Source organism: Lissotriton vulgaris, chromosome 3_1 (assembly GCF_964263255.1).
Source record: "Lissotriton vulgaris chromosome 3_1, aLisVul1.2, whole genome shotgun sequence".
Taxonomy (NCBI): Eukaryota; Metazoa; Chordata; class Amphibia; order Caudata; family Salamandridae; genus Lissotriton; species Lissotriton vulgaris.
Window position 1 is genome coordinate 1,786,775,230 of NC_141689.1, and position 144,179 is coordinate 1,786,919,408.

The 144,179-nt window shown below is 44.4% G+C and overlaps 1 protein-coding gene across 1 annotated transcript; it reads left to right on the forward strand.

Annotated features, from left to right (window-relative positions):
- The first annotated feature begins 43,362 nt into the window (after positions 1–43,362).
- On the forward strand, positions 43,363–116,734 carry NDNF (neuron derived neurotrophic factor). Its single transcript, XM_086962219.1, has 4 exons — positions 43,363–43,629; positions 110,420–110,611; positions 111,933–112,057; positions 114,686–116,734. The coding sequence occupies exons 2-4, from the start codon at positions 110,421–110,423 to the stop codon at positions 116,086–116,088; spliced, it is 1,719 nt and encodes a 572-aa protein (XP_086818345.1). The 5' UTR covers positions 43,363–43,629; position 110,420; the 3' UTR covers positions 116,089–116,734.
- Positions 116,735–144,179: the final 27,445 nt, after the last annotated feature.

A 144,179-nucleotide genomic window follows, 5' to 3' on the forward strand; every position in this document is an offset into this window, starting at 1 on the left:
TCCTCTGCTATAAGCACTCACACGTTTATGGAACCTGTATGACTCTCTTCGAGTTAGGATAAATGTATTCTTATGCTCAACTGAGGTATTTTTATGCACATAGGTTGTATTTGCATTGCTTATGTCCCCTTGAATTTACTGTAAGATGTCATGGCTCAGTGGACTAATGCGTCCATTGCAGGGGTCTGTGTTCGACCTCATGGTCACAGATTCAAATCCCGGCGGGTCAACTCAGCCTTTCATCCATCTGAGGTCGATAAAATGAGTACCATTGAGTTGGGTAATGATAAACATCTGTTATTCAGTGCCAAGACACCTACGGGAAATCGTGCACTTTACAAATGCACCTGTTATGTTATTTTGTGATTTTTTTTTATCAGACAATACGTAGGCTGTCTGTCTCTTCAAAAGCACTTAGCACTTTGAAGTATTGTATGGTTAACTTGCTGCCAGCTCTATTTTTAACATTGGTAAATGTTTTTGCATATAGATTTTATTGAAATGCAGTATGTCCTCTGCTATAAGCACTTAGCACTATTTTTGAACTTCTATGGGTCTTTTTTGAGTTAGATTAAATGTAATCTTATGCTCTTTTTTTTATTTTTAGGCATATAGGTTTTATTCGCATTTGCATTATGTCCTCTTCTATGTACTGCAAAATGTCATTTTTTTGATGATTTGTATTTCTCAGACAGTAAAATTTACTTACAATTGATAGTAATAATTTTATTTCTAAAATAATAATGAACCATCTATTTTTGCCTTGTACACACAACGTACAAACATATTTTTGGTAAATATAAGTGCACTATTCAAAACAACCAATCAGGACCATTCAGAGGTGTTAAACAGTTCCTGGAGAGATTTGAAAATGGTTGAGAGAAATGATCACAAATAAGATAGGAGCAATATTGGCAACTTACAAAACTGTGACCAAATGGTTTTTGAAGATGTACCCTACATGCATGAGATACTGATCAAATTTAAACCAATGTTTGAAAGCCTTTAATCAAGTTCAATATAAAAATTTAGAAAATGTTTTGAAGCAAAACTTTATGTTCAGGTCTATTTACACAGATACATCACCCACTCCAGCTCCCTCAACCTCCCAAAACCAAACCTCTTCCAACCATCCTACAAGTAATCCTCCCGAATTCACTTCTTACCTGTCCCTAATCCCTGCCAAACCTAACCCCCTTTCCCAAGAAAGACCTTTGAAGTGCCTGCTCCATGCCCACTAAATGCCCCTTCCTGAGGAGGGTTCCCTGTGGCAGTCTGTTTAGGAAGCAGGTTCTGAGTAGGAATCCAGCAGGCTGTTGCTGTGCATCTTGTTTGTCTCCGATTATAATTTTATTTTGAGTTCATATTTGAGAGAAGTACCTAATATATTAATGAACTATTTTGTTTTTGAAAAATTTGTCCTGGCATTATTATTAATTTACAAGGCATTGTTTATCAACAATATTCATGATTAAAATGCAAGATATATACTTGCATTTATGACAGTAAAGAAATAAGATTTTTCAAATAACATATTTCTACAGTGCAAACATTAGTGATATAAATGTGAAATGTATATTAGAAGTTTGTTGCTTGCATTCACTATGAGGATAGATACTTACACCAAAAAAATAATTTATGTTTTTATTTTTAAGTTTAAAAAAAACATATGCATTGTAATGTAAGAGTAAATAAAAAATGTATAATATGAAGAAAATGCACTAGACAAGGGGAAATGTGACATTAATAATTATATCAGCTGTTTTAAGTTTAGAACTAACATAGTTTTATTTTTATTGAAAAACAAACATTTTGCCTTTTCTAGCTTAGCAACTTCTAAATGTTACACATTTTACATTATTTCAATAATGCACAATGCATATGTATATAATCTGATAGTTTTCTTAAAATGATTAAACATACCTGTATAGAGACATTTTGAATTTTGGATTAATGTCAATTTTTGTGTAGGTGTCCATACATGCCCTTGGGGACATACATGTCCCCAAGGGAATGTATGTGCGCAACATGAAACTTTGAAAAATGAACTTTAGTCCATTTTTGCAAATTACCAACCAGTTAATTTGCTCTTTAATTTGCAGCCCCAAATAGTGAAATTCGCTATTTAAAAATGGTTCATGAATTGCTTTTAAAAAATCGCAAATTGCGATTCCTTAAATGCAATCACAATTTAAGAAATCACAATTAATTGTGATTTCTTAAATTGTGAGTGCATTACACCTTGATGCATCGCAAAAGTCGATTTTGTGGGCGCAAATGAACAATTTTTTTGAATCGCGCCATTTGAGCTTGCAAAAAAGGTTGATGCATGTGCCTGCTAGTGTTTAATTTCATTTGTAAATGGATGTTATGCATTTTAGTTTATATTTTATATGTATGTGTTGTATTTTTTTTGTATAAGAATTGTTTGTATTTTTAATACATGTGTTAGGTCCGTGGCAGGATGTGTGTTTATAGGGGAATTGGGTGAGATGTAATGTAATTATATTACATTTATTGATTATTTTTATTTATTAATATTTGTTTAATTGAGCTGTTATAGTGTTAAATGTGCAAAGTAATCTATTATTATTTAATTAATAATTGGTTGGTAATTAATTTAAATAATAAATTGATAATTATGGTAATGGTGCAATTCATTTTAGGTGTGTGTTGTGGTGTTTATAGGTGTTAAGGATGGGAAGTAATTTATTTTTAAATGATGAATTAATAATTGGATGTTAATTATTTTAATGGATTAATTGGTAATTAATTATGGTAATTGTGTAATCAATTTAGGTGTGTGTTTTGGTGTTCATAGGAGTAAAGGGTGGTAAGTAATTTGTATTTAAATAATTAATATACAGTTGTTAATTAATGTTAATGTTAATTATTTGATTACATTTTGAATAATTGTTTAATTTTTGTCTGTTGTGTTTACTTTTAAAGGGGTATGGGTAGGTATTAAATATATTTGAATTGCTTTATTTATATTTGTTAATAGTTAACGTTTGCAATTTATAAATAGGTTTAAATTGTGTTTTATTATTTTAGAGTTTAATTTATGTGTGTGTTGTGGATATCTTAGTGTTAAAGTGTGTGTAGTCAATTAATACTTATTTATTTTTATTATTAATATTATTTTTAATTGATTATTAATATGTTAATTTTGGGGGAAAATGTAATGCAAAATGCTGAAGTGTTTTGTTGTTGGTGTGGTGTTATAGGGTAGAAAATACAATAAATATATGTATGTATTAATTAATTTATTTGTTTGAAAATATTTTATAGTTTAAACGAATTCTATTTGATAAATGTATTTATTATTTTATATTATATATTAATAGTAGATTTTTTATATGTAAATAATATTATAATATTTGTAATTGTTATATATTTAATATATTTATTTTTTCATTCCTAAGTATTGTTTATTTATTTGTATAATTTATTATCATTTGCAAGAAAAAACATTTTTAACTGAGTATGAATAATAATTGTTGTCTCTTCGCTATCCAACATTTTCCCTACTGTTGCACTCACTGGAGTGGGAATAGTAATTTTTACCCCTCAGGTATCCAACACTTTCCCTACTGTTGCACAATTGGAGAAGGAATAGTAATTTGTACCCCTTTAATATCCAACACTTTCCCAACTGTTGCACTCACTGAGTTGGAATAGTAATTTTACCCCTCTGCTATCCAACACTTTCCTTACTGTTACACTCACTGGAGTTGGTATAGTAATTTTTACACCTCCGTTATCCAATACTTTCCCTACTGTTGCACTCCCTAGAGCGGGAGTAATAATTTTTACCCCTCCCCTATCCAACTCTTTCGCTACTGTTGCACTCTTTGGAGTGGGACTAGTCATTTTTTCCAGTACGCTATCCAACACTTTCCCTTCTGTTGCACTGTTTGGAGTTGGAATAGTAATTTTTACCCTCCGGTATCCAACACTTTCCCTACTTTTGCTCTCACTGGAGTGGGAATAGTAATTTTTACCCTCCGCTATCCAACACTTTCCCTACTGTTGCTCTCACTGGAGTGGGAATAGTATTTTTTACCCCTCTGCTATCCAACACTTTCCTTACTGTTGTACTGTTTGGAGTAGGAATAAGTAATGTTTACCTCTCTGCTATCCAACACTTTCCCAACGGTTGGATTCACTGGAGTGGGAATTTAACATGTTACACTCCGCTATTCAACACTTTCCCTACTGTTGCACTGATTGTATTGGGAAATGTAAGTTTAAATATTTGTTTTAATAGTTTAATGTTGAAAATTATTTTAGATTTTTTTTATATTTTAAATTATTGATATATATATTTGAATATAATTTTACAGTGTTTTAATAAATCAAAGATAATAGTTTATTAATTATTTTCAGGTAGATATATATGTATAAATTACTATGTGTGTGTTTCTTTTTTTAATTAGGTTTGTTATATTTTGTTAAAATGTATATTAAAGGTAATATAATTTGTTCCAATTAATATTAATATTTAATATATTTAATAACTATTGTGTTATTTTATATATATTTAAATCGATATTTTTACATCTATATTTTTTACATCAATATTTTTATTCGCTATTTTTGTGCTTACCTCTTTAGGTATGGAAGTCGATATTTTTGTATTCTATTTTTTTGTTGATATTTTTTACATAAATGTTTTTGTCATCAACATTCTATCAGTGAACCAGAGATGACATGCAAACAAAGGTAACAGGACAAGAGCTTAGAATACCAGGTCAATGAAGACCAGTGGGTCCACAACAAAAGGGGAAAGGAAGCACAATTCACAGAGGCCTAGAGTATCAAGATCTGAAAAGTAGGACCAGAATGAAAGGGGAAAAGGAGGACCAGGATAGAGAAGGCCAGAATGACAGGAGCCATGATGACCAAGCCGGGCTATGAAGAGGATGACCTGAACAAACTGGATTAAGTAGTTAAGTTAGTCCAGTATGTCAACGAACAGGAGGATTGTAGCCAATAGTATCATAACATGTTGGAGGAGGACCTAGAGAACTAGTCAGGTCAGGAGTAGGTGGACTAGGGCCATTAAGGCCGGGGACTAGATGAGAAGGAGTAGGTGAATTAGAAGGATCAGAATAAGCAGGACAAGGAACAGGGCTAGGAGGACCAGAGAGGTCAGAACCAATGCACCAGAACTTGAAGTTCCATGTGGAGCAGGAGAACTTGGAACTGGGGTATTAGGACCAGGCTGCTGAGGATCAAGAAAACCAGGCTAACCAGAGGCACAAAAACCAAAAGAACCAGACAAGGACTGAAATGACTAGACCCAGAGGGCCTAATAAGGAGGACCAGTGTAGGCAGTCCCAGGTGGACAAGGTCAAGGACCAGTACAAGGAGGATCAGGATGCCCAGACCAGGTTCAAGTTCAAGTTCAGGAATTTGTATAGCGCACTACTCACCCAGAGGGTCTCAAGGCGCTTGGGGGAGGGGTGCATTATTTATCGAAAAGCCAGGTTTTAAGTTCCTTTCTGAAGGAAATGTGGTTCTGTGTGAGGCGGAGGTGAGAGGGGAGAGAATTCCAGGTCTTGGCCGCAAGGTAGGAGAAGGATCTTCCTCCCATGGTGGATCTGTGGATGCGCGGGACTGCGGCGAGGGCTTGATTGGATGATCGTAGTTGGCGGGTGGGTGTGTAGAAGGACAGTTGTGTGTTGAGGCATTCTGGTCCTAGTTTGTAGAGGGCCTTGTGTGCGTGGGTGAGGAGACGGAACATTATTCTCTTGTTAACGGGAAGCCAGTGGAGGTCTTTCAGGTGACCGGTAATGTGAGCTTGGCGAGGGATGTCCAATATGAGTCTGGCTGATGCGTTTTGGATGCGTTGGAGTTTTTTCTGTAATTTGGCTGTGGTTCCATAGTCCAGTCGGCTGGTGATCAGTAGAAAACCAGGACAACAGGGCTAGATGGATAAGGACCCAGCAGAATCAGGATGAGGGTCAGTAGAAACTCCCTGATCTTGACCTCATAGCACTCAGGTTCACAGCTTAAAATAAAATTAATTAAATGGATTGGACTTATACAGAGCATCTCTATGGAGAAGAGTGTCCCGGTGCTAGTTAGAGTCAAGGGTAAGGAAAGCATGCTAGCTTACCATTGGAAGAAAAGTCAAATTTTGCATTTCTTTTTAAACTGACACTCAGAATCAATTTGTCAAAGGTCAGTGGGAGTTTATGCTATTCCAAAGGGCCCAAGCGTGAAAAAGTACAGCATCCAGCTTTTGAGAGGCGTACCCTAGGAACTGCAGGCAGGTATCTACCAGAGGAACGCTTGTACTTATTAGGGCTGTAGTGTTGTATCTGTAGCTGACAAATACCTTGGGCCTGTTTGTTGCACCGCTCTGAACATTGGAAGCAAGATTTTAAATGAGATTTTATTGTTCATTGGGAGCTAGTGCAGGCCATCCAAGAGTGAGGACATATGAGCCATTCCTCTGAAAATTGAGCATTAAGCGCGCTGCAGCATTTTGTATTATCTCCAATTTTCAAACCATGTGATGCGAGAGCCCTGAGTAGAGTGTATTTGCAAAGTCCAGCCTAGTCATAATCAAGGCCAGTACCACAGGGTCTCAAGGATGGTCTTTGGAAACTAGCGAGTACGATACGGCCGTATGCCGTCAGACTCTGTTTGGTCGGACTTTCATAGAAGTCAATGGGAGCCGGTTGTACGACGCCTACATGGGCTCCCATTGACTGAATGGGTACGCCGCGTACAAGTGCGCCCCATACAGTGGGTACACGTTGGTGCAATCCGCACTGTACTTGCCTGTGTTGGGGTGACCCATGGGTCTCCCCCTGTGTCCGAGTCGTACGGCTGCGGGTAACAGGGGTCCGACGCTATTGTGAGCCGGACGATCTGACTTGAGTCCGAATCGAGCATTCTACTAGCTCGGTCGTGAAATGTCTCCATTGCGCGCCACGGTCTGCTTGTGACTGAGTCGTAAGGAGCGGTTCGGACCCAGAAACAATTCGGACTGAGATTTCACGCTTGTTCTCATCTTACTTCGACGTCCGGACCCGTATATGACTCGGACGGAAATCCAGCCTCCGAATCGGATCCGCTAATGCCGAACCCGATTCGGTGCCCTTCCGACCAAGATCGGAATCGGCCCCTTAGACTCTTTACTTAAGTACAAAGTTCAAAATAAACCTAGAACTGCCAAGGGCTTGGCTGCTTTAATTCATGACTTAGCATTAATCGATCCTTGGAGTATATAACACCCCTAGTTATGGGAATATACATGCTTCTCTAAAAGATTTAATTCCACTTCTAGGATGAATTTCTTTTTAATTTATCATCAATGGGAACGGCGAAGGACTCATATTCTTGCAAATCCTTTTTCCGACCACTCAGTCCCGGTAATTGAAATTAAAACAAATTGTACTAGGCAGGAATGTCATCGATAGATTCCAGATAAAACTTTATTAACTGAAGAAGAATCGTTCACGAAAAGATTAAGGCGTTTCTAGAAAGAAATAAGGAATCCGCTTCCTATTTTTCCATATGGGAAGACTCCAAGGCCTACATTATGGGTGACATGATTTCATGCAAAGCAAACGTATCAAAAATAAAGAAGAATACTGTTATGAACTTACAGTGCGACCTACATCAAGCAGTTGATAGATACATAATTGACAATTCTCAAACATCTAAATCTAGAGTCGATAAAGCCAGGAAGGATCTAAAAGATTATTTTGATTCTCAGACTATTGTCAACCAGAATACATGCTTTCAAAAGCTTTATAAAGAAAGTGAGCATGCTAGAAAAATTCTGGCCTGGTCTATTAAAAAGAGAAGCAACAATGCCATTATCAAATCCATCAATGATAATAATAGAAATCAGTTAGCCGACCAAGGGGCTGATATTGATGCAGTCTTTCTCTCCCACTATAAGACACTATGTTCGTGCTCATCACCGCCTTTCACAGTCTCTATAGAAGGATTTCTTAGTGTTATAGATAAACCAAAACTCACTAGCTCATTTAGTAGCTCCTATGCACAATTGATGAAATACAAGGGGCCATAAAAGGTTCTCTTAATTGGAAAGCATGTGGCTGTGTTGGATTCTATCCCAAATTATATAACGTATTTATGCCTCAATTAGAGAACATTTTATTACCGCTATTTAATGCGATTCTAGAAGGATGCCAAGTGCCTTCGACCTTTTCTGTAGCAGTTATAGTAAGCTTTATCAAAAAGGCGAACCACCCAATAACCCAGGAACATACCGTCAAATTAGTTTGCTCAACTGTGATTATAAGCTCTTCTCCAAAATTATGGCAGCTAGAATAACAATTTCCACGCAAGAAGTGGTATATAGGGATCAGTTAGGTTTCTTGCCAGGTAGAACAATGGCAACCAACCCCAACTTTCTAGTACAGGCAATTTGTTACTACACAAATAAAAAGACAGAAGCTGCAATCATCATGATCGATGCTGAAAAAGCCTTGGATTTTGTTCAAAGGAAAATTCTGTTCACCATCCTCTTGATATTAATTTTCCTTTGCAATTTGGAAATGTTTTGCAGAACTTATATAGCAAAGCGGAAGCTAAGATTATAATTAATTCTCACATGGCAGGGTTACTACAAATTAACTGAGGGACTAGGCAAGGATGCTCAATGTCACCAGTGCCTTTTGTATTATATATAGAACCACTATCGTCCCTGTTATGGAAAAATTCACAAATTAAGGAACTCCTATTAGGAGCTCCTAAACTCAATCTTTTCGCAGACAATATAATTTTATACTTGGCTGCAGATAAGCAAAATATCTTGAATACTTTCAAGAAAATACAACTCTTTTCGGACCTTGGGAAATATAAGATGAATCATTCTAAGTCTGAGGATTTACTTTTTAATTGTTCAGACTAAATCCTACCTTTTGATATGAGTAACCAGGTATTGAGGTACTGGGTTTTCTCGGAACCAATACTATTACAATAACCCAGCGGTGTCAGGGCAACACCCAAAGACCCCGGATTCCCCTGTCTTGGCAAACAGAGACACGGGATACTTCTTGATGGCGTCAAAGACCAAAGTTTAATGGTTGCAACCAGGGACAGAGGTCTACGAAGTACACACGGGTAGTTCGACAGAGACTGCACCATCTCAATGAACAAAACTCGGTCTTTTATGCCGAAAATTTCGCTTCTGGCAACATCACAATTTACATTTGGTGCATACAAAACTAACCAATGAACAAGTAGCATTTCAAAAAGTAACGAATCACGACAGTCAAAGTTAATCCCACTTTCCATTGTCCAGCCCACCAAAACGATCGCACACATGCTAGTTTCCTGTTCGATCAGGCCGGACAAACCCATCATAAAACCTTCAACCCAGATCGATGAACATGTCGTAAAGGAAAGGCAGAAACAGATGGAAAGGAGATAGAGGAGTGGGAACGGTGGGCCATAAAATCGGACCACGTCCTGTTCTTTGATCTTTATCAGTGCAGCTGCTGAACAAGGAACTGGCTCAGCGGGATTCGCCCCAGGCGAGGAGTCAGTTCGGCCAGGTCAACCAGAAGTCAGCTAAGGCGTACATGTCAAGGACTCGTTCGGCCACAATCATAGGTCCTATGTTAGGGCAACCATACAAGATGGCTGCCACATACAAAATGGAACCCGAGGGTTCAAACTAAATCCTCAAATGCAGAGTGTTCTCCTATATCGATTCATACGAAAACACTCAGACAGGTTAGACTCGTCATTTGCGGTCTGCTGACCCCAAGATCGTCCATTTCCGACCATCTTTACAAATCGGGTTTTGGAACTATCGAACCCAATTCGGGATCACAGAACCACACACCCTCCTTTTGCCCTATCATAGGCAATAAACCCAGACCCATTTTAATCGGAATCCGGATCTATATTCATCAGGTCATCGATATGCTGCTGTAGCATCATCTTATTACTATGCATCTCTCTCCGGACAGGTTTCCGTACGCACAAAGTAGCAAAAAGACCACAAATAGTCGGAGCACACTGTACACAGAGACAGAACATGAACAGAATCGCTAAGACCATCCCAATGACCATCAAAATCTTCCAACCCCAAGTGGATATCAATCCCCATAACCATCCCATCAAAGACCAATCCCCTTTGTCCAAATGGACAGAATCGGAGATTTTGTGCAATTTGAAAATGGCTTGGAAGACTGACGGAGCGTTGTCTGGAATAAAAACGCAGCAGCTCGATTGAATCAATCTACAAACTCCGCCTCGATCTGCCAGAATAACGTCTAGGGCAACTCTATTCTGAAGTGTCATAAGTCTATCCGACTGGAGCTCAGCAGTCAGGTTACCAAGGGCACCGGCAGTCTCAACTATGGTGGACTCAACCACTCTCGTAAGCTGACGAATATTCCTACTGTTAGCCATAGGTCCCCAGAACGGCAGAAAACCCTTAAAGAAATCACCCAATTCTTGTCCTGCAGTGTCTTCTTGGCTAAAGACATCTCTAGCAATTCTCATCTTGTGATAATCTGCCGCAGCTGTAAAAGTGGGGGGTAACAGAAAGGAGACAAAACATGTGCCCGAAAAGTCATGGGGCAACCATGTGTATGCTTTGTCGTAGCAAACAAAGTAGGTACCCTTAGCAGCTAAGAACGCTGGGGAAGACTGAGACGGAAACACGTAAGTCTCAGCGCAAACGCCCTTCCCTAACTGAGCCTTCGGATTCTTACCGTTGCCCTGCAGACAATAGTAGCCCTTATGGGGCACTATCCAGATCGATAGAGGACTTTTCGCACGCTGGTTAATACTCAGACTTACTCCATATCCAGTAACGTTCCAACCACTATACGGTTGCCTCTCGTCTTTCGGAATAGTCTCTACTGCATTAGTCCCTTTAATCATGTCGAGTATGCCTCTAGCTATAGGACTATTCTTCGGATTATCTCTCGGTGAACGTAAGGGGTCAACACTGTGGGCATATATGAACATGGTTCTGTAAGCTCGGATCGAACCATTCAAACTAAAGGGCAAGACCAAATAAGGAATTCCTTTATCGGTTGTATGAGGCATCAAACCACAGATCCAGCAGTTCGTTGTATTGATCACTAACTGATGCTGGTGCAAAAGCTGTATGAAGGAATTATTAGCGAACTCCTTACGTCTGACTACCTCATATTCAGGCAAAGGGTGGAAAGAATGAGAGGAAATAGTAGGTGAAGGTGTAGGTTGCACAGTGGAATCAAACGTCATTTTAAAAACAAATGCTACATAACCAATTATGAAAATCACAAAACTCAATAGCAAAAGTATGCATGGTATCAAAAAACATTTCTTCGCCATTATTTTGCAAATGCGTTTTCTAAAAGTCAGTGTCTGCACAGGTCTCTCCAACTCAAAGAAATCCATCCTAAACTAAGGGTGCTGCCCGCGGTGGTTGGTTGATTCTGCTTGAGAGTGCCTCTGCTGCACCCAGGAAGACTGCCTCGGACCAACAGAACCCAAGACCTAGTGTCTCAGACTTACACTCCCAAGACTGGTAGCAACCGCGACCCTAGCAGCAAGAACCAGATGGCAGCTCAGATAAACAAAAATATGTAGATCCTTGGTGGAGAGTTAACCTGCAAACATTAAAAAAATCAACTTTATTAATCTTTATTTGTCCTTAATTCTCGACCTCAAATTGTATCTGTCTCTTCCAGGTAATTCTTGATCGGCAAACAAAAGATGAGGCTCAGTAGTGTCCAACCGCTCTGCAGGAGGTATTGATGCTTGCAAAAGACGATCACTCGCCAGCTCTGAATTAGTCCCAATCAAACGAGCATCACTAAACGTTACAAATTTCGGGATTGTTTCTGTTTCGGAATCTGCAAGACCATCTTGAACCCACTTGTCATAAGGTAAAGGTAAGGGTGCCTTCTTCGTATGGGAGCCGTGGATCCAGTGGCGTTTCCCACGTACTCGCACCACAGATCTCGTCGACAGAAGGACTTGGTAGGGCCCAGTCCAGCGGGGCTGCTCGTTCTTCGTACGCTGGAAATTCCTAACAAAGACCCATGAGCCAGGTTCTATGGCGTGGCCTGGATCTTCTGTAGCTTGTGGAAGAGAATCAAGTACCTGTTGGCGTAAAACACTCATTTTAGTTGTCAATTCACGCAAGTAGTCAAGCAAAACAGAGTATTCGAGGTCACTAAACCTCGTCGGTCTTGGTACGCCCCAAATATTCTCCGGGCGACCAAACACAACCTCATACGGACTCAAACCCATTCGTGAATGCACAGTCATTCGGGTGGACAAAAGTGGTAATGGCAAAGCATCTGGCCATTGTAAACCAGTGCTCTTTTGAATTTTGGCCAACTTAAGTTTCAGAGTGCCATTATAACACTCGACTAAACCAGCTGATTGGGGATGATTTGGAGCATGAAATTTCTGCCTAATCCCGAGACCGTCACACACTCTCTTCATCACTCGACCCACAAACTCACTTCCGTTATCACTCCAAATAATTCTCGGCAAACCAAATCTAGGGAGGAACTCTTTTATCAAAGCTTTCGCAATAGACAAAGCAGTGTTGTCCTTAAGGGGGTAAGCTTCTACCCATCTAGAAAAAGAGCAAACAACCACTAACACATACTTTAAGTTGTTGCATCTTTCCATATGAATGAAATCTAGCTGCAAAGCCTCAAATGGATACGTGGGAGGAGCAAAATGACCAGCTGGTGTTGGAGTTCCCTTGCCAGGATTATGCATCAAACACACCATACAATTCTTGACCAAATTCTCTGCACATCTGGGTATTCCTACATTCTGCCAAACCGGAGCCAACAACTTGCAAATCCCTTTCACACTAATGTGTGCCAATCAATGTGCCATTGTAACAACTGGAAGCACATACGCGTTTGGCAGCAACCATCTCTGATATTCGGACAAATCAGTCCAACAACCATTCGAATCCAACCTACCCTTACTCTCTCTCCATTCATCCAACTCTTTCTCTGTAGCCTCACTCTGGATAATCTTCACGCTCTCAATGGTGTCTTCGCACATGCTTTTCTCTGGAACCCATCTCGCTGGTCCCACAACATACATTCGACTCGTCACACTCCTAGCAGTTTCTTTCGCAACTTCATCCGCAAACGCATTACCACGACCAACATCATCCGTAATCTTTCTATGGGTACTACATTTCACAATCCCTATTTGCCAAGGTAGCGTAAGAGATTCAAGAAGTTCATTCACCAGCTGCCCATGCTGGATTTTCGTCCCATGCGATGTCAAAAATCCACGTTCACGCCACAATCGTCCAAAGCTATGAGCCACACCAAAGGCATACTGACTATCAGTATACACATTCACTCTTTTCCCTCTCGCCAACACACATGCTCTCGTAAGTGCAATCAATTCCGCCGCTTGAGCAGAATTGTGCGGGATACGTGCAGCTTCGACAACTGTATGTAAAGTCGTCACGGCATATGCTGCAGTGGTATCGCCATTTGGTAATTTAAAACACGAGCCGTCAACCCACAAAGCATCATTACAATCAGGAAGAGGAGTATCCCTCAAATCTATCCTCCCTTTCGTCTCTTCTTCAGTTCTCAAGAAACAATCGTGTTGCTCTTCGCTATCATCGTCTGTCTCAAGTGAAATCGGCAACAACGTAGCCGGTTTTAGGGTATTGCACTTCTTGATGTGCACATGGCTTGCTAACAATGTAAGCTCATACCCTGACAACCGAGCACTAGTCAAGTGCTGTGTCTTCGTCCGATTCAACAAGGTATCCACTGCATGTGGAACCATAACCACTAGCGTATTGTCCATAACCAAACCAGCAGATTGTCGAATCGAAACAGCCGCTGCTGCAGTTGCTCTCAAGCAACTCTGCAACGCTCTAGCCACAGGATCTAAAGTTGACGAAAAGTACGCACATGGGCGTTGCTTCCCGCCAAATTGTTGGGTCAAAACCGACAATGCACATCCCTCTCTTTCATGGACATACAATGTGAAAGGCTTGCTGTAGTCGGGAGTACCCAACACAGGAGCCGAACACAATGCATTGCGTAATTCAGAGAAACTCCTTTGGCATTCCTCAGTCCAAGGAATCGGAGTTGGAGTATCCTTAACAGTAAGAGCTATCAAAGGCTTCGCTAAAAGGGAAAAATTTGGGATCCACTGTCTACAGTACGACGTAATACCCAAAAACGCACGTACTTCTCTCTGTGTCGTAGGGACACTCATTCTCGCAATAGTCTGGATTCTTTCTGGGGTCAGTTTCCTACCCTCCTTCGATAAGAGGTGACCTAGGTAGGTAACTTCTTGGCGACAAAATTGCAATTTCGAAAGAGAAACTTTGTGATGGCATTTAGACAAATGAGACAACAAGGACACAGTGGCATCCTTACATATGTCTTCAGTATCGGCAGCGACCAACAAATCGTCAACATACTGGATAAGGGCTGCACCTTCAGGTAAGGCCAACAAGTCAAGTTGCGTATTTAGAGCTTGACTGTAAATTGATGGACTCTCGCAATAACCTTGAGGAGCACCCTTAAAGCAGAAACTTCGTCCTCCTAAAGAGAATCCAAAGATATCTCTACTCTCTATGGCAATCGGGATGCTGAATAAAGCATTCTTCAAGTCGACCACCAAAAACCAGGTAGCAGAAGCTGGAATCAATGTCAGTAACGCAGTAATGTCTGGTACAACAGGAAATTGCGGAACAACGATCTTGTTCACTTCATGAAGGTCGAGAACAAACCTATATACAGGAGGCTGTGAAGAATCAGTTCTCTTCAGGACAGGCAAAACCGGACTATTACACACATTACCTCGAGTCTCTTCAATAACGTCTTTGTCCATCAGATCAAAAATGATCGCTAAAAGCGCTCGTTCACCATCACTTGAGATACGATATTGCGGAATGCGTGGTAACTGAGCATTCGCTTTCAACGTCACAACATATGGGGGAATGTCTAACAGGCCCACATCATTTGGACCCGAAGCCCACAACGAATCTCGCAAAGAAGACAATTCAGGTGGGATACAATCTTTCGAGACATATATCGGAGAAATCACATTCTCACCTAAAGTAAGATGTACTCCTAACGGAGAACAGTACAAAGTCGCATACAATCTCTTCAACAAGTCAAGGCCTAATAAGTTCTCATTACAACCTGTAGTCAAAAGAAGGGGTGCTTCAAACTTACGAGGACCAACAGAAAGAGGCAATGGAACGGAAAGTGGATTCATAACGGGGGCACCAGAAAAACCTATAGAAACATTGTTAAAGCCAGACAAAGGTGCGCCAGGGAGTTTAGAATGCTTACTAGAACTCTTCGTAGCACCAGTGTCTAGCAGAAAAGGCTCTGACACACCTGATGCGATCACTTCCACGTAAGGTCCACTCTGATCTACCGGAACTGAAACAACTCCCTCTCTTTGCCCATGGCTGTTCTAACAATCATTACCTTGCTCTCCATCGCCTTCAACATAGTAATCATCTACGTAGTACTGTGTAGACCTACCAGAAGAATTCTGCTGTTGATCGAAACTGTTCATTGAATTCTGCGGAGGCAAAGGGCGTGCGTTCTGTCCGCAACCTCTACCTCTAGGCACTTGTTGAGCACCTCTACCTCTAACACCAGGAGCACTATTTGCGCGTTGCAACAAAACCGGACAACTGTTCTTATAATGGCCTTCTTCTCTACAATATGCACACTGATTAGGCCCATACTGAATACGCTGTTGTTGAGGAGTCTCGTCTCTTTGCGAGTTCCTCGAATACTGTTGAGGCTGTTGATAATCATGCTGATTATTAACACAAGGTGTAGAAGAACTTTAGTCTTCAATTCCTTAGTCTTCTTATCCGCTCTCTCTAACTCATCCTTACGCCTATTCTCGTAGTACTGAGCCGTAGCAAGAATTTGCACCAAAGTAGAAACAGGCCAAGCACTCTCGGAATCCTTTAACTTAGTACACAACTCAGGAAGAAGATTGTGCACCAATTTATCAACGAATAATCTCTGGCCACCTTCGGTAGCCATATCCTGACCACTATGATCAACAAAAGTTTCCTCGAAATGCGAGAAAAAGTCTGAAACAGACTCATCTTTCTTCTGCTTACAAGCTGACAATTTGTCCCAATTAACAAGGACTTCAGGCATTAAAGTCTTCATGAAAGTGATAATCCTACCAGGAAGTTCAGTAATAACATCTTCAGGCTTAGCACCTCCAACTGGTCTATCATTTGCTGCAGCAAGATTCACCCACGAATCGCCCAATTCATTATCATGATCTGTATGTCGAATGACATTCCAGATGGACTGTGGAACAACATTCCCAAACAGCATATCTATATCCGCCAAATTCATGACGCACGAACTCGCAGTTTGCGTAAGTTCCTTATAATATCCTGCCGGATTCTTCCGCGGACCTGGTAAAGTCTGCTTAAGCGCTAGAACTTCTGCACGCTTCCATGGCACATGAACACACACACACTGAAAGTGCGCTAAAACAGGTGGATTAGCAGCAGCATCAGCAGGTCTCCATACTGGAGGAACCTCTCGCATCGGATATTGACGCGCATGTCTCCTAACTGACGAATCTGGCTCAAACAGCCGTTCAGTAGGAACATCGCTACGGAGCAACAGTAACGTCGATACCTCGTTCTCAACATCAAGTAGACTCACAATCGTTCCTTTGGCAAACTCCGAACGCAATCGGGACAATTCTACAGGAACTCTACCCAATTCGTACATCCATTGTTCATGGGGGAATGCCCATATAAGCTCAAAAACATAACGCTGCTTTGGTGCTTCCCATTGTCGGAAAACATCCATAATACCTTCTAGATCATACTGGGACTTATACATCACCCATCTACGTGCCATATGGTCAAGGACCACTCGTTCATCCGTATTGGGCAATTGGCTACGCGACTGTCTACGCTCACTCACAGGAGACATACCCATTTGTCCCAAAATAGGAGTTAGAAAATTAGAAAAGGCAGCGGTCATCCGCTGTCTAGGAGAAGGAACAGTCGGAAGGACAAGAGGAGACGAAACAGTAGTAGTAGTAGGATCCATAATCGGAACAGGCATAGAAACAGGCATAGAAACAGTAGTAGCAGGAAAAGGCAAAGTTGGCAACCCTTGAGAAGGCTGCGCATAAGGAACCACAGCCAACGAAGAAGCTGGCTGCGGAGGAATAACAGGAGGCAAAGCAACAGGAGCTTGCGCGGCCACAACAGGTTGTGGTGGTGCCGTAGCATTCTGAACATAAGGTGGCGATGAATTTAGCAAATGCGACATCAAAGGGTCTTTCACAAGATCCTTTTCGTCTTTCTGCTCTTTAGCCGGCAAGACTGGGTAGCATCTGTCTACCGCTAACTTCCTCACTCTAAGCATCTGCTCACTGTCTTTCTCTTCTTCATTATCTCTGCATGCAACGGCAGCTTGTACCATTGACATACCCTTCCTATTCTTTTTCGCTAACTTAATTTCTTTCTGTTTGGCTTCCTTGCGCCATATGCGGAAAGAGTCAAACATCGCCGGCCGGGCTTTCTTCTTGAACAACTTCACTTCAAGATTATCTAAGATTTCTGTCTCGAAACTACCATAACGGGTCCACTGTAGGACACTGTCATTCTTCGTATATCTAATCCAGACCTCATTATAGCTAATAGGACCCACACCATGCTTCACATATAACTCCTATGTAGGAGTTCCGATCGGAGGAACCGGACACCAATCCTCTAACCGGGAATCCCTCATAGTACCACAACTAAACAACTTCCTAAGACTGCTAAAACCAGGCATCTTGCTCACTAGTCTAGCTTCAAACAACAAGGGTAATATAAAATCGATAAGCTCGTGAATACACGAATCCCTTGGCTTTGGGGCCTGCAGGTACCAAATCAAAGCTATCCACTAAAGGATACAAAACAAACTAAGAACTAGGAGACGCTCCCTTTATACTTAACTGAGTTGTCGATGGCGTCACCAGAAGACCCGTCAATCGTCTCGCTTTACAAACGTCTAAGGCTCCAAAACAGGGCGACAGTCAGGGCAGCAGTCCTTCGTAGCCGTCGGGACGCGGGAAACCTCGCAGCAAAGACCTTCGGAACCACGTCGACATGCAGGGGTCGCTGAAGTGGCTGGCCAACCTCTGGAATTTTCACACAAAGCTTCTCACGAACCTCTGGCATGGACCGGTACCGCTGAAGTCGCCCCACGCAGGGCGCCAATCGAGGTACTGGGTTTTCTCGGAACCAATACTATTACAATAACCCAGCGGTGTCAGGGCAACACCCAAAGACCCCGGATTCCCCTGTCTTGGCAAACAGAGACACGGGATACTTCTCGATGACGTCAAAGACCAAAGTTTAATGGTTGCAACCAGGGACAGAGGTCTATAAAGTACACACGGTTAGTTCGACAGAGACTGCACAATCTCAATGAACAAAACTCGATCTTTTATGCCTAAAATTACGCTTCTAATTAAACAACAGGGGATGGTGATGGACAGAGTTTCTGAATTAAGGAGAATACTCTCACCCAGTCAAGAAATCAGGGCTTAATCCAACACCGTTTTTTATCTCACTGCACCATCCCAGCTCAGAACCTGGCTATATGCAAATTAGTCTGTCCCTGGCTCAGTGTATCATGGGAACAGGGCAAACCAAACTACCAAGCCAATTCTTTCACTGGGAAGGAAACAACCTACCGGGGACCGGTTTCTGGCATTTCAGCCGTCTTCGGCCCGGCTTGCTTGAATCCTGATGGTGCAATGAGCTAGGGACTCACGTCTGAGTATACCCTTCCACGCTTATGGTGGACAAAATAATTAAACAACAGGGGGTGGTGATGGACAGAGTTTCTGAATTAAGCAGAATACTCTCACCCAGTCAAGAGATCAGGGCTTAATCCAACACCGTTTTTTAGCTCACTGCACCATCCCAGCTCAGAACCTGGCTATATGCAAATGAGTCTGTCCCTGGCCCAGTGTATCATGGGAACAGGGCAAACCAAACTACCAAGCCAATTCTTTCACTGGGAAGGAAACAAGCTACCGGGGACCGGTTTCTGGCATTTCAGCCGTCTTCGGCCCGGCTTGCTTGAATCCTGATGGTGCAATGAGCTAGGGACTCACGTCTGAGTATACCCTTCCACGCTTATGGTGGACAAAATAATTAAACAACAGGGGGTGGTGATGGACAGAGTTTCTGAATTAAGCAGAATACTCTCACCCAGTCAAAAGATCAGGGCTTAATCCAACACAGTTTTTTAGCTCACTGCACCATCATGGGAACAGGGCAAACCAAACTACCAACCCCCTGTTGGTTTGCCCTGTTCCCATGATACACTGGGCCAGGGACAGACTAATTTGCATATAGCCAGGTTCTGAGCTGAGATGGTGCAGTGAGCTAAAAAACGGTGTTGGATTAAGCCCTGATCTCTTGACTGGGTGAGAGTATTCTGCTTAATTCAGAAACTCTGTCCATCACCACCCCCTGTTGTTTAATTATTTTGTCCACCATAAGCGTGGAAGGGTATACTCAGACGTGAGTCCCTAGCTCATTTCACCATCAGGATTCAAGCAAGCCGGGCCGAAGACGGCTGAAATGCCAGAAACCGGTCCCCGACAGCTTGTTTCCTTCACAGTGAAAGAATTGGCTTGGTAGTTTGGTTTGCCCTGTTCCCATGATACACTGGGCCAGGGACAGACTAATTTGCATATAGCCAGGTTCTGAGCTGGGATGGTGCAGTGAGCTAAAAAATGGTGTTGGATTAAGCCCTGATCTCTTGACTGGGTGAGAGTTTTCTGCTTAATTCAGAAACTCTTTCCATCACCACCCCCTGTTGTTTAATTATTTTGTCTACCATAAGCGTGGAAGGGTATACTCAGACGTGAGTCCCTAGCTCATTGCACCATCAGGATTCAAGCAAGCCGGGCCGAAGACGGCTGAAATGCCAGAAACCGGTCCCTGGTAGCTTGTTTCCTTCACAGTGAAAGAATTGGCTTGGTAGTTTGGTTTGCCCTGTTCCCATGATACACTGGGCCAGGGACAGACTCATTTGCATATAGCCAGGTTCTGAGCTGGGATGGTGCAGTGAGCTAAAAAACGGTGTTGGATTAAGCCCTGATCTCTTGACTGGGTGAGAGTATTCTGCTTAATTCAGAAACTCTGTCCATCACCACCCCCTGTTTTTTAACTATTTTGTCCACCATAAGCGTGGAAGGGTATACTCAGACGTGAGTCCCTAGCTCATTGCACCATCAGGATTCAAGCAAGCCGAGCCGAAGATGGCTGAAATGCCAGAAACCGGTCCCCGGTAGCTTGTTTCCTTCACAGTGAAAGAATTGGCTTGGTAGTTTGGTTTGCCCTGTTCCCATGATACACTGGGCCAGGGACAGACTAATTTGCATATAGCCAGGTTCTGAGCAGGGATGGTGCAGTGAGCTAAAATATGGTGTTGGATTAAGCCCGGATCTCTTGACTGGGTGAGAGTATTCTGCTTAATTCAGAAACTCTGTCCATCACCACCCCCTGTTGTTTAATTAAAATTACGCTTCTGGCAACATCACAATTTACATTCGGTGCATACAAAACTAACCAATGAACAAGTAGCATTTCAAAAAGTAACGAATCACGACAGTCAAAGTTAATCCCACTTTCCGTTGTCCAGCCCACCAAAACGATCGCACACATGCTAGTTTCCTGTTCGATCAGGCCGGACAAACCCATCATAAAACCTTCAACCCAGATCGATGAACATGTCGTAAAGGAAATGCAGAAACAGATGGAAAGGAGATAGAGGAGTGGGAACGGTGGGCCATAAAATCGGACCACGTCCTGTTCTTTGATCTTTATCAGTGCAGCTGCTGAACAAGGAACTGGCTCAGCGGGATTCGCCCCTGGCGAGGAGTCAGTTCGGCCAGGTCAACCAGAAGTCAGCTAAGGCGTACATGCCAAGGACTCGTTCGGCCACAATCATAGGGCCTATGTTAGGGCAACCATACAAGATGGCTGCCACATACAAAATGGAACCCGAGGGTTCAAACTAAATCCTCAAATGCAGAGTGTTCTCCTATATAGATTCATACAAAAACACTCAGACACGTTAGACTCGTCATTTGCGGTCTGCTGAAACCAAGATCGTCCATTTCCGACCATCTTTACAAATCGGGTTTCGGAACCATCGAACCCAATTCGGGATCACAGAACAGTTTGTAAGACTGGCTCAATTAGATACTTGGTAATATACTTGTCACATGACTATTCACAGCTATATCAATTCAATTACAAACCAACACTTTTTAGAGCTAGGAACCTCTTAAAGCAGTGGGAGGCCCTACCAATCTCCATAAGAGGGAGAGTTGCTGTGATAAAAATGATGATTCTCCCTCTCTTTCTTTTAATTTTTTCAAATGTACTAATTAAAGTAACCCAAGAATTTTCTTTTGGGATAGATCAAATGCTGCAAAAATGTATCTAGTGAGGCAAGAAACCTAGCACAAACTTGAGACTCTACAAGTATCTATTCAAGAAGGTGGTATTGTACTCCACCATTTCAAAAAGTATTACCAGGCAGCATTTATTGATTGGTGCACAAGATCAATGTCAAGATGCGATTCTGGAGACAACTTTAATCTTAAACAAATGCTTCTAGAAAAGGGCATCCAGCTTGCCCCATTTATTAAAATCCCCAAACTTCCCAAGAGCAACAGATATAAGATGTATCAGGCTATTTCGGTTAGATTTTACCAATCGAAGAAAGGGTACCAGTTTAGCTCCTGTGATCCTGAAATTCTGATGACACATAGGACCTGATTCCGATCTCTTCGGAGAACTCTCCATACAGCTCAGATCCGGAGGGCTTTCCGGACGAAACGTGGTCCGGGAGTCCAAGCGAGCGAGTACGATGCGGTGGTAAGCATACGGACTCGATTCGCACGGACTTCCATTGAACTCTATGGGAGCCTGGGTACAGACATATATACAGGCTTTCATAGTAAAAAAGGGGTGGGTGTGGAAAAGCGTATACACTGCGGTGGACACCCCATGGTGACTGCCACACTGTACATGCTTGGATAGGGGGGACCCATGGGCACCCCCGTGACATATTCTGAGGGATCAGGGAGAAGTGGCCATGCTACGGCCCCCAAAGTATGCTTCGGACAGCCGCTCGCTGAGACCGAAGCTAAGCGGCTGTCCGAATTATGCATCATACTCGCTCCTTCGGAAATTGGCTCCATGATGCTACAGACGAGACGGACAGAGAGGTTTGCATCTGGAAACTATTTGGTCGGTGCTTATGTGATCTTAGCATTGTACTTGGTCGTTCGGACCTGTGTACGATTCGGTCGTGGACCAATGCTACGGATAAATCAGATCCGGTAAAGCCAAATCCGATTCGGAGGCCTTCAAACAACATCGGAATCGGGCCCATAGTAGTGAGATAGGTCTCCACATACGCAACAAAAGTATAACAACTTGGGAGAAAGCGGGGCTACGCGGTTTTAGCAATTTCTTGTTGAAGAGGTAATGAAATCTTGGGGTCAGCTGAAATGTAATAAGCCGGGACATTCATCCACATTATTTTTTTTTTCAAATTCACAACTTTATAATGCAGACCTAATTTCCAAAGATGCAAAGAATCTGATAATTCTTGGCTACTATGTGAAAGAGACTAGAGGGGTAGGGAATTGGTACCAGATCTTACAATAGCAGTTACATACAAAAATTGTGCCACAAGCACTACAAAAGATGCAAATGTTGCAGGTTGCAGGCAAGACTTGCAATCCTGGAGAGTGTATAATGTTTTGGCTTTTAAAGCTATAAGGGGAGCCAATTTCAATTGCATGACCAAGTGGCAACTTTATTATACTCCATCTCGCCTTCATAAAATGTACTCTACTATTTCGGGGTCATGTTTTAGATGTAGATGTTCTAATGGGGATTGGCTCAATGTCTACTTTTCATGCTCAACCCTAACTGAATTTTGGAAGCAAATCTTTCATTGGCTTAGTGAAAAGCTTTGAATTGTTTTAACCCTAGAACCCAAAAGTGTCCTTTTTAGAATTGTTGATACACTGAACTTTACTATTAGATAGCAACCGTATATTTTGAGAGCATCTCTAGTTGTAAAGTCGTTAATTCTCCAAAAATGAAAAGTGGCAGAGCTACCAACCTTTTGTCAATGGAGATTTAAGATGTCACGAATTGAAGTAAGAGAAAAATTATACGCCAAAAGAACAGGGGCTATAGTTAAATTCTCTCAAATTTGGGGAGGGAAGAAAGGTTAAGTTGATATCTATATTTATATTTGATCTACGTATTTATATTGGATTCACATTTATCTTTTTTTATATGAATGTAAGAAGTATTGCAATGAATTATGTGATTTCTACTTTTTTCATTTCTTCAGTTTTTACTAACTGCAATAAAAAAATAAAAAAATAAAACAAAAATAAAAAAAAGCCAGCATCACAGTTTTCCTGGCTGGAGGAGAAAGAAAATGCAAAATAAATGCCAGTTCTTAAGAGGGCAAAGCACTTTCTTACCACCATATTTATTTGCTCTAAGAAAGGCCAACTGCTTGCCGACCTTGGCCCCCAGGTTTTTGACTGCCTCATCTTGCAGACTAGAAAGGGAAGCTCCCTCTGGCCAATGAATTTGCCAGTCCAATGTGAAATTACACCCAAAAGAGAACACTGTCTTATCTATATTGCACTTTACTTGGTTCATGCTCATTCATTGAAAAACTGCAGTACGACTCGCATTCATGGAACATGAGGTGATAGGTAGGAGATTATTTTGACCCCAAAAGTCTCTACCAGAGACACTAGCAAGTCATACAGATATTAAACATTGGATCCATTTGTCAACCTATATAGCATCTGACTTGATCAAACCATGGAGCAGCAGGGTTGATTCTTTCCGTGAACTCAAGAAAGCACTCTTAGTAACGTTAGTATGTCTCTAATTGGGCCAGGAGTAAGACAATAATTTGAACTCTTCTGTGAAGTAAAGGGCCAACTAAATTGAATTAGACAGTGATCTGTCCACAGTAATGGAAGAGCATCTAGAACTGATAATCTTTTATTAGAGAAAACAAGGTCAAACGTGGGAACCCCCTTTATGAGTAGATTTCCATACTTTTTGTGCATTTCAACCTCTGGGTTACTGCAAAGTACTTTGTAAGACACTGTCATTGAGGCCCCCAACTCAGAAGCAACCCAGCACACACCAGCTTAGAATTGTTATGTGACCTGGCAACTGCAGCTGCCCTGGTAAGACAGGACGGTGGTGCATAGAGGGACTGAAGCTGTTACAGCTCAATGACCTTTCCGCACCTGGCAGGCAGCCAGTCAAGACACCCCTACTCTTAGGCAACTCACAGGGAGAATAGGAGAGCAAATAACAGAGGGAGCCTATTGCTTCCATAATGCACACCCTCCCTGTCTGGAGAAAACCCCTTACTCAGGCAAGTTCCCATGACCAACGAAATCAAGCCTGGCGGTACTACCCTTCTCCGGACTAAGCATGAGCGAATTTTGCGGATCTCGCGTTCGCGAATTTTGCGGATTTGCGGATTCGCAATCCGCAAAATCCGCGAATTCCCGCGAATTTGCGGATTTTTTTTTTTTTGTGTTCGCCCGTGTTTCTGCCAGTTCGCGAGGGTTTTGTACACTTTCGCAAATTGCGAACTTACCTGTCGGGTCGCAAGTTTCGCGAACTTGTTGTTTCTACGTGTCCAGCCTGTTTGGGACACTCTTCTTCATCACTGCCACTCTCTGTCACCACTGCCACTCTCTGACTACTCATGCCACCCTCTGGCCCACTCATGCCACCCTCTGTTTCATCACCACACCCTCTGGTTGTCCAGTGTACATTATTTTCGGCAAAGCAAAGCACACCTTCCCTGCCTCAAGTGACCTGAATTAATTTGGGGCTGATTCATGTGTCACAGAATATTTTTTTAGCTGGCACCTGCTTCCTTAGTGCGCCCTGATTAGTGATCTTTTGCACTTGCTAAGTGCTTTCATTGTTGCAAAATTAGTTACAACACCTGCCCTGCCCCAACTGACAATAATGAATTAGGGGCTGATTAATGGATTTTAACTTCCAGCCTGGCTCCTGCTTGTCTCCCTTAGCTGTAATTCAGGACCTTTGTGGCATATGTGTAACTATTCTGAGGTTCAGAGCAGGGTCACATACTAGTTTCAACTGGCAACTGAACTCTGGAGGGGCCCCTCAGGAAGCACTCCAGGAAATGGCTACTAATGATGAGCCTGAACTTTTGAACCTGGTAAGTAGTTACTTTCAGTTTTGCTAAAATCGTATTTCTGCAATTTTGCACTTATTCGCGGGGCGCGAACTCACGCGAACAGTGCGAGCAGTGCGAGCAAAATCCGCTGCTCGCGGATTTGCGGATTTTGCGGGAAATTCGCAAATCTCGCGGATTGCGGATTTCCCGAAAATCCGCAAAATCCGCGAGCGGAACGGATTTTCCGCCCACGCCTACTCCGGACATGAAGAAAACAACAAACAAGTATTTGCAATGCAATAGGTCTCGCACTTGCAAGAGTTTAAGGTTTTGGCATTGTAAATGACAATGCATTTTATTTATCTGTTTTGATATTTTACACATAAATAAAAGGAATTTTCATTTACAATGCCAATCGCTCAAACTCCTGTAAATGCGAGACCCATTTCATTTCAAAGAAGCGGCCACCATTGTCCCAGGCTGCGTCGTAAAATGATAGAATGCATGGCGCGCTGAATGTTGCAGGAAAGCATGTTGAGCATGCAGTAGGAGAAACTCATTAAAGAAAATAGTGCTTACAAACTAAATAAGACATATGGTGTAACAGCAGAAGTAAAAGGGCCAGTATTCATGAGAGGTTACAAATGAAGACAAGGCGGTACTAAGGAGGGACTAGCAAACCTTTTAACAATCAGAAGCCAGCATTTACAAAGGACAATGACACAAGCCAATGGAAAATATGGGTGGAGAGCGGGAGTAGCTTCAAATCCATACTCGAATACAGCATGCCTCGCAGAGCAGCACATGCGCTGCTAGGCTCGACCTAAGAAAAGTGGTGGGCTTTCCGACTAGGACATAACAGAGAGTTTGTCAAGATAGGCAGGCTCAAAGACGGCAGGTTCGGCTTTTGGCACAAGCGCACATGGCACAGTGCTGGGGTGCCTAGATTTGGAAGGATTCATAGGAGCAGCAATCCCCTCCTGCTTTGAATAATGTTTTTCCAGGTTGTCAGTGTAGTTCATCTTCTCCAGAATGTCTACAAAATCAAATGGTTTAGTTTGCTTTCTTTAACCTCCCTCTGTTACCATTTCTCCCCTTCCCATGGGCACTCAGATCCATTTAGCAACCAACTAGATTCAAGTGAGGAGATGAGGAGTATATGTATCACAGCTGTCACTGCAATAAAGTAGTCAGCCAGAAAGGGGAGAGGTTGTGGACTTTTGGCCACAGCTGCAGACTTTGGAGCTGGGGAACAAGTTCGAGCCTTGGCGTCAGCTCAGCTTCCTGTGATTCTGGACAAATCACTTCATCTCCTCATGCCTACCAAAAAATATATGTGTCCTTGTCTAACGTAATCTCCCCATGCCTACCAAAAAATGTATGTGTCCTTGTGTAACGTAACTGGTGCTCATGTAAAGCTTAACTTTGTGTCAAGTTTACGCTACATAAATCTGCAATAAAATAACAGACATGTGAGCCCAAAAGGGCCTTCCACTAAAATCGTCATTTCAAGATATAGAGGAGAACAAGTTTGACTCCGACGCTGCCTGGAAAGGGTCAGTCCTAAAACAGCAGGAGTTGTGGTTGCTTTGGCTGTGCATATATAGGGCCTCATTTATGAAGTGATGCATCGCTGCATGAAAACAGTGATACGTCACTTTTCATTGCGCCCTACTTGCGACATGATGGATGCGTCATATTTACTGTATGGCGCATCATTTTACAAGGAATGACAGATACGTCTGTTTTACTGACTTATCTGTCGGCGCAAACATGACGCATTGCTGGAGTTGTGTCTGAAGCATGACGCAACTCCAGCAATACAGGGGGAGGGCTATGGCTATAGCACTACGTCACTCTTACGCCTGCCATTAGGCAGGCGTAAGGTTTTGACACATTTGCATCCTAGAAATCTTATAAAATTCACTGCGTTACTTTTATGAGGCTTACTTGCCAGGGAATGCCCCCCGCATACATTATACCTGATGCAGGTATAATGTAGCACAGGTGTTTGCAAAGTGACACATCTGCTTTGATGCATCACTTTGTAAATAGATTGCAACAGGGGGCATGTTTTACGCCGCCAATGCATCACAAAAAGTGATACACCAGGCCTCATAAGGCCCTTAGTGCATGGAATGAGTGCGCAGACCCTTCCACAGCGAGGACCCAGGTCACTCGTTTTTTAGGTCAAGCCTAGCAGCAGCACGAATGTGCTGCTCGCTCTGCAAGACTGCTGTAGTAGAATATGGGAGAGAAGCCAGCGCCCACTCTCCACACATATTTTTCAGTCGCTTGTGTCATTTTCTTCCGTAAATGCTGCTGTTGGATTCATTAATAAGCGTGTAAGTCCCTCCTTAGTACTGCCTTGTATTCATTTGTAACCTCCCATGGTTACTGGCCCCTTTACTTTGGTTGTGACACAGGACCTGTTATTTAGTCTGTAAGCACTATTTACTTTATTGAGTTTCTCAAACTGCAGGCCGGACATGCGCTGCTTCAGCTGAAACCACTTGTGTTTTTTAAGCAGCACGGCTGCCCCATAACACGGGCACCTACATTCATTTTCAATCACTTTAACCCGGCATTATCTTGTGTCTGTTTCAACACCCCTCCAAGTAAAATGGATTTAGAAATGATTAGCGAATTAAGTCAAGTGAATTCCAGTAGCATGTGAGTTCCAGGTAGCACATAATCAATCATGTTCTAATGGGGTGAAGCTGACAACAGCACATCTGTGTTAAATGTCATCTGCACTAAAGCCACCTAAAAGGGTTGTTTTCAAAAGCTTGTTTTATTAACAACACCACCACCACCAATAACACCACCACCAATCCCACCAACACCACCAATACCACCATTATCACGAAATACCACCACCACCAAAACCATAACCACCACCAATACCACCACCACAAATACCACCACCAGTACCAATACCACCAATACCATCAATACCACCTCCACCAATACCACCACCAGCAAAACCATCACTACCAGTCCAATACCACCACCACCAATACCAGCAACAATACCAATACCACCACCAAAATCACTGCCACCACCAATACCACCACCATCAATACCACCCATACCCCCAATACCAACACCAAATTCCACCACCAACACCACTAATCCCACAACCACCAATACACCACCACCAATTTATTTTCTTTTTTTTATTTAAGAGGTTTTCTATAGCGCTGGCCAGACATGAAGGAATCGGAGCGCTTTACAGCAGGAAGGAGAGAAATCAAATACAGGATAATAGAATAAAATAGGCATATTCATAAGTGTTCAAAAGAAATTGTGCTGAGCGTCTGAGGCAGCCACGGCCGGTAGTGGGAGTAACGGCCGGGCAGTGACATGGGGAGGGGGAGGGGCAGGGTGGAAGGTAGTAATGTATGGATTACGGACTTTAACAGGTAAGTAAACATGTAAATAAATCAAACGAATTTCGTTGCTTGCACTGCATCACAAAATGCGATGCAGTGCGCGCAACAAAATTAATTTTATTTATTTTTATGTTTACTTACCTGTTAAAGTCCGCAATCCATACATTACAACCCTCCACCCTGCCCATCCCCCTCTCCACGTCACCGCCCGGCCAGTACTCCCACTACCGGCCGTGGCTGGTCTGAGGTGCATCATTGAGGTAGAGAGGTCTAGGGGTCTGAGGTGCGCCATTGAGGTAGAGAGGTCTAGAGGTAATCTCATTGCATAGACAAAGTTTTAGTCTGAAATTTTCTCCGAGCGGCGATGAACCAAGGCGATGGGTTGGGGAGAGGGTATGAGGTAGGCAGTGGGTGCGCAATGTCAGGTGACTGCGGGGTGGAGGCTTGTGAGTCACGGATTTGAGTTTGGGAAGGCACGGTTGAGGTAAAAGACTTTTCGGATGCTTTTGAATTTTGGGGAGGAGGGGTAGTTCTGATGTCAACAGGGATGGAGTTCCAGATTTTGGGAGTGTTTCCTGCAAAGGAGCGGGCTGCGGTTTTTTGTTTGCGCATTTTCAGGGGGATGAGTAGGAGGGAGTTGGAACTCCTGAGGCTTCTAGACTGGCCGGCTTTCTTAAGTTTAGAATTTAGGTGTTCCGGTTTCCCTGTGAGCAAGGCTTTGAGTGTGAGACAAGCAGTCTGAAGCTGGCACGCATTTCCACTGGGAGCCATTTTAGTTCTCTGAGTGCGGGAGATATATAGTCCAATCTTTTGATTCCGGTGACCATTCTGACAGCTGCATTGAGGTAGTTTTAAGTGGCGCTAGGTGGGAGAGAGGTATGCGTTCCCATAGTCTAGTCTAGACAACACCAGTGATTGGGTGGCTTGTTTGAGGTCCATGGGTGGAATGCGGGGTTTGATTTTTTTGAGAAGCTTCAGATTGAGGAAGGCGCTCTTAGTGGAGTTCTTTATGTGGTTGGTCATGAATAGTTTGTGGTCAAGGGTGATTCCAAGTGATTTTACCGAGTTTGCCAGGATGAGATTCCCGTTGAGTGCATTGATTGCTTTCAGCCAGTCAACGATTTGCGGGTTTTCTTCCTTGTTGGAGATGAAGAGGATTTCGGTTTTTCCCTGATTTCGTTTAAGGTGGTTTGTTGATAGCCATTCTTTGACATCTCTGAGAGTATTGTTGAGTCTTGGAATGTCATTAAAGGAGGAGGTTTCCAAGTAGATCTGGGTGTCATCTGCATATAGATGGAAGGGGATATTGGCTTATTTCAGAATGGTGGTGAGGAGTTCCATATATATGTTGAACACTTGAGGGGAGAGAACGGATCGTTGGGGGACACCTCTGTTAATGGGGAGAAGGTCAGACGTAAAGGATTTGATTTTTACCCTTTGGGAGCGATTCTGAAAGAAAGAGGCGAACCATTGAAGGACCACCTCGTCTGCACCTACCCGGTCTTTGAGAGCCTTGATGAGGAGACTGTGATCCCCCTTGTCAAAGGCTACCGACAGGTCTGGGAGGATGAGTAGGCAGCAATGGTCTGAGCCAAGGGAGTTGAGGATGTCATCCACGATGTTGAGGATTGCAGTTTCGGCGCTACAGCCTTTTCTAAAGCCTGATTGGTGATGGTCTAGCAGACTAATATTGTCAATATGTTTGTTCAGTTGACAGAGGACACATTTTTCAAGGATTTTGGCTAGGAAGGGAAGATTGGAGACAGGTCTGAAATTATTCAGGTCATTAGTATCTAGGCCTGGTTTCTTCAGAAGAGGTGTGACTTGACCGACTTTGAGGCAATCTGGTATGATGCCGGTTTTTAGGGAGCTGTTTATGTTTTGGCACCAAAGTGGTGCAAGGGAGAGTTTCAGCTTTTTGGCCATTTGGGAGGGTACTGGGTCGAGGTTGTTGGATGAGGGCTTGGAGGAAGAGATTAAATTGAAAATCTCAGCTTCAGGGATGAGGTCGCAGGATCTCCAGGTTATTGTACATAACCCTCTAGAGGTAGTTTCAATTGCTCGGGTGCAGTTTTTGCCGGTAGGATGGAGGTTGATGTCAAGTAATAGTTCAATCTTGGTGATTTTTCCATTAAAGAAGTTGGCGAAGCTGCCACATAAGGCTTTAGAGGGCTGAACATGGGTAGTAGACGTGTTGGGCGTTTGTTTTTTGATGATGTTAAAGAGTTCTTTTGGTCTGTTTTTAGCCTTGTCCAGCGCGCTACAGAAAAGGTTGGGTTTTTTTCATTATTGATATGCTTTTTGTACTTTATTCTTGCTGATTTGAGTTCTTCGCAACGGCTGGAGGAGGGATTCTTTCGCCAGAGACGTTCTGTGGCTCTGAGTTGCCTCCTTTCCTCGTTGATGTCCTTGTTGACCAGGATATGGAGGGGATGTTCCTTGGTTTTTTCAGTTTCATGGGAGCTAGTTGGTTTAAGATGGAGAACATGGTTATGTTGTAGTGGGATGTGAGTTCTGTAGTTTAGAGGCCATCCGGGGAGATGGGCAGGAGAGTGGTTATTTTTCTTCCAAGTCAGCTGTGTTGATCTGCGTTAGGTTTTTAGACCATGTAGTGGGGTCTTTGATGGTAGGTTGACACATGATCGGTTTACGAGATGTGGAATAGGATTAGGTGGTGGTCTGACCAGTCGACCGGAAGGATGTGGTCTATAGTAATTGCGTTGTGTTGGGCGATGATGGCATCCAGGATTGCCCCTTTGTTATGAGTTTCTTTTGAGCAGTGCTGGATGAGGTTGCTGGAATGTAATAGCTCATTCAAGTTTTGTACTGGAGCTCTGTTTTTATCATTCCAGTGGAGGTTGAGGTCGCCTAGAATGAGGTTGTTGCTATCTCGGAGAGAGCAGTGGCCGATAAGGTCTGACAGGTGTTCCGTGAACGTGACGGTGTTGCCTGGGGGATGATACAGGAGGTGGCAGTGTAGTAGATTGTTGTAAGTGGTTTTGATGTTGTCGATTAGGCATTCGAATCAGTTGTAATTGAAGGTATCAATTTCAGACACTGACAGATTGTTGTTGTGATTGATTGCCAAGCCTCCGTCTTTTTGGTCTTTTCTATCTTTGTTGATGATAAAGAAGCCCTGGGGTACGAGCATATCCATGATAGGAGGAGAGGAGTCATTGAGCCAGGTCTTGGTGATGAAGGCTATATCTATGTCATGGTTAAGGAGGGATTTTGCAAGCTCTGTAGCATGTTTTGTGGCAGATCTGAAGTTTATGAGCATGCAGTTAGTACTGGAAGTCTCTTTATTTGGTTCAGTTGGGATGTTGATGAGGGAGACTGGGGGTCTGGGGAGTTGCGGGAAGGAGTGTTCACTTCTGAATCCAGTGATTACCTGACTAGTGGATTGCAGGACGTGAGTGGAAGGGGTGGTGTATGAGGAGGCCAGCTCGAGCCCTTCCTCAGAGGATATGGCTTCCACAGTTCTATTCGGTCTCTGGGCATGGGTCGAGAAAGGGCAAGAGGACTGGCTAGGGGGCAGGGCCTTGGGAAGCCTAGGGTGTGTGGGGATGGGGGAGATGGGAGTAGAGAAAGGGGCAGATTTATGTTGGACTCGTGCCACGTTTGCGTCACGCAACGGCAGCGTAAACGTGGCTCATCCCTGCAACCTATTTACAACGTGACGCATCTAGGCAGATGCGTCATGTTGTAAAGCCCTGCGCCACATGTGGGCGTTCCGGCGCAGGGTGGGCATTCTGGGGCAGGTGCGCCTCGCAAAAGTGGCTGAGTGAAATCTACAAGATTTCACTCAGTCACTTTTAGGCCAATGCTGCGTCAAAACCCTGCGCCTGCTTGAAGCAGGCGTAAGGCTTGATGCAGCATTGGACAGATAGGGCACCCCCGAGCCTTGCTGGAGCTGCGTCACGCTTGCGACGCAACTCCAGCAATGCATCACCTTTAAGGCACAGATGCGTCACGCATCTGTGCCGTTTTTGCCCCATGGTGCGCCGCATTGTAAATGCGGCGCACCATGGGTGGCGGAGCTGCGGCGCACAATAACTGGTGCATCCCTGGGGATGCGCCAGTTATTGTAAATCTGCCCCTGAGTGTTTAGGGGGATATTATGGAGGATCGAGAGATTGGTTAGGATGTGATTCAGGCCCTGTATTATAATGGCGACTTTGTTTTCAATATGTGTGAGGCAGCGGCCCATCTCTTTTTGATGGGAGGTGGGTTGCTTCTGGGTAGGGTCTCCTCAGCGCGGAGAAGAACTGACAGTGTTGTGTTGTCTTCTGGTGGTAGTTAAGTTGTCAGTTTGGATTATGGGATAGGGCGTAGGATGAGGGGGGTTGTGTTGTGGTAGTTGTTTTTTCTTGCAGGAGGATATAGGCCGGTGATTGGGAGACTTGGGGTGTGTATTGAGGTCGCCCGGTAGTGTCTGGGGGGTTCTGCCAGGGGGTTGTTCTAGAGGGTGGACTAGGGCAGGAGGAGGCGCCGTGTACTTGGTAGTGGAGGAATTGGAGAGGGTTAGAGGTGGAGCGTAGGTGATTGTGATAGCGGGAGGCGGAATAGGGAGGGTGTTCAGTTTGGGTGACTGGTTGCCCGGGTGGACGGGGAGCATTGGGAGGGGGAGCTGTGCGTGGGTGTTGTTGGTGCGTAGCAAAGGGAAGAGGAGATCAAAAGCCTCAAGGTTGGCATTGTTGGCTTGGATCATGACTGTGCCTTTGGAGTAGATGGTCATCGAGGTGATCCGGTAGTCTGGCAGGTGGTTGGGGATGTAGAATGATAATATGCAGCTATGGGGCGTCTTGGTGGTTTTGGTAATTTGGAGTTTTGCTCTCAGGGTGGAGTTCCAATTGCCGGGCTTTTCTGTGTGAAAGATGAGGTCCATTTTTACTTGCCCTTTAGCGGAACAATGATATATGTCAGCAAAAAGGGATTCAGGGAATTGCCTGATCAGTTTGTGTTTGAGGTTTTTTTTCATTTTGGGTGAGAGGTTGGAGGGGAGGGTGATCGAGAAGGAGTTCGGGCCATGCCGCTTTATGTAGGGTGAGGAGAGGGGGTTGGTGGAGGTTGTCGTGGTAGAAGGCACTATAACTAAGATGTTAGTGTGGCTAGAACCTTTTGTGCTAGGTTTATTCTAGTAATACAGCGGACAGGACGGGTTGTGGCTACGGACAGGACTGTTAGCAGTGTCAGATCACTCTATATGTAATGGGTTGGTTGGCTGCTGAAACACGGTCTTGAGGGTCAGGGGGAGATTGGGAACAGGGTAGTTAGAGTCAGCTTAGTTTCTGGAGGGGAGTAGGGCAGTACTGGTGACCATTGCGTTAGGGAATTAATGAGCTTGCCCTCTGGACAGTGCCTCGTCAGTCGGGTAGCATGAAGAGGTGGGGCTACGATATGTCCGAGGAGAGAGTAATAACTATGTAAGGGGTCCCTGTAGTATTTAAGAGGGGAGGGTTCCCAGGAGTGAGGTGGATGGGAGGCAGTCAGGGTGAGGGGGCTCAGCGGCGCCTCAGGATGGGGTGAAGATCCAAGAAGGTCTTAGTGTGTTATTAGGTTACCTTAGAGTCAGCTTGTAGATCTATGGAGCCTATTGGGAGTCTGGGGTCACTTGAGCAAAGATCTGATAGTTCTCCAATGAGACTGAGGCGGCCATCTATTGGTCAGGCATTGCAGGACTTTGCCCTAGGTTCAGTCTAGTTGTCTGAGGTCTCCACTTCAGCAGAAACACGATCGAGGTGGGTCGTAGCTCACATGGGCTCACAGCAGGGTGTCGCAGAATTGACTGCAGCCCTAACATTGTGTTTTTTGGGTTTTTTTTTAATCGGGCTGTCTTGACTATGTGGCGATTTTCGGGACAGGCAGAAGGGAGCCTGTGAACAGCTCGAACTCCAATTCCATATTGGGGTCACTGTAGTTCCCGATTAGGGGAAGTGATTTGTGGATATTCTGGGGGGGCTCTTGGGAGTCTACTACGCAGTGGCAGGGATTTGCCCGTGCCTGCATCTTTTGTTTTCAATTCCTTCTTTGGCCCCAGTCTGAGTAAACAGCCATTTTGGGGTCCGGCGTATGTAGAGCACAGGAACAGTTTGCGCTCTGATTCAATAAGGAACTTCCTGATGTCCGGGTGCGGGAGGCGGGCTTCTGGGCTCAAAGGAGGTCTAGAGTTGCCTGTGCCCACTTCAGGGTGCCGCTTATGGTTTGTAGTTGAGGTTTTTTTTAAAGATCGGTCCTGACTCGACCACCATTTTGGGGTCAGGTGTTGCTGAGTGAGGTATAAACTTGCGCTTCTTTTTCCAACATAGACTCTAGATGCCCCGGTGGGGGAGCAGGAGAGAGAGGCGGTCTGAGGACATCACGGGGGGGCTTTGTGAGTCCTTGTGCGATGTCAGAGAGTTTACTTGCGAGTGTATTCTTCAGTTCTAGCTAAGTGGCCATTTTCGGGTCAGCAGGTTGCGGCGCAATGGGGTATTTAGTGCTCCGATTCAGCAAGGAATCAACTAAGTGAGAGGCCAGGGGCGGGAGGCAGTCTCCAGAACTTGCGGGAGGAAGCGACTCACCTAAGCCTACTTTAGGATCTCCCCAGAGGGGTTGCGGACAAGAGTTTTGATATGGGCAATCCTGGCTGAGCCTCCATTTTAAAGTCAGGCGTAGCGCTCCGTGTTACAGCAGATTCTTCAGATGGCCAGGAGTTGGGGGCAGCTCGGGTCCGGGGCCGTCAGCGCTCCTGTTGGTACTCCTGCGGTTCTGAGAAGGGGTGTCCTGGGGTCGAGTGAGGACTGGGAGGTGCCGTTCACCATTGAGGCATCAGTTTCCATACCAGGGGGTGTTGCGGCAGTGAACCTCGTCTTCACATACTCGATTCAGGCTTATCCAACTAGGGAGTTGATCCAGTGAGTACTCGATCTTCGTTACAGGGGATGATGGGGAGGCTACCACCAATACCACCACCAATATGACCGCCACCAATACCACAACCACTAATACCACCACCAACACTACCACCACCACCACTACTACCACCACCAATACCACTACTACCACCACCACCAATACAACACCAATACTACCACCACCACAAGTACCACCACCACCAATACCATCACCACTAATACCATTAACAATACCACCACCACCAATAGCATCACCACCACAAATATCACCACCAATACCAATGCCCCCACCAATACCAATACCACCACCAATGCCAATAATACCACCACCAATACCACCACCAATACCATCCCACCACAATACCATCACCACAAATACCACCACCCCCACCAATACCACTCCCACAAATACTGATACCACCACTACCAAAAATACCACCACCACCACCAATAATACCACCACCAATACCAATACCCCCACCAATACTACCAATACCACCACCACCAATACCACAACCACTACTAGTACCACCACCACCACCAATACCACCACAAACACCAATACCACCACCACCAATAATACTACCACCGCCTATATCACCAGCACCAGTACCACCACCACCAATATCACCACCACTACCAATACCACCACTACCAATACCCCCATCAATACCAATACCCCACCAATACCAATACCACCACCAATACCCACACCACAAATACCACCACCACCAATACCTCCAGCACCAATTCCCCCCACCACCAATACCACTACTAGCAATACAACCACCACCATCACTAATACTACCAATACCACCACCACCAAAACCAGTACCACAACCAGTAATACCAATACCACACCACAAAATACCAATATCACCACCACCAATATCACCACCACCAATACCACCATTACCAATACCACCGTCACAAATACCAATACCACCACCACCACCAATAATACCACCACCACCAATACCACTACCACCAATAACACCACCACCAATACCACCACCACCAATACTAATACCACCACAATAAATACCACCACCTAACCCACCACCAATAACACCACCACCAATCCCACGATCAATACCGCCACCACCACCAATACAACCACCACCAATACCACCATCAATATCACCACCACCAAGACCACTACCAATACTACCATCAATACCGCCACACTAATACCAATACCACCACCACCACAACCAATACCACCACCAATACCAGTACCACCATCACCAATACTACCACCACAAATACCAATACCCCCACCAATACAACCACCAATATCACCACCACCAATATCACCACTACAACCACTACCAATACCACCACCACCCATACTAATACCACCATCAATATCAATACCACCACCACCAATACCAATACCATCAACACCACAAATATCAATACCACCACCAATATCGCCACCACCACCAATACCACCGCTATGACCAATGCCACCACCAACAATATCACTAACTCCAATACCACCACCACCTATACTAATACCACCATCAATACTAATACCACCACCACCAATACTACAACCACCAATACCGCTAATAGTAATTCCACCACCACCAATACCAATACCACCAACACCACGGCCAATAGCCATACAACCACCAATACCAATACCACTGCCACCACCAATACCACCTCCACCACCAAAACCCCCACCACCACCATTATCCCACCACCAATACCAGTACCACCACCACCAATACCAATATCACCAACACCAATAACGTCACGACTACCACTGTTCCTTCTGAGCCGCGACAGTGTCACCATAGAGCGAAAGGTGTTTGAGTGCCTTGTTAGTGTTTATAGCTCAGATCATATGTAACGCTCACTTCACACTTTGTGTTTGTGTAATTTACAACACTTATACATCTTCTTCACTGCATTATGTATCACTACTTTGAATAGGTGCCAGGCAGGTCTCTTGCCCTGATATTTACAATCTAACAAGCAGGCCAGAAGGCCCTTTATTGCAATGCAAGAGGTCTCGCAGTTGTGAGAGTTTAAGCTGTTAATATTGTAAATGACAATGCCTTTTATTTAGGTTTTAAAATCCAAACCATAAATAAAAGGCATTGTCATTTACAATGCTAATAGCTCAAACTCGCGTGAATGCGAGACCTATTGCATTGCAAATGCTTGTCTTTTAGATGGGCCGTTTGTGGGTTGCCTATTTAGTAGATGCACATTGCACACGCCTCGTGTTAGCAATGTACAAGACAAGGGAGTGAGTGGGTGACAATGAGGAGGCAAGTTCTGTATTTAATAAATATTGGTTACAAAAAAGTGAGATACAAACGGCCATTATTCGCCTCACTTTAAATGTTCTCTGAAATCTATTGCCTTTTTAATAATAGAACCTAAAAGCACTCTGACTTGGGGGAATCGTTTTTAGAAGGCCGATCTAAATGGAAAACTTGAAATGTTGTTGACCGCGTTTCGTGCCTTTCCCTGACTGCCGCTAGATGGCACCATTGCTTTACTGTCTTTCAATATGTCTCGCTAGTCATCATTTTGGGACTTCGGGCAACTTTATAGGTGGCAGTAAGGAATGACTACAGTGCCTTGAACATTTAAAGTTCCACAGCATATTTCTCTTTTCTTGATACTTCTCGAACTTTAAAGGGACTGTGATGACAGGAGAGGAGGCAAAAGTGAATATGGAAAGAGGAAAGGTAGGATGGATAACGTTACTTACAAATTCATATTTAGAGAAATCGTCTAAAAACGGATTCTATATGTTAAAATGCGACGCTTGAATGCAGAACGGTTGTCATTGATAGCTGGGCTCAGTGTAGAGTGTTTAGGGCAGAAAGTATACTGTTCAATGCAAGACGTTGAAGGGAGCATATATATATAAATAATGGTGGCACCATAGTGGAACTGTTAGGAGCCAGGGGTGAATGGATTATTTTCTTTCTAAAATGAGCTTAATAGGGCCTGTTTTAGAGAGCGGTCCATATGTTGTAATAATAACACACACCGCATGCCGCATATTTCCTGGTTTAAACCCGTGCAGAGATTAAAAGTCTGGGAAATCGTTTAATGGGTCACGGACAGAGTAAACAGTTTGTGACAACTCGAGACAGGCAGTGTCAACAGAAGGGCAGTAAAGAACACACAAGTGTGCCCAGGGAAAGGAAGATCAAGCGGCGTGTATCGCTGCCCTGAAGGGTCGGCCTGATTTACACCCCGCGGACGGACGGGAGCCGATCGCTTCACTTTGCTCTGATTTGCTACCGGCCTGCTGCACGCTTGATGTGGAAATGAGCAGATCCGCGGGAGGGGGGGCCACACGGGCCGGCCAGGGGGTGTAATTGATTCTGGGGCCTGAGACAACAGAGCGCAATTTGTTTTGAGCCTGGGTGGCAAAGCGACGCCTTCTGCAGGGTGAGACGGGGAGGCGGGGCGGGGGTGGAGGGGTGATATTGGTACTTGATGCGGGTGATGTCAGTCGTTTAGTGCGTGTGTCGCAAAGTGCGTGCGTGGATGTTTGACGAGATCATTGTGTAACTCTTTCTTTTGAATGAGACACAACATGCTTATGACAGAAGTACATATTACTCTTCTGCATAAGTCAGCTACACTGCATGTGAGAGAGTGTGTGACGCGTCACAGAACTTCAAATTGTACGTATTTGCATAGTATTAGGATGTGGTGTTAGAATGTGGGGAGATATGGCAAAGGGCGTATTTGGGGAAATAGGCACAGTGATGTTTAGCTGTATTAAATTGGTGTGCTTATGTCCTTTCCGAGAAAGAGCCCTTCCGGACAACAAGCACATACGTACAAGTACGGAGACAAGAAAGATAGAGCGAAAAGAAGAGAAGGAACGAAGATGGTGAGGAAAGGGGAAAGTGGGGAGGAGGTGAGGTGGGGAGCTAGAAGGGGGAAGGAAGGAGAGAATCGGGAGCTAGAAAAATTCGAGGAAAATTACTTCATATCATTTTTTCCACATAGTTATATTTTATTTTCATTGCAACGGATCTTTCTGTGAGGTATGTGGGTGCTCCTGTTTTACAAGGAGTGGGTGTATACGAAGTCATTCACTTGCGTCAGTTTAAATGTTAGGTCGCCGGGGGCTGGAGCCTTGGGGGCGGCTTTGAAACCCGGGAGCGCCGGGGAAGCCGCTCTCACTTTCACCGAGGTTAATTGCAACAGGCACAGAGAGGCTAAAATGAGGAGGGCGGGGGAGTGAAGGTGGAGAGAAAGCGCATAGAAAGGGAGAAGAGAAGAAGAGAGAGAGAGGATGGATTGATGGAAAGAGAGAGATTGCGTGCAGAGACGAAGGGAGCAGGGCTGGTTGGATCAGTTTTGCCAGGGCTGCCTCTGGTTCCCATGTCGGCCCTGATTACTCATTGTGCGTATGGTTTAATTGATGCAAAATGTACTTGTCTGTTGCGTTCTTTTCTTTTAAGTCAAGGTGGTGTTGGTTTGGCTGGACAACTACTGCTTTATTTCTAAAACTTTTTTAAAAAATCGGAAATCCATGCACACATTATATGTAACGTTGTTGGTTCGAATTGCTGCAAATTAGCTATCAACAAGAATTCTAGTTAAAAAGTAATGCCGTGAATATACAAGAGCAATCCGTGGCGGACGTCAAAAGACATGGACAGTCCAGCGCGTCGGGCGCTCCGCTTTAAAGGTGGACACTCCGGGCCGCAGGGCTGGTCAGCAAACCGCGCTTCCAACCCGGGGGTCCCGGACTGGAATATTCGTGCATGAAATTTACCGTCACAAGGTAGGGCTACACTGGCCGTGTACAAGCAATATAGAGTATTATTAATAATAATCGATATCATTAAATCAATATTGTTGACACTGCTATCATCAAAGTGTTTTCCCGTTGAATTAAACTTTTTCGCTCCCAGTACCGTGTTTTCAGGCTCCACGCTTTGCGAAAAAAGAACTCGTAACCCACAATAAAAAAAAGAAAAACAATCATCGAAAATAAAAACCCGTCTCCCCTCACAGATATGCAAAAACCCCGAAGCGCCCTGACAGGTCCAGTGAGACGGTGTTTTGTTGGCGGGCCACAGACCCGTCCGTCGGCAGCCCCGCGTTTAGTTCCCACAGCTCTCTGTGCGTTGATCAGTCGTGATAATACGGTAGAAGCGGGCGTGGGAATCAGGGTCGTAAGTCTCAAACACATGCGCAGCTGCAGGCCTGTGCGGTGCCCTGCCCGCCACACCACACAAACTGCCTTCATCACTTCGTCGGGCGAAATATGAACGGAGAGATAGATAACCAGCCCGCCCGCTGCCCCTTTCTGATACTTGGCGCTTTAATTCGCTCCCCACCCCTCCACCCAAAACCAGGGAGGTGCGTCTGCGGAATCTTCACCCTACTGTGTTTCTGTAGGGTCAGGCTACGATAATAAGTTTATTGTGCAAAATATTAAGCGGAGGGTCGTTAACACCCCTACTCTCCCGCGGTTGCAGCGGGGAAATGATTCTTTGAGGTGGCAGAGGCGTGATCAGGGTGTGTGGCGCCCTCTCAACACCCAGTGCCTTCTCTGTTACGGTTGGAGCTCAGAAGTGCCATCCTCAGGGGAGCAGGGTGAGGGGATGCTGGGGTCACTGAATACCTTGGCCAGGACGGAGCCTCGTTTAGTTCATCTTTTCCTCTCTGCCGCATTCCGCCTCCAAGTACAGCCCGGCATTCACTCTCACAAACAATTCTTTCCCCTTAGACCAAAGGTCAAGGTAGAAGGACCCTCGGGTGGGCAGAGACAGCCTGTTCAACAGGAGAGGGGTCGCGGGGATGCTGCAGTGGAAGATTCTTGTAGTCACGGGTTACTCACTACTTCACCAGATCTTCTAATCAAGGGCTGGGGCGCGTCAGGGGAGCGGCTGGTGGCCCAAGCGCAAGCGGCTAAATGTAAACCTTTTTACATCAGGGATAAGAAAACACTATCGTTAGCTTGCGCGAGAGACGTCCACCGAGAAAATATGAGAAGCAGACGGTCCCTCACCACAGATGAAATATGTAGAAAAAGGTATGTGTTCATCAGTGGAGTCTGAGAGGAAAGTAGCCCTTCTGTGACATCTCTGGGGTAGAATACAGGAGTGCGAGGGTACTGCCTGGCAAGTTCTTTGGCAATTAGACCGTATGTGGGGCGCTTCCAGGAGCTGTCCTGTCCTTGGCGGTATCGTTTTATTATTTATTTTTTATAATGTCTCCAGTATAGATGCGCTGCGCACTTCTTGTGTGACGGCGTGAATACATATATTGTATTCTGCTCACATATACCATGCTCTTTTCCCAGTTCTATGCGTCACCACTTCGTTTTAGGATTCCTAGTACTGCCTCAAAGGGGGTAGGTTAAGTATAATGTTATGTTTCCTAAATGCGAGACTCGCCCTCTGTTTGCGATGCGAGTTCAAGCGCTATCGAGGTTTATTCTTCGTATGTTGTTTTTTTCGTGCGTGGCTGACAGGATACACCGAGTCCCCTTGCAGGGCACCAGGGAAAGCCTCGGCTCTTTTCATGCCTCAGACTTGGTTCTCAAGAAGGACACATAAGAGCCGAGTCCTCATATCCACAGCTCAAGCACTGCTTCAAGGACCACTCACTGGTGTTACAACACGCCCACGGTCACACCTTGCGCTTGCTTCTTCGTGAGACTCCACTCGAAAGTGCACAGGGCTCTCAACGCATAAGAGTCGCCTGCACCTCTCGCTTCACTCGCTTAATGCTGATGAACTTCAGGGGTCTGCGAATCTGAACACTTTTGTCCCTGTCCCCTTTCTGACAGGCTCTCTCTGCCTGTCACACGGGACTGTCCTACCGGGGACTTGTGTGCAAAGTTTCTGAGCTGCGGGGTTTACCTGTCAAACCGAGCTGTGCCACTTAGTAGCGCTACAAGCGCGCAGCGCCTGACGGGGCACATCTTCCCCGCCCATCTCGCCTCTCTTTAGGCACCAGACCCACTGCTCTCAGACATCATTTGTATGCAGCTCTCGTATGCATCTGCGATTCTTTTTTTTCTCAAGCGCGGGGTGCAAGTAAGCTAGCAGTGTGTGTCCTCAACCGCTCTGGGGATCAGAAAACACTCTTCCAAACATCAAACAGGGATCACGCAACTACTCGAGGTCAGCTTTCTGATGACCTACAAAATCTCGCAGACTGGCCTACTCACTTCTCCTCTTTCTTTCGTCTTACTTCGGTTACGTTCCTTCCTTTCCTTTCTCACCTCGATCCCCTCTCCACGTCGTCCCCTCCCCCCTCCACTCGTTGCCCTGCACGTATTTTCTCTAACCACCCCTCTCATTCCTCGCCATCATGTGTCTCTCCCGGGCCCCTTCTCACACAGACTTCTGTTCCACTCAGCTGTGTCTGATCCATGCTGCTTGCTCACCCGACACCCGCCAGATTTTGCCCTCACTCTAATCCATTATGTGTGGTCTTTGGCATCTCTGTCCCACTTCTTCAACTCTGGTGCACTTCTTAGCCCCACGTATGTGTCGCTGCTACATCCTGCATGCTCTATAGCCTCCCTGCCAAGGCTCTCTTAACTTTTCCCTCAGTTTGCCCCAACCCACTCGCTGTTCCTCCCTTACACACTCCATCACTCCTGCCGCCATACTTCGGCTTTTATTGGTCACGGGGCGGGGCCACGGTGGTGGAGGTGCGTGCGGCCGCGGATTGGCTGCTTTTCCTTGTCCCGCACCACCTGATTGGTGCGCGGAGTGGCAGCGCCTGTGGGTGCAGGGGAGGGGGCGGCTCTGCACTGATGCCTCTATTGACATCCAGCGTTTGGCGTTTCCCCTCCACAGATTCACAGAGGGACAGCAGCCGGCAAACACAGCCCAGCCTTAGATAGACCCCGTGCCTCCTGGCTGACAGGGAGCCCCGCCTGCAGTGTCACCCAGAAGCCGCCCCCAGGGAGCCAACACTGAGCAGGGCGACAGCCACCCCCGCACCCTCAGCCTCTCTGCTCTGGAAACTTCAATTGAGACGGGCTCAGAGAAGCAGAGGTGACATCTTCTGGGACTTTCACGGATACGAGGAGCGTGGCAGTGACAGGAGGGCGCAGACTGTGAGGTAAGGCTCCCCTGGGTCCACTCACTGACACTCTCTAGGACCACTCCTCTACTCCTGCACTCGGCACCCATCCTTTACCTGTCTTCACACATCATGAACTGTTCGCTACTATACTACCCTCTCGAACTCAGTCAGCACCCCTCCCGCCCCTATCTGTTCCCCTCCTGTGTCTGCGTCTACAGTCACTACTTGCTCCTTCTACCCCACTCTTTCTTTGATGAGTTTCTGGTGTCTGCTGCGCTCCTGGGTTAGCTGCTCACGGCCCGCGTGCTCCCTCCCTAGCTGCTCGTGCTGAGCTCTCCTTTCTTAGCTCCTCTGTGCGCACACAATGTGCTGTGCCTCGGTTCTTTACCTGCACTTTCCAACTGCTCTTTTTCTAGCTGCCCTCGCGCTGTGTGCTTATGCGACAACGAATTAACACAAGGGGCGCTCCCACGTCAACTGCTCTGTGCGTTCCTGTCCTACCTTTCATAAATGTTCATGAATCATGCTAAGTGGGCTTCCGCTCTTGCGACTGGTGGTCTGTGTGCTTCCTACCACCGTAGTTGTTTTTCCTGTCGCTGCTCATACAATGTGTGGTTCCACTTTAGCTGTTCATGTATGCACCTATCCCAGTTGTTTATGCGCCTGGTAGCTGCCCAGTCTACGTGTGCCCCTACGTTACCTGTTCTTGCGCAGTGTACCCCTAGAAGTTAGCGCCACCCCCCTCCCAACTCTATCTTCACTTGCTCTCCACTTCCACTCCCCTGCAGCCCGTTAGAGACCTAGTCTCCCCCCCCCCCCAACCTGCTCCTCTTGTACCTCTGAGTTTTGAGAATGAGAATACTCAAAAGGTGCGAATTTCCCCCATGATCTCGGATGCTTTGTGTCTCTCGGGGTGGGACGGGACTCTTTTTCCCGCTGCCCCTGTGCCTTTCTGTCTCAATGGAGATGACCGCTCGGGATCCCTGCCTGGAGGGTGCACTTCGCTGAGCTCACTAGCATCTCCGTGCCACCAGGGTCTTAGTAATAATACCCCCCAGGCACAGTTTTTAGGTACTGTATTATGTAGCGCCCACTCTATTTGTTAGACGTTTTATTTTCTTTAAAACTGCAGGTGCTTTAAAGTATTCCTTTCCTGGTAGCAACGACTATTCTCTGTGAGTTCCTTTACTTTTTATGGACGTGGACTTTAAATATGCAATACTTGCGTTATCGAAGAATACGGGCTTCGGTGTAACCCCCTCCACCTCCATGCTCAGATGTCATCGTTTTCTACCTCTTCTATCCTCGCCTGGATCCTCTGTCGGTTGCAGGGCCCTGGTATCCACCCTAGCAACCCCCACTCCCCCTTTCTGTAGTATACTCGCTCGAGCGCTCGTCCAGACGCGTGTCCCACAGCTCTCTGCGCTGTACCCATTTTAACCTTACGTCACCAACACACAAGCAGTTCCTGCACATACCTGTGTTTGATCTGCTTTGACACAGCAGAGTGAAGGGCTCCCTGCTTGTTTGGGTGCCAGCAGCATGTTGGTCCCCATGTGTGCTTCGGCGCCAGCAGCTTGTTGGGCCCCCTATGATCTTGGCTATCAGCAATGTGCCAGCGGGCTCTCTGCTAGCTTGGGTGTCTACAGTTTGTTTGTCCATGGGCTCCCTGCTTGCTTGGGTATCAGCAGTGTGTCCATGTGTTCCCTGCTTGCTTGGGTGTCAGCAGTGTGTTCGCAGACTCCCTGCTTTCTTGTGTGTCAGCAGTGTGGCTGTGGGCTCCCTGCTTGCTTGGGTGTCAGCAGTGTGGCTGTGGGCTCCCTGCTTGCTTGGGTGTCAGCAGCATGTTGGTCCCCATGTGTGCTTCGGCGCCAGCAGCTTGTTGGGCCCCCTATGATCTTGGCTATCAGCAATGTGCCAGCGGGCTCTCTGCCAGCTTGGGTGTCTACAGTGTGTCCATGGGCTCCCTGCTTGGGTGTCAGCAGTGTGTTCGCAGGCTCCCTGCTTTCTTGTGTGTCAGCAGTGTGGCTGTGGGCTCCCTGCTTGCTTGGGTGTCAGCAGTGTGGCTGTGGGCTCCCTGCTTGCTTGGGTGTCTGTCAGTAGTGTGTCTGTGGGCTCCCTCCCTGCTTGGGTGTCAGCAGTGTGTCTGTGGGGTCCCTGCTTGCTTGGGCGTCAGGACTGTGTCTGTGAGGTCCCTGCTTGTTTGTGTGTCATCAGTGTATCCGCGGGTTCTCTGCTTGCTTGGGTGTCAGCAGTGTGTCTGCAGGCTCTCTGCTTGATGGGGTGTCAGCAGTGTGTCCGTGGGTTCTCTGCTTGCTCAGGTGTCAGCCGTGTGTTCGCGGGCTCTGCTTCCTCAGTTGTCAGCACTCTGTCTGTGGGTTCTCTGCTTGCTTGGGTGTCAGCAGTGTGTCTGTGGGCTTTCTGCTTGCTTGGGTGTCAGTGGGCTCTCTGCTTGCTTGGGTGTCAGCAGTATGTCTGTGGGCTCTCTGTTTGTTAGGGTGTCAGCAGTGTTTCCATGTACACCCTGTTTGCCAGACTGTCAGCAGACTGTCAGGCTCCTTGTGTCTAGGTGTCAGCAGTGTGTCCGCGGGCTCCCTGCTTGTTTGAATGTCCTCAGTGTGTCTGCGTGCTCTCTGCTTGCTCGGGTGTCAGCCATGTGTTTGTGGGCTCTCTGCTTGCTCTGGTGTAAGCACTCTGTCTGTGGGCTCTCTGCTTGCTCGGGTGTCAGCAGTATGTCCGTGGGCTCTCTGCTTGTTCAGGTGTCAGCCGTGTGTTCGCGGGCTCTGTGATTGCTCGGGTGTCAGCACTGTGTCTGTGGGTTCTCTGCTTGTTTGGGTGTTAGCAGTGTATCTGCGGACTCTCTGCTTGCTCGGGTGTCAGCACTGTGTCTATGGGTTCTCTGCTTGCTTGGGTGTCAGCAGTTTGTCCGTGGGCTTTCTGCTTGCTTGGGTGTCAGCAGCATGTCTGTGGGCTCTCTGTTAGGGTGTCAGCATTGTTTCCATGCACACCCTGTTTGCCAGAGTGTCAGCAGCATGTCAGGCTCCTTGTGTCTAGGTGTCAGCAGTGTGTCTGTGGGCTCCCTGCTTGTTTGGGTGTCCACAGTGTGTCCACGTGCTCTCTGCTTGCTCGGGTGTCAGCCATGTGTCTGTGGGCTCTCTGCTTGCTCTGGTGTAAGCACTCTGTCTGAGGGCTCTCTGCTTGCTTGGGTGTCAGCAGTGTGTCTGTGGGCTCTCTGCTTGCTCAGGTGTTAGCCTTGTGTTCGTGGGCTCTGTACTTGCACGGGTGTCAGCGCTGTGTCTTTGGGTTCTCTGCTTGTTTGGGTGTCAGCAGTGTGTCTACGGGCTCTCTGCTTGCTCGGGTGTAAGCACTGTGTCCGTGCAGCCCGAGTTTGCCTCTGCTGTGCCTCTTTAGGATTCCAGGAGCGTGTAGATCTGGCCAGTAGGCTGCTGGAAAAGCTCGTGTTAGGATTGCATTACTGTCGTGTTCCAGGCTCTGTGCAGTTGGTGTTTAGTGCTTCTGGTTGTAGCAGTGTGTCAGGCTCCTTAGTTATATTTTAGTGTATCTGGTGGTAGTACTGCTGCAGACTGTGCAGTTGAGTTGGTACATCCGGTTGCAGCAGTGTGGCAGACTTCTTAGTTTGTTCTTAGTATAACTTGTGGTAGTAGTGTTTCAGGCTGTGCAGTTGATTGTGTATCTGGTGACAGACACGTGGTAGGCTGTGTAGCTGGTCGTTAGTCTACCTGGTGGCAGTGTTGTTCAGGCTGTGCAGTTGTTGTTTTTTAACTAATGTATCTGGTGGCAGCAGTGTGCCAGGCTGTGCAGTCGGTTGTTAGTGTGTCTGGTGGCAGTAGAGTGTCAGGGCTGTGCACTTGACTGTTGGCATATCTGGTGGAAACAGTGTCAGAAGCAGGCGTGCTTGTTCAGTGCATGTGTCAAGGGGGTTTCTTACTAATTGTTAGGTTCAACGATTTACTGTTCTGTTCTTATTTATGTCTGCTGGGTATGTGTGTCAGGCTCTGGGTTTTCTGTGCAGCGTTTGCTAAAATCTGATGAGAACTCTGTTCTACATACAGGGATTTTATATGCTATTATGGTCTCCTGGCTGCACTGTGACTAACTCAGTGTCTGGGTGTGCTGTGCCTGTTTTCTGAATGCATGTTTTGCTTCTACACGCTATTCAGGCCTGAGGGGGCAGTGCCTCCGACTGATAGATTGATTGTCACGCATTCAGTGGTTCACTGGCTGCAGTGAGTTTGGAAGGGTTTGTTGGAAGGATTTAGTGGTCGTGCCATGGCTGTTAGGGTCCGTGTGAGAAGTTGGCCTGATAGGTAGTGTTTCCAATTCTGGAACCACTGGTTATCAGTCCAAACAAACCCCAAAGATGTCAGGTTGTAAGTCAACCTTGTAGACAAGCTATCCTAGTGGTAGCATGGACTAAGCAGCCTTAAAGGCTTAACTTAAGAGGTCGTGTTAAGCGAGCTTGTTTTACCACATACAATCCTGTAATCAAATGAAAGGACACCACACAAGTATATATTATAAAAATATATGTATTTATTTCTAAATTACTCCCCAGTACTCTTTATGAGGAAAGGGGCACAAGCGTTAAATCAAAAGCACTGTTACACATATAAAGTTGCACGTTTATGGATGAGGGCGGGTGGCCACTCAGACCATATATCAAAAAAGTGGTATAAGTAACACTTTACGAACAATGGTTAGGCCTAGGGCCTAGAGATTCGCTGGGAGCAGTCAGGACAAGCAATGAAGAAGTCGGGAGTAGCCCACAGGAGACGGGTGCAGCACGGAAAGTGCGGCGCGCACCAATGCACTGTCAATGGTGCGTAAAAGTCAATAAAAGTGAATAAAAAGATACTTCCGCTGAACCTAGGAACACAAAACTTTAGACACAGACCCTAGAGGTGTGTACCAGTGTAAAGACACCGGCGTTGCAAAGTTACCTCACCCACAGGCCGTGGGTGCACAGGGTCGAAGTGGCGTCGGGTTCTGTCACGCAGGTTCTGGGTGCTTGGAGCTGTTGCAGCTGCAGGCGCTGTGAAGCAGAAGTGTCCGGTGCGATCCAAGGGTGGATCGATGTAGAAAAGTACCTGAAAGCAGAGGGGACAGAGTCTGGGTCACTCAGCAGTGACCAGGGTGGAACCAGGACGGAACCAGGCAATGTCGGGCGCAATCAGGCAGTTGTCGATAGGCTTCTCTCCGCTGTCACGTGGGCTCTGGGGCATCTGCGACGTCCAGGAGCGGGTCACGATCTGTCCCACGTAGGCTCTCGCCGTCAGCACCGTCGGCTTGAAGATTGTAGCAAACAGCACTTGGCAAAAGCAATCCACGCGGAACCGGGAGATTGCTTATCACTCGAACCAGGAGGGTCAGAGTGGGTGCTCCTTTTTACAGGAGCTGGTGCAGATCTGGAGCAACCAGAAAAGCAAGTCGGATTTCAAAGTTCATCGGCACAGGGGCCACAAGCCAGCTGGCAAGTGACCGGGCCAACGCGTCGAGCGCACACAAGCAGAAGGGCCCCACGCAGCACTCAGCGAGTGTGGAGGGGTGAGCTTTGGTGCAAGTGGAGCTCGGGGCTGGGGCTTCTCAAACCCTGGTGTACAGCTTCGAGGGTCACTCGGGGGCCGCACGGTCAGCGTCTCGTGGCCTTTTCAAGATGGCGTGCCCCACGCTTCCGGTCGCCTCCACGGGTCTCAGCTCTGCAGGGACTGTGGATCGGGCAGGTAGAAGGCAGGCAAGCTTGATCTCGTCGATCTCTGTCGCTCGAGTTCCGGCGGGAACTGCAACAAAGCAAGGGTCGAGGGCTGGATGGTGCCTGTTTGCACAGGGTGGTCACTCCTTGACCACAAGGGAGATTCTTCAGTCTTCTCACGTCGTGTAGAAAGTCGAAGGGTCCAGATTTCGTTTCTTATGTTTCTTCAGGATGATCTGAGGTCCGTTGGGACTGCTCCCCCTCTTATTCGAATCTAGGGGGTTGGACATCCTGCTAGGTCCCCTCCTATGGGTGGGACCCAGGAAGGGGGTGGTTACACCCCTCTCCTTTGATCCTGGCCGCGCTGGGACAGGGGCTGGGAGGCCCCAGAACCGGTTTGGCCGGATCCTGCAAGGGGCAGCCTTGTGCTCCCCAGGCAGTGTCTGGTTTCATTGAAACCTCCCTACTCCAATCCACTATCTCCTGTCTGGGGTGGTTTGACACCGCCCTGTGACAGGAAACTCTTTGTCCAGGCCTCCTCTGCCGGGTTTCGGTCAGCAGCAGGAGGTCAGACCCGTGTCTGTGGCAGGGGCATCCATTTTGTGGATCTGAGGCTCATGTTAAATCAACCGCGTTTCAGTAAAGTAACATGTCTTCTCCCTCTAGAAGGGTGGAATGCTACCCCCGTCGCCAGAACTGGCGAGGGGGTAGTATTCCAATTCGTATGACACCTTACACGACATGTTTTGATAAAGCCAAACCAAAGTTGCTATATAACCGCGAGGATTATAAGGCGCTTAAGAGTATATGGTATGGCATTATCCCGGATCAGCTTAGGGAGTTGTTCCCGACAGCTGCAGACAGGCTCAGCTCATGCCAGAGCACTATCTCACATAAAACCACACACTCTGCCTCCAGGATTGATGAGGCCATCCATAGGAGTGGCTTACAGGCTATATAAGTGTCCAGATATAGGTTTAGATATAGGTATACTATATCTAAGCAAGGGGTGATTACACCCACTTGCCCCAGCTGAGTGATCAGCCAGTTGTGTCAATTTAAGAACCAGCCAGGGGTGGCAAAAGCTATGCTGCAGCCCCTGGTAGGCCTTGGATGTACCTATGCCCTGGGCACCTATAGTGCTCTGTACAGGGGCTGATAAGGTGACCCAAGCCAATCTAGTTATGCACCTAGGGTACATGGAATCCATTTTACAGAGAGAGCAGATAGCCTGGGGCCCTGATTAGCAGGGAACCAGGCCAACTAAGTCGAAAACCAGCTAAACACAGGGCAAAAAAATCTGGGGTAACCATAGTCAGGTAGCCACCTTCCTACATAACCCCCCCCCAAACGAAAGGAGATAAGGCTATCCTTGGCCAGGTAAGCCTATATTGCCTGAGTGGCCATATAAGGAAGTACCTGCACTAGCATGGGTACCCCCTGTCTCATGGTCCACTAAGCAGTCCCTCACCCTAGGGGTATTAGAGGGTCTCCACCATAGGGAATCACTACCTTGGGTGTGTTTATGCAAAGTTAAAGGCTGGTTTGGATATGGAGTATTGAAGTGAGGCTCCACTATTTTTGGGCTCAACTTCCTCCAATTATCTTCCACCATATGTGCCTTTCTTTCTTCAACTGAGTTGCACTGAGCTCTCAGGGTCAACCTCTGGCTACCTAAAGCTGGAGGCTGGGTCCCTTTGTTTGGCTTGCTGGAGGGACAGTTCAGGTTTGGGCCCTTTGGGTCCCAGGTTTGGCTGTGCCCAACAGAATCCATCTGTGGAAGGTCCCTAACTGTTTTTAAGGGGGCTCCCTCAGGAGTTTTTAAAGTTTTCACCTTACTAGGCCTACTAGTTTTGGTGCCCCTAATCTGTTGATGGGGGTGCTTTATTTGACAGGGGGCCCTCTGGGTCTCACTGTCCTTCTTGTCCTCTGCAGCCCTGGGCTGACTAAGGCAAGGTAGAGAGGGGCAGGTTACCTGCTCCAGACTGGATCCCACCTGAGAAGGGTCCACTGCCATCAGAGGCTCTGTCAGGCCAGGCCTAACAACCTCTGGGGCAGTTCCTTCATCAGGGGTAAGATCAGTTCCCTGAGGAGGCTGATCTTGTCCTACTGTCTGGTGAGGGGGAGATTTCTCTTCCTCCTCCATGCTCTCAGTTTGGGTGGAGTGATCCATCATTTCAGGCTTAACAACACACATATCTGTTTGAGTTTGGGCTGTGGCCATCACAGCCCCACCAACCTTTTCAGGAGGAGACTCAGTTTGGGTTTCTGCTGTTATCATAACAGCTTTGCTATTCTGGTTTGGAAGAGCTTCTGGTAAAGATGGGGCAGAGAGTTGCTCAGCCCTACCAACCTTGTCAGGAAGGACATCTTGAATTGGGGCTATAGCCAGTACAGCCCCACTAACCTTTCCATTGGAATTTACCATTCTAGAATGGATTTCCTGTTCAACCTCAGCCCAGGCTGAGATTTCCAAATCATTACCCAGTAGACAGTCTACAGGCAAGTTTGGTGACACTGCCACTCTCTTTGGGCCAATGACACCTCCCCAGCTGAGACTCACTACTGCCATGGGATGATTGGTTTGGATGCCATCAATGTTTGTTACCTGGTATGTGGCACCTGGTAAAAGTTGCTTAGAGGGGACTATACAGTCAGCCACCATGGTGATGCTAGCCCCTGTGTCTCTAAAAGCTTCAACTTTCAAACCATTGATGATGGGTTCCTGTCTATATTTGCTCAAGGTATTTGGGCAAACAGAGAAGTTGGCAAACCCCATGCCAGTCTCATAGACAAGATTATTTGGGGATGGGGACCTGGATAGGCCAGGGTCCCCTTGGGCTCCAAAAGTAAACCCACCCAGATTCCTGGGTGTGCTCCCACTTCCTGGGGGATTACTGCTGACAGTAACAGGAGGTGTTGGAGCTGGCTTTGGAGGTATGTTTTCTTTATTGCCATTCTTGGGACAACAGCTGTCTGTTTTGTAATGCCCAACCTGTTTACAGGCATGGCAATAAGGCTTTTTCTCCGTTGAAGAAGTGTCTTGGGACCCACCCCCCTTCTTGGAGTTTTGGGGCCCTGGGGAAGTGTTTTCTTTACTTTTATCCCCACCCTTATCTTGAGGCTTGGTAGACTCCTTCTTCTGGTTATTGTCCTGATTCTTAGGCCTAATCCTGGTTCTGACCCACTTATCTGCCCTCTTTCCCAATTCTTGGGGAGAGGTCAAATCTGAGTCCACCAGGTGCTGGTGTAAGAGCTGGTTCTGACAATTACTAAGGATCTGCTCCCTCATAATCAAATTATACAATCCTGTGAAGTCATGTACTTTGCTGCCATTCAGCCAACCCTCCAGAGCCTTAGTTGCACAATCAACAAAATCAGTCCAGTCCTGAGTCTGTGTCTTCTGGGTATCTCTGAACTTTAACCTGTACTGTTCAGTGGTTAAGCCAAACCCATCTATCAGAACACTCTTCAGGACTTTGTAATTGCTGGCATCCTCATGTCTGACAGTGAGGAGCCTATCCCTCCCTTTCTCTGAAAAGGAGTACCATAAGATTGCTGCCCACTGTTCCTCAGGAACCTGCTGTACCATGCAGGCTCTCTCCAGAGCAGTCATCCATTTGTGGATGTCATCCCCTTCCTGATAGGGGGGCACAATCTTTGTCAGGTTTCTACTATCATAGGACCTGGCTTTTTCTTTAGGAACTTTGCTGCCACCAGTGGCATCTAAGCCACACAATTTTCTCTGTCTTGCTAAAGCAAGTTTAGCTTGAGCCAAGGCTACCTCTTCCCTTTCTATTTGGAGTTGGACAGCCCTCATCCTGGCCCTATGCTCTTTTCTCTGGGAGGAAGTCATTCCTCTTTGAGATTCTCTTGAGGCACTAGAAAGGTGAGAGTCCCTTGACAGAGATCTCTCCCTTCTATTACCTGGGAGAATTTGGTTATGAGATCTGGAGTGGTGCTGGCCCTCTCCATTCCCATGTAGGTCCAAGTTGGCCTGGTTAAGCCTGGCAACCTGTACCTGGTTTCCCCCCTGATCCTGATCTTCAGGCTCATCTAAATCAGAGCCTTCCTCTTCCTCTTCCTCCTCCTCTTCTTCTGGAAGATTCTCATTCTCAGGGGAGTTTATCCCTTCACCTGTTTCTAAGGGAGCCTGACTCACCTTATCTAGGTCATCCTTTTCTAGGAGAGCTACTAGGGAAGGAATGGTAGGGCCTCTGCCCTTTTTTAGCCCCCTGGCTGTGCACAAGGCACTCAGGTCTTTGTGGCTAAGGTTGTCATATCTGGATGTTGTCCCTATAGGATCAACTATTACAGGAGCAGAGCCTGAGGCTCTACCTGTATCAGACATGACTGCTAGTGAGGTGTAAGTGATGCACTTACCTACACTAAGTGGTTTCCTACTGTACCTTGCTAGTGAGTTGTAGTCAGGGTGTGCTAATCCCTTTAATCTACAACTACTAAGTTCAGTAGAACTTAATATGCTAAGCTTTTGATTTATATGTACCTAGAGGTACTTGATGTGATCTTTCAATTTGATAAAGATTGCAATGGTAAAACAAACAGCAAGCTCAAATCCGCACCGCTGCACACCAATGTGAGAAGTTGGCCTGATAGGTAGTGTTTCCAATTCTGGAACCACTGGTTATCAGTCCAAACAAACCCCAAAGATGTCAGGTTGTAAGTCAACCTTGTAGACAAGCTATCCTAGTGGTAGCATGGACTAAGCAGCCTTAAAGGCTTAACTTAAGAGGTCGTGTTAAGCGAGCTTGTTTTACCACATACAATCCTGTAATCAAATGAAAGGACACCACACAAGTATATATTATAAAAATATATGTATTTATTTCTAAATTACTCCCCAGTACTCTTTATGAGGAAAGGGGCACAAGCGTTAAATCAAAAGCACTGTTACACATATAAAGTTGCACGTTTATGGATGAGGGCGGGTGGCCACTCAGACCATATATCAAAAAAGTGGTATAAGTAACACTTTACGAACAATGGTTAGGCCTAGGGCCTAGAGATTCGCTGGGAGCAGTCAGGACAAGCAATGAAGAAGTCGGGAGTAGCCCACAGGAGACGGGTGCAGCACGGAAAGTGCGGCGCGCACCAATGCACTGTCAATGGTGCGTAAAAGTCAATTAAAGTGAATAAAAAGATACTTCCGCTGAACCTAGGAACACAAAACTTTAGACACAGACCCTAGAGGTGTGTACCAGTGTAAAGACACCGGCGTTGCAAAGTTACCTCACCCACAGGCCGTGGGTGCACAGGGTCGAAGTGGCGTCGGGTTCTGTCACGCAGGTTCTGGGTGCTTGGAGCTGTTGCAGCTGCAGGCGCTGTGAAGCAGAAGTGTCCGGTGCGATCCAAGGGTGGATCGATGTAGAAAAGTACCTGAAAGCAGAGGGGACAGAGTCTGGGTCACTCAGCAGTGACCAGGGTGGAACCAGGACGGAACCAGGCAATGTCGGGCGCAATCAGGCAGTTGTCGATAGGCTTCTCTCCGCTGTCACGTGGGCTCTGGGGCATCTGCGACGTCCAGGAGCGGGTCACGATCTGTCCCACGTAGGCTCTCGCCGTCAGCACCGTCGGCTTGAAGATTGTAGCAAACAGCACTTGGCAAAAGCAATCCACGCGGAACCGGGAGATTGCTTATCACTCGAACCAGGAGGGTCAGAGTGGGTGCTCCTTTTTACAGGAGCTGGTGCAGATCTGGAGCAACCAGAAAAGCAAGTCGGATTTCAAAGTTCGTCGGCACAGGGGCCACAAGCCAGCTGGCAAGTGACCGGGCCAACGCGTCGAGCGCACACAAGCAGAAGGGCCCCACGCAGCACTCAGCGAGTGTGGAGGGGTGAGCTTTGGTGCAAGTGGAGCTCGGGGCTGGGGCTTCTCAAACCCCGGTGTACAGCTTCGAGGGTCACTCGGGGGCCGCACGGTCAGCGTCTCGTGGCCTTTTCAAGATGGCGTGCCCCACGCTTCCGGTCGCCTCCACGGGTCTCAGCTCTGCAGGGACTGTGGATCGGGCAGGTAGAAGGCAGGCAAGCTTGATCTCGTCGATCTCTGTCGCTCGAGTTCCGGCGGGAACTGCAACAAAGCAAGGGTCGAGGGCTGGATGGTGCCTGTTTGCACAGGGTGGTCACTCCTTGACCACAAGGGAGATTCTTCAGTCTTCTCACGTCGTGTAGAAAGTCGAAGGGTCCAGATTTCGTTTCTTATGTTTCTTCAGGATGATCTGAGGTCCGTTGGGACTGCTCCCCCTCTTATTCGAATCTAGGGGGTTGGACATCCTGCTAGGTCCCCTCCTATGGGTGGGACCCAGGAAGGGGGTGGTTACACCCCTCTCCTTTGATCCTGGCCGCGCTGGGACAGGGGCTGGGAGGCCCCAGAACCGGTTTGGCCGGATCCTGCAAGGGGCAGCCTTGTGCTCCCCAGGCAGTGTCTGGTTTCATTGAAACCTCCCTACTCCAATCCACTATCTCCTGTCTGGGGTGGTTTGACACCGCCCTGTGACAGGAAACTCTTTGTCCAGGCCTCCTCTGCCGGGTTTCGGTCAGCAGCAGGAGGTCAGACCCGTGTCTGTGGCAGGGGCATCCATTTTGTGGATCTGAGGCTCATGTTAAATCAACCGCGTTTCAGTAAAGTAACATGTCTTCTCCCTCTAGAAGGGTGGAATGCTACCCCCGTCGCCAGAACTGGCGAGGGGGTAGTATTCCAATTCGTATGACACCTTACACGACATGTTTTGATAAAGCCAAACCAAAGTTGCTATATAACCGCGAGGATTATAAGGCGCTTAAGAGTATATGGTATGGCATTATCCCGGATCAGCTTAGGGAGTTGTTCCCGACAGCTGCAGACAGGCTCAGCTCATGCCAGAGCACTATCTCACATAAAACCACGCACTCTGCCTCCAGGATTGATGAGGCCTTCCATAGGAGTGGCTTACAGGCTATATAAGTGTCCAGATATAGGTTTAGATATAGGTATACTATATCTAAGCAAGGGGTGATTACACCCACTTGCCCCAGCTGAGTGATCAGCCAGTTGTGTCAATTTAAGAACCAGCCAGGGGTGGCAAAAGCTATGCTGCAGCCCCTGGTAGGCCTTGGATGTACCTATGCCCTGGGCACCTATAGTGCTCTGTACAGGGGCTGATAAGGTGACCCAAGCCAATCTAGTTATGCACCTAGGGTACATGGAATCCATTTTACAGAGAGAGCAGATAGCCTGGGGCCCTGATTAGCAGGGAACCAGGCCAACTAAGTCGAAAACCAGCTAAACACAGGGCAAAAAAATCTGGGGTAACCATAGTCAGGTAGCCACCTTCCTACAGTCCGGAGGCTGCACTTTGATATCATAGCACAACAAAACACAACAGTCTCTTGAGGCAGCAATGTGCCAGACTCAGAGTTTGGTTGTGATGTGCTTGTCAGGGCCTCATTGAACCAGTGCTCAGACTCAGGGGTGGGTTGTGATGTGTTTGTCAGGGCCTCGTGGGACCAGTGCTCAGACTCAGGGGTTGGTTGTGATGTGCTTGTCAGGGCCTCATTGAACCAGTGCTCAGACTCAGGGGTTGGTTGTGATGTGTTTGTCAGGGCCTCGTGGGACCAGTGCTCAGACTCAGGGGTTGGTTCTGATGTGCTTGTCAGGGCCTTGTGGGACCAGTGCTCAGACTCAGGGGTTGGTTGTGATGTGCTTGTCAGGGCCTCCTGAGACCAGTGCTAGACTCAGGGGTTGGTTGTGATGTGCTTGTCAGGGTCTCATAGGACCAGTGTTCAGACTCAGGGTTTGGTTGTGATGTGCTTGTCAGGGCCTCATTGAACCAGTGCTCAGACTCAGGGGTTGGTTGTGATGTGTTTGTCAGGGCCTCGTGGGACCAGTGCTCAGACTCAGGGGTTGGTTCTGATGTGCTTGTCAGGGCCTTGTGGGACCAGTGCTCAGACTCAGGGGTTGGTTGTGATGTGCTTGTCAGGGCATCCTGAGACCAGTGCTAGACTCAGGGGTTGGTTGTGATGTGCTTGTCAGGGTCTCATAGGACCAGTGTTCAGACTCAGTGTTTGGTTGTGGCATGTTTGTCAGGGCCTCGTTGGAGCAATGCTCAGACTCAGGGGTTGGTTGTGATGAGCCTGTCAGGGTCTCCTGGGACCAGGTCTCAGACTCAGGGTTTGGTTGTGATGTGCTTGTCAGTGCCTCGTGAGACCAGTGCTCAGACTCAGGGGTTGGTTGTGATGTGCTTGTCAGGGCCTCGTAGGACCAGTGCTCAGACTCGGGGGTTGGTTGTGATGTGCTTGTCAGAGCCTCATTGGACCAGTGCTCAGATTCGGTTTGGTTGTGATGTGCTTGTCAGGACCTTGTGGGACCAGTGCTCAGACTCTGGGTTTGGTTGTGGCATGTTTGTCAGGGCCTCGTTGGAGCAATGCTCAGACTCAGGGGTTGGTTGTGATGAGCCTGTCAGGGTCTCCTGGGACCAGGTCTCAGACTCAGGGTTTGGTTGTGATGTGCTTGTCAGTGCCTCGTGAGACCAGTGCTCAGACTCAGGGGTTGGTTGTGATGTGCTTGTCAGGGCCTCGTAGGACCAGTGCTCAGACTCGGGGGTTGGTTGTGATGTGCTTGTCAGAGCCTCATTGGACCAGTGCTCAGATTCGGTTTGGTTGTGATGTGCTTGTCAGGACCTCCTGGGACCAGTGTTCAGGCTCAGTGTTTGGTTGTGATGTGCTTGTCAGGGCCTCATGTGATCAGTGCTCAGGCGTTGGTTGTGATGTGCTTGTCAGGGCCTCGTCGGAGCAATGCTCAGACTCAGGGGTTGGTTGTGATGTGCTTGTCAGGACCTAGTGGGACCAGTGCTCAGACTCTGGTTTTGGTTGTTATGTGCTTGTCAGGGCCTCCTGGGACCAGTGCTCTGACTCAGGGTTTGGTTGTGATGTGCTTGTCAGGGCCTCGTGGCACCAGTGCTCAGACTCAGGTGTTAATTGTGATGTGCTTGTCAGGGCCTTGTGGGACCAGTGGTCAGACTCTGGGTTTGGTTGTGGCATGTTTGTCAGGGCCTCGTTGGAGCAATGCTCAGACTCAGGGGTTGGTTTTGATGAGCCTATCAGGGCCTCATTGGACCAGTGCGCAGACTCAGGGGTTGGTTGTGATGTGCCTGTCAGGGCCTCCTGGGACCAGTGCTCATACTCAGTGGTTGGTTGTGATGTGCCTGTCAGGGCCTCGTTAGAGCAATGCTCAGACTCAGGGGTTTTGTTGTGATGTGCTTGTCAGGACCTTGTGGGACCAGTGCTCAGACTCTGGGTTTGGTTGTGGCATGTTTGTCAGGGCCTCGTTGGAGCAATGCTCAGACTCAGGGGTTGGTTGTGATGAGCCTGTCAGGGTCTCCTGGGACCAGGTCTCAGACTCAGGGTTTGGTTGTGATGTGCTTGTCAGTGCCTCGTGAGACCAGTGCTCAGACTCAGGGGTTGGTTGTGATGTGCTTGTCAGGGCCTCGTAGGACCAGTGCTCAGACTCGGGGGTTGGTTGTGATGTGCTTGTCAGAGCCTCATTGGACCAGTGCTCAGATTCGGTTTGGTTGTGATGTGCTTGTCAGGACCTCCTGGGACCAGTGTTCAGGCTCAGTGTTTGGTTGTGATGTGCTTGTCAGGGCCTCATGTGATCAGTGCTCAGGCGTTGGTTGTGATGTGCTTGTCAGGGCCTCGTCGGAGCAATGCTCAGACTCAGGGGTTGGTTGTGATGTGCTTGTCAGGACCTAGTGGGACCAGTGCTCAGACTCTGGTTTTGGTTGTTATGTGCTTGTCAGGGCCTTGTGGGACCAGTGCTCAGACTCTGGGTTTGGTTGTGGCATGTTTGTCAGGGCCTCGTTGGAGCAATGCTCAGACTCAGGGGTTGGTTGTGATGAGCCTGTCAGGGTCTCCTGGGACCAGGTCTCAGACTCAGGGTTTGGTTGTGATGAGCTTGTCAGTGCCTCGTGAGACCAGTGCTCAGACTCAGGGGTTGGTTGTGATGTGCTTGTCAGGGCCTCGTAGGACCAGTGCTCAGACTCGGGGGTTGGTTGTGATGTGCTTGTCAGAGCCTCATTGGACCAGTGCTCAGATTCGGTTTGGTTGTGATGTGCTTGTCAGGACCTCCTGGGACCAGTGTTCAGGCTCAGTGTTTGGTTGTGATGTGCTTGTCAGGGCCTCATGTGATCAGTGCTCAGGCGTTGGTTGTGATGTGCTTGTCAGGGCCTCGTCGGAGCAATGCTCAGACTCAGGGGTTGGTTGTGATGTGCTTGTCAGGACCTAGTGGGACCAGTGCTCAGACTCTGGTTTTGGTTGTTATGTACTTGTCAGAGCCTCCTGGGACCAGTGCTCTGACTCAGGGTTTGGTTGTGATGTGCTTGTCAGGGCCTCGTGGCACCAGTGCTCAGACTCAGGTGTTAATTGTGATGTGCTTGTCAGGGCCTTGTGGGACCAGTGCTCAGACTCTGGGTTTGGTTGTGGCATGTTTGTCAGGGCCTCGTTGGAGCAATGCTCAGACTCAGGGGTTGGTTTTGATGAGCCTATCAGGGCCTCATTGGACCAGTGCGCAGACTCAGGGGTTGGTTGTGATGTGCCTGTCAGGGCCTCCTGGGACCAGTGCTCATACTCAGTGGTTGGTTGTGATGTGCCTGTCAGGGCCTCGTTAGAGCAATGCTCAGACTCAGGGGTTTTGTTGTGATGTGCTTGTCAGGACCTTATTGGACCAGTGCTCAGAATCAGGGGTTGGTTGTGAGGTGCTTGTCAGGGCCTCGTGGGACCAGTGCTCTGACTCAGGGGTTGGTTGTGATGTGCCTGTCAGAGCCTCCTAGGATCAGTGCTCAGGCTAAGGGGTTAGTTGTGATGTGCCTGTCAGGGCCTCCTGGAAGCAATGCGCAGACTCAGAAGTTAGTAGTGATGTTCTTGTCAGGGCCTCGTGGGACCAGTGCTCAGACTCCGGGGTTGGTTGTGATGTGCCTGTCAGGGCCTCCTAGGAGCAATACTCAGACTAAGTGGTTAGTTTTGATGTGCTTGTCAGGGCCTCATTGGACCAGTGCTCAGACTCAGGGGTTGGTTGTGATGTGCCTGTCAGGGCCTCCAGGGACCAGTGCTCAAACTCAGGGTTTGGTTGTGATGTGCTTGTCAGGGCCTCGTGGGACCAGTGCTCAGACTCAGGGTTTGGTTGTGATGTGCTTGTCAGGGCCTCCTGGGACCAGTGCTCAGACTCAGGGTTTGGTTGTGATGTGCTTGTCAGGGCCTCCTGGGATCAGTGCTCAGACTCGCAGGTTGGTTTGTGATGTGCTTGTCAGGGCCACGTGGGACCAGTGCTCAGACTCTGGGATTGCTTGTGGCATGTTTGTCAGGGCCACGTGGGACCAGTGCTCAGACTCTGGGATTGCTTGTGGCATGTTTGTCAGGGCCTCGTTGGAGCAATGCTCAGACTCAGCGGTTGGTTGTGATGTGCCTGTCAGGGCCTTGTGGGACCTGTGCTCAGACTCAGGGTTTGGTTGTGATGTGCTTGTCAGGGCTTCGTGGGACCAGTGCTCAGACTCAGGGGTTGATTGTGATGTGCTTGTCAGGGCCTCATTGGACCAGTGCTCAGACTCAGGGGTTGGTTGTGATGTGCTTTTCAGGGCCTCGTGGGACCAGTGCTCAGACTCAGGGGTTGGTTGTGATGTGCTTGTCAGTGCCTCGTGCGACCAATGCTCAGACTCAGGGGTTGGTTGTGATGTGCTCGTCCGGGCCTCGTGGCACCAGTGCTCAGACTCAGGGGTTGGTTGTGATGTGCCTGTCAGGGTCTCCTAGGATCAGTGCTCAGACTCAGGGGTTGGTTGTGATGTGCTCGTCAGGGCCTCGTGGGACCAGTGCTCAGACTCAGGGGTTGGTTGTGATGTGCTTGTCAGGGCCTCCTAGGAGCAATGCTCAGACTCAGGGGTTGGTTGTGATGTGCTTTTCAGGGCCTCGTGGGACCAGTGCTCAGACTCAGGGGTTGGTTGTGATGTGCTTGTCAGTGCCTCGTGCGACCAATGCTCAGACTCAGGGTTTGGTTGTGGTGTGCTTGTCAGGGCCTCGTGTGACCAGTGCTCAGACTCAGGGTTTGGTTGCGATGTACATGACTGTTTTACTGTTGTGCACTGATGAATGCATTCTGGCCTCCGTGTGTTCCACAGATAGTGTCCTTGGGGTTTCCTGTTAGAGGCTGGTAGTCGCTAGCGTGCATGTTGCTGTCGAGTGCTGCACCGGGGCCTCAGCGTGTCTTTGTTTTATGTGCGTCGTTGATGCCTCTCGGACTCTTTCTGCTCGGTGCACCGGACCTCACTTGCTTTGAAGACACAGGGCTGCAATCCTTCAAAATCCAGGATCATCACTGTAAAATAAACAGGAAATTGCCCTTGAAATAGCCTTTAATTTTCTGCGGTCTTCACCAGAAGCTGTCCTTAAACTGCTCTCGGTGGCATCTGTTGTTTATGTTCATTCTGTAGGAAGTGTTCTATACTAAACACGCCATTCTTTGAACCCTCGGAAACCATCTTGAAACGTTTCATTAAAGCGATCGCTTTCCACGAAGTGCCGTATAATTTACACCATCTTTCTTACTTTAATCTCATTTTACGGAGATTTGATACAATTATGACATTTTGAGATGACGGGTGGGGAAATCTCTGGCTACCTTGAGGGCAAACAGAGATCCGAATGTTGCTTTTTCTAAAACGACAACTTGTGTCCACGGGAGGAAACATTCGAGACACACGGTGATTCACCCTGCTTACATTTCTTGGATCTGGGGTCGAATGTCTGCAATGGAAATGTTTTATAAACTCCCTGAACACTTGTACTTGCAATGTGTGCACATCTCGCCGAAAGTTACATTTAAAAAAATGACACTTTGACGGGACGGTCATGGGGGGGGGGGTGAACTGCTCACTTGAGGTGGGGAGAGGGAGTCTGATCCGAGCTGTGCCCTTTCCCTTTTGCAGAGTGCTGTCATAAATAAGCATTGGTACACTCACCTCCGTCACGCAGCTCACCGGGCCTGTTTTCTTCTCACTGTCTCGCCTCGCGCCCTGCTCCGTGCCTGTGATACGGGCCGCGAGCCGTCCCTGCAGCCTCTCACTATATGTTCAGTAGCATCTGTATCTGAGCGCACCATATATCTCCTTAAACGTTCAAACCATGCAGGGGATCCCCGAGGATTGAATTACGCACAAAGGGAGGCTTAGCCTGGGTCATTGTTGTAAAACATATTTTATTGAAGTGCAGATATGTCCCTTCCGAGGCATTTCTCTGCGTGAATCGGGCCGTCCTGCCCCTTTCTTCCACAGTCATGCTCTATAGTGGTCCGTCCGGAAAGGTGAAGGCCCAGCATTACAGAGGGAGCGGCGCTCTTATGAAGAACCTATGGTTCTGCCCTTCATGAGGGTGCTTTGTCTTTAGTGGCCACGGTGAGGCGCTATGAGTCAGAGAGCGCCAATGCCTCTGGGAGGCTGTGCTATTTCCTGCCCGAAGGCGCAAGCAAAAGAACTCCAAATAAACAATGCCACCCGCCTTTCTACGTCATTATCAAATATAAATGGAGATACATTTACAACATGTTCTTACACATAAATATAAACTATCCGTGCCTGGTGTCGGGTCGACTAAATATACAAATACTTGGCACTAAATGTCCCCTGCTATATGCTCTGAGGATATTAATTGCATTGCAAGTCACTCGCACCAAAGGCCTGGTTCCATTATAAAGTCTCGGAAATTCGAGGTGACTTTGCTGTGTGTTTCAGCTGCTATGTCGTTGTAGAGGTCAGTTTAAGCTTATAACTCGTGGTCACGCCATCATTCACCCCAGCTCACTTTCAAATATTTGGTCTCTTGCCATTTAATTAAAGCAATATCACGACTGCAGATATGTGGACTCATTGTGACTTCAGTTCTGTGGAAATAAACACGCGAATATGGACCTTATTTTTGCTCAGAAAATATATATAAAGTAGTTTGATGAAAGTTATTATGGAAGCAGTTTTTCAGAAATTCTGGTAACATGCAGGTGGATTCCCCTGTTGTAGTATTGATCTCCTGCATCCCTTTCAAAAAGCCATTGTAATTCTGCTCTATGACAGCGCCTTTTACACTATCTATTGACTGACCGAAAAACTGAGGGTTCACAACTTGCCCCCTGGGGACCATCTATAAAGGAGTCAGCAGTGAACGGTCTGATCCAGAATGTAACTTAATACATCTCACTTGCTACGCACATCAGAAACACGTGACTTATACATAGCGACATCACAACAAAAGCCTTAGCAGCAAAAAGCACAACATGGCAACGAAAAGAGCCCTTTGCTTTCCTTAAACCACACTTCTCTTCACTTTTCATTTTTTTCTGTCTTCCTCTTTAACTATCTAAGTTCTTAACTCTGCTCAACCCACTTCTTGAAAGGAAAACAAATGGGCTTCCGGATAAAAAAATGTATTAAAAGATATTGTTTGAGACACATTAGCCAAAGGGCGTTCCTGCAAAGGGTCCACATAAAGATTAACTCCGAAAATCCTGAAGCAGTAGACAGAAAGTTTCCTACACTTTACATTTTCCTATACTTATACAGGGACATATTTTTTCTGCTAATGGCACTGAAAATAGTTTTGGCCTAATAGCGCGTTATTTAGAGCAACTGCTTAAGCACACATTCACACATTTAGTACTACAGTGTAAAGTTAAAATTTGAATTTATTTTCATAGTGCAGCAGAAGTGACATGGAAAAATACCAGTTTAGTACTTCACATATTGCATATAACAAGTTCTTACAACTGTACTAATAGAATATCTCTTCTGTGTGATTTTACTTTGCTTCAGAATTGTACGATTTTTGTTAAATACCTTTTGTTAAAAGAAATGCACAAGTAAAAAATGTCATTGCATAAAGCGGATGTGCAGAGTATAATGTGAATATTAATAGCATTGTTAAGTGAGGGGTGGGGCATTATGACTCGCTCAGGACTTCACCTCTAGAGAGTCGTGACCACACACCACACTCATCAATGATCATAAATAGAAAATGACACTCTGTGCATCTGCATATATTTATTACATGTTTAGGTATAGAGCCATGAAATATGAAAACGTGAAACATGGAAAATAAGGGATTCATCTTAATAATGACAACCTCCATACCATTGCTACTAGTATTATGCAGCAAGGAGGACCAGATTTTGTGGCAAGGTCACCTAAATTATGCAACAAACAGAAATATTGTGCCATAATACTCAGTGGCAGTATTATATTCATCCAAATGAGCTAGAAATTACTTTTTAATTGAGATCTTCAAATTATGTGGTAAACAATGTCACAAATGTAGTATATCTTTAATTTGCAGTAAAGTGTACAGCCACTGAATCGCATAAACTCACTTGCCTTCACCATTGTTTGTCAATAATTTATTCGTAAAAGGTAAAACAAAAAAGATTTTCAAGGTTACTCCAAAATAAAACATGTAATATAAAACACATAATAGGTAACATGTCATAAGGCCCTATATTACAACATGGGGTTCTGGTGGCATTTACAAAGCACTTGGCCTTCTGCCTCAAGGGTTATGAAGTTCACAGAACCAATCAGTGACAACATTGGACCACAGTACAAAGCACCATTATGTATCCCCCCCTTACCCCTGAAATGTAATATTGTGCATGTCTCACATTTTTACATTGCTGCATATTTAAGTATGGGTCCCTATCAAACATAGATTTTTATAATTTTAACAAAAGCCTGCAAACTACTCTGCGGAGCTTTACCGTTGTCAGGGCCACTAGGATAATGCAGGAAAAAAAATCAAATTATAGAACAGGGTTGTCTAAACAGTGCAATAATAAAAGGCAAATTTTCCAGGATACGTATTGTTTTGCTCCTTTAACCGCAGACAATCGAACAGTCGGCCAACTATTCACATACGGTTTCAATAAACATTTTCCTGACTGAAAAAGACACTTTGTTTTAGGTAACTTTCCTAAAATAAACGTAATATAAAACTACATAATAGTTAAAATGCAATATGATCCTATATTTTTGTATTGAGGTTCATGTGATTAGTACTAACCAACCGATGTCACCAGAACCTCTTAATACTAATTGTACCATATTAACATAGTTATTCGTTATGGACCCTCTCTCTTGTTTTCTTTTACGTTAGGTCTTTATCTTTATCTCTACCTGTTTTTCTCTCTCTCTCTCTCTCTCTTTTAAGTTAGAATGTTTAAAGTGTAATTTTGCTATAGTTACTTACTACCTAATATGTGAAAAAGAAGCACTGAAATGCCTACTTTATGGTTAGTTACACATTATGCCAAGTGCAGGGCTGACTTGTCCCATAAGCTATATCAGTTTTCAACTGTTGTGCCCAACATCGATGATTCCATTTGCACTGTCATGTTTGGGGTCAGTACATTGGATACGGTGGTCATTATGCTTAATTTGCAGATTTTAACAACACAGATTTGATTCAAACTCAAAAGACATAAAAATCGCTGCACAAGGAATGCAACACTTCACCAGACACTTTGGAAACATTAACTGGGCAACTTCCAGCTGTTGGTGTCTGCTTCCTGGGAAATGAAATGTGACAATTTTCCAAGATAGTGTAAATATTGTCTTTCGATTGACTAGATCTTTCTATGCTGCTGATAACCAAGACCATAAATAAATGTAGGTATGCGGAACAAAATCCAGTGACTGTTTCCTTCTTTGCCATGCAAATGTTTTGTTTCTCTCCAAGCACAATCTCATATTTACACCCCAACAATGTTCTCGCAGTAGTACTACAGATATTTCAAGATGTCGCTCAGACTTTAGAAGAATCCCAAACATTATGTTTCTCTTTTAACGCTCCAATGTTCTTCCAGGAATATAGGTGCATTCAAGGTCCTATGTCGTGATCACATGGTAGACCTGAACATGAAGACACGTTCTATAACATAATGAGGACAGCACAGAACTAGGACATAGCATTTATCATAGCAATGTGCACACGAAGGCTTATTTTCTGTTGAGTAGCGATGTTGTATTTTTACATCATCTATTTTGCTCTGGGTGGTAGAACGGACCAAGTTAATACATTGGTGGTGGTGTGTTTCCATGCAAAACAATATTTTGAATATGATCTGCTTAATGTGTGTGATTTTCTCTCTTAAAAAAAAAGTTATTTTTGTGGCACCGGTATCCTTTTGCATCACTGTATTAAAAAGGTAGACATAGATGGAGAATTACCTCAAAGAGTTTGGTGCATAATTTACCTTTAATCACATGCTATGCTGATTACTGTGGCTGTTCTTGCTGGCATCATTTTGCTTTTCCTTTCCGTATAATATATTCAAGACAGCAGAATAATTTGGTCGTCCACGCTCCTGTAGTGCTTCTGCAATACTTCACTGCTCCATTATTTCTCTTTCAGCTAAAGTTGTGCTGCATAGTTTATGTATTTGCAAACAGAGGGATGTCAAAGTGTTTACAGAGTCTGGGGCCACAGGCTGAGAGATATATGACCATAAACACCTCTCGAGCGGTCCATTGATGTACATTATGTAACTGAAGCTGATATCCATATTTCATTTACAAATCTCCTCAAAGTACATTGTATTACAACTGAGCACTTTCTGTTTAATGTTATGGACCCCTTTCTAGCAAACCAAGGGTAGCAGGAGAGGGCGGGTGGTGAATGGAGCAGTAAATACAGTATACATTTTTGTGTCTAGTTGTGTACTGGTATTGTTGTGTTGTGGTTGGCATTGTTGCTATTTTGTTCTGTGGTAGTGGTATTCCCTTGTGATATTTTGTATTCTTATAGTGCTGTGTTGCTATGTCCTGTTGGGATAATGTTATGTACTATTTTGTTGTGTTCTGGCGTTTGGGTTGCTTTGGTGCGTTGTGGTGTTGTTGAGTTGCTCTGTGTTGAGTTGTTAGTTTTTTTCACTTTGCTGTGCTGTTCTGTTTTTTCGTTGTTTAGTTTGTAGGTGTATGTTTGTGTGCGTGGATGGTTGATGCCTTTACTCCCAAATTCCAAACACTGGTCAATGCCCCCTAAGATATATTGCAGAACTGATAACCACAAGTGGTCCAACCAGGGAACAGGATAAAATGTGTGCATCATAAATATTCCCAACTATTAGTACTTATGCCTATTCATATGAGTTTTTGTGTGCGCGCACATCAATGTGCGCACAAGTACAAAGATGATGGTTTTAAAGGCTAGCCATAAAATGTCCTAGTGACAGAGAACCCAAGTCAGCAGGAGCAGTCCTGTAAAGTGTGACCTGTCCATGCTCTGTGTTGGTAGTGGTGGGAGTACTTTATTCTGTATACTCTACAACCAAACCCTCTTCTAGTGTACTCGCATTTCCCCTCAGTGTTTAATTGCCCCATTCGCACCAGATTTGTATCCTACTCTGTACCTTCACTGAATGATAGTATTTTTTTCAGTGCTACTCTATCCCATCTGTATCGCCAAAAGGAAACGCACTGTGCTAAGGGCCTGATTTAGAGTTTGGCGGATGGGTGCTCATCACAAACAGACAGATATCCCGTCCTCCTTATTACAAGTGCATCAGGTCCTTAGTAATGATTCTGCGTTTTTAGGTGATAAGGTAGTACCTGCTCTCAGTGGATCATTGCATCAGTGCTTTTAACCAAGCTTCAAAATGAGGTCATATATCCTCTGTAATGTTCCAAGCACCTATGGGAGGCACCGTTTAAGGGTCACATACACCCTCCCAAGTGTGCTGATAAATTCCTTCAGACATTAGACATTTCCATAAGAATTAAGCACCCTCTTTGGAGGGAATATACACCCGGGTGGAATGTGTGAGCACACTCACCTTTTTAACTTCTATTTAGTTCAGCCTAGTGGTTGCATGTCATGAATTTGAACACATTAGCTGCTTACACCAATAATCTAGCTTTCATAGTGTAATTACAAATTAAATTGCGAAATATTTTAACCACAAATTGGCCAGAATATTTCACAATCTACAGCATACCAAGGGCTGAATATGAGCTTCAGGGCAAATGTTTCTAACCAAATAATCAACAGGTTTGGTCCCCGCTTTTTCCTCTGTCAACAGACCATGCATCTAGGACTATACCTTTTCATGTGATATTGAATCACATCAATTACAATCTGAAAATTCTGTATTTTCAAGCACTTGTACATCTTCACATCTGTATAAGCCTTGCAAAAAAACACAAAAACACTCAATCCTCAACTTAATTTGTTGAGAGGTTCTTCCCTCTTTCAGACTTTTCTCCAATCCAAGGCTCGTGAAAACACAAATAATGGAGTTTATTATAAAGTTTAGGGTCTGAGGTTACCAGTTTCTGAATATTACTAATGTACAGTTCATGGCAACATATGCTGTTTCATTGTCCCTGGGTGATGATCTTCCTATGCAATATGTGTTGCTATTTAATGTTTACTAGTCTAATATTATTATTTATGTGCTTTTCATACTTGGAAATAAAATTAAGAAATGTGTTCGTGTCATTGGCAAAATCTATACGGACGAACCAGACTGAGCAGGGAAATGCACTAACGCCATCCAATGAGCAAATAGGCCACACCCGAAACGCACAAGAACAGTATTTCTAAGAATTGTCTAGAGTAAAAATGCATGTTTAACTCATTTATTTTAAATAGATTTCTCATTATTTCCCCATGTTCTGTAAATGTGAGCATTGTGGTTGCGTAAGTTCAAGGATGAGCTAGCTCCTGTTATGGTTATACTGTGTGCCACTGTCTATTAGGGGAAGGTTTTACAGAAGTATGAAAACTAGAGGCGTAAATAGAGTATAACATCAGAGTTGCAGGCATATACCAGGCTTACACTGACGTCAACGCTGACCTGCTATGATAATGTATCAGTAATTCAAATCTCACGAGTATAAGCGACTACTGTTATTCAGAATGTGTAGTCAGAAGGGCGTTTGCCTTCATAACAGTCCAAACATGTGAGAAACTGGAGCATGTAACTGACTACTTGGCAAGAATCGTCATAGGCTCGGTACTGTCCCTTATAGCACATCACTCATGCAGTATTCCTCCCACCACCCGCATTAAAGGAATAGGGATAAGGTGTACCTACCGCTGGAGCAGCAGGTGCAGTGTCTCCGGGGCTTGGAGCCCTGACTGGCCCATTGAACCTTGATAATTGCTATATTTCACTACTGCCGACAGCTCTCAAATGGATCCTTCTGCTAGCTTGTAGTAGGGCCCATGACATTCTTGCTACTCTACTGTGTAGTAGTGTGGCTCACTGGTTAGAGGCGGCACACCGGAGAGCAGAGGACGGCCTGGGACCAGGGTTCGATTCCCGGCGCGGCAGGTTTCTGGACCAGGGTCAGCGGACTCGATAATTCTCTCGCCTCGGTGCCCACTCTGATCAGCGATCACACTCGGCAACTCTGGGCATTAGCTTGCCTCATCTTCACTAACGGCCCCACCAGACCGCCGGGGATGCCTGGTCTCACCCTAGAGATACCCATTAAGGGACCATCTCTCAGGGAAGCCAGGAAGGGTTTCGCAGCGGTCGAAGCGCCTTGGGACCCTACGGGTAAGTAGTGCGCTATATAAATGCCTATACATTTACTGAATAGGGAAATACTCTAACAATTTCTTTGTGTTGATCGTGGGCAACTACAACCTAGCAATCCAAAAATCAACCGAAGTTCATAACCGACTTCAAGCCAATTGTGCTCAAATGGAATGAAAACATAGCTGCACTGTGTATGCACATAGCCACTGCTCTTGGCATGCAACCACCATGGTTAGGTGTTCCCGAGCCAAGGGATGCAATGAAGTACAGGAAAACAAGTTGGGGCCCTCTTTTTGTTTTTTTGCCTTTTCTCTTTCTTTGACTGAAATCAGTTGGTTTCATTTGTTCATTCGTGCTTTGACTTGGCATGCATCCTGTAAATGAAAACACACTCTCTCGATTTAAGTGCCTCTTTAATCCTTTCGTTTATTTTTTTGCGATTGTAATCCTTACTAAAATTTTGCTATTGAGAAAACATTCTACCTAATTCCTCTTTTTTATGTCTGTAAAGCCGTAAAGGCTCCTGGAAGGCAAAAAAAAACCCGATATGTGCATTCATCCAAAGTAAATCTTGCCTTTTCCTTTTTTTTAGTCGACCTGTCTTCCCACAACCCGGGTTTATCCTGTTTTAATATGTCAAATCCATGTTTTTCCTCCAAATATCCCATGAGAACAATGATGCACTTCAATTGAATTTCTTGAAATATCTGAAGTGTAAACATTGAAGTGAAGGAGTCTCTGTGGCACATGAATCGGTATGCTGGGAACACCCTAACCACGCATCTATTGGATTCCGAATTCAAAAGACAGGAAGTCTGCGTACAAAAATAGAAGTATTTCCACAAATTTAAAAAAAATGTTTGCTGAAGATATTTACACTTGCTCGAACTGGCAAAAAAGTGCCCAGCACCTCACACGGAGTGTTGGACTACACACTGGTTACAATGTCCACACTACGGCCGCAGACCAATGATGTGGGTTACAGTAGTAAATAAAAAATGTATGGCGCCTAAATCGAGGGAAGAAAAGAGATGGGATATTTTATGATCTTCCTATTAACTTTCTAAGATTAACACAAAATAGTATGAAACTGTTAAGACAGCTACAGAACTAAAAGTATAGGTGTTTTAAGGAGCTCAAATGAGGTGCACGTGAAACTTTTTTGTGTCAAAATCCACACCCAACATTTTGCCAAAAAAGGAAAGTAAGAAAAAAAACAGCATGCTTTTTATTCAATTCAATTCAAATCTTTATTTCGGTTAGTTTCAACCATAAAAGATACAAGTAAAATTAACAATAAAATCCATTCTTGATAAATCCAATAACTTCGGAACAACGTAGTGGGGCAAATTAATCCCCAATAAAACCTATCTATATCAATAAATATTTGTTTTAAATGCATATAAAAAGCCAGGCATGCTTTTTATTGGAACAATGATAGATTAACGGCCTAACTGCGAAATCATTTTGGAGTTTTGTACGGTAGTACTCCTGTAGTGCTCTTACAAGTACTTTTACACGCCTTTGTGAATTGGCCCCAAAATATCTAAACTAGGAGGAAAATGGGAATATTTAGGGTGTATTTATGTATGTTTAGTACAAAAAAAGAAAGGACTGTGTCCTCTTTGCACTTTTACTAATAGCAAGTTGGACGTTTTACAGCCGATTCACAAAGACACATAAGAGTACTTTAAAGAGTACTGCTATGGTACTACCTCTAATACTCCTAAATCTTTTTGCGAATTGTCCTCTAAAAGTAATTGTTCATGTGTTTTGAAAAGGCACATGCTGTTCAAAGGGTATTTTTGCTTTAGGCTTCATCAAGGTAAATATCTGTTTTTTGGTCAGGGTTTACCAGGTTACCTTGCAACTGTCTGCAAGACTGATTGGCTTCAATATATATGTATATATCACTGCAACAAAATCAAAGTACTGTTCCATCAAGGAATCCACCAGCAGCAGCAGAACGCTGTTCAAGACAATCAGACGTACACCAACCCCTGGTCGGACCTCAGTCCACATAAAAGTGCCTTGCGTTCAACCTCTTCATCAGATTCAAAATACAGAAGATCTGATTGCACATAAACGATACCAAGCCTGCTTTATCCCTCACACCCACCCCTTCCCATAGAATCCCACAATGTTCCGCCTTCAAAGGCTGATTTCACCCAGATTTGACTGACACACTAAACTCCAGAAAGCCACTTATGAAGAGGATGTCTTACCATTGTGCGTTATCAAAGTTCTCTTTGGAGATGCTCTTTTACAACTACTTACCATTGTCAATGCCTGCTTTATTAAAGGCATCTTCCCAAAAGCTCTCCAGACTGGCCAAATCTCCCACTCCTAAAGATGTCTACACTTGACCCTGATGACCTTGCCAACTACTGGCCTATCACTCACTTATGATTCATCAGCAAGATCATCACAAAAGCAGTGTGTGTTCAACTACAAGATCACATAATTGCTAACCATCTCCTGCATGACTGCCAGTCTGGCTTGAGAACATGATGCAACGTGGAAATCACCAACTTAAGCATCGTAGACAATGACTTCTCGACTACAAATGAAGATGACCCCTGCCCCTGATATTGCTGGATCCCTCAGCTGCCTTCAACACAGTCAATCCTCCCACCCTTATATGCAGCCTCGAGTCTCGAATATGATTAACTAGTAATGTCCTTCACTGGTTCTCCTCGTACCATTCCAACTGACACCAGTTTGTTCACATAGACACCTTCAGGACACAGAAGACCCCTATAACATGTGGATTTCCTAGGGGGTCCAAGTTGGCTCCTGTCATCTTTAACCTTTACATGGAGCTGCTTGATGCTCTACTCAGAGATAACGTATGTAACAAAAAGGAGTTTGGCCCACGCGGACAGAGGTGGGGTAAGGGCCCAATTAACTTTGCAAAAAAGAAGGTAACCCACACTTCTAATGGTTTAACACCATTCTGTTTACGGTGAACAGATAAACAAAACTTAATATGTTTATCAAGGCGATTATTTGCGCCGTTTTTATTTTTCAAATTTTGTAGAAAAATTATATATGTGTGCAGAGAAATCACACTGCCATTTACATAGTAACCAACCAAATTTAGCTACATAAATCATACATTTACAAACATAAGCAATATGAAAAACAGTGCGTGAATTTTTTTTTATATACAACAAAGTGAACATGTATCATGAACGTGGGGAGGGAAAGATGTCAAAATATTTTTCAAAAACATCAACAAACGCAATTAAGCAAACTTTTTCAAACCATAAAGCAATTATTGCCCAAGGAGCAGCCTTTCAATGAATCAGCATGAAAAAACAAAATAACCTCTCGGAAACAATGTTTACAAGGTTATAGATTCCCAAGTGTTTTAGTGTATTTCCAAACTTAGGACGTAATCCTGTTCGCCTACGCGTTTCGAGTTTGCAGGGTGTCTTCACAAACTCTCTTCAGGGCCAAATGAATTCTTTCCCCTGTTTCTCAACCTATTAGTGAAAACACAAATAATTGCGGACACTCATTATAAATTGCTCTCCTACGCCCACTCGTACCCTCTCCTATGTACAACTTAAAATTAGGGAAACATACCTCAGGGGACTTGAGGTAAGGTCCGTATGTCCGGAATGTAACGACAGGATTTTTCGAGTCTGTGCGTTTTCTAAAAAGACACAAGTAGTTGTGTCAGAGATTGTGCTATTGATGATTATTTGCCAGCTCATTAAGACCATAGGAGCAACCAACCAATTCCTACCTGGATACGTAATTCGGGAGGAATCAAGTGGATTCTTCAATTCTGTGGTCAGTGTTTGGCGTTAGTTCAGTTTCGCAACCTTTTTTGTGGAGGGAGGGTCCAGCTGCGGACCGGTGTCCCTTAACTGATCCTTATCTTTGTCTGTAAGTGAGAAAAGAAGGACCGGGCGCCCTTGTTTAGAAACACACCCGTTCGATAGTCTATGGGTTGCGCGGCTCGTCTATTGACAGCACGTACCTGCTAATGTGTCAGCATGTTCCACTTCCTCATTCCATCAGTCAGTGTGAACGGCATACAGCTCCAACAGTCTCTCTAAGAGGCTCGCTGTTATGTAGCCAATCACGGGAGGAAGATTTTGAAACCCATCCGTGGTGCATTGTGGGACCTGTAGTTAAATTGCCTGAGAGTGAACTTCAAAGTCTAGAAATTTCACTCATTGAGTTAAGGCCCGTATTGAAGTTCACTCTCAGGCAATTTAACTACAGGTCCCACAATGCACCACGGATGGGTTTCAAAATCTTCCTCCCGTGATTGGCTACATAACAGCGAGCCTCTTAGAGAGACTGTTGGAGCTGTATGCCGTTCACCCTGACTGATGGAATGAGGAAGTGGAACATGCTGACACATTAGCAGGTACGTGCTGTCAATAGACGAGCCGCGCAACCCATAGACTATCGAACGGGTGTGTTTCTAAACAAGGGCGCCCGGTCCTTCTTTTCTCACTTACAGACAAAGATTAGGATCAGTTAAGGGACACCGGTCCGCAGCTGGACCCTCCCTCCACAAAAAAGGTTGCGAAACTGAACTAACGCCAAACACTGACCACAGAATTGAAGAATCCACTTGATTCCTCCCGAATTACGTATCCAGGTAGGAATTGGTTGGTTGCTCCTATGGTCTTAATGAGCTGGCAAATAATCATCAATAGCACAATCTCTGACACAACTACTTGTGTCTTTTTAGAAAACGCACAGACTCGAAAAATCCTGTTGTTACATTCCGGACATACGGACCTTACCTCAAGTCCCCTGAGGTATGTTTCCCTAATTTTAAGTTGTACATAGGAGAGGGTACGAGTGGGCGTAGGAGAGCAATTTATAATGAGTGTCCGCAATTATTTGTGTTTTCACTAATAGGTTGAGAAACAGGGGAAAGAATTCATTTGGCCCTGAAGAGAGTTTGTGAAGACACCCTGCAAACTCGAAACGCGTAGGCGAACAGGATTACGTCCTAAGTTTGGAAATACGCTAAAACACTTGGGAATCTATAACCTTGTAAACATTGTTTCCGAGAGGTCATTTTGTTTTTTCATGCAGATTCATTGAAAGGCTGCTCCTTGGGCAATAATTGCTTTATGGTTTGAAAAAGTTTGCTTAATTGCGTTTGTTGATGTTTTTGAAAAATATTTTGACATCTTTCCCTCCCCACGTTCATGATACATGTTCACTTTGTTGTATATAAAAACATTTTCACGCACTGTTTTTCATATTGCTTATGTTTGTAAATGTATGATTTATGTAGCTAAATTTGGTTGGTTACTATGTAAATGGCAGTGTGATTTCTCTGCACACATATATAATTTTTCTACAAAATTTGAAAAATAAAAACGGCGCAAATAATCGCCTTGATAAACATATTAAGTTTTGTTTATCTGTTCACCGTAAACAGAATGGTGTTAAACCATTAGAAGTGTGGGTTACCTTCTTTTTTGCAAAACTACTCAGAGATAACAGCATCAACGTCCACCAATATGCAGATAATGCACATCTCTCCTTGAAATTCTCCTCTGCTTCAGACATCTAACGCCCCAGATATTGCTTGTACATCATCCAGACCAGGATGTCCAGTGCCTACATGAAGCTCAACCCAACCAAGACAGAATTCCTGCTATTTGCCAAGAAGAACAAACACGATACAGTAAAAACATGGCTTAATGACTTGAATCGGGACAGCTTCTAACCCAACTGTCATCAAATGCCAGGTCTCTTGGATTTACTCTCGACATCAAACTCATTCCCAAGGAACATATTCCCAAAAAACAAAGATTCCCCGGTAGCAGTTATCTCTTTTAAAGATAGTCAAACCATTTCTCTTGAGAAAGCGACGTGAGAACTGCTGTTGAAGCCCTTATACTCTTGCATCTGGATTGTTGTAATGCTCTGTTCTGTGGCCTCCCAGGCTCCACAGTGGCATCCTTTATGGGCATTCTTCATGCTGAAACATGTCTCATGATGGGTCTGGAGAAATCTGATCACATCACACCCATCTTAACGGAACTCCACTGGTTCCCCTTGCCGGTCTGCGGCATCTTCAAAATCAACTGCATTTTATACAAAGGCATCACAACTAGCACTTTGCTTTATCTCCAATCAAACGTAGCTTTAAATATGTTTGGCCTTTCTCTAGCAAGAGAAGGATCCTAGAAGCAGAACTGAATCATGTGTGTAAAGGCAAGCACAGAGCTCTCATATTTATAAAGGAATATTGCAAAGCAGCACCATTTTTTGCTATGATATAGGTCCCAAACGTTGAAGTCTGAGCAGGAAAAGTAATGTACACTTTACCTGGTCAATTGTTCCTAAGAGATTTGCATTTTTTTTAAACTTTAGTTATTTTAGCAATAGTACAGCATTTTGTGGAGATAAAGTGATTGATAGTTCATGGGAAACATTTGTGTGAAAGGGAAGATATTACTGCTGCTGGCCATGCAAGACAATTGTGTTGGTGAAACTTGAGAAAACCTTCCCAGTTCACAAAAGGCAGAATTATTGGTTTTGGCAGCGACTAGGCTTATGACCTATTCCTTGCACTAAGTTTAGGTTTCACACTAGGAAGGACTATTGTGTTTTGCCAACTGTTGTTCTTATGACACATTACTTTTGTCAGATATGTAGTCTTCGGTAATTGGAAGTGCCCTGAAATGTGTATGGTGTGTAATAGTCTTGTGTTTTTTTATGCAGCTAAGGAATGGAAATTAGAGCATGAGTAGGATCTGCAGTCTGAGACAGGAAAGGTAGATCTGGCAATCAATGTTAAATAGACAGTAGTATGACAGAACATCTCAAACCAGAACATGTAAAGTGTTATATTCCACAGACAGGAAAACAGTGGATATTCCACAGACAGGAAGTCAGTAGACATTTTCTCATTTGGGGGTGTGATGTTTTTTATGTTGGATCCAATATGACCAGGAGTCATGACTGAGGATAAGTATTACAAAGAAAGGTTTGGGATGGTAGAGATAAGTTGAATGAACTCGCTACACACACAGTCAAATAAATGTTGACAGTGGAGCAGGCAAGAGCAAAAAAATTGGTGCACCTAGATCTTTGGGGTCAGTAAACCTAGGAATAATGTGATGGACTAAGACGTGAGTAATGTGGACTATTTTAATGACTGATGGGAGAAGTAAGCTATCAAGCAATCCAATGGTGTCAGAACAATATTCCTAATTATCTTAGAAAGCAAATGAATTACATTTAAGGAAATGATAGAAATAACCCACCATGTGATCCAGATAATGGTGAGGGTATGGTAAGACCCAGATTTTGTGTAAAAACACAATACTACTTGAGAAGCAGAGGATGTGAATGAGCAATTTACTCTGGAACCAGACTATGGTAGATCCAGGTATTCATGAAGAAAGGGACATTGTTCAAAGAGTAAGATGAATTACAATGTTAAAAGAAGTAAAAGAGCATTGGGGTAGAAAGAGGCGATGTGTGGGTTACTTGGAGATGATCGTAAAGAATACTAAAAGTGATTGGAACACAGGGCCTTAAAACCCTAACTAAGGTGGACGGGAGAATGAAAGATGGAAACGTGTTAAAGTAAGATATATTAGAGGGATGGAGGGAGAGAGAAGTCAGATGAGATAGGATGGTATCATAAAAGAGTAGGAATGAACAATCCAATAATGTCTCCAGCCTGGTTCAAGCCGAATATCAGGGCCAATCAGAGCCAAGCATTCCCGGCCCTGCCCTTTACCCACACCCACGTACTTTTTAAAGAACAAAAACCTGCTAAACATAGGACAGCTGAGCAGAGAACGTTTGAAATGGGACTTTTGTGCTGGTTTTCTGTCTGCAGTGGAGCTATGATGCAAGTCTCCTGTATCTCAATGTAACAGCTCTGCAGAAACATGAGATGTCTTTGTTTTCTTGGTTGTGTTAATTGATGCTTTTCCAGATAGTCAGATATGTACAAGACAGATGTAAACACACCCACTGCAATATATTTACATAGCAGGTATTCTGTAACCTGTTGGCTTGCCCTCACCTCCAGCTCTTTAAAATATGTGGTTAAATTCTTATATCTTTTAAATGATGGGATTTTGGAGTCAAGTAGCTCATGTTGCATCATATCGAGAAACTTATTGCCCAGAATTCCTCTGAGTCATGGTTTTACCACAACTTCATTAAAATAAATAACATTACCTCACAAAATTGCATAGTACGTGTATCCAGAGTGCCGCCTGTGGTTTTGCTTCAATAGCAATTCGCGCTTTATAAATTCACATCCTATCCTATCCTTATATAAAAATTCACATCCTATTTCGATTTATAGCTTTGAAGAACAGGTTGTAACTCGCATCATCCATAAAATCCAAACATTGAACTTAACTCATTGTACTCTGAGTATTCCTATAACAGTTGTATCTTCTGTAATTGCTTGAGTAAAAAGTATGCTGGTTACTTAGCAGATTTAAATCTGTCAACCTGAGATAGATGAATGCCTGATTCGGCCATGCCAGGAATCTTATCAGCAGCCTGAAGGTCTGAACAGAGGCACTATCCCTTTGAGCCATTTTACCAGCTGTGTCTTTTCAAGTTTCTGCGTAAAAGAAAGAGTGAAGCATGGGCTTGAACATACATAATCGAGGCTCTCTACAAGGGCGCTGCTGTGACAAGAAAGCAACTATCTTGTCTGATGGTGAAAGTCTACAGCTGAATCAAATACTGAATTTATATTACAGTATTATCTGCACGTTCAACCAATATTCTGAAAATTAGATATTGCCTATACTTCTTTATTTCGATCAGAACTAGGGCCTAAGTAGGCGCTGAGAGATTTCACTGTTGGCCTTCTTATAGCTTACCATAATTAATTGCAGCTACATAACAATTGGAAATGCAATTTGACATTTTAAGAAGGTTTTTGCAATTGAAGTGGAATTGGGAGTGATGGCTTACTTGTTTAGTTTTGCTTTGTTGTATTTCCTTCATTAGACCCAATTTTTTCACACAGTAAGAAAGGCCCATACTACACGTGTGTCCAACTTTCCTCTAGACCCTTATGCAGGAAAGTATGTACCAGAATCCCAACATAAGCAGCAGTGAAGCTGATAAAATATTGATATATTGCTCAGGGGGCTTCAAGAAAAGTGCATACATATTTCTAAATTTAAGGTGTCATCATATAAATATACCACGGTCAGCCAAAACGCAAATATCTATCAAACAATTGCATGTGCTTTTCGTCATGTTTGAGAGTCATTACAGTGATGCAGGTATTATGCTTTGAGCATAGGGAAGAGTGAAGGATAGTGTATCAAAACTTGCAATGTTAATGATCAGTGAAATCGTATTATATGAAACATGCCCTACATATGTACACAAATCACACATACTAAGCATGTGCTTGGAAAAACAGATACACACGAGCTGCAAGATTATGCATAGTAGGCGCATTTACTTAGTTCTCAAGGAAATTGAATATTCTAGTGAGCGTGACCTTCCACCTTTGCAGGGCCTAGCAAACCCAAAGTTGAAATTGATTGAGTGCCAATTGTGCTGAGATTAAAGGAACATTGACATTTGCTTAGCCACGTCTGTGCTGTTGGTTATTTGAATAAATTGTTGTTGGCGCAGCTTTTGGTGGTATTGTAGGGCTGAGACTTGATATCCAGCCTCTCCCCTGGTCTTGGTCTCCCCCTTAGAACAAATGGCATTAGAGGCTCACACTCCGCTATTGTCAGGGTTAAGAGTTAAGTGCTGCATGCTGCTTCAATAGAATGACTAATGGGGTGAAACTGAACTCCAGCCTCCCGCCCTGAGGGGCAGGGATCACATAGACGGCTTTGGAGTGAGGCTGCTTGTGTCTGAGTTTTTTTGCTTTGGGTGGTGGTCAACTACAGTGCGCTCACAGTCTTTTGCATTCAACACACACCATGAAATAAGTGGTATTAGGACATGGTGCTTGCTTGCTAGACATTTGATCAGGAGTTATTACTGACTTTGGCATGGTTTGCCTTTTTATCTCCACCTAAACGTACATATAGCTCTCTCTCTCTCTCTCTCTCTCTCTCTCTCTCTCTCTCTCTCTCTCTCTCTCTCTCTCTCTATATATATATATATATATATATATATATATATATATATATATATATATATATATATATATATATATATATATATATATATACATATATATATATATATATATGTATAAATAAATATATATATATATATATACATACATACACACCCACACACACACACACACATACACACTATATATATTGTTCCTAGTATTTCGAATAATTGTTTAGGGAAGGTGTGCGACTATTATTGTCACGGGCGACCATTGCCCCATTACTAACCAATAGCAATCAACGGTGGGGAATTTGTAATGTCGGTTGTAGCATGAACTAGATGTAGCACCACGCTCCTGCACATGCACAAACATAGCCTTTTCATCTAGTTTCAGATGGTCTACCAAGATTCAGGCCCATTTCTAGCTATCTTCCACATGCAACAAAAATCACATTTTTAAAAGTGGATACTTTGGCAAAATGCTCAGTTTATGTATGTGTGTGCTTGAGCACGACCAGACATACCAAATGAAAATTATACGTGTGTGTGTGGGTTGGGCCTGGGGGAGGGGGGGTATTATGGACACAGAACTTTGACTAACCCTAATTCAAAGGGGAGTGAGCAAGGTTAATTCACCTCTTACTACTTAATGCCTAACCTGATGGAAAGGTGCCTTGCAGATGATGGACTAATATGTAATCTGCCTATATTGCAAACACCCTCCCCCGCTACACAAAAGGTGGAACATGATAACTGCCTTTGAAGGCCTGTCCATAGGCTACATGAATGATGGGCAGTGATGGTGCACAGCACCTGGCCCACCCTCTCAGGCCTCCCTCATATATATGTTTCCATCTGTGAAACAGAAGTTAAATGCAAGTAATACGTGCACTCAACGTTTGTGATGGGATAAATGAGAATCGCAAAAGTGTGTGTCACCTTTTGTAATTCTGCCTCCATGTGTCCCCTGTGAGTGTATTGGCCATACGTAGGAAGCCTAATTACGCTCGCAATAAGTGGGATTCGCAAAACATTTTGCTAATCCTACTTACATTGCGTTTTGCGATTCTCTAATTGCGATTCCCCAAAAATTGCAATTTGAGAATCGCAAAACACAAATTACCTACATATGGCCCTATATTCCTCTTTACATCCGCTGGTGAGTCAATGCTTTCCTACCGTGTCAGGATATGACGAGACAAGATGTTTTCTACAAGGACTGTCTCAGGTCCTACTCAATCTGATGAAAGGATTATCGCACTGATGATCACTATTGAATGACATGTGTCCTGCATATCAGTCATGGTCTGACATGGATTACTGAATCATTGAATTGCAATGTTTGATTTCAGTGAGAATCCAGATCGTCTGCCTTTGCAAACTGTATTCACGCTCATAATAGGTGTTCTTTATCTTTTATTCCGTTTAGTTTGGTTGCTGGTAGTAATAGAATCTTCTAAATTGACAAAACCGATATAATCTTGCATTTGCAGGTCTGTTGCAAAGCTAGTTCCTTGGATAGACATTTCCACTCTACAGTTTGCTAAGTTGCTTTCTTCCTTGCTTTGTCTGCCACAGACCTAAACTATTATTTACTAAGAAGTTGGATGTTTTATGTTTCACTCCATTTTTTGATCAGGCCGATCTAATATCAACAATCAAATTATTTTTACTGACTGCGCTGTTGCTCTTTTAGTTGAATTACAATATTTACATTACTAGCCCACTGTACATGTTTATGTGTAACAAAACACTCTGTAGTAGCCATAAGGTGACACGTTTATCACTATATAATAGACTGGATATAAATACATAATGAGACCTTTTGAAAAGGGACTCAAGTGTCAGTCGGTGAGCTGGTGCAGGTAATCTCAATCAAGCACAGACAATGAGAAAGATGATCTGAAGAGAAACATGAGACATTCAGACCGATAACAAAAGAGTGTTGTATTGGGAGTATTTACATTTGTTGTTGATGTTGTCTCATTCTAGTAAGATGTTTTGTGTTGTCAGCGGAAATTGAATTGGTCAGTGGAAGACAATGGTGCCACTTACTCAAACCTCTACCTTAATCAGCCCAAGTCAATTTAAAAAAATAGGCTTTCCACTTTTTCGACTGGAAGAACTTCCTATAGTAGTAGATCTGGAATATTGAACTCTATTGTTGTTGGATCAAAGACTTTGCACCGTTTTTGTATTATTGGTTACCTGATTGTTTATTGGTATTATATTTTTACATGATTGCTATCCTATTCTGCTACTCACTTACTGCCGACTACTATACTGTACCCAATAGTTTGTTTAATCACCCTCTTGTTGCCCCTACCCCTTGTTTCTGTAAAGCGCTCTGATATCTGCAAAGATCTTGTTCGCGCTATATAAAACTTTGAATATAAATGTGGGCAAACCATTTTTAGTGTGACTATTGGCAAATCCTAGAGTTTGTAGTCATTATGGAAAGGCGTTATACATTTTTAAATGAAAATATCTTTAAACATGTTAATTATATTGTTATTAATACTGACTGAGGGCTTACAAAAATGTGAACCTGATGTAGCATCAGAATCACGAATTCACATGTAATGAGCGGAAATCCAACAAGAAGAAAATCTGTCAAATTGATTTCGCAAACCAAAAAAACAAAAAAAGAAGCACAAATGAATGTGTTCATGCTGTAAGACTTCAGCAGTGAATATTACAGGTAGGACAACATTGCAGTAGGCATTGTGCTGCATTATAATTGTCACTAGTGTTATGTTTTGCACATATTAGCTTTATTTGCAATGAGAATTGAAGTGAGGTGTGGCAAAACATGCTCCACAGGCACCTTCCTGCTGCAGCACCACCGACCTATCCTACACTTTGATTTAATGATGATGCTACTCTTATGAGTACTGCTTCCAGGCGCTGATCTCCACAATCTAGGAGAGTGCATAGACCAAAGGAAAGTGCCAGACTGCTTACAGCTTCACCACAACAAATGGTGGCCAAGTATTGCATAGATTCTCAAAATGTTTGACAAAGGGATCCCAGGATTATAGAAATGTTACCAAGGCCCTAATGCAAAGAAGGAAGATGCCTCACACCCTTTTGAGAAAGGAATTACAGCTATAATTGGGATTAGTTGGAAAGAACCACCTGAGCAATTGGTTCAATCGCCCCTTCACACTACTGAGACCTTGGGGCTGAGGGCACATTTTAAGTAAATTAATTATCCCAAAATATTCCCTGTTTGTGCAGTGAGGCTCGAAACAGCCTGGTCTCAGCAAACACAGGAAGCAAAACAGCATCAGACACGTTACAAAGGAAAACATGGACAGAAGCCTAAGGAACACTCTGGAGTAAACAGCAACTTCAAGTATGTAGAACAAACAGTCTCAGGTACTCACACTTGAAGAAACTGGTCAACATTCAGAGCTTCATTTGAGCCAGTGGTTGACAGTGGGCACCACCGGCATTCATTTTTCAGGGATCGGCACGTATTTTTCCTCATCAGACATTTGCGGAGATCAAAAGAGGGAAAAATACAAAGGGAAAAGAAGGCGAAAGAGAAAGACTCAAGACTATGCAGCCTTTGTTTTCAGAGCATGAACATTGTGGGCTTCTGACCGGGGCTTTGGTCATCAGTACTCAACCTTTTATAAATTAACCACCATCAACAATACATATGTAGCATGCCTATAGCAATGCCCAGGTACATGGTCGTGGTTCAACTCGTTATCTACTCGCGGTTTACTTCTCAGTGATCTGCAGGTCACAAGTTGAATCTCGACATGGCCAACTTATCTTCCTTTATTCCTAGGTCGCTAGAGTACCATAAAATTGGATAGTAGCGACAACCAACTTCCAGCACTGAGGGACAGCAACTATGTGGAATCAACCAATACATAAAAAAACAAGTTGTTAAAAAAAACACCATTATTTGACATGGAGGGGTACTTGGAAAGTTAAGTGTTACAGACAAAGGAAAAGTATAAGAAGCTGAATGTTGCCGCTCTAAGAGGCAAACAAAACTGTTGGAATGTTAACAACATCACTTCCTGACAGTGCTGTTAGAATGTGGAGCGGGGGAAGTGTATCACATACAATTTCTACGGTCACACTCTTATTAGCTACTTTAATAGGCAAATTTAATATCTTGAACCAACGCAATGGAGTACAGTCCAGTGCAAAAGATACAACTAAACAGTGAGTTGGGCACGTTTGCTATGTCCTCGCTGGAAATGCGCAGGCTATTTTATATCAATGTGCCAGACCCAATACATTGGAAATAATAACAATAATGATAAGGGTCTTAAAGAAAAAATTCAACTAAACTAATAAAGAATTACTAGAATAGCAATATGAAATATTTTTAACAAATAGTTAATTGTAACAAGAAGTACAAATACAGTATTATTCTAAAATTCTACAGAATTGTGGTATATTCGTGATGTCATTTACTGTTTTTAACAATGTATCCAAATGGAGAAATGTGAATCCTAGTTATGCAGGGCTGGCACAAGAAGGCTGCTGTCACCATCCGCCCTGATTGAGGCGTAGACATAGGCATGGGTTATCATTTCAATGCACAAAGTCCTGGAATATTAGAAGAACGGGGTCCTCCAAAGTTTAAAAGAGTAATTCAAAATGCAGTTTTGTGTCATGGAAGATGACCATGCAAGTATTATGATGCAGATGTGTACATGCATAACAACGCCTGCATGTCTGGATACAAGCTAACGCATTGAAGGCTATCTTTAAGTGGATTTAATTTTTTTAAAAACTGCAAGACTACTGATCGAGCGGGTGCATGCGTCATGGTGCATCTGTTCTCCTTTGTTTGGCAACCAAAAAGGCATAGGCAAAACTAATACGAAGGCCTAGACTTTCTTGCTTTGCCAGACCTTGTTTCTATTTGTGCCTAGTACTTTAGTTTTTTTCACTCTAACTTGACTGTGCAGCTGTCGCCAGACAAATATGTGAGAACTACCAGAAGGGGGGACTTTGGCTCTGTCCACGTGTTGGGAGCCAGGAATAATTGTTTTCATCGACAAAAAAGTGATTGCCCTCCACACAGCTATGATCATTTTGTTTATGTATCCAGCTGCCTGAGCTTGAAATTTCAGTTGTCCACACGTCATTGTAATGCTAATAAGGTTTCTTAGATAACTAGATAATTTATGGTGTTTTTGTCTGGCTGCAGCAGAGATGGAAGGAGGGCAGTCATTAACCTACATGGATGTTTACGTCTAACTTGACAGCACATTCATGAGCCAGACCTATTGGCATTGCCAATGCCTGTTTCAGATGTCACAGCAGAGCATAATTACTCCAACAAAGTTGAGCTTTGTCATCATAAGTGCTTAGAAATACAATTCATAGAAAAACACTCAGCAGAGAGTTTAGTGGTGTAGGCACTGTGAATGCTGGGTTTCGTTTACTAATATAAATATATAGGGCTTAATCAAGTATAGCATGATCCAGGCTCTCAGAGCTCTGCCTTAAATATATAACAAGTATAGCATGAACCAGGCCCTCCAGGCTTTGCTTTAAATATATAAATGTTTTCCTTCCAGTGTACACACAGGGTGTGATGTAACGGGCTCACACTGAGCCAGAGGTACTACGCTGCTTTAAGCACGCGAGTCACTAATTCGTCCATGCTGTGGTCTACTTAGGTTCACAACAGTCTGAATTTAAAATCTCTGTTTGTGACGGCACTGCCCACCCTGTCGCCCAGGCCAAGACCTCGCAGAGCTCTGACGCTGTGCGCGTACATTCTTTTCCAAAACCACACTGGCTTCAAAGAGTATTATTGCAACTCCCTGCTGCTGGCTAGAAAACAATGTGCTTCATATCATGAAACCAAGTCTATTTTCTAAAGCGAAAACGAACCAAGTTGTGAAAAAAAAATATTTATTTTCAGTTGCCACTTACATAAACAGATGAAAATCTTTCCACCAAGGGGAGAAAAATAGTACCCTACAATAGTGCACCACGTTGATGGATGTATTGGAAAGAGTGGTACATTTGTAAAATAAATCAATTAAATAAGTGCAGGAACCCAAGAGTTTTTTTAAGAGTTCACCAACGGCACTGCTAAACATTGGGGTTGCTGAGTACCAAGGCAGTCTAGTCTTGACTCCACCTCTCGCCACTTTCTTCCAGCACTCAACACTTACTTGTATCTTTATCTCACGTTATCTTTATCTTGGTTCTCGGCTACACCGTGCATGTGCTGTCTCAAAGTGATGTGTTGTGTCCTATCTATGGGTTTATAGGCCATGCATCTCCTACCATTGGTAAACTTCAGCCTTTCACTCATTTTCTTTGATACCATTCATCATGGTATGCGGGCATCATGCCCTCTTCTTGTGTTTGGCCCTCCATAGTGCATAGACGAGGTGCATTTCTCCTTACACTGCTCGCAGTTTGCGGAGCAATTTTTTTATTTGTTTTCAAGCACTCTGTATGAGTACTTGTGTTTTCAGCCCATCTCCCTTGTACACATGCGCAAATGACACATCATCTTTGATTGTTTGTACTGTGTCAAAATGTTTAAAGTGGTGTTGGTTGATTCGTGCAAGAAGGCTTTCATTATCAATTTAATCTTGCTTTAACTGTTTTTAACTTTTTCTTCCTGTTTTTTCTCCTTGTGTAACTGGAAATTGATTGTTTTAAATATTGTGTCTTATATTTATTGTACATGCTTTTATGATATTTTTATATCGAAATAAAGCCTATCGAATCGACATGCACAAATGACCCATTCATGTAGAGCTGGATGGAAATAGGGACAAATGGAGAGATGCATGGATGCCTAATTTGTTCTGAGGAGATGTAGACTAAATCTAATTTTTGTGTTTTGCCCTCCTGTAGAGAGAACCTGAGGGAGTGAAACATGTTTCTCACAATAACATCAGTTATTTGCTATGGAGGAGAAATAATGGTCTTTCATAGTGTGCTAGATCTTGAAGTATTTGAATATTTCATATATTTCTCTTCAGAACTGGCCAAAAAATCTAGGCTTTTAAGCAATATATTTGGAACACTGAACTATAAAATCAGAGGAGGTGGCTACAGCTGTAAAGTAGTTCCTCATGCAGTTTGATGCATAAGGGTTCCGATATAGTTTTGGGTAATGGGGTACAGGGGTAGTTTTAGGGTTTAGGGATAGGTATGGGTTTTTGGGTACAGGGGTATTTTTAGGGTTCTGGGCTAGGTTTGGGTTTAGGGGTATAGGGGTATTTTTAGGGTTCAGGGGTAGGTTTGGGTTTTGGGGTACAGGGGTATTTTAGTGTTCAGGGGTAGGTTTGGGTTTTGGGATACAGGGTTATTTTTAGGGTTCAGGGCTAGGTTTGGTTTTTGGGGTACAGGGGTATTTTTAGGGTTCAGGGGTAGGTTTGGGTTTTGGGGTACAGGGTTATTTTTAGGGTTCAGGGCTAGGTTTGGGTTTTGGGGTACAGGGGTATTTTTAGGGTTCAAGGGTAGGTTTGGGTTTTGGGGTACAGGGGTATTTTAAGGGTTCCGGGCTAGGTTTGGGGTACAGGGTATATATATACAGTTAAGATGGGTTAGTGTTTAAGGGTGTTGGGGTATTTTAAGGAGTAAGGGTGGGTTATGATTATGGGGTGCAGGGGTATTTAAAGGGAGCAGGGTGGGATTAGCACACAATATGAGACATGGCATGAAGGGCGGAACGTACCACATGCCCCAAGCGTTTGTCACGCCCCCTGCACACGCCTACAGCACAACGCAGACACGCCCACAAGGGACTACTTTGCTGGTACGGTTCTTTTACCTTTTAAATGTATATGGTGGGCTTCTGCATAGCCTTTGTCCTTCTGCTGCAACTGCCCTTTCCAACGCTGTATTGGGTGTTGTGATTGGTGCTGTGGTTCCTGAGATTACCTGCCTCAAAGGTAATGAATAAAAACGTTTTTTTTTCTTACAGAGTTTTATATAGCGCAAACGTGTCCCGAATCGGGTATCAGAGCACCCGTTGCATTACATGAGGACACATTCATTTTTTTTTGTTAGGCACGTGGAGATTAAGTGATTTGCCCAGAGTCACAGGATGTTCAGGGTGGTTGCCAAAACTCGAACCCAGTTCCCCAGATTCAAGGTTGACCCACTAGCTCCTCTCCCCACCTCTCATTCAGTTTTGGTGAAATAAACTATTTGCTTTAGATCACACAATCTAAGCAGGGAAGCCGCACCTTTCCAGGTTTTCTCTAGTTCCACTTTGTAGCAATCGGCTTGAAAATGGGTCGCTACTTGCCTTTTCTTATATTTAGGCTTTGTATATACTTCCTAGTTCATTTTCTTCACTTTTTAAATTCACCTCAAACTCGACCCGAAGGCTGAGTGCTTTACATGAGGACCAGCTGTATTATACAAGCTCACATGCATTGCTTATGGCACAGGGAAATAAAATAAATGTGCCCAGAATCACAGGATGTTGAGCCAATGCTGTGATTCGAACCTGATTCCCCAGGTCCACAGTTGGCGGCTCTGAAAGCAATGCCACATCCTGCTTAGAGGGAGGGAGGTAGGCTAGCAGGCAGAAGATACATAACATCTTGGCTCTTTTGGGCTCGAGATTCCACCAGGACCTCGAGCTGAGCCAGAGCGAGGCTTCAGTTTTGAGTCTGGCTTCAGGTTTTAGTGGCTCACCCACATTGAATGGCCTATTCTGTGCACAGATATGTGCACTATTTCATCTAAGGCTATACCCACAAAGGCCACATCACATTACGAGGGACAATAGCTTAAATGTTGCCTTTCTTCTCTGGTTAATTTAGAAGTAGTTTAAAGTAAACTTTGTACAAAAGTATGCGCCAAAGAAAGAATGTTTGTAATTTAAGGGTGAGCACTTCTTCCCTCCACCATTGCCCTTCATCTCTCTGCAGTTCCCCCACCCCATGACCTCCTCCTCAGATTCCTTCACTGCCACCCTCCATTAGCGCCCCTCATCTCCCTGTAGTTCCCTCCAACCTGTGACCTCCTCCTCATACTCCCTGACTGCCACCGTTCACTAGTGCCCCTCAACTCTCTGTAGTTCCCCCACCCCATAACCTCCTCCTCGGCTTCCCTCACCGCCACACACCACTGGTGCCCCTCATTTCTCCATAGCCCCCCATGACCTCCTCAGATTTGCTTACTTCCAACCTCCACAGGTGCCCTTCATCTCTCTGTAGTTCCCCTCACCCCATGACCTCCTCCTCAGATTTCCTCACTGCCACCCTCCACCAGTGCCCCTCATCTCTCCGTAGTTCCCTCCTATCTGTGACCTCCTCCTCAGACTCCCTCACTGCCACCGTCCACTAGTGCCCCTCATCTCTCTGTAGTTCCCCCACCCCATAACCTCCTCCTCTGCTTCCCTCACTGCCACCCTCCACTAGTGCCCTTCATTTCTCCATAGCGCCCTACCCCATGACCTCCTCCTCAGATTCCCTCACTACCACCCTCCACCAGTGCCCCTCATCCCTCCGTAGCTCCCCCCACCCCGTGACCTCCTCGTCAGATTCCCTCACTGCCAACCTCCACCAGCGCCCCTCATCTCTCCGTAGCTCCCCCCACCCCGTGACCTCCTCCTCAGATTCCCTCACTACCACTCTCCACCAGTGCCCCTCATCTCTCTGCAGTTCTCCTCCACCCGTGACCTCCTCCTCGGCTTCCCTCACTGCCACCCTCCACCAGTGCCCCTCATCTTTCTGTAGTTCTCCTTCACCCGCGACCTCCTCCTTGGCATCCCTCACTGCCACCCTCCACCAGCGCCCCACATCTCTCTGTAGCCCCCCCCACCCCAAGACCTCCTCCTTGGATTCCCTCACTGCCACCCTCCACTAGTGCCCCTCATCTCACTGTTGCATCTCTCTCATATCCATTCCATTTGTTGTATAGCACTACTCGTATGAGTGTAGGGTGTCACAGTACATTACATAACTGCACTCATTATACAGAGACAATAAATCAGTCTGCTTGGAATGCCACATAAGCCAATGAGGATTAAAAGGCGTAGAAATCACGTCAGCCACACTGGTGGGCAGTCTATTTTACGAGGGTTTGGTCTGGAGAAGCGGAAACTCAGGATTTAAACAGAACTCCAGTGGTTTGGGGTTGGCTTTACTGATAAAAGGGTATAACTGCCCAAACAAACTCTTTTTAGTAACATTAGAATGTTGAAAGAATGGAGAAGTTCTAACTATATCACAACACAAAAAAGCGAAGTTTGTATGCAGCTCTTTGATGACAGTTCATAGGTCACTTTCCTATGTTAGTATAGTAACTTTTGAACTGCAAGTAACACAAGGATATCTGTGACAGTGGTACTAACCCACTGAGCTATTCTAATAAAATTCAGTTTATCTGTATTTAAAAACTGCCAACAGACAAATGGTTGCTCTGCAGCAGGATCGTAAATCACCAGTTATCTGAACAGTTTTTATTGTTGTTGTACAACGGTGGCAGATTCACTGAAAGGGCCAAGGCTCATGTTTGGGTGGGCAAGGCTCATGTTTGGGTGGGCCAGGCTAATTTTGGGTGGGCCCGGCCCACCCTCTAGAACCGGGCCTGCTGTCACAAGTGCTGGTGTTGGCAATTAAGTTCCGGTGCCGAGCACCGGAAACCACCAACTCAAATTAAGCACTATACCTTGTTTCCATAACATCGCCCATGAAGATCCCAGAGATCTAATAAGGAACTTGAGTGCTTTCTAAGAACAAATTGTGTTTCAGTACTGGGAAAGTTATGGAAAAAGCCCCAGAAGCTTTCAGGTTTCTGTGCAGCACAATGAATATATAAAGAAAAAAAGGTTCTTGTCAGCATATTTACAAGCTCTAGTGATAGAGGAGACCACAGAAAGAACTATGTATCCTTCCACTGATTAATTACTTATTTAAAGTGTTTTCTGTATATATAAATATTTAGAGGTGTGCAGTACATCAGAGTTTTTATCGTGTCACATAATAGCCTTTTTGTTCGGAATCGGTGCGGTTTTATGATTTATTTTGTGATTGTTTCACTTTTTGTGATTGTTTCATAAACCAATATCTCCTGTTATTGGACTGAACGTTTCACGGCCTGGGGCACTGGTTAGGGAAATAATGAATTGCACCTGAACATCAGAAAAATAGTATACACTTCCAAAGCACACATTTGCCTGTTTATTGTTTATATTTATGCAGCAATACATGCACAATACAATAAAGTACAAATATATCTGTGTCAAGAGATGAAAGACCGTTTCGAGCGATACATATTACACATATTACTTGTGATGTATTTTTTTGTATTACATGTTAATTTTGAAGTAGTTATCTTGAAAAAAGAAAGGTCTTGGAAATAGCGAAATACTTACTGGTTTATAGAGTTTCGTTGTCTGTAGTAAAACATAAGGGAACCTAATCCTCTCCACCACAAGATTATTATGTTTTTATTTCCATGGTGATAAATAGCTAACTTCCAAAATGTTCTTGAACACCAACAAATGTACTTATTTGTGGTAGTTTTACTGTTTCTGGGAAGCCACATTCCCAGAAAGGTCATATTCCTTTCCCTTCCCTTCTCCTGCGTTTACAGTAATACATTCAACAAAATCGTCATTAGGGTTGAAATCTGCTAGTACAATTTACAGTACTACATTTTAATTCTAAAGTAATACCAATTTGTTTATATAGCTTAGGATATAGAATTTATTTCTGAGAATTTGTTTTGCTTACCCATGATATAGCTGCACCAAAATCCTTTAACAATCTGGCTCAAGGCACTTAGGGCTAAATGTAGAAAGATTAGGAATAGCAATTTCCTAATAACAATATATTGTAAATCGCGATTAGAAAATATCTATTCCTAATGACTTAAAAAAATTGCTTTTTATTTAGCGATGTATAATGGGTCGTAAGAAGACCGACCTCATGAACATTAATGAGGTAGGTCGCAATTTGTGAACCACTTCTATTCGCTGCCATCACAGGGATAGTGGCCCAATGGTGTCAGCAGACCATTATTTTTGAGATTGCTTTAAAATAAAGCAATCTTTTTGTTTAAATGCAGCCTGTTTTCCTTCAAGGAAATCGGGATATGTTTAAAAAGAAAAAAAATAAATGAAACATTTGTTGCTTTTTAGGTCTTGCCTGGCGTTAGCAGCGCGCATGCGATGCCCTCGCCATGCGAGGGCTTCTTGAAATCAATACGGTTTTAGAAGCTTTCAGAAGCCCCGCCCATCTTTTCCATTAGCTGGCGCCATCCTCAAGGATAAACGGTGGCTCACGATTGAAAAGGAGGCTTCTTAGTCCCTCCTGGTTACCGCCGTGTCCACTTTTGGCCCCACCCACCGGGATTGGATCTTTTCCGCGACATGACACAGTGTCTTCTAATTACTCGGTGAGGCCTTTCTTTTTCATTCCCGCAATGGCTTGGCATGGCGTAGCAACAGCTTTTTTATATGGAACGTTCCAAGACCAGTGACTCGAGTGCTCCGGATGTGATAGGCATGTTCCTGTTCTCTCACGTACCTATGGAGGCTCATAGACATCATTAGTGCTGCTGGTAATGTGGGACGGTAATCAATAATATTTATACTGCAATGTAATAAACAGGAATTTGCAGTACTGTTAGCGGCCCATGCTGCTTTCCAAAGTGTAAGAGCATCATCACCAGTTCCTGTGCCTGCTGGCCCATGACTCAGGGGGCAACGGAAGTGGGTTGTACAGTCTGGTCTCTGCCTGTATGTTTTGTTGTCTAATACAGTCTTTTTTCTCACCATGGTTCCTCTCACTCTCCTTTGTGCCTTATATTTCTCTGCGCCCGCCTTTTACCACTATTATCCAACTTCTTCCTCTGCTTTCCACTCTCATTTTGTCTCATTATTTCCTCGATTTCAAACTTTTAGCGTCTCTTGCTCCTATTTAATTGTTCAATATATCTCAAATGTACCTCTCCAGCAAACCCCAACATGCACGCGCACACCCCTCCCTTTCCGCCCCGCACCCACACAGAGACACGTATAATCGTAGCCCATTTTACCGCTATGTATTGCCCACCTCCTTTATGGCCCTACGTCTCATAACTTCTCGTCTTTATTAATCCCTGTCTCACTTCTCTCTGTTGTCCGGTCGCTGTAGAGAAGCTTCATTCTCCTTTTTCGATCTAACTCCTGTGCTTTGTGGTGAAGGCCAACCGCCCAGCTGCTCTTTTATTAATCCCTGTCTCACTTCTCTCTGTTGTCTAGGCGCTGTAGAGAAGTTTCATTCGCCTTTGATTAAGTTAAAACCATTTGCTTCGCTAATGGTATTGTATAGCAAAGCAAATGGCTTTAACTTAATGAAAGGCGAGACCTATTGCATTTTCTAAGCTTGTTTTAATAGTAGGCAGTGGTCCCTTACACCACTGCCTACTCTTAAAAATATATTTTCAATCATTCTAAAGGAGCAAGGGCCATTTGCGAATGGGTCATCACCAACTTTGAGTTTGCGGTAAAGTGCAATTGTTTGACGACCGCATTTCGGTCACAAAACATTCGTACATACCAATATTAATTGGTATTTTAAAGGGACACCTTTAACACACCTTCCAAATACTAATTTGCAACCCAAATTGAGATTCGGTAACAGATTACTGAACCACAGTTTGGTTTTTGTACTTTTGGAAACGCCATTTTGTGTTTGCAAACAGCCTGATTAGCAGACCTCAAAAAGGATCCATACATCTAGCCCTAAATCCCTGTCTTCAGAATTTTGATGTAGGTTTATTTTGGAGAAAGTCACTATTACTACCGCAGACACTAGCATCTCAGAGAAAAGCATGCTTAAATTAAATACCCGAAATAAAGAAAAGAAACTAATTGTACATTCTGCAGAAGTAATTTAACTATTCAATCGAGACTTTTGATGTCGTTTTGAAGATTAAGGCAGATTGACTAGCCTTAGTAGGACAGCGGTTCCCTAAAGATACATTTCATTGGCAGTGCAAGGAAAGGCCTTAACACACACAAGGCTAACGGAGATGTGCATGCATCCCCATGAACCCCACCTGCACACGCACGTGCACGCACACTTACAAAATACTTTTAGATGTTTGTGATTTAGAAGGGATATACAGTGCCCCTAATTCAATGCAACATGAAAGTGTTGCTATATTTGGCTTACAAAGCAGTGACGGTCTGCGCTGTTATTTATCCTTTGCCTTCAAGAAGCATCAATACGGGTTGTTTTTGAAACCAGGAAAGGTGAATTGAATTACAGAGTTGGGCAAGGATGCTGTCCACTTAGACAGAGAAAGAAAGAACGGAATTTAATAGTCCAAGTTTCGGGTTCTGTTTATATCACTTTTGTGAATGAAACCCAATAACAATGTTCAAAGCTTCTCACTCAAAATGTCCACATGCTCAGCTTGGCATTAGCTATACATTCCTGCTTTTTTTTTTAATGCGAAGCTCTCCAACACAAGTGAAAGTGTAAGAAAGCAGAGAATTGGGGAGACTTTGTTTATAATGCAAAGATTATAAACCAGGGTAGTTTTTCTTCACTCATTGAGTATATGAACATGAGTAAGTGGAGCTTACTCAATAAGTATCAAAAAGACCAAATGGAATACAATGGAAGGTTTTGCAGCAAAATTAAATTATTAACACACTACATGTCATGACATTAGTAAATACAGTGACTTCACTTTTCTATAGAAACAAATCCATGCCCTCTTGTTTATCTAAAACCTGTACCCCTATCTCCCGCATCCTTTTACAAAGGGCTTTCGCTACAACACCAAACTCCAACCATGAGCTGCATGTTGGAAACTGCTATTGTCCGCACTCCTTTTCCTACTGTTTTACTGATTAGCTTTTGGCAGTAAATAATCAGATGCCATTGTACATCTTCATCTAAGCTCTTTCTGCCTGGGATTTCTGAGGGATAGACCAGTAGCGTCAGTGGTGTGAGTGCTGCCGGGTGGTGACGTGAGGTAGTAAACTACAGAATACGGCCAAATACAGGTAAGTAAACATATAAATAAATAACGCTAATGTGATGCAGTGTTTGCAGCGAAATTCGTTTTGTTTATTTACATATTTACTTACCTGTATTTGGCCATATTCCATAGTTTACTGCCCCCACCCTGCCCCTCCCCAGGTCACCGCCCGGCAGCACTCCCACCACCGACCGCTACTGGGTTAGACCTTTTCGGATTCACAAGTCTATCCCTCACTCGCTCTTGCAACACAGACATCTCTTGCAAGAACAAACAGCCCTGCCACCGCAACAGTTAATGTGATGTGGCTATTAGAAGGAACTATTGGGAATTCATGTTCATGCAGGCCTCCTCCTCAGTTTAATGCAAAGAATGAACTTACTCCTTAGTTTCCCAGGCCCATTAAGAGATTTGCTGTCATAGCAGAGGGATTTTTTTGTGGTAACACATTTTCTTCCTGTAGATGGTTCTTGGAGCTTCAATAACACACGCAACAATGGTAGCTGTTTTTGCAAATGATGTTGTAATTGTGGTGCCCATAGCATTGGCACTGAAGCTGTTGTCAAGATTGTGGCCAAGACACCAACAATGCTGATCGTGGTGCAGCTGTCCGTTGCACTGGCCTCACAGCAGGTGATTCTGGTTCTGTCCTGAAACGGAGTCCTAATGCTATGATGGTGGTGATGGAACACCAGAGTCAGAAGGTCAAAGGAGGTGTCTGAAGATGCAAACTGCTCAAGACTCACTTGCTGCATTGTAGCTGATATTTTATCCTGCCACCCTTCGATTCCCTCTACTCAGTTCTTCTTCCTCCCCTACAACAGGGAATCACTAGTGGAGCGATTCTTCTTCCAAGTAAAAGAACCAGCCCTCAAGGCGCATTGAGTACAAACCCCCCCCCCCAAAAAAAGCCCAAAAGCCTTAAACATTTATTTGTATCACAAATAATTGAATTGTTATTATACAATTTAAGGGAAAAAGGTATCCTTAGTACTAAAAATGCAATCTTCACTGTAAAAGTGTAAGCCCACAAAAGACTCACATTTCAAATTCAAGAACAAGTTGCTCTCTCAGGTCACTTGTAGCTCACAGTGTAGTTTCTGCCTCACAGTCCGTCAATACTTTGAACAATGCAGAAGGAATGCTCGAAAAACATGTTGTATTTGGAGTCCATTTTGTAAATAAACATTGGGGTTGCCCTACATGCAATAATTAAACTTGGTTGAAGGAGATCATGCTCATGGCCACCACCTACCGGCCACTCTTCCATCATCGGCCAACCATCTCTGTGATTAAGAGCAGTCACTGCCAAAAGCCATGGTAGGAGCCTGCAATGGTGGTGGTAGCTAGTGGTGGTGGCTAGTGTCTAATGTAGTAATAGTAACTTTCTCAAAATAAACCTACATCAAAATTCTGAAGATACAGACTAAGGGCTAGATGTATGGAGCCGTTTTTGAGGTCTGTGAATTAGGCTGTGTGCGAACACAAAAAGGCATTTCCAAAAGTACAAACCCCAAATTGCGATTCAATAACTGTTACCGAATCTCAATTTGGGGTTGCAAATCAGTATGTGGAAGGGGAGTGTTTAAGGCGTCCCTTCCAAATACCAAATACCAGAAGAGCTGGTGCATCCACCCAAGTCTAAATAAGAACCTTTCTGATAATGTGCCTTGTCATTTCATTTCTTATATACCTACATTTTCTAAGATAGCTGCCCATTTTAGGATACGTCTGTTGTCATGTGTTCGACAGCACTTTTTTGTATCTATTGCTAATTAGAAATATTGTTTATATAACGCCATTGCCAGCATAATGTAAACGTACTGCATAAGACTTTTTTGTAGAGTACTATGCTGTTAGTCACAGAGTTGTTGCTTCTTGGTATAAGAAACCAAGACAGCAGAGGCACAAAAAAATGAGTGGCAGTTGCGGCCTTAGGCATGTGCAAGCTGTGCACCTGCACAGGGCCACCAAACCCCAGGGGCCGCCAATATATAGCCTTAATATAATAATCCTCTGAGGATGGATACATATTTGCGTGGCGGCCCCTGGCAGGGATGTGGCGGCCTCCGGCTCTGTTCCACTTCCAAACACCCTGACCCTCCCCCCCCCTCTTCACGGGCGTCCGCGCTCCACCCCGCCCGGACCCCCTCTTCCGGGGCCCCCTACCTACGCTCCCTGCCCAGGGCCACCATGAGCCTAGAGCTGCCCCTGTGAGTGGTGATCAGGTGGAGGCGCTGTCAGTGAGAAGGTATAGCTGGAACAAGTTGGACAGCATGATGGCCCGTTATCACCCACGAATTTGATGCTGGAAGGAAATATTTCATATTGGTAGAACGACAACAGTAGATCTTCTACCTGTCTTTGTTTTTTTAGTTCTGGGATTACGGAGAAGTTAAAGGGAACCTATGTTCAGTAGAGCCATAAAGGCTTCGGAACAGTTGCAAATTTATTTTTAAAGGTAATCCTGCACCTAATCACAAATATTTGCGGTTTCCTTATTTGAATCATGAGCAGTGCATAGTGGCCCCGTGAATGTAGAACAAAATAAGCATCTGCCGTCCAATTGCCTGAATGCAGTAGCATCAGATTCACCCATAACTGTGGTATCAGAGTTTCGAGTTTTAAATGTTGTGCTAAAAAAATATGGTCATGAATACATTGACCGCCAAAATAACAATAAGCTAACATATGGGCAATGCATGTTGACATGGAGGTAGAAACAGTAATTCTATACTTTACAGAATGTTTTGGTGCCTGATAATTTTGATACAATATATTCTTATAGTAGAATACTTCTGAAGTTGACTTTCTAACATGCAACCTCAAACACAACTGACATGTCCATTTAGAAAAGACATTTTTTACATGTATTTATCAGAGACATGACCATTGTGCCTAAAGTCCTATTTCTTAGAGACCATGAACCTAATAATCTCAGGCTAATTCTTAGAGCAAATCATATATTTGCATTCAAAAGTCGAAGAGGTCAGGTGTGCAGATTTATAAATGTTGTGAATTCTCACTTGTAGGTATGCCTGGAAATCTAAAACAATTTTTTGGTTACAGATGTTCTCTTAGAAAGCCTTTGTAAATGTTTTTTTTTTACATGTACACACATATGTATATTTGATAGTTCAAACATCTGGTGAGCAATTTTTGCTATCTTTTTTGCTGTCTTCTCCGTGATGTACATCCTAACCTGATCACTCAATTAGTTTTGAGTGTTTCTGCTGCACAGTGGCTAAAAATACAGATATGTTCTGTTTCAAGATCCAGCTTCTTAACAAAAATATGTGTCTGAAAAAAAACTTGCAGTTTTTTAAAACAGAACCTTTAGCACTGAAAACACGGTGCAGGTAATTGTGTGGCACATGGAGAATTTAAATAACAGCCAGTGTTTCAAAAATTATTCATTTTAAGTAAAAGCAGGCATCTGACAAGAAAAGAAAAACATTCTCACCCGCGTTTTTTTTATTTCAGCTAGTCATGCTTTCGGCAAAGAAATCAGATTATAGCATTCAATGACCAGTAAATGTCCAGTGTTTGGACCCACATGTCAAGCTGTAGACCCGTTGGCAAGGGTGAATGCCATATTAGGCAAGGGTGAATGCCATATTAGATTGTTACTGTAGTAATGTCCCATATTTCATGCATGTCACTTACTTTCCTGAAAATCAATTTCTTCTGATAATGAAATAAATAAGAAAAAAACATCAATGTATAAACCCTCAAAAGAGAAAGCTGTGCAAATGAAGGCCTACATTTCCAGTTAGAAACTAATCCTGTCATTGACAAATGTACACAATAGTGACAACAAGTTCCATAGAATAATGGAAAGAAAACATTCTACCAGAGTCTCCTCTTAAGATGAGAGACATTCAGTGATGTGTTGTGTGGCATAACAAAAGCACCTCAGCTTCACAGTACCAAAGGCATACTAGCTCATTCCTCAGTGCGACACACACACAAAAATAAGTTTTAATGAGTTCAGACACAATTCACAAAGGTAAATCTGAAAGCAAATGTTTACAACTGTCAATATAATACAAAGAGCTTCATGTCAGGCACAAATGCAGATACTTGTGGGAAGGTGTCCCACACAAGTGCAGAGAAATACACAGTAATAAATCCCACTCAAGGGGTAGGAAGTGAGAGTAGCAGGGTGTGGTTTGTCCTGGGAGACTAGGGACACCCACAAAAATGTAATTTTGTCAGTTCATAAATTCTAATTCAACCCATGTAAATGTTCAGAAATTCCGTACTTCATTTCCAAGATGGGAAAGGGAAAGGTTCACCAAATGATTTGATAGGGTATAGGGGAAAGGCTTTCCCTATTGGGAACAATATTTTCCCCTTGGAGAAAATAAATACATGTATACTAAGCCTGGGCGGAGTTAGCGGAACTTCGCAAAGTGCAGAAAAAACGTTTCCGCTCGACACGGAGCTCCGCAAGCAGCAGAGTGTGTTAGATAAATGCTGTTCGCGGTGATTTTCAGCGCCGGGTGTTTGTCTGCATTTTGCAATCATTGCAAACGGCACCATGCACAGTGTAAGTGGGCGCTACTTCCTTTCTGCCGCTCAAGTAGATTTTTTACTAGAACTGCAGCTTTCTCAATGTGAACGGAGGGTTTCTCAATGGGAGGAATCGAGAGCATACTCAACCATTCGCAATGAGAAATCTGACCGCCCACGTTGAGAAATCTCTCTGGGAGGTTGATTTTCCATGCTTGCGCTCACCAACTTGATGTGGACGTTTGCGAATGAGGACAAATCTCATTGGGAGGTGGATTTTCCTCACCTCACCAACTTGACGTGACGATTGCAAGCGAGGAAACATTTTTCCACTCTGCATAGTTTTTCGGTACTCACTGAGATCTGCTTAACGCGCAGTGCGGAAAACTCCGCTAATGGAGCGAAGTTCGCCACCCAGGCTTAATGTGTATGTGAGATTCCATTCCTCCTGTGCCGAGTTCTGCTCATTGGAAAACTTAGAAGATTGAGAATAGGGGCCTTTATGAAAAGTTTCATGATATTCTCTCAAGTATGCTTGGCAAACATCTCCTTTTACAGCTTTCCAAGTGTAATTTTGGAAATGTTTGTGAATAGACAAAATCATGAAAGTATATTCAGGCAGACATGTAAATCTCCATCTGTACTTTTACAAATACTTTGTGAATAGGTCCTAGTGTGTTTCGGGTTTGTTACTGTGATAATAGTCCCTCAGTTTTAATATACTGTTGAGAAGGGACTACCAATTGGTACCTGTTTAAGAAGATATTGCCATATTCTCTGGAGATATTCAAGAGTGTATGCTACACTGCTGCCTGCTTGCTGCCTTTATTTATAGAAGTACGGTTACAAAGTTGTATGATTGCAATATACTTCCATAGCTTTCCGACTGACCACCTGGCATCATCAAGAATTCGTGACAATAAATAACCAGCATTTGAAACTCTCTGCAATGGTATGAGCACTAGTGGATTTTGTCAAATAAAGAGAAGTAGTGGCCTGGGATATCTGCCAAATTTAAACAAATTGCTTATTTTATATGCTTCTTGTAGGAACCTGCATTTAAGTCCACAAGCTAAGCTATCAAATGTCATTTTCCAATTTGTACTTGATGGTTTGTTGACAGTTTTTATGATTGAAGTGTCAAATATGTCAACTTCATTTCTTGAAATCTTTCCCACGCATGTCTATCAGATTTAAAGACTTCAAATGGGAAAATGGTGGTGTGCAAGTCTGTTTTCAATTAAGATTTAGTGTAAATGTCAGGGGAGAGATTGGTCAGGGACAAATTTCACACCCTATGCTCAACGCATATATTATTGACAGAGCGTGATCACAGAAAACCACAGCGTGTTGAATTCAAAGTTGTCAAATAAAGTTTGACGGTAGGAGGAGATGAAAGAGTTGCAAAATGCGGCATGGGTGAACTAGAAAATGTTGAACTTGGAGAACATTTAATTACATATGTGGCTTGTAAGCGAAACTATTAGGTGGAATATATTGAGCAGTTGCAGCTATGAATAAAGAAGAACATGCATGAGTGATGGATAAAACTTCATAACAGAGTTCATCTAGAATTTATTGGAGCTTGAAACTAATTATATTTTTTTATGAGTTGGAAATGAACCATGAAAGGGATCATGATGAAGTAGAATTGAACTTTCCTATAAAGATCTCACAGTTATAATATTACAGTGAACCTGATATGTACATTTAAATATTGGTCTGTTCTTAACCTGTGCTATTGAATTATGCAGAATTATGGGACTGGTGTAGCATACTCTAAGGCTGCCACAATTAAATAGATTAGAATACCTTCAATGAGTTGGAAAGAAAATATAATTTGTGGATTCAAATAAGATTGTATTTTGTTCACAAAACCGCAGGATCGCCTTATGCTGCATTATTGGCAAGTGCAGTCAAAGAACTTGCTCAGCATCGGTGGGGTGGATTTGTTAAACAATAGCTTATGCTTTTGATTAGAGAGACACTTGTATTCCAGTTGCAATAAAAATATTGAACAACTTTCCCTACATTTTTCATGCATAAAATGTTCTTCACTAGCAATGGTATTTTCAAGACTTAAAGTACCAGCCAGATTTAGGCAGAGCAGTGGAACCATACTAAACTGGCAGCTCACTTACCTTCCCAAACGTCTGGTACCCGAATGTAAAGCTAGGGGAACTGCAGGGCTTATAAGGGCAGAGCCTCAGTGGATCTGTTGGTGTAGACTGTTAATCTGATGTCCCTCCACGACATGGCTGTGATTGGTCATCGTCATGGTCGCCGAGCCGTACTTAAGACAGGGTGATTCTGTATATTTCTCTGATACTCAATCAAGCCATGGCAGTCCAGGGCAAGGCAATCAATTAATGGACCTCGGACACAGGGAGAAAAGTCCCTGTGCTTCAAAGCAATTGAATGTTTGTGCTACACAAACACGCTCCTGTTTTGGGAGATTGGTTATGGTTAAGAAAGTCGCCAAAACAACAGGCCGCCTCTTTGGTATTACACTGACCCTACAGTACAGTTGCCACGTTAGAGACACCAGCATTGGCACAGAGATCCACTCCAGGCAGTCAGGGAACTCAAAGTAGAGTGGGCAGTCCTCCAGTGGAGCAGAAGCCATATCTTCTGGTGACATGGTGGGTAGGCAGTCCACCCACGCATCTTTCAAGGACAACTCTCCCCAATTATGTACATTAGATTACCCGTCTAAATATTGTGGGGGAAAACATTGTTTCGTTTCCTTTGGCTGTGGGAGGGTAAAAGAAAAAGGGTTAATCTTTATTCTTACTGAGTTGAACAGAATTATACTGTAGCTAGTTTCTAATAAGCACATTTTATTTGTATTTGATAACATTCATATAAAAGTATGAAATGTAAATTATGCATTATATCTATTTACAATTAATTCTAAGACTGCCAAATTCTCAATTGGTTGTTAGAACAGTTTTGGTCAACTTAAAACAATACGAAAACCACCTTCATAAATATTTAAAAATTAAAAATGTATGCTTTATGATGAACAATCAGATCTACAGATCATAAAGGCGTTAATATGGCTGAGCAGCAACTTTCAGTCTTACTACAAGTAATTTTAATTCTCAAGACTTAGACGCATATGACCTAAATAATGAGCACGATAATATGGAACATCTTCATTTTGCTTCAATTTTTTATTTTAAAAGAAAAATTGCAATATAACTTAAATGCGCCAAGCTTCAAATAAACAGAAACTAAAATGGGGTGATCAGCATAAAGTCACCAGTATTACATACATTATATAATGAGATTTTAGTCACTCAATATGGCCACAAGATTTCTTTACCCCTTCATTACCTCTCCAATATTGCTGACATTGTTGCTAATTAGCACCGAATGCTGTGTTGCTTGGACATGTCACTTCTCAACAAAGGGAACAATAGGTCATTTTCCAACACACATTTACTCTTGTATGTTGATTTACTGCACGCTACTGAAAGTATGTTATGTCTCTTTACCCATTGATGTACATTTAAATACGCGAACCAATAAAGAATGGTTGATCCAAGCCTACAGTGCCCAGCTAAATTTGAGGGCCATAATTGTCCTGTATAAGGTCAATCTTTTTAAGTTTCATCTGCTATTTTTCTCCAGGTGAAAGCCCTTTACTCCACAAAGAAATCCCCTAGGCCTACTCTCGAATGAATAAGTGAATCCTCTTCTCACCCTGCAAGGGGAATTGCTGCAGCCATTTGCTTGAGCATATCTCTGACCATGATTGGTATGAGAAAAGTAAAAATAGGAGTTTGCGAATGCACACACGCTCATGAGTTTGTGGGAGCTCACAAATCCTCATGACAAACCTCTCCATTATCCTCCCACTTCCCAGTCCTTGCAATAATGTGCAAATAGCATAAAATGAGTCATAGATATACAGCCAAAAATAGCTTTGTTAATCATGCCCTCACCATCCAATGTTCTCCCTCATCTCCATCTGGTCAGTTACCTATTTATAATTTTACGTTTTTTTTTTTTAACCTGTATTCTGCATTGCTCATCTCAGTGCTGTTAATGAATTGGTAACCGGCATCAACAAACGCTGCTGCCAAGTGTAGGTCATGTAGTAATCCTCTAAATCACAGTGTAGGTGAGCTGCATAAGCCTTATGTGTTCCATTTAGTGTACAGGTTATCAGGGTATTACTTTGTGTGCCATTTGTATAAATCCTGCATCTGTTCCCTAAAGCCAGACTGCAGTGCTGTATTCAGATAGCCACGACCTTCATAGACCCTGACAAATAACACATCTTCTACTTCTTTGGAAATTGAATCAGTTGCTTTCTGAGACTGTGTTTTTTTTAGAATAGCAAGATTCCAAAATGTTACATTCCTGTAACCTATGATCTGCAATATTATTTCAGACCTAAAAAAATATATCAATCTGTAACAAATGTGTAGTGCCTCTCTGTAATTTGGCTTAGAATTTCTTTTAAAATCGTTGGCTTCAAAATAGGGTTTTACAAATGTATCATTGGGGAGGGTCATTAATTACTGAAAGCACGTCATTTTACTGAGGATGTTTAGTGCTGTTACAGCATCAAAATGGTACCCATCATCTATAATGTATGACCCTGTCTATGTGTGTGTGAATGGGAGGGGGAATGATGATCAAATAAACTATAATTCATGTTCATATCCCATTTTCACATCTCATTGCCAACAGTGAAATAAAAAATGTCTCTTTATAGTAAAAACACTTGCATTGTGGAGTTGCTGAATGAAGAAATATCTTTATTATCGTTTCACTGTTTGTGAAAATAGGAAATGTCACCTGCTATTTAGAGAAGACTGAGATATTTGGAGGTCCAAAGGAAGAAAGGATTTTTGATTGAATTAAATGGGATTGTTGGCCTTATGGTACACTTTTTATGTACCATCTTCTGGTATTTTTTACTAGTTGGATGCAATGTCAAAGTGGAGATGGAGCACCAAAATAAAAAAAATGTCGTAAAGGCCAGTAAATCAGGCCATTTGACCTGTTTACTCACTACTTTTGTGAAACCATCCAGTGTGACTACCCCCTCTATGCAATGTTTCCCATGTTGCTGTGAGCGCTGGCAGGTCTTTGGCAGAACTGCCATGGCTGTCTGAAAGACACCCAGCAAAGGTGTGGTCTTACTTTAGGTGAGCCTCATGTCCACCACTTGCATTGTTTTGAGCGGTCCCACACTAGGGGTGGTGGACGAGGATGGACAGAATCCAACCACATGGTGCCGCCAACAGATGTCCACTACCAGTGGAGGACTGCACAGGGTACCGCCCGCTCTTGAGTAAGGGGGGGGGGGTAGTTACTGCTTGGGTGTAATCACGGTTAACACTCTGTGCTACCCCACCACCCTTTCTCTAAAGAGCAATGTGTATTTTTTGGCACAATTAGCCCTTTGTGTTTATAAGGTGAAAAGAAAGTACCAAGGTCTACTCAGAGTGTGATCCTGGACGGATGTATTCATACTTATTGGTGCGTCGAGGCTTGACTTATGTTGTAAACTTCTTAATAAACGGCTTACTCGGTGCTAGGAGTCGGTGGAAAAGCCTTCTAAACACCACTGACACTTTGCAGGTTTAACTCACAAACTACAGCAAAAGCAGGGCCACTGCAGAGGTCACCAAACTCACTCCGACAACATTAAGCAAATATTGGCTTTGGGGTAACACCATTAAAAGCCTTACAATAATATGTGCATTAGAAGGAAGAATAACAGGCTCAGCTCACACATGATTTTACCTAAACAGAAAACATTCGTTTCCCGTTCCCAGACGGAGATGTATGCAGCAGGCAGTGGAATAATTTTCAGAAGGGAACCCTGAATCGAAGTAGTGTATGGAATTCTATTTATTACCATATGAGTGTCAAGGGTCGCAAAGTGATGGATAAGAAACCACGGCTAAGAGCTGAGATGAAAGCCTCATAGCATGTTGTCAGGAAGCAACATGGCAGCCTTTACCAATGAACTGCTCTGAAATTGCTGGCATTCTACACTGCAGTGGGCCCCGGAGCATTCCATCGCCAGCTTATAAGGAGGGGTGTAGCAGCCTCCCTGGTACAGGGCCGGCTTGTGGGCAGTGTGACTGGTGCACTAACCTGGGGAGGGGGCGCCGACCTTAGGGGGGCGCTGTGTTTAGCAATAACTTGCGATTTAAAAAGCCCTTCAGCAGAGTTCCTTAGGCGTCCAGTTTTCAGGCAGAATTAAAAATGTCAAGATAACTTTTGTGATTAAAATTCCTGCTAGAAAGATAGATCAGAGTTTTGTCTAGGGGCAGCTTTGACTCCCCATAAAGTAATGCAGAGGGTTAATATGTCTGCTGCAAATAATGCATACCACGCAGATGACAGATCTGTATTTTATGTGGATTGCAGAGTGGATTACTGTTTTTGTCACCGAGATCCTTTTGTAACCACAGTTCATAGAATACAACCATAATATACAACAGTGACTCTTAAAACTGCCATCAAAGTGATGCATGGAAACTGCATGAAACCGATTAGGAACTTTAGTCCCGCCCCCACCCCTCCCTATGCCCCCGCCCATCCATTCTTTCATTATCCCTCCTAATGTTGATGAAAAGAGTTTGTTTGGGTAGATGTACATACTTATTAGTAAAGTCAGCCTTTACCAGTGCTTTATAACAAATGAAATGTATGTGAGAGTGGGGTTATGGAGAGATGAGGGACATTTTTGCCTGGTGGTCGTGAGGAATCCGAGGAGAGGTCATGGGGGTGCCAAAAATGATTGTTGCACCCAACGCTAACAGCTGTAAAGCCGGCCCCTGCCCTGGTGGATCATTAATCGAAAAAACACAAACCCTGGGGCTACACACTACTGATGCAACAGTGCACTCCTTCCATGCTGCCCAGTTGCCGCTGGGTACACATGCAGCAATACATGGATTAGTCTGGGTGCCGTCATAATAGCAGCTTCTTTTAAAGGGGGTTGTCTTGATCAGAAGATTTAGCGTAACAGCAAAACGTTGCTACTTTTCCGATTAATTGAGAACGCATTTCCTTCCCATCATCTTAGTAATGCACACAAAATCAATAAGCACTGTGCTGTATCATACTTAGTGGTATCCTCTGTGGTATCAAATGGACATATTTGTGCTGACGTGGGAGATTGGTGGGAGACGGATTTCTGAGGAATGATCTGTTTTCTCCTTAGGGATTGATTATGTCGTATGTGCTTAGAAATGTCCTCGGAGACAGAACAACATCATTTATAGACAATGACGCGTTATATAGCAAAGCACAATTATGATATATTACTGTTATCAATACAATTGTTACTGTTATTAACTTGAATTTTTCCTCTTCTGTTGCAGTTATTATTATTATCATAGGGCAATAATATTTATAATAATAACAATAAAATAATAAATAGGAGGATCAAAGAAAAGCAATAAGTTGTTTACTGTCATGATTATATTATCACTACTCTTATTATTTCGTTTAGATGAGCACGGACAGACCGGAATGTCCAGAGAGCCACTTGGCAAATGCAATTGGGGCAAATGTATAAAACAGACTTTCTGGTGAACTGTCAGATAAAGATACACAAACTCCAATAGACAGAATTACAGTGTATGCTTCTATACTGAAAAGCAGAATGTATATGTACATACAGACAGAATCCACATATCACAGATGGATACTTTGTCATATAGATCATTGCACAAATTCTGAATTCAGTAAAATGAATAGAGTGGCATGCCACCATCATGGGTGGACAGACTAAGTGCCTGACTTAGATCTCGGCGGGTGGGTTACTCCATCAGAACAGTGACTGATATCCCGTCCACAGAAATAATAATCCCATAGGATATAATGGGATTTATATTTCGGGGACGGGATATCCGTCAACGTTGTGATGGAGTAACCCGTCCGCAAAGATCTAAATCGGACCCTAAGATAATGTAGAGGAGGAAAAGGAATGAGGCAATTAAATTATTGGGCTTTTAACCAGTGGTTATTGGGGCCACTGAGAGTAGGGAAAAACGTCTCTCTTTGCACAGCCCTGCATCTCTAACTATCAACAACAATAAATATTCTAGGTTATGTGTTTGTTGAATGATGTATGCTGTGATTTTGAGATCTGTTGTGACATCATCCAATGGTTGGACCCTTTAATGCTTGCATAAGGATGCTGAATATTATGGCAAGCCTTTTTTTGTGTGAGTTATTAGATTCCAGGGTGCAATACACAAGCAAAACTAGTGCAAAAAAATTAAACTGAAGAGCAGATTTTACACAGAAGCAAAACTGGTTGGCTGATTTGTACTCAATCGGCCGCATTTAGATGAAGAGAATTAAAGGATGAAGACTGTAGAGATGTGTTGTCACTGCGTGAAGTTTCTTAGATTTGCGCTGGCCAAATTCTTTCACATTGACCAATTGATCTACACTTCTCTTTATTGGGTAGATCTAGTCATAGAATGGAGTGTAGGTCAGAAATGCACCTCATTGCACACACCTGTCAAAGCAGGCATGGAGGCAACCGAACAACAGTAGACATCCGGACCTGCTTGGGCAATGCATGACAAGCAATGTCGGTTACATTTGAATTGTCACTTGGCATATTGAGAAATGTTCATTGTTAGGGCCTGCTTCCACCCACAAAAGCAGCTGCACAAAGCACAATGGAAGCTGTCTGCCCTCGACTGCTTCCACTGTGCAAATGATTGCTGTAAGCACTAGTAGTAATCTTTCAATCGTCTAATGCTATGAAGATCTTGGCTAAAGGGTGGTCGATAAATAATCAAATCAATGTTTTCTGAGTACAACAGAAGCTGCAAATTTCATTGGAACATTCACCATTGTGTTGAAAATGGGGGATTGCAGTGTTGCATTTCCATTCTCTTAATTCTCGCAAGTTAGTCAGGTTTGTGGCATTTGAAAAGTGCGATGCACATGTTTTCATTGTGAGTCGTTGACTAACTAGCTCAGTGGTGCCTTCGGTGAAAGCCAAGGAGGTGTAAAATCTACAGCGTTTAATCATCTGGTCACGGAAATAGCTTTAAAGTACAGGGATCTAGTGAAGAAGTACCAATGGAAAGTACATATATCTCACAGCACTAAATGCAAACTCGAAGTTAGATACCTGAATGCGACCCAGAATCTAGGACGATCTGTTAATATAAGGGGTTGCTTAAAGTTTTCATGGAGTCTTTGCATTCTGTGTTATTGTGTCTTGTGTGAGGCAGTTCCACATGAGATCGTTTGTGGAGTTTCCCATTTGTCTCATTCCAGGAGGGTATACTGTTCTCCATGGCCTAGCGGTTGCCTTAAGTTGTGATGTCATGGAGCATCTCATCGCCAATTATATACTCGTGGTGCTTTTTTCTACTTTTAAGATAGGACACAGCATTTGCGGTGTGAGGGTCAGCTGTGTACAGAACAAGTTTTGCTCCTGGGACATCGCCAAGCCACTCAAATGGTTTTGATGCTGTTTAGTGTGTTTGTAGGTTTTGAGTGGACTGTCTAATATGTTGACTTGCAGTTGTTCATGTTGCTAGGCATGAGGAGAGTCAAGTACTGTTCCAAAGAAACGCCATGTAAGTCTTTGGTACTGTGTTGTGTCCATGATGGTGTGACGGGATCAGATTTATGCATTCTGCTGTCCCTTTGAGGAATCGTTGTGTGATTGGGGAATTCACAATTGTGCAGGGGGGTATTGTACAATTGGAAGATCACTTCTGTACCACTGGTATAGCTTTGGTGCCAATGTTGTACATGTGAGGGTGTGGTAAAGCCTCTTTAATAGATTCTGTTGTGCTGCGAGTTATATGTAGATATCCGTTTTGCTGAAGCACAAGAGGTTTGTCAGGTTCATTACGACAAATAAATGCATAAAAAGTACTTAAAGAACTTACAAGTGTGTACCAGGTAGAGGGTTAGGAGGGAAGATTGTTTTGTATGATTGTGATATTAAACAAAAACCTCGAGGATGTTTATTAAAGCAAAGGAGAAGATGATGGGAAGCTGAACTATTATTAGAATTACCAGACCATCTAAGGTATTTCCAGCCTGGCAAAGTCCAGGAAGTAATACAAAGTAAAAGCATTTTAAAATACACGAAGTGTGAAAACGACGAAGAAAACTCTATAATGAAACAGCAGGCAAAGGCATTTGCGGATCCTATGGGACCCAGCCTCCCTTCCCATTGCCCCCCAGTTCCTTTGGCCACTGCTTACTTACTCCTACAATAATAATAACAGCAAAGATAATTTTCTAGGTCACAAAATACTGCCCCCCCGTAAAAAAGCGTAGTTTGGTGTTGGCATTTAGCAAAACTGCTAGAAAAAAATAGGTCACCCTTCCACCACTCAAAGGTAAACGCTATATAAATTAAATTACACTACAATAAAATACAATACATGACAACAATCCTGAAAGAAATTGCAACATAAACTATATTCATCCTTTTATAAGGATGCAAAAATAAAGTATGCTATAAAAGGTACTACGTCATAACGATATTTAGGGAAAATGTAATATTCACTGGTTAATCAGAACAACATAAGCCAAGTCGCTGTTCCCCTGTGTGATCATGTTTCAGTGTTCGGCATTTTCTCGTAAATGACGGTATACTGCATTCTTGTGTATACTTGTGTTGTGTGCACTTAGTGTGTTTGAGTAGATTTGCTTGTATGTGTGACTTCCCAAGAACACGTGATATGTAAAATAGCTCCCGTTTATTGATGCTGCCAAACTATTTCTTTTAAAATAAAATAAAACAAAACTATTCTTTTTGCATTTCCTCTAGTTTATAGACGAAAAGAGTAGATCATTTCCCTTCAACCCAATAGCAATAAAATTAACCCTTTTTTTTGTTACTGTTTTCTTATATTCGTTGTAAAAATTCAGACTATATATTCACTTGATGTATTTTCTCAGATTTTGTCTCCTTGAGCTCCTTAGTAGCACAAAGAATAGTTCCTGAGAGTCCTACATTGAAGAGTAACTCTTTCCTTTCGGTCCTTCCTGTAGGATGCTGCTGCTTCAGTGTTCGGTGGTTTTGCTGCTGCTTCTGCCGTCGACTGCCAGGGCTCAAAAGTTGCCCACTAGGGATGAGGAGCGCTTCCAGATGCAGATCCAGGACAAAGCCCTGTTCCACGACTCATCGGTAATCCCAGATGGAGCCGAGATCAGCAGCTACCTCTTCCGAGATAATCCAAAAAGGTATTCACTCCTTCTCTGGTGCCTCTGCTCTCGGAGTCTGTTAGTATGTTTGTTTAAAGTTCGGACTAGCGAAAACCTGCACGAGATTTTGTGGGTGTTTGCTTCATTTTGCAGCCTGAATCTTTCTGGAATCACTATGCTGTGCATTATTCCGCGGTCTAGTGGTTGGGTCCGGAATCGTAGTCTTTTCTTTTTTTTTTTTTTTTTCGTAGCCCAGGTGGGCGTCGACGTCCCACCTTTTGGTGTCCTTCCTGTGACGTCGGCATGCTTCCTGCGGAAGCTCCCACCCTTGGGCGCCATCTTCAGATTCTTCAAGTGAGATGCTTACCGCCCCCTCCAACACACACACACACACATGGCTTCCATTTGCTTTTTGGTGGCGAGCAGAGTGATCCAGTTATACACTTTGGTCCATGTCTAACGCAAGCGGGTGCACAGAGTAGAAGTTGCTAGCACGACGACCCCTAATTGATGTCATACATATTTGACAGTTTTTCCACTTAGAAATTACATGTACACGTGAAAATATTTTGTTGTGAATCCATGGGGGTGAAAAACCCTGAACTGATTTTTCATCAGGTAAAGCAAATTCTGGGATGAATTGATAGTAACCCTCTTGTTCACGAAGTGTGCCATTTTGAAAAACGCGTTCAGGAACAGAATGACACATTAGAAAACAGTTCAGCCCTGGGCCCAGTTCAGCATGCCTCCTTTTTTAGAAAGATAAACAAAGATCAGAGACAGTCTAGAAGAAAGCTACAAAGATGAGGGAATGTCTGGACCACATAAACTGCAGCTAAAAAACCAAAGCAAGGGAATTATTCTGGAATGGATGGGTTATGTGACAGAGATATTTAATTATCCGAAGTAAGCATGTTCATCATCTTGCATAAAAATAAGTGTAGTCCAAATGACAGGATGCAGATTGGGTTCCAGCTCTGGTTAAGAACCTGCGCCCTCGTGATTCGCTGTATTGTAATGTTTGGCATACACAAGAGAGTTTCCCTCCAAACTGTAACATGAATACTTTTCAAGCCAACTGCCTTTTAAAAGTGGTTGTTTTTACGAACGACTTTTACCAAAGTTATTGTTGATCCTGACTTGAAACCCTCTTCAAAGAATGAGGCATCTAAAGTGCGTTCCTCTTTTATTTATACCTTTTTTTCTGGTTTTTACATTAATTCTTATGGTGTGAGCATGCAAATTTACTTTTCTTTTCACAAAGTAATTTTAATATTTGTATATTTTTTTATTTATGAAAGAAAAAAGTCTGAATATTTGAGGTTCAAGCAGTAAAAATGTGCTGCTTCGCTTTCTTTAGGTATTTCTTCGTGGTGGAGGAAGACAACACACCATTATCAATCACAGTAACACCATGTGACGCACCTCTGGAATGGAAGCTGCACCTGCAGGAGCTCCCCGAAGAAAGAAGCGGTGAAGGATCAGGTGATTAATTCCAACAAAAGCTGAATATAATTATGTAATGTTTACAGTCTAGAAGCTCCGCCTCATCATTATCCGCGGCTCTCGCTACAGTTGAAGGAAGGGGCCTAGAAAGCTCCTGTGTCAAGTCAATGAATGAACATCATAAAGCCTTTAGAAGTTTTAAATGCCTCTATTGAGGAAAGATTATCTGGAAAACATCAGGACAATATGTTGCACAATTGCATTTCTAAACTTGCTCCTGGTACAATGCACACTTTTGCCAGCTTGTTTATCCGTATTGAGGTGGGGCCAATGCACTAGCTTTAAGTGTTGCTTGTAAACATGCTTTTTCTTTTTGCCAGATAGTGTTACCTCTGGGATGTCAACGTGTTTCACCCTGTCTCATTTAGACGACTGAAGCTGGTGTACATGCACAGCATACATTGATGCCAAAACGTTAAGCCTAATATTGCAAACCTTTAGTATATTTGCATTTTAGAGCTGAGATGCTGGTCTTGAGTCACTTTCTTTCAAAATATGTTCAACTGTTGTTGAGATCTCATTTATTAAAAGTTTGGTGTAAAAATATCTCTGCATTTTTTACACATCTTTCACTAATGTGTGCTTTTTCGTTGTCCATTACCGTGACCTGTCATGCTCTTTGTGGCACCTCCAGATTTTCCTAACTTATACCATAAATACTATGGTAACCATGTTATCTTTGTTTTCCTTTGTTGGAACACCACCAGCTCCATTCCTTACTTGTTTTCTCCACATACATAATCCCAGAGTCACACCCCTCCCTTCTCACTTGAACGGCCCCATCTCCACCTTATCTAATCCATTGTCATTCAATTGCTCTTGCTGATCCCCACCCTCCATAACTCAATGCTATTCTCTCCATAAACAAATAACCCTCTACAAACCAACTTAAATTACTTACTCGTTCCCTCTTGTAGTTCTTCTCTGACTAAAACCTGAATGTGAATCAGGCCTTGATTCATATCACAGGCTTTGTGCATTTTATAATGGTTTGACAAGAAACACAATGTTATAACGACCAGAATGGATTGAAGTGTGAGTGTGAAAAATGGATGCTAATTTCACTTTTAGGAAATGTCAATTAAGAATTATTGTTCCAATCAACTTTTCTCTACTAATGTATCTCCCAATAAAGCTTGCCCAACAAATGCAGTTCCGCCTTCAGTCTCTTCTGCATTGTCCATACTCTGTTCGTCCCACTTTTAGATTAATATTACTACAGTTTTACCAAGCCCTACTTACAGCTTGGCATTCCTTCAGTGCTCATCTTCTCATGCACCTAACTCTTTTTAGGATTGGTTTTAGGGCATGCTGCATAACTTAGTGTTACCAATTATTTAAAATATGCATACATAGGGCTTTGACTCCTCCCAATAAAGTATTGTTGTCTCACCTCATTCTATTGGTTGTTTGATTATCATTCCACCTCCTTTGTAGAGCTTACATTGGAATGCATGAGGATCTATTTTACATCTTAAAAGTACTCAATACATTCTTTATCTCTTTTTTGTTTACACAAAGCAATTGTGTTTTGTTTTCTCTTTTTTATTGCAGCAAAGTTCAATGTTTGAATCAGGGATGAACACGCAAACCAGAGTTATTGGCTTTGCCAATTCTTATTCTTGTTTATTACTAAACCAAAATCTTTCAGAACAACTTTCTATTAACAAGTGTATAATTCCCACTTCCTATCTCCCATCACCAACGAAACCTGACCCTTGTAGGCTACTTCCCTCAATCTCCCTAGTAATAACTGCACTGCTCCCGTGAAATCTCACACATGACTCAATTTACCCCTTTGCCCTGTAGTGTGTAAAGACACATCTTTTCCTTTTTCTCTGCAATCGAAATTGGTTCAACTGCACACTCTTGAAATCACTCATTTATTATGGTTTCCGTGAAATCAAATATTTTCTGTTTTGTCACTGATTTTTTTTTACAAGAAACTGCCCTCATCTACATTGTGCACTTACCAGGTCTTCCTTTTAGACATTTACAAGTAAAATTTACAATTCACTCTAACCTTTTTTCTACCTATCCTTCTACTACTCACTTTGTCATCATGTCTGCCCCTAGTTGCTGCTACACACTCCCATTTTCCTTATCTTCAGTTTACCGACACCCCCCTTTACCGTTTCCGCTCCCCCACCATAATCTATTATGTTCTCCGCCCCATCAGCACACACTAAATCTGACTCTTTCTATCTATCTACAACTATGGTATACTTTAGCCTGAGAACTGTATTTATTATGTATGACTTTTTCCATACGATGGAATGTACATGCATTTTATTCACACATTTAACTGGAGGTCTCAGGGATAGCAGCAGCCAATATAACTTTTGTTCGAAAATGGTTTGGGGAAATCCTAATAACATTCTGCAGTACCAAATTGGGATACTGAGCATACTGTCCCTCTTCAGGTGCCTTATGATTTATGTGAACTTTCAGAACTATGACTTCCACTCCTACCTGGTGTCTTGAGTGATATTATTTGTTTTTTAAAATGAAGACCCATTCTAATCAATTCATAAGAGTGCTCTGTAATATTCGCAAGAACAAAACAAAGGCCTTCTTTAAAACGTGTTCTGTTTTAATTAATTGCAGGTGAAGCAGAACCACTGGAAGAGCAGAAACAGCTGATCATTAACGAGGAAGGAACTGAACTGTTCTCGTACAAAGGCAACGATGTGGAGTATTTTGTCTCGTCTAGTTCCCCTTCCGGCCTTTATCAGTTGGAGCTTCTCTCCACAGAGAAGGACACCCACTTTAAGGTGTACGCGACCACAACCCCAGAGTCAGACCAGCCTTATCCAGAGTTACCCTATGACTCCAGAGTGGATGTGACCTCGCTTGGACGCACCACGGTCACCTTGGCATGGAAGCCCACTCCCACTTCTTCACTATTGAAGCAGCCAGTGCAATATTGTGTGGTTATCAACAAAGAACATAATTTCAAGAGCCTGTGTGCTGTAGATGCCAAACGCGATGCAGATGATGCCTTCATGACCGTTCCCAAGCCAGGACTGGACTTCAGCCCTTTTGATTTCGCCCATTTTGGTTTTCATTCAGACAACCATGCTGGCAAAGAGCGCGGATACATGCCAAAAGCACCATCTTCATCCAAGTTTTTCCGTCAAATAAATGGCAAATCCCGTGGAGACCTTCAGAAATTGTGCATTGGAAACAAGAACATCTTCACAGTGTCGGATCTAAAGCCTGACACCCAGTACTACTTTGATGTGTTTGCCGTAAACATTCTCACCAATATGAGCACAGCTTATGTTGGAACATTTGCCAGAACAAAGGAAGAGGCAAAACAGAAGACTGTTGAGTTGAAAGATGGTAAAGTCACTGATGTGTTCATCAAGAGAAAGGGTGCCAAATTACTACGGTTTGCTCCTGTCTCTTCCCATCAGAAAGTCACCTTCTCAGTTCATTCCTGCCTGGATGCTATTCAGATACAAGTCAGGCGAGATGGAAAACTGCTGCTGTCTCAAAATGTGGAGGGCGTCCGTCAGTTTCAACTGAGAGGGAAACCCAAAGCCAAGTATCTTATTAGGCTTAAAGGAAATAAAAAAGGTGCGTCTATGTTGAAGTTTCTGGCCACTACAAAACTCAACAAGCAGCCATTTCCTTCTCTTCCAGAAGATACAAGAATCAAAGCCTTCGACAAGCTGCGCACCTGTTCTTCTGTCACAGTGGCATGGCTGGGCACGCAAGAGAGGAACAAATTTTGCGTCTACAAAAAGGAAGTCGATGACAATTACAGTGAAGAACAAAAGAAAAGAGAGCAGAACCAGTGCCTGGGACCAGATACAAGAAAGAAATCAGAAAAGATCCTCTGTAAATATTTTCACAGCCCAAACCTTCAGAAAGCAGTCACAACAGAGACCATAAAGGGACTTCAGTCTGGTAAATCCTATTTGCTAGATGTGTATGTCATTGGGCACTCAGGACACTCTGTGAGGTACCAAAGCAAACTGGTGAAAACAAGGAAGTTCTGTTAGTCTCAGACATCAATGCCATTCCAATCTGGACATTATCTGATCTAACGTATACAGATTGACTACTCACACAGCTGAAGAGTTGTGAACTGTACTTGTACTGTGTAGAAAGATATCAACTTGTATATTTATGTTTACATAATTCCGTGGTTGCTTGGAAGGACTGAGCTGACAGCATCAGGCATGTGTATTATCTTGTGTCCAGAGTTCTCAGTATGATGCTCAGTGGATGTCAAAGGAAACGGGAAATCTTGGAGGAGCCGCCATTTCTTTTTCTTTGCACACTGCATGAACTGTTTATAAATTATTTTATATTTTACTCAGTGCTGAGACACCACATCTGACTGTCTTTTAACTCACCTCCAGAAGTGCACAGACTTTTTAGAGGATAGGATTTTCGTAAATAATTTATAATTTTTTTGTTTAAAAAGTCTGTTTTTATAACTGTACACTCATGAAATGTTTATAAGCAGCTGCAATCATTCCCATTAACTTTCTGACCACATCCAAGCATTAACTGGACTGCACTCTTGATACATTCATTGCTTTTGTAAATTCTTTCTTCGGTTAATTTTTATGTTTAAATATGTATTTCATGTACAAAGTTGTCATGCATATATTCCTGTATATAAAGTAACAAATATTCGAATATAATTTGCTTCCATTCTATTATATCTATGAGGGCCATATTAACATTAATGATATATTCTTTCTCCAGGTTTGTTCATAGTGTGTTATTGGGGGTGATTTCTCAAAACTATAACAGAATCATCAGGAAGAGTGCTGCAACTCCAAAGAGCATTTAATTTTCATGGAAATAGTAATTATTTCCTAAATCGGAAGTTATTAGAATTCTAAAAAATTGATTACGATAAATTCCAAACCCACCTGCGCCTTGTGAAGAGGGCACGGTAACGACATTGCAGCACTTGCTTTGCAAGAGTTTACAAGCCTTCCAGTGAAAGTCCAGATTCAGTTATTGGGACTAGGGTTTCGGGATAACATCATCTGTATGTCAGCAGCTTCCTATTTAGCATAGGTCTAATAATGATTCCTACTTGAAGCAGTGCATTCTGGTTGGGCTGAGTCTCACCATTACTAACTATTAATTAAAGTCAGAGTTGAGATTGACTGTAACTCCATTACTAGGCTCATACTCGCCCTCCAAATAAATGGAGATACAGTCAAACAAAGCTGCAGACCATCTGTCAGCGATCTTATTATTATCAAACTACAATAATAATATATACATCCTACTAGCGGTCGCCAGTAGGTAGTTATAGTTAGGACCTAGTTTCCATAGCGAAAGAGTTTTGGGCTTTTGCTTACAACTTTGGCGCCTTACAGCGAATCTTCAAGAAACTTTTCAAAAAAAGTTGCACAGCTTGTTTAGCGTTGAATGGAAAGTTTCCGATTGATCCGTCAAGAGAGAGCCGAGTAAGGTGGGTGTAAAAAAATGTGCTTTTCCCTAGCAATTTCACTTAGTGATTTTAAACATGACTACAGTATGAACTGCAGGATGAAATTACATCAAGCTCTTGGTTCAGAAAGAGCGCTTTTTGTGATTTGCATGGTATGAATGCATTCAGCAGTTGCAGAGTTCTTAAAGGAAAAGAAACATTTAATTTCTATGGACGTGGACCCTCTGCAGGGGGATCCGCAAAATCAAACGCCACCAGCAATGCCGTGATTGGCTGACCACAACCTGACCACGAGGTAAAAAAAAAGTGGCACGCCCTGGGAGATGGGGTCCCTGGGGCTGAAAAAGTCCCAGGGAGGTAGGTCATGTACCCATGCCCCTAAGAAAAGGTGGTCAGCCTCGGGTAATGGGGGTCCCGGAGTTGAAACTGGCCCAGGAACGGGGGCTGCATGATCCTCTCCCGGGTTGGCTGTATGTGGGGGGTTCACCACAGGCACAGTGGCTGTGCATGGCGTGTGGTTGACCGCATGTGGGGGGCTGCTTGCAGGGATGCTTATATCAAGAAACTATAATTCATGCCCTAACGTAACTAAAACTCACACTCTCGCCATGCAATGCTGATTATTCCACATCAGTCATGACATCTTCTATGAGATCATTGGTAATTTCACTGTAACATTTTCAATGAAATTATTGATGAGAAAACTACGCATGGCAGGGTTATAGTTATGTGAGGACACAAGTTATAGTTTCTTGAGATACGTATACTATAACTCCTGAATTTCTATGGTTTTGTGTGTGTAAAATCTGATCCTAACTATAACATTCCAAACATTTAAAGAATCCCCCTTTAAGTAGCTGATATTCCTGAATGAGTTTGGTTTGCTTAAGGCAAGCCCGTCCGTGCCCGTCAGTGCCTAGACTGGGCCCCGGGCCACGACCCCTGTCCGCAACAGCTCTCAAGTTGGCATAAGACTGACGTACTCTAATATCACTCACTATATGCTCAATAAATCAATACCTATATATCTATACCTTGGAAAGAGCCTGGTCCAGGTTATCAGTGGATAACTGGATCGCCAAACTTGAGAGCTCGTGCCCTCCCTTAGCCTCGGACCCGGTAACGGCTGATGCGGATTTTGAGAGTGGATGATTTTGAGCTGTGGGTGACCAATTCCCTGGATGCCATCCTCCCTAAAAAGAGAGTGGCAAAGAAGGGAAAGAGGATAGGGTCTGCCCCTTGGTATTCACCGGAATTGCGACTCCTTAGGAAAGGATGTAAGAGGTTGGAGAGGGCTTGGAGGAAAGATTGGGGGGTGGCTAGTCGAGACGAATACCGCGCAGCAATTAGAATATATGAAAACGCCCTTGGCTGTGCCAAGGCCCAATTTTTTTAGGGAAGAATAAAAAGCTCCTCTAACTCTTCCAGAGAGACTTTTAAAGTGGTAAAGGAGCTCCTCAAAATTCCTGAGCCCCCGTTGATTTAGGATAACCCAGCTGAGAAGTGTAGGGAGCTAGCGGAGTATTTCCACTTAAAAATAGAGAACATCATAAGCGCGCTGCCTCAAGTTGCGCAGAGCGCAGACACGGGCAGTCAGGTAGGAGGAGATTGTGCCCTATTGGACACTTTTGGACCAATTTCTGTTGCAGAAGTCATAAAGGAGCTGGGATCTATGAAGAGTGGTTCTCCTGGGGATCCGGCCCCAATGAGGTTTCTGAAACAGGTGGCATCTGCTGTTGCGGCCCCTGTTACGAACCTGATTAATGCATCCCTTGCCCAGGGTGTGGTGCCGCCGAGCTGGAAAAGAGCAGTTGTAAAGGCTCTCCTGAAGAAACCTAATCTGGATTCATCAGATCTGGCAAACTTCAGGCCTATCTCTCTGCTGCCGGGTCTTGGTAAGATCGCTGAAAGACTGGTTAATCACGACTGTCAGACTTTCTGGAATCCAACGGTCTGTTTCGAGAGTCACAAATGGGTTTTCGGCCAGGGCAGGGCACAGACACAGCCCTATTGGCAGTCGTTGAGGAAGCCAGGAGCATTTTGGATTCAGGAGGGTCAGTAGCAGGGATCCTCCTGGACCTCAGTGCGGCTTTTGACACTGTAAACCACCAAGTGTTGATCCAATGGCTGTCCAATGTGGCGGTGGCAGGAGTTGCGTTGCAGTGGCTTCGGTCATTTTTGTGTGGCCGTACCTATCAGGTCTGGGAAGGCAGTGAACGGTAAACATCTATCCCCCTCCAGTGTGGGGTGCCACAGGGCTCTTCATTAAGCCCCACATTGTTTAACGTTTATATGGCCCCCTTGGAGGAAGTGGTTGCCCCATTTGGGATAAAAATCGTCAGCTATGCTGATGATACTCAGCTGGTGGTTGCATTGTCCCAATTGGTGAAGAACCCGGATTCGCTGCGCCTATGCATGACCAAAGTACACACCTGGATGTGCGAATCGGCGCTCAAATTAAACGGTTCTAAGACCGAAATAATGTTGCTAGGGCACAAGACTCCCTCACTCCCTTCAACCATCTGGCCAAGTTGCCTGGGTGAGCTCCCCAGCCCTAAGCAGGAGATCAAGAGCTTGGGGGTTTGGATGGAGCAAGACCTTACCTTCAGGACCCAGGTTAAGAAAACGGCAAGGGTCTGTTTCGGGCTCCTCCGTTCAGCCCGTAAAGTTTTGCCTCTCCTCCCTTTGACATCGAGGAAGCTACTGATTCAGGGGCTGATCATTTCAAGGCTCGATTACTGTAATGCTATATTCCTTGGCGCCCCTGAAGCTACGTTCAGCAAGCTTCAGCAGGTTCAAAACGCTGCGGCTAGGATGCTGACGAATGTGACAAGGAGGCAGTCAGCTAAACCCGCCTTGAAAACATTGCACTGGCTTCCAGTGCGGGAGAGGGTTAAATTCAAAGCTCTCTGTACAGCACATAAAATCCTCCAGGGGAAGGGACCCCCTATCCTAAGGAAGTTAGTGGTGCCTTATAAAGCGAACAGAGCCTTACGCTCTGACCATAAACATTCGCTTCAGGTTCCTAGAGTTAATAAGGCCCGTACTGGTGGTAGAAGATTTTCGGTCCACATAGCCACTCTCTGGAATGCGCTTCCGTTGAGAATGCGCTTAGAGACTTGTACTCTTCGTTTTCAGAAGCTTCTGAAGACATATCTATTCCCTATCTGATGTGATTGAGCTGGCTCTGTGGTTTTTTGTTGCTGCCTGGACAAGCGCTGGGATGCCCGAGGGTAACTATGCGCTATATAAAATTCCAAATAAATAAATAAATAAAATAAATAAAAAATGCCCTATATCCCCCTGCCTATGGCTTGATCTTTCCAATGAGCTTAAGATATGCCCCCACTGCAACGCAAAGTTTTTCTTTACTAAAACCAAGGCATGTCCCATAGAAAACCCAAACCTTTATGGAAAGTCACCAGCCCCCAAGGCAGTGACAGGCTTGCTTCTTAATAGCCGCTCCCTCTAAAAACACAACATAGAATTTGCAGAACTATTGACCTCGCACAAAGTCGACATGGCCTTTGTGACCGAAACCTGGGCAAACAGCACCTCTGACTGTGATCTGGCCTTATCTATACCCCAAGGATTCTCTAATATCAAAAATAAAAGACAAGATAGACTGGGAGGCGGACTAGCAATCATAGCTGATAATTCCCTGGAACTCAAAGGATCCCTGGCAGGAAGTAACCCTGAATGCAAACTAATCTCCTTTAGAATCACTCGGAGCGCCAACTACACTTTCAACAGCACACTACTGTATAGGCCTCCCAGCTCGAAAAGCAAAAGCATATTCAAGGAAAGATTAGCCAAGTAATAGAATCAAGTATCGACTCAGAGGTATAATGTACATTAGGCGATTTTACATCTCCAAGGCGCACTTACTCCATAAGATAATTAGAGGTCGCAACTGGAGGAACATTGGCCCCCAGCAGATGCAATACACTCTGGCATCCTCTAAACCTGACCTGAAACATGAAGCAAATGAAGCAACAGGTAATTTCTCCAACTGGATTAAATCCGTTGTGAACTTACTTGCACCAGAAAAAAGCATCACTAGGAAACGCATAAAGAAATATGAGCCCTGGTTCTGTGATGCCCTGCGTAAACAGAAACAACTCTGCAGAAAGGCAGAGAGGCACTGGAGAAGCAACTACTCAATAACTGATAAAAGTTTATATTCTCAATATTTGAGCAGCTATACAAAGATGTTACTGGAAAAGGAAAGTAATTACTTTTCAAACAAAATCCCCTCCGCTGACTACATCCTCCTGGGAGACCTCAACTTCCATCTGGAGAACAACAACGACCGCAACACCAGCACCCTGCTCGACAACCTCACCAACCTGGGACTCAAGCAACTGGTGTCCACCCCCACCCACCTCGCCGGACACACACTCGACGCTGTCTTCTCTTCCAGCAAGGACATCAACTTCAGCCACACCACAGAGCTTCAATGGACGGACCACAGCTGCGTCCACTTCACCTTCAAGAAAACAACGACCCACCACCACCAGCAACAGACCGCCCGCAGAAGCTGGAACAAGATCACAGCAGACCAGCTCGCCACCTCCCTGAGCCAGCACCCTCCTGCCAGCTCAGCGAACCCCAGCCAGGCCGCCGACAACCTCACGAAGTGGATCAGCAACTGCGCGGACGAACTCGCCCCACTGAGGACCCCGCCCAGCAGACCCGGCAGCAAGAAAGCCCCATGGTTCACCGACGAACTCAAGAGCTCCAAGAAGAACTGCCGAGCCCTCGAGAAAGTCTGGAGAAGGGAACCGACACCGGACAACAGGACCTCCTTCAAACTTGCCACCCGGAAACACCACCAGCTGATCCGCGCCGCCAAGAAAACAGCATTCAAGGACCGGTTGGACAACAACGCACACAACTGCAAGGAACTCTTCAACATCGTCAAAGAGCTTTCCAACCCCAGCGCAGGAAACAACGACATCACCCCATCGCAAGACCTCTGCAACTCCCTGGCTTCATACTTCCACAACAAGATCGCGGACATACACAACAGCTTCAACAACCAACCAACGCACACCATGACCGAACAACCACCCCCCACCACCACCCTCCACGCCTGGACCCCGATCAGCACCGAAGACACCATCCGCACGATGAACTCCATCCACTCCGGATCACCAACCGACCCCTGCCCTCACCACGTCTTCAACAAAGCCGACGCTGTCATCGCACCCCACCTGCGAGACATCATCAACACATCCCTCGACACCACCATCTTCCCCGAGAGCTGGAAACACGCCGAACTCAGCGCCCTACTCAAGAAACCAACAGCGGACCCCACCGACCTCAAGAATTACCGCCCCATCTCGCTCCTCCCGTTTCCAGCCAAAGTCATCGAGAAGACCGTCAACAAGCAGATGGCCGCTTTCCTCGAGACGAACGGATCCCTCGACCCCTCACAGTCCGGCTTCCGAGCCAACCACAGCACCGAGACCGCCCTCATCGCCGCCACCGACGACATCCGAGCCCTGATGGACAATGGAGAAACAGCGGCCCTCATCCTCCTAGACCTCTCCGCGGCATTCGACACGGTCTGCCACCGCACCCTAGTACGGCGCCTCAGCAACGTCGGAATCCAGGACAAGGCGCTGGAATGGATCACCTCCTTCCTCGACGGGAGAACACAGAGAGTCCGCCTACCACCGTACAAGTCAGAGGCCACCGAAGTCATCTGCGGCGTCCCCCAAGGATCATCTCTGAGCCCCACCCTCTTCAACGTCTACATGAGCCCCCTCGCGGCCATCGTACGCAAACACAACCTCAGCATAATCTCCTACGCCGACGACACCCAGCTGATCCTCTCCCTGACCAACGACCCCGCCGCCGCCAGAGCCAACCTGCACGAAGGGATGAAAGAGGTAGCCGAGTGGATGACGACCAGCCGCCTGAAACTGAACTCGGACAAGACGGAGGTCCTCATCCTGGGCTCCTCTCCCTCCGCCTGGGACGACTCCTGGTGGCCTCCCGCCCTGGGCACCGCACCCAAACCGACAGACCATGCACGCAACCTGGGCTTCATCCTGGACTCCTCCCTTTCCATGACCAGGCAAGTCAACAACGTCTCCTCGGCATGCTTCAACATCCTACGCATGCTACGGAAGATCTTCTGGTGGATCCCCACCGAGACCAGGAAGACCGTCACCCAGGCCATCGTCACCAGCCGACTGGACTACGGCAACGCCCTCTACGCCGGGACCACCGCCAAGCTCCAGAAGAGACTCCAGCGGATCCAGAACGCCTCAGCCAGACTCATCCTCGACATCCCACGAACCAGCCACATCTCCGGACATCTGCGAGACCTTCACTGGCTCCCCGTCAACAAAAGAATCACCTTCCGCCTCCTCACCCACGCACACAAAGCCCTACACGACCAAGGCCCGAGCTACCTCAACAGCCGAGTCAACTTCTACGCTCCCAAACGCCACCTCCGATCAGCCAACCACGCCCTCGCCGCCGTCCCCCGCATCCGAAGAGCGACTACAGGAGGAAGGTCCTTCTCCCACCTGGCCGCCAAGACCTGGAACTCCCTCCCGACCGACCTGCGCCTGACCCAAGACCACCTCTCCTTCAGGAAGAAGCTGAAGACCTGGCTGTTCGAGCAGTAGCGGCTCCCCCCCCCCCAGCGCCTTGAGACCCCACGGGTATGTAGCGCGCTTTATAAGTGTCACTGATTGAAGCAGGCAATTCCCGCAAAGCATTATTCTCAACATTAAAAAAGCTAGTTAAGCTTCCTGAACCCCAAAAAAAAGACATTGACACAGCTTTCTGCAACCAACTAGCCCGTTTTTTCAAGAACAAGGTACACATTTTCTTTGAATCCCTCTCAGACTGGGAAGACAGCATGGTAGCAACTCCTGCCACAGTCTCCCCGTGCCCTTCCATTGTCTTAGAGTCGTTTGAACCACCAAACATAGAGCAGGTAGATGAGGCAATTTAATCCAGAGCAGCACCTGACCCGTGTCCTCCCAACATATTCCACATGGCGCCTACTAATAAGTGAACAACTCAGGATTCTTTTTAAAGAGATAATTAGCTTAGGCGTCTTCCCAGATACATGTAAGTCAATATCTATTCTTCCACTGTTAAAACCCCCCAATTTGGATCCCAATGACAACAGTAGTTACAGACCAATAGCAAGGATCCCCTTCCCATCCAAGATCTTGGAGAAAATTTTAAACATCCAACTAATGACCTACATTTCATCGGCAGACCTACTGGACTCCTCTCAGCATGGATTCCAACAAGGACACAGCACCGAAACCACCCTGATCATGGCAGCAGAGGAGATCCGGGCCATACTGGACATGGGTGCCAAGGCCGCCTTGATCCTATTGAATCTGTCGGCGCCCTTCGACACCATGAACCATGACAATCTAATCAGGAGGCTACAAGAGATGGGAGTCAAGAACACTGCCCAAACACTGCTCAAATCCTTTCTGAACAACAGATATCAATATGTTTAGATAGGGGACTCCTGCTCAGAACAGTTTACCTTGCCTTGCGGGGTGCCACAGGGCTCCTCCTTAAGCCCCACCCTGTTTAATCTTTATGTGACCCCTCTGACCAAGGTCATCAGGAAATTCGGCTTTACACTCTTATCCTACGCTAATGCCACCCAAATCGTGGTGTCCATTTACAGCAATCCAGAGGAAACAACTGAGAATTTCAGCCTGAGCATGTCCCACATTAACCACTGGATGGGGACACACTTTCTGAAGCTCAATGGAACAAAAACTGAGGTACTCTTATTAGGTTCTGACACATCCTTTTGGTCACAAAATTGGTGGCCTCCTAGTATGGGCGCTGTCTCTACTCCTGTTCAGAAAGTGAGGAACCTGGTTGTCATCTTTGATGACAGACTGGCCTTCCAACAACAGGTCAACAAAGTCATTTCATCAGTGTTCCTCACTCTAAAATCAATCCGTAAAGTGCGCTCCTTCATCTCCCCTGAAGCGGTAAAAATTCTAGTAACAGTCTGAGCCTTGGCTAAACTGGACTACGGAAATGCACTATACTTAGGCCTTCAGAAAAAACATTTGATTAAACTTAAGCGAGCACAAAACGCTGCTGCTAGATTACTGCTAGATGTTACCAAATTTCAATCCATCTCCGAAGGTTTGAAAAAACTCCACTGGCTTCCTATGAAGAACAGGATAGACTTTTAGGCCCTATGTCTAGCATACAAAGCTGTCCACGGAAATGGACCAACGTTCTTGAAACAACACCTCACCTGGTACCGCCCATCAAGGCACCTACACTCAGCACAGTGCAAACTCCTCCAAACACCAAAATTCAAGAAAGCAAACTGGGGAGGAAGAAGCTTCGTCCTGGGTACTGTGAGGTTGTGGAATTCGCTTCCGCTAAATATCAAAAGCTGCCCAACACTGCCCGGTTTCAGAAAACTCCTAAAGACATGGCTCTTTACAAATTAATGCACCACCTCCAGCTATCTCTTCCGCAATGCGCCTAGACGCTCCAGGGCAACCGTGTGCTATATGAATTCCAGAATCAAATCCAAATCAAATCAAATCAAATCATATGTGCATATGTGTTAATGTCTATACAAATAGCTTGATTGAGTAACCCCCCATTTAGCCCATTTCTGTGCTATGGCATCATAAGAAATTACCATCAGTTCTGTTTGCATTCTGATTGGTGTACATCAATTAAGTGTAGGGATATTTAGAATCTTATCCCATTGTAGCTAGATATTTCTGTAATTCCAGACTACCTTGAACTTGACTTGCTTGAAGTAGTTGTGATCAAAATGACAGAGTAGCCATCCCCTTGTGAATATATAATTATAATGTCGTAAGTATAGAGCAAGCTAGAGTGTCTTGTACCAATAGACATCCAATGGTAGAACCGAAAATGAGATAATGACCACCCTCCTCCTCCCATGAGATTTTGAGAAATATGGGGACCTGTCATACCTTTATGTAACCTTGCATCCAACTTCTTATAAAACATTAATGGAATGTATTTTGGAATTAAACTAAATAAATATAGAAATTTGGGGAGTATAGTTATTTTAATTAGGTTACATTTGCCAAATACAGATATAGGGAGCAGGTGCCTTCTTTTCATTAAAATGTTTGTATTTTTAAGAAGCAAATCACAATTTATATGGAAAATTTCATAGATGTTAGTTGAGATAAATGCTCCCAAAGATTTTACAACTTTAAATGTTACATGTGGAGTTTGTACAAAGTTGTAATTTATTAAAGCTTCTGTTGTGGAGCTAACTCCCATATTCAATGGCTATTTCTTCTATAGCTGGGATAGCTGCATTCACATTAATAGAGAGGATCACAATGCCATCGCATAACGGGCTACCTTTAATTTACACTCATTCAAATTAGCTAGAGATTTGTGTAATTCTACATTTAATCTTAAATAAGACTCAGCATGTAAAGCAAAATGTATTGAAGATAGTAGGCATCCCTGTCATGTACGTGTATTAATTTCTATGGTCACGGATTCCTTCTCCATCGCCACCATTCTGTCTATAGAGTTCTGATATTATTTCTGTTCAAATTGTACAAACCTTGGGCCAACATTCATATGGAGTAGTACATACCATAAATATGCCCAATCAACTCTACCAAAGTCCTTCCCTGCATCAATGAGGATCATACCAGCCCTTAACCCCAAACAACTAGCTGTAGCACACATGGTTACAGCCATGCTTATAAGTTAAGTGGTATCTCTCCTGGGTATAAAAAATAATTTTGCTCATCAGAAACCAACTTTGGTATTATGGCAGAAAGTCATTTAGCCAACATCTGGCCATATATTTTAGCATAACCATTTATCAATGATATACGCCTGTATGATCCTAGCTATTCAGCAGAGTTACCTTTTTTCAAAAATACAGGTTGGTGTATGCTCCAAGTAGCTGCGGTCAGGCTACTATTATATATACACCAATTACTTTATCTATATATAATTGGAGAATTACTTCTAGAAATATGATATTGAATGATGAAGGTGTAGCATCCTCACCATCCCTTTCCCATTTGCTAGGCTTTGTATAGCATATCTCACCTTGTCCTTGGTGAATGGTATATCTAAGGAAGTGTTGTGCTAAGTAGCGGTTTAGTATTCTCTCTTGTTATTTTCCCTCGTTCCTGTGTATATAATGTCTGATAAAATTGGCTGAAAAGCTATAGAAATGCATCTGGCTCAGTAGCCATTATGCCTTTATACCTTTATCTTCCTTAATCTGTTTTATGATAGTCCTACTTTGTTGTTCTTTGGATTTATAAGCCAATTTATGAACTACTGAATCGCTATATTCATATGTTAAAGTAAGATGTTGCAGATAGGGATGTGCATTGTTCCTTGCAAGAATTCTTTAGCAATTTGTGCTTTGACTTCAAGTAATTAAAGATATACCTCATGGATGTTTCGGCTCCAATAGCTTTGGTATGTTTATACTCTAATTAAGTAATTTTTGTTTCTGCTATTTTAGGGTATTGTATAGCTAGTAATAGTCCCCATATGTACCATTTTCATAGTGTCCCAAACCACTATCGGTGTTGCAGATTTCTATTACGTTGGTTAAATGCTATGATTTCTTGTATATAGTTTTAAAATTCTACATTCTGTTTTCTTCTATGGACATTCCATCTTTTATATCCTTTTGATAGATTAGTTGCCAAAGAGATTATTAACGGACAGTGGTCTCACTCAATCCATAGCATCTTCTGTATGCCACAGCCACTTTTATTTTCTCTAGATGCAAAAAGTAATCTAATCTTGAATATTAGCTGCGGGGATGGGGTAATATGTGAAGCTTTTGTCAAGTATGTCGGTATTTGTTTATGATTGACCGAAACCTCTGAGAGATTCACAATTCTAATATGATACTTCAATGCTGATTTGGTCTGTTTTAACCTTCTGTTTTTGTTGGATTGCTGATCTCTCTTAGACAATCTAGAATGCATATAATATATATATTTCTACCCAAGTAGTAATTTCATGAGCTATAAACCTGAAAAGTGACAGATTTTCATTGTTTACTCTATATCCTGTGCATAAAGAAAATTGCAGATCCCCAATCTTTATCACTCCAATACCCCACCATCCATGCCATCAGTCAATGTTTTGGTCACAATAACCTGTTTTATGCTTTGTGTTAGGGGAGCAATTAATACACCTCTTTGTGTATCCCCCTGCAAAGAGCAGACTATTCTATATAAACCTGCTTGCTTATAAAGAGAGCAATTTGCAAAAGGAAGGTGTATATCCTGCAAACAAAATATTAAAATATTGAATTTGGTCAATTCCCTCCTGACCAAATCTCTTTTTTGCATTAGCATTACATCTATTAACATTTCAGCTAAGAATGAGCTCATATTGGTTTCATTTCAACAAATGCACAACACATCTTTCTTAAGTGATTGCTTGTTTATTTGTGCCCCTGATTATCTGGTTATAGCAGCAACCTCTATCTTTAATTGTCTTGCCTCCCTTTTGTCCCTTTTTCATCCTCTTCTTTTCTTTTGCTCTGATTCCCCCTATCCCCTCCCCCTGAAGTCTACCCCCCAGCCACACCTTCATAATTTCCTCATTCCCTAGAGCATCCCCTTTGATGGTCACTGACTGTGGAAAATTTGGTAGTGTAGCATGCATCCAGTGTGCAATAATGATTGACAAAATAGGGTCCTTCGTCCAGGGCTTACATTATCCAAAGCTGTGTTACTGTTGCTTCACTATTTGTGATTTGTTTTTCCAGTTGAGACAAATTCTACTGTGTCTTCTGTATCCTGAATCAATTTCAATTCTTCCTTCCATAGTATTCTTACATGAGCTTCTTGCTCTGTCTGCAGTTGACCCCCCATGTCTTTTATATATGGGGTTAAGACTCTAGTCTAGCTGGCTCTCTGTGCTGTTTCATAAGCAGTATCTGGATATGTGCTAAATGTGAACCATGGTTCAACTAAGAAAAGACTGTTTGCTTCTATCCAAAATTTGAAACTTCTTTTCAACAAATAATAAGAAAAAGACATACACAGTGGGGGGTTTAGTGTTCTTAGGGTTTATGTGAACAGGTTCTGTATGTGTGCTTTAATTTTTAATAATTCTTATTAGTGTTTATTCTGCACTACCACTTAATGTAATAGTTCAGAGATTGTGTCCATTAAGATATTAGCACTTTCATTTCATTCAGGAACCCCCACCACTCTCAGATTACAGAGGCAGGATCAGCTCTCCAAATCCTCATTTTTACATTTGAGCCTATTGATAGCCAGTAATGTTTCTTGATGCTGGTCATTGCATGTATTCATATTGTCCTTAATTGACTCTTCCAAACTTTCCAATCAATCAGAAACATTTGTCAATGTATTATCCATATCCTCAGTCTTGGTATAGATGTAGCGGATCTCCGTGCTTAATTTCAATGTTTTTGTCATGCGTCTTGTGCAGTTCACAGGATTAAATGTAGTAGATTATTGTTCCTCTGTGTATAGGGAGCTTCATCACCCTCCATGCCCTCTATACCTTTTCTTTCATTAGTTTTGTCTTCTTCCTCCATCTCTTCTTGTCCCATCTCATTATCAAATGTGCTAGCACAGTGTTTCCCAAATGGTGGATTGTGACCAGTGGGTCACTAGGCAGTTTTTGCTGGGTCGTGAAGGTCCAAACTATAAATAAAGGAGCCTTTAATTTCTCAATTTATTTTGTCACATTTGCTGCCCTTTAAAGACAGAAGTCAAATGTGAGCCTATGTCTTCTGAAAAATTGCTGCTTATTTTTTTACATGTAGATTAGTGTTTACAGATTCCTCTTACTTTGCAGTCCCGTAAAGACATGTAAAGCAAAGTAAATTATGTGAGAATCCTGCTGTGGAGCAGAGAGTGTGAAAGAAAAGGCTGTAGGATGTCCTTTTTTTTTATAACACACAACTAAATGTACATACCTGTAATTGAACTGTACACATTCAGCAGTTACTTACTTACTTATGCCTACTACCCCTCTTGAGGTGTAGGCTATCAACCAGGATTCTCCAGTCATCTCTGTCCTGGGCTTTTCTTTAATTCTGACTCCAAGTGTAATCCATCTCCTTGCAGTCAGCCATGAGGCTTCAGCAGCATTTGTTTCATGTCCTTCCTCTTTTCCATTTTCCTTGAGTGTTCCAGGTCAGGTCTTGCATGGTAGTGTTGGATGCGGGTTTGCGGAGGGTGTGACCTATCCAGCTTCAGCGTTTTTTCAATATTTCTTCATGAGCATGGAGTTAGAAGGTCTGCTGCCATAGATCATTATTGATGGTAGAGTTTGGCTAAGGGATTTGGAGGATTTTCTTCAGACAGGTGTTAATGAAGGTCTGTGCCTTGTTGGTGGTGGTCACTGTTGTCCTCTAACATTTTGCTCCATACAGAAAACACAATTTTCTGTTGCTATTAAAAACCCTGATCTTAGTTTGCAGTGTTAGGTCCTTGGGGCACTGAGTAGCAGTTGCTACCGGTTCCAGGTGGTTGGTAGGGGAAAAGTGGAGGGGACCAAAGGACGGTACAACATTTAAAAAAAAACCTTACCTGGAACGGTTGGTGGTGGCTGTCTGGCTGATGCCTCTCCTGCGTCCTCCAAGCCAACTTCTTGCAGACTCCTGGCAACAGGAAACAAATGGCAGACAGGCTCCCCAGAGCTACTCACAAAAGCTGCAATGCAGCCTTGTGATTGGTCTGAGTGCCGTTGATCGGTGCTCAGACTGCAACAGGGAGCCTGTGCACGTTCCTAACCAGGCTGTGTAATGCAGCCTGGTAGGAAAATGCAAAGTGTGCATGGACTGTTTGGTCAGCACAAGAAGGCCGGCCAAACAGTTCATGCGCACTTTGGGAGTGCAACACACTCCTCCTCTTCTCTGGTGAGCCCTGCCCCACCAGTAGTCACTGACAGCTATAGGAAAAAATAACATGATAATAACAATAGTTATCATGCTATGTTTCCTTTAGTTCAGTGAGGCGACACTCCTTTGCCTTAGTGGAGGAGACGCCACTAGGAGCTCCAGATCTTCTTTAGCTGAATGAAGGCAGCCGTTGCTTTGCCGATTCCTACCTTGATGTCGCGTCTGTACCAACTTGTCTTATCTATGACTCTGCCCAGGCAGGTGAAGGCCTCCAGCTCTTCCATTGTATCACCTGAAAGAGTGACTGCAGTTGTGCTTGCCATGTTAGCCTTCAGGGTCTTTCCCTTATGATCTTGATTTTACCCTATTGGATGTTGAGGTCAAGTTGTGCTGATATGGCTGCCACATTACCAGTCGTCTCTTGTATGTGCAGATGGTTATGGGAGAGTAGGGCTGGGTCATCTGCAAAGTCCAGCTTATCGAGCTGTGCCCCAAGTGTCCGAAGGAGCCCTGCTATGGATGTCTTAATGATCCAGTCTATGGCCAGAAGGAAGAGAAAAAGCTAGAGTGTGCAACCCTGGCAGACTCATGCCCTCACTTGGAAGCCTTTTGTGAGTTGTCCTCCATGGATTATTTTGCAGGACATTCCCTCATAAGAGATTCTGATGATTCTTATGAGTTTATCTTGCACACCATAGTGGTAGAGGAGTTTCCAAAGGGTCTTTCTGTCCACGCTGTTGAATGCCTTCTCATAGTCGATGAAGTTGACATTGAGGGAGACGTTCCATTCCATTAACTGCTCAATAATAATGCACAGTTTTGCAATCTGGTCTGTGCAGAATTTCTCTTTGAGGAAGCCAGCTTGCTGGTCTCGCAACTGAGTATTGATTTTTCCTATGGCCGGGATGCCCGCCACCCCCTCCCAACACCAATTCCCAAAGGGGAGGAGACAGACACAGGTTTGAGCTTTTGGAAGGCGGGGGGGAGTTACCCCCCCGGCCGTATTTATTAAAATATGAAACAAAATTTAAAACATTAAATTAAAACGTTTCATGAATTATATACAATTTTACTTTCATTACATTTGGATTAAAACATGTTCTTTGGCTAACCTTTACAGATCTCTAATACAAAGGTTTCCTAGCCGAGTCTAGCATCCTGCAAATGCATACATTCTAAATTAAAATTGTACATCCTAGCATTAAGGGCCAACGGCAAGGTCTTAACCGGTGTCAGATCCCTACTACCAAACTCCCGCCCTCACGGTGTGAGTGGCGCATGCGCAGAGGACTTTACACTCGTTGCCAACTGTAACTTCCCTTGTCGTGGGGGCCCCCTTTCACTCGACGCCATCTTAAAGGTCGTCCGAGTTCCCGTGTGAGGTATCTGTAAGAAGGACAGCGTGGACTCCCCCCCCTTCCCCACACTCTCTTCCGCCGGAGCGGATATCCGGCCCCCTGGAAATTCGTGGGAGGGGCATCTAGCCGTCTCCCCCCCTGGGAGGGGCCTATGGCCGTCTCCCCCTAGGCGACCCATCTGTATTGGGTACCGCCTCCCCGTGAGAGGGGCCAATGGCCGCCTCCCCCCGGGCGCTCCCATCCATTCTGGGTGGCGCCCCCCCTAGGGACCTTGAAATTACTGCTCACCGATCATGACCTTACCGCCCGACCAAAAATAAATACGACAGTTGTTTTACCTACTAAGGAAAGAAAATTACGCCTAATCTGAAACAGCTTGACGATTCATCAACTTTTCATTTCTACAAAAGGGGAAAAAAGTCCTAAAGCACAAGACAATTTTTATTATGTATCCACTCCTTTACTTTTTCTACAAAGGAAAAAAGGGGCTATACACATTTATTCAATCCACGGCATGCATAAAGGCTGAAAAATGTGACTGCATCTCTTTAATACATTCGGATATCATCAACAATTACTTATTCAAAAAGACATTGCAAGAGGGGCTGGTGGGTGGGTCAAAATTGCTGCTTGTTCCGTCAAGGGCTCACGAGCAACGAGTGGTGCAGCCTTCAGAGCACTGGAACAAGAGGACGCTTCTTCGGATTCCCGCTCTATTTATCCGTCTGCGGGAGGGCGGGGACCCTCCACAGGTACGCCCCCCGGGCGCGGTCTTCCGGGCGGATGTCTAGGACAACCCCTTCTGGGCGGGAAAGGGCGCGCTCCGGCTACGCCGCTTTGGGCATACCAGCCGAACCACGCCCCCCGCCCAAAATGGTTTCCCGGGGGGATCAGGGCACCCATCCATACGTTCGGGGGGACCGAGTGGTCATCCCTTTCCATATGGCCGGGATGCCCGCCAACCCCTCCCAACACCAATTCCCCAAGGGGAGGAGACAGACACAGGTTTGAGCTTTTGGAAGTCGGGGGGGAGTTACCCCCCAGCCGTATTTATTAAAATATGAAACAAAATTTAAAACATTAAATTAAAACGTTTCATGAATTATGTACAATTTTACTTTCATTACATTTGGATGAAGACATGTTCTTTGGCTAACCTTTACAGATCTCTAATACAAAGGTTTCCTAGCCGAGCCTAGCATCCTGCAAATGCATACATTCTAAATTAAAATTGTACATCCTAGCATTAAGGGCCAACGGCAAGGTCTTAACCGGTGTCAGATCCCTACTACCAAACTCCGGCCCTCACGGTGTGAGTGGCGCTTGCGCAGAGGACTTTACCCTCGTTGCCAACTGTAACTTCCCTTGTCGTGGGGGCCCCCTTTCACTCGACGCCATCTTAAAGGTCGTCCGAGTTCCCGTGTGAGGTATCTGTAAGAAGGACAGCGTGGACTCCCCCCCCATCCCCACACTCTCTATCTGCCGTCGCGGATATCCGGCCCCCGGGAAATTCGTGGGAGGGGCATCTAGCCGTCTCCCACCTGGGAGGGGCCTATGGCCGTCTCCCCCTAGGCAACCCATCTGTAGTGGGTGCCGCCTACCCGTGGGAGGGGCCAATGGCCGCCTCCCCCGGGCGCTCCCATCCATTCTGGGTGGCGCCCCCCCTAGGGACCTTGAAATTACTGCTCACCGATCATGACCTTACCGCCACAGGCCGGATAGTTGACCAACTATCCGGCCCCCCCAAACCTCCTAAAGGTCATGCCTCCTCAATCCCCTCAGCAATGCTATGAAGTCTCCTATGAGTAAATCATTCCCGCCCTGGACAGGTGAACCCCATCATTCAAATAGAAGTGATCACCCCGAATACACCCATGGGGAATGCTATGCAAATGCGCTGAGCGAAACAATTTCCCGATTTTATTGTTGACCCTCTTTACCGAGTGGTTCAAAGCTGACACAGAGTAACCCCTCCCGCCAAACTCTCCTGGGGATCATGTGAGACCAGGCGATTGTGCACCCCGGGAGCCTCTTAGCCAACCAGCTAACTGCCGACAAAATGTGTTCCACTAACATTCGTCTTCCCAGTCTCACCAAGTCATTGCCCCCCAAGTGTACTATGATTATAGATGGCGGTGACCTTTGCCGCCCTAAGAGACCCTCCACAAACGATTGAAATTGATCAAAACAGAGGCCTCCCTTCCCATGGAAGGTCACTCTGAACCCGTATTCCCCAGATGCGTGAGTCGCGTCACCTGCCATGAATACGTCCCCGGCGCGCCTCACGTATGAGTGGCCCACGACCCATACCACTTGCTCTCCAGTCGGCGATCCTCGACCGCTGGTCCCCTGGTGATGGGTGGATCCCAGATTCCGCCCCGCGTCACAGGCTTGCGAAACTGTAATTCAAACAAAAGACAACAAGCGTGAGTGCATTTCATCAGTCTTTTCACAACATGTGCAATCGCACATACCTCTTGAAGCAGTTCGAGGACCAACGGCCTAGCTGTTTCACTTCTTCCGCACCCAGACCCCGAGCCGTAGCCTCAGTAGCGGCCCCTATTCTGAATGAGTGGGTCCCAAAATCGCACGGGTCCATGCCCGCCGCAGCGATTGTAAGTGCTAGCACCCTCTGAAACTTAAATCTTGTCAAAGGGGTGCCATCCTTGTGCCTAAGCAGGCTCCCTCCCCATGTTGCCGGCCTCTGTGCCAAGTATTCCTCCAAACACTTTATCGGACAAATGGGGCTCCCTCGAGCGCGCTGCACAACAACACTATCCCCCATAGCTTCCTGGTCTGTCTTGGACCTGACTATCGAGATCAGCATTGAATCACCCCGTATTTGTACGTGATCCCTGCATAAGCCTCCCTCCATGTCTTTCTTGTTCCTCGCTACGAGTTCGCTTACCTGCATGGCCCCATGAAATGCCAAGGCGAAAGCTGCCCGGAACAGAACTGCCTCGGAAGGGGATGTGCATGTCTCATCCAGCTTTGCTAAAAGCCGAGACAATCTCTCTAAACCAAACGGGTGCCTCGTATCTTGTCTGCGACCCTCCAGGCGTTGCCAGCCGCGGAGCGCCTTCCTCACTAAAAAGGAACCCGTCGGGTCCCTTATGCCGTGAAGCTGTGCCATGAATGATATGGCCGCCCTATGTCTGTTGGCAGTTGCGGCTGATCGGCCTTCTCTATGCAGCGCTACTAAGAACCCCAGGAAGGATTCGTCCTGCCCCCAGTTCTGTCTCCCTGCCGGGCCTAAAAAGGTGCAGTAAGAACGAAACGCTCCCTCATAAGCCTTCCTCGTCCTGGGCGCTAAGCTGGCAGCCACGAGGTCTTGTAATCCGTTGCACCGATCAGCCATAGTGCATCGGGGAACGGTGCACCACTAGATCCGCTGTGGGTAGATAGCCCCTGAAAGCCTGCATGTGTGAACGAGGAGTGCATAAGCTGCATTATTTAGTACACCCGGCACATGTTTTGCTCTGAACTGTACATTCAATCTCATGCAACGTAAAACAATTTCTTTCAACAGTCTCAAGATCCACTTGCAGCGTGCTGCCTGCTGATTAATGCACTCGACCACTGTCATATTGTCCGACCAGAACACTACTGAGCGGTCCCTAAAATCGTGTGGCCATGCCAACAGAGCCACACCAAATGGGAAACAGCTCCAAGAACCCAATGTTACCTGTTAGGCCACTGGAGTGCCACCATGTCGGCCATACTTGTGCCGACCATCGGTTACCAAAGATGGCGCCAAATCCCACGCTCCCAGCTGAGTCAGTCCACAGACCCAGTTCGTCAGATGATGCTGGGGGCTTGTTCCACGCCACTCGACCGTTGAAGTCCACCAGGAATGCCAACCAGATGCGCATATCCTGGCGAACCTCTGCCGACAGTCTCCTGCGGTGGTGGCCCTCCTTGAGGCCGACCATAGCTTGTGCAATAGAGCGTGAGAAGGGGTATTACTCTCAAGGCAAAGTTAAGCTGACCCACTGTTTGTTGTAACTGGTGCAGGGTCACTTTTTCCTTGCCCAGGCATTGTATCAAGGAAGCCCTGAACTTGGCCACCTTCTCCATTGGCAGACGGAAGCATCCCTCCACTGAATCGAGCTCAATCCCCAGAAGCTCCAGTGAAGTAGATGGCCCCACTGTCTTACCTGGTGCCAATGGGACTCCAAAGTCCTGCATGAGAATGCAGAAGTCCTGCAACGCCTGTTCACATTCCGCAGTGCCGGCCGGTCCTAAGAACAGGAAGTCGTCTAAATAGTGCATCACTTGTCTATGCCCTGTGGCCTCGATGAATGCCCATTCTAAAAAACTGCTGAACATTTCAAAATAAGCACAAGAAATTGAGCAGCCCATGGGCATGCATCTATCCATGTAATACTTCCCCTGAAACATAAATCCTAGCAAGCGCTGGTCCCGCGGGTGTACCGGGAGCAACCTGAATGCTGATTCGATGTCTGATTTCGCTAACAGAGCACCGGTGCCCAGGTGATTCAGTAGGGCCACGGCATCGTCAAACGATGCGTACCGAACTGAACAGACATCCGGGTCAATGGCTTCATTCACCGAGGCGCCCCTCGGGGCCGACAGATTGTGAATGAGTCTATACTCCCCTGGGTCTTTCTTCGGAACCACACCTAGAGGTGAACACACGAAATCCACCACTGGCGGGCATTGAAACGGTCCTGCTACCGCCCCAAGCTGACCTCTTTGGTAATTTTCTTGGCCGCCACTGCCGGGTTGTGCTGAACAGATTGCTGATTTTTACAAAAGAGGCTTCCCCAAAAATTCCCCGCCGGGATGTTGAAAAGCCATATAGGAAACCATTCCTCAAAATCCCGGCGGATACATGATCAGGGTATCTGTTCAGCCAGGGGGTCAAAACCATGATATCAATGGGCGAAGGCGATTGCCTCCCAAGCATCACTTCAATCCTGTTTGGATCCCCCCTTTCCTCCCAAACCACCATTCTTGGATCCACAGCTGCTTTCCGGGTGTGAGGACTTCCCACAGCCCGCACAAGCATGCCGGAACCTACATGTTCCCTGGGGCCTGTTACAGTTGCCTCTGTTGAAGCCCCAACAAACCCCGCGCTTGCCCCCATTTCCGCCGGTCTTGGGCTGTGCTTCCCCACCGGCGCTTACTCGAAAGGGCTGCGTCGGCCTTTGTTGAACTGTCCCAGACCCGCTCCCGCCCGGCGAGGACGTACCTGCTGATCCAGGCAAGAGCTGTTTGTGCCATGATACTGTGTCGAGGCAATCCCATGTTAAAGTTACATCAAATTCTTTTGCCTTTCGAAAGTGCACATCATAACCTTTCCACTCATTCCCCCCGTACATGGTATAAAAATCCATAATCCTGTTCTGGTAACAGGATAGATCTGTCAACACTTCAGGTTTACGTTCCCCCATTACTGCCGTAAATATAGAGCAGGGCTTTACCCAGTTCGCTATGGTCTCGTCGACCCTAAATTCAGCCATCTTGGCCCGCCACACGCTGGGGTGCCATAAATCTTTTTGGGTCTTTGCGTACTCCATCTCACGATGGTCGGTTAATAATTAAAACATATTAACATATTTGTCCCCCCATATCATTTCCTTCGTGGCCGCTGGGATGTGCTGGGCCACCCTTTCGCGCCTCGAAGGCACTGAACTCTCCCTCACCATTGGCAATGGTTTCTTACCGGGTTCAACCGCCATGTCTGCTGTCTTTTCTCGGCCAACTGCTGTCGTTCCCGGTGCGACCTGTGGGGGAATAGAAGGAACATTCGCCGTCCCGGCTTCTCTTGTCTGCCGTAACTGCTCGATTATTAATCTGGCTTCCTCGGCCTGATCCCCCGCAGCCACAGCCCCCCCTGATTTCTTCTTAAGCCAGGGCAATACTGCCGCTAACTGAAGGGCCAGTTCTGGGGGCATCTGATCATCGTCAACCGGAGTTATTACAACAGGAATCGGCAGACCCACGTCTGGACTTGGTACCGGGGTGTCCACTGGTGCTACGGGGGCTACTGGGGGTACCTCCGGTACCGGGCCCTCCCCAGACATCGCCCTCCTCTTAACACGCCTCCCCCTACCCTCAGGGACGACTGCCGGCAAGGCCGGACCTATCACCTTCTTAGGACGGCCCACGAGGTTGTTCTGGGCTGCTATCTGCTTTTTTACCTCTGCCAAGCCGCGACCAATCGAATCTACTTTACCCAGTTTTCTGTCCATGACCGCTATTCGGTTCGACAAAGTGCGCAGTATCTTCTCCAAGTCGGAGCTCTTTCCCACTTTTTTGCCGGCCATGGCTTCGTTTACTCCTGTTCGAGTTGCTCGACAAGGTCCTGGATCCTTCACCCGACTGAAGCTGAAAAAGAAAGAACAAAGATTACCAGTTCTCAAAATTGCCGCTTGTTCCGTCGAGGGCTCGCGAGCAACGAGTGGTGCAGCGTTCAGAGCACTGGAACAAGAGGACGCTTCTTCGGATTCCCGCTCTATTTATCCGTCTGCGGGAGGGCGGGGACCCTCCACAGGTAAGCCCCCCGGGCGCGGTCTTCCGGGCGGGTGTCTAGGACAACCCCTTCTGGGCGGGAAAGGGCGCGCTCCGGCTACGCCGCTTTGGGCATACCAGCCGAACCACGCCCCCACCCAAAATGGTTTCCCGGGGGGATCGGGGGACCCATCCATACGTTCGGGGGGACCGAGTGGTCTTCCCTTTCCATTCATTCTGTTCAGGATGACTCTGTTGAACCCTTTGCCTGGGGTTGATAGAAGAATTATCCCTGTGCAATTTGCACAGTTACTCAGGTCTCCTTTCTTGGGGATCTTCATGAGATATCAAAAAACATTCAGCAGTTAAAAAAATAAATGAAGCACACTTTTGTGTAGCTCTGATATTAGGTGGAAACAAAGATTTTCATAGGATCAAAACAAACAGGCACTTTCACTTGGTGATCTACAAACGATAACTGTTCACTGAAGCCTGCTTTCCAATTATCATTTGTGTACAATATAGTTTATTTCAGTAAAACTATATATCTGTGCAAATGTAGTGACCATTTCAAAGGAAAATGTGCTGTATGTAAATGACAGTGAGCCACCACAAGATGCTTAATTACATTAAAAATCATCATGTCCATTAAAGCTAGGTGTGATGAAAAAGTTTGTTGTTCTAAAAAGAGCGTTGTGGTACTAAAAAGTTTGGGAAGCACTGCACTAGACAATTGTAGTGCCTCTAAAGCACCACCCTTCTCTATAATATTTTTGGAATTGATTAAAGATGCGCTAATATCTTTAGCATATCTGCTCAATGAGTGCTGCAAACTTGGGATGCTGAAAATGTTCCAATATTGCACATCTGTTCTGATGTATTGATATTGGCATGATGTTTCTTTTCTTGTGATAGCATGATGGTTAATGCTTTTCCAGAAAATGGGGCTTGTCTCCCATCATTGACCTCTTGATCCCTAGCCCCAACGCTGTTGTGAATCAATTAGAAAAGCCATTTCAAGTGTGCATCTAGCAGAAAAGACTGGCAAACTATAACCATTAACCACTTATAACTGAGATGAATTTGAGTATTGGCTTAAAATAGGATGTAAAGCAGTGGAACCGCCCAAAAAGCAAAATAGTGCAGGGCAAAAATTAATCAGCTAGTGGTAGATAATGGGGTTACATTCTTGCAAGAGGAGGAATAATTGGAAGTCAGGATAAACTCAACTGGACCAACAAAGAAATCATCTTTGGGAGAGGAATGGGTTGCCTATCCCTCACCTAAGCTACTATAGTAGGTGGTTTGCAGATTATGGAAAAGTTATTATCCTCTTACCCATAAACTGCACCTGCACTCAGCTCTGAGACGAAGCCACTTCAAGGGGAGAGCACAAGGGACTACATCATACCTGGCCAAGGCTGTCTTAAAACCATTATAGGCCCACAGGCGAAGCAGTGCACTAGACCCTGCCTACACAACCACTCACAGGAATAAACTAAACATGTATGTTACATTCTGATCTGCGTGGGGCCCCTATGCTTGTAGGGCCTCTGGACAACAGCCCAACATGCCCATGCATTAAGACAGCACTGTACCTTGTACAAATTCCAGACAGGGGATGGCCTTAGAACTGACACCTGTACTAGCCCGGAAGAAACAGTGCTCAATTGCAGAAGACCTGCGACAGTCGGAATAGCTGGTAACACAGTCACCCCTGAATCTTGCACAGACATAGCTGCATTTTCAGACAAGCAGACAGATGAGACAGCTAAATCTAGCATCAGCTATAATATAGCGAGAGAGATTCCTTAACTCAATTTGACTCCCTGAGGTGCCTGGAGTGGATGCTATCAAAAATAAGCCAATTTCTTACTGTGAACTTTTTGTGGGTGTTTGTCCTAAGTGTTTCTTCAACAGGGATGATGTTTAGATCAAGAAAAAACAGTTATGTCGTAGTCAAAGTATTTGTGAATTTCCAAAAAGTAAGAATCAAGTGCTGTGACTTTGTCTTCCTGCCATATGACCAACACATTGTCAAAGTACACTCCAGTATTCTTTTTATATATTTAATTAGATCAAGTATATCTCCCAATGTGGAAGAATTTTGTATAATTCTCAACAAATTCTCGAATATACATCTCACATCTGGCCATATTGTTTGTTTCCAATTAAGTTCTATGGATATTAAACCAGGAAGTGGTTCCATTTTTTAAGGACAATTTTAAAGGTTAGCTCTCTAGCCCACATACCAATGGGGATGTAGGAATCATGAAGTGGTTCCATTCACCAGCAGCCATGTTGGGCGTTTAGCGTCTCATTCTCACTGAAACATGAGGACGCCAATGCACTCCTCGTTGTTTCAATATAGCTGACCCTAGCGCAAACCCGTCTGCAACTTCGGAGGCACAGGCGTGCTATCCCTAAGTGATTCAGCAAGGGAGTAGCCTTGGAATAGTAAGTACAGCATAGCTGTCCTTTTGACAAACGTGCCTCTCACAAGCTGTTTTTCACTTCTTTCCTAGTATGATCACCCGTCTTTTTTTTATCTTGCATTATCCACAGAGTGTGACTACAGGCATCCCTTCCCCCAGTTTGGACTCATGATGTTGGATTTAGGCATACTACATGTAAATGTTTCCCTTTATTTTACTTTTGATTTTATGCCCTGTACTATAACATTATTTTATATTCCCCTGTCTCCCACATCTATGTGTTGGAGCCCGTGCCTACATGTGACTAGTTTTAAGTTTGATATTTTGGTTGCTCTAGAAGTGTTCACTCTTATGAAAAATATATTTCAAGTTTCACAAAGGAGATGTTCTCTAATGATCGCAATTTACATGTATAATGTGTGTAACACATCCAGGAACTCTGGCAGACTAACTTTCACTTCATATTATTACAAATCTTTCAGATATAACACCAAAATGGTGCTGTATGTATATTTAATTTTTTCAGTATGCAGTTGCTTCACAACTAGAGTGTTGACTGGAGTGGAATCAGGGAGTAGTAATCCTTAGCCCTGAGAAAAGCCTTGGGTTAGGGCTTGAAACATGTAGACTTCTGAAACTCAGGATCATAATTCCTTTGAGTTTCACTTCCTCCCCATGTTTTAAATATACAGGCTAGAGGTAAGAATAAAATATTTTTTTCTTACTAGGCAGGTATGTTTAGTCTTCCAAAAACCTCACATCTTTGCCCATCTATTAAAACAACACCAAAAAGTGTTCCCATGTAACTCGTAGGTCACAGCACACCCCGTTCTGCAGTGGAACGGGAAGGACACAATTATGAAGCATGAAACCGAGGGGAAACCCTGGTGGATGAGGGTTATCTAAAGAAAATATTCTGTTTACCAAACCAGAAGTGGAAGTCAAGTTCAATGTTGAAAGTAACCATTACATTCTGTATTGGAAATATTTGAAGCCCACCACCATGAAATCATAAACTTTAACAACAAATTGAAAAAAAACAAATAATGAAGAAATGAAATCATACATTTCAAAAGACCAGGGACTAAAGGAGAAACCAGAGACTCTAACTGGTCATCCACCAACCCTGATACTTTCTTCACATCACAGAGATCGTATAAAGAATGTCTATACTGTGCTAAAAATGAGTAGGTAAGACAAAGGCAAGGAGGATCAGAGAGGAATTGGATGATGAAACATTCTTTGGACCAAATGAGGATGAGGCAATTGCACTGGAACACATCTTTCTTCCACTTGGTATGAATCATAGAACATAAAGCTCAAAGCAAGAAGAAGTCTAATGCACAAGAATATCTGCAGACAACTAGCAATATAGCCAGCTGTATGTTGATAGTGTTTTCATAGCAGGCTAATCATTAATGAGCACTCTGTAGAAGGTGTGTGAGGACAGCTCTGGAGGGCTTACTCAAAAAGCCAGGCCTTCAACTTCCTGCGAAAGTCAAGAAGAGAGGAAGAGGCTCTGGTTCATTGTGGGAGGTCATTCCATGTCTTCAGGAGCCAGGTATGAGAAGGTGCTGCACCTGTTCTGCTTTTGTGTTTGCGTGGATGTGTGCTAATGAGACACTGGAAGAGCCGAGGTATCAGGAAGTTTGGTGGACGTAAATGCAGCTGTTCAGGGAGGCCAGGCCTGTGTTCTGTAGATATGGGTGAGGAGTTTGAATTGTGTGCATTTGTGTATCAGGAGCCAGTGATGTTGTCTAGAGTGTGGTGAGATGTGGGTGTGAGTGGTTAAGGACTAGTCTAAGTGAAAGGCTAAGAGAGGTAATGGTCCCAGTTTTGTCTGTCCTGTTTAATAATGAGGATAGTTTAAGTACCTCTTGTCCATGGAAATGGGAAACCCCTTACCCATTAATTCTGTAAGAGAAAAAAGTACACAGGACAAGTGGTATTCTGTATAACTTCTTTGTTAGTTCAAATGCAGTATCTAGTCTAGTACTCGTTAAACAATGAATTTGGAAACTCGTATCTTCTTTTTGTCACTCCCAATGTTTATTCGAAGACTTGAATAGTGAATAGTGAAGCAAATTTTGTGAGGCTCAGCCAACACTTGTTTCGCCCCCAGTGGTCTCTATGGTGGGGTTGTTTCAAGACTGTATTGGGCAACCACATTATAGTACCAACCAAGGTAAAAAATGAAAATAAAAATAAAGCAAAGCAAAGGAACGAGATGCAATACCATGGATTTCAATTGTGTAACATTGCATAAAAAACTTGACCCCCAAAAATATGTACAATATACACATCAATACAGAAAGGGAGATCAATAGATTAACAGAATAAGAAGCAGTCATAAAAAAATAAGACTATTGAGATATTTCAATTAAGCATAATATGTTAATTGTTACCAGAAACATCAAATCATCAAATAACAAAGTAATGGTTTAGCACATTCATAGGTATTTTCCATTCAGAGCAGCAGAACGTATAGATCACAAAATCAACATATGCATTG

Bases quoted from the DNA above. Each gene is read 5' to 3' on its own strand.
- NDNF (XM_086962219.1), top strand. From the start codon at position 110,421: ATGCTGCTGCTTCAGTGTTCGGTGGTTTTGCTGCTGCTTCTGCCGTCG. The intron at 110,612-111,932 runs GTATTCACTCCT...CGCTTTCTTTAG, and splicing joins TTCCGAGATAATCCAAAAAG to GTATTTCTTCGTGGTGGAGG. The intron at 112,058-114,685 runs GTGATTAATTCC...AATTAATTGCAG, and splicing joins AAGAAGCGGTGAAGGATCAG to GTGAAGCAGAACCACTGGAA.